Source organism: Sorex araneus, chromosome 4 (genome assembly GCF_027595985.1).
Source record: "Sorex araneus isolate mSorAra2 chromosome 4, mSorAra2.pri, whole genome shotgun sequence".
Lineage (NCBI taxonomy): Eukaryota > Metazoa > Chordata > Mammalia > Eulipotyphla > Soricidae > Sorex > Sorex araneus.
This window is the reverse complement of record NC_073305.1, coordinates 212,464,920-212,606,326: the sequence shown is the minus strand read 5'-3', so window position 1 is coordinate 212,606,326 and position 141,407 is coordinate 212,464,920. Positions and strand designations below refer to the sequence as shown.

The 141,407-nt window shown below is 53.3% G+C and overlaps 4 protein-coding genes across 4 annotated transcripts in view; 2 read left to right on the top strand and 2 right to left on the bottom strand.

The window, feature by feature from the left end:
* Window positions 1-16,371, bottom strand: part of UMOD (uromodulin) — a 17,806-nt gene extending 1,435 nt beyond the window's left edge. Inside the window, exons 1-9 of the mRNA XM_055136804.1 lie at window positions 16,278-16,371; window positions 13,829-14,602; window positions 13,620-13,724; window positions 12,404-12,612; window positions 10,656-10,804; window positions 6,874-7,119; window positions 2,166-2,328; window positions 1,237-1,318; window positions 277-318 (exon numbers count right to left, since the gene is read on the bottom strand). Coding sequence (XP_054992779.1) covers window positions 277-318; window positions 1,237-1,318; window positions 2,166-2,328; window positions 6,874-7,119; window positions 10,656-10,804; window positions 12,404-12,612; window positions 13,620-13,724; window positions 13,829-14,602; window positions 16,278-16,371 — 1,864 coding nt within the window. The remainder of the gene's footprint in view (window positions 1-276; window positions 319-1,236; window positions 1,319-2,165; window positions 2,329-6,873; window positions 7,120-10,655; window positions 10,805-12,403; window positions 12,613-13,619; window positions 13,725-13,828; window positions 14,603-16,277) is intronic.
* Window positions 16,372-25,417: 9,046 nt separating this feature from the next.
* Window positions 25,418-58,946, bottom strand: PDILT (protein disulfide isomerase like, testis expressed). The gene is made up of 14 exons (XM_055136803.1): window positions 58,904-58,946; window positions 58,452-58,518; window positions 58,351-58,357; window positions 55,148-55,355; window positions 49,377-49,583; window positions 44,511-44,644; window positions 43,315-43,452; window positions 39,596-39,706; window positions 39,379-39,504; window positions 35,838-36,035; window positions 33,577-33,697; window positions 28,214-28,392; window positions 26,641-26,730; window positions 25,418-25,639 (listed from the first exon to the last, which is right to left on the bottom strand). The coding sequence occupies exons 1-14, from the start codon at window positions 58,944-58,946 to the stop codon at window positions 25,418-25,420; spliced, it is 1,851 nt and encodes a 616-aa protein (XP_054992778.1).
* A 4,648-nt stretch (window positions 58,947-63,594) lies between these two features.
* ACSM5 (acyl-CoA synthetase medium chain family member 5) lies at window positions 63,595-83,125 on the top strand. The gene is given in 16 exon segments (XM_055136137.1): window positions 63,595-63,795; window positions 66,500-66,710; window positions 70,520-70,727; window positions 72,708-72,851; window positions 73,902-73,908; window positions 73,910-74,056; window positions 74,760-74,813; window positions 74,815-74,840; window positions 76,187-76,238; window positions 76,240-76,311; window positions 77,655-77,735; window positions 77,875-77,976; window positions 79,946-80,073; window positions 80,192-80,291; window positions 82,072-82,191; window positions 82,701-83,125. Coding segments are annotated over 16 exon segments (1,737 nt in total). The 3' UTR covers window positions 82,785-83,125.
* Window positions 83,126-88,482: 5,357 nt separating this feature from the next.
* On the top strand, window positions 88,483-119,784 carry LOC101554456 (acyl-coenzyme A synthetase ACSM2B, mitochondrial). Its single transcript, XM_004604298.2, has 14 exons — window positions 88,483-88,558; window positions 91,408-91,590; window positions 96,588-96,798; window positions 97,748-97,955; window positions 101,995-102,138; window positions 104,786-104,942; window positions 107,897-107,976; window positions 108,189-108,312; window positions 110,311-110,391; window positions 111,910-112,011; window positions 114,065-114,192; window positions 114,296-114,395; window positions 116,380-116,499; window positions 119,522-119,784. Exons 2-14 carry the CDS (start codon window positions 91,420-91,422, stop codon window positions 119,609-119,611), a joined length of 1,716 nt encoding a protein of 571 aa, XP_004604355.1. The 5' UTR covers window positions 88,483-88,558; window positions 91,408-91,419; the 3' UTR covers window positions 119,612-119,784.
* The last annotated feature ends 21,623 nt before the right edge of the window (window positions 119,785-141,407 follow it).

Below are 141,407 nucleotides of genomic sequence, written 5' to 3'. Positions count from 1 at the left end.
GTAAAAAACAACAAAACAAAACCAACGTGTGTGAGCTTGCGCGGGTGCCAACACCTCTGAGCCAGGCGCCTTCCTGGGTCCGGAGTCTGCGTCTGAGCAGCGGTGTCTGGGTCAGCGTGGGTGCCCGAGCGTACACACAGCCCCTGGCCGTCCCGGAGACACGGTCAGCCCTTCCGAGTGAGCCCAGCAGGAGAGACTCCACGGCAAGCCAGGGGCCCACAAAGAAAAGTCCCGGTGGGGGTGGGGGAGGGAAGGTGCAGGGAGGCCTGAACTTACCCACGTGCCAGGAGGCGGCGCTGGACACTGGGGCCTGGGTGCCTGCGGAGGGAAAGGGGCGGGGCTGTGAGAGTGGGGAAAGGGGTGGGGCTGTAAGAGGGAAGGGGCGGGGCTTTGAGAGGGGGAAAGGGGGCTGTGAGAGGGGAAAGGGGCGGGGCTGTGAGAAGGAAAAGGGGCGGGGCTGTGAGAGAGAAGGGGCGGGGCTGAGAGAGGGGACCCAGGGCCAGTGGCTGGCGGGAAGCCTGGGAGACACACTCTCTGCTCTTCTTAGAAACCCAGACCTGACTCTGCCCCACCCATCAGGAGCTCCCCCACTGCTGTTGGACGAAAACCTTAGCAGGAGCTACCAGGCCCCCCTGCTCTGGGCCACCTGCATTGCTCAGGCCACCGCCTCCTCCTTCCGGCCAGCCTGGCCTCCTCTCTCTGACCTGACAAGTGGGACCCCCCCCACCCACTGCAGACTCTTTGCCCAGGTTGGATGCTGTGCCTCGGGTGCCCCCTCCCTCGCCCCTTCCTCTCACCCCTCTCGGCTCCTCTCCCCGCCCAGCCCTATCGTCTGCATCCCACCGCCCTGTTTGGCAGGAGGCTCAGAGTTCCACGTCCCTTCTCGCTCTTGTCCCAGAGACAGGGGGACACATGCCAGCAAGCTTCCTTAACAAATGTCCTCCCCATCCCTCTGGCCCCCAAGCTCCGTGTGAGCTGAGTCCGGGTCTGAGTTTGCTCATCAGGACACTCTTCAAAAACTAGGCCAGGGGCCAGCACAAGTGGGCCGAAGAACATTAACTGGAGAAATGAATGAATGAATGAATGAATGAGTGCATAGGAGGTGGAACAGGGGAGCCCCTTGGTCCCCAAAGTCTCCACATGCTCCGGTTCTTCCGATCCCAACAGGAACCCCAGTGCCAGATCCCATTCCCCAGAGAACATTCTGGAAGGCTGGGGGAGGGAGAGACCCCTTACCTTTTCGTGTGATGGGACCCAAGTTCAGGATGCGAGTTTGGTCCATGCTGCCCCCTCTGAGGGATCTGGTTCCGGTGCAGGTCTGCGGGGAGAGGGTGGCCAAGAAATGCCCCACAAAGGGAGTCACAGGGGGGGTCCCGCCAGGGCCAAGGACCGCCCCCTCACAGTAGCACCCCGTGCCAGTGGGGGTGTGAGCATGGTGGAGGCAGGAGCGGGCAGGAGAGGTGTCCCCTGGGTCCTGGTCCTAGCTCCCCGCTGGGCCGATGGACCGTCTTAGGACTGTCACTGGGCTGCTCTCCACCAGAGGAGAGGGGCCGGTGAGAACTGGGACAGATCTGCAGTGGAGCACCACCCCCGCCACCCACGTGAGGGCCGCGCAGTGCTGTGAAGCGCTTGGCTCGTGAGCAATCCCAGCTACGTCTGGTCCTGGCACCTTCATAGCTTGTACCTGGCAGCGCTGCTGACCCTGATCCCCGCCCCTGACCCCGACACCCCCCCTCATCCTCGTCAGTACTGCAACTGATGCAAGACCACCCTGCAGCAGAGAACCGAGAGCGTTAGATGCCCCCGGCGAGCCCCACAACTCAAAAGCTGTGTGACCCCCATCAGCCTGAAGTTGCAACCACAAGGGCCGACAGAGGGAAGGAGGGGAGGGCGGAGGGGAAGGGCAGGAGGGCCCGGCCGTCTCTCGTTAGCACGCAAGCTCACCGCGTGTTTGCCAGCCTGCCACCGGGCCTGGGTCACGCCTGGTGGTTTGGGGGCGAGGGGGCTAAAGCAGAGTGAGTTGGGTGCCGACTCCCACCCCATCTTACTGCCCACCCCACCCTCCCTGTGCTCGGGGCCAGCAGAGAGGGGGGGCTTTGGAGCCTTTGGGTCGGGGGCCAGCAGAGAGGTGGAGGGGGGGCCCACGGCGAGGGGCGGCGACTCACCGGCTTGCAGTGCTCCGTCAGCCTGTCGCAGAGATACACCTCGCAGTGCAGGTAGACCAGGTCGTAGTTCCCGGCAAAGCGGAACATCTGGACGGAGAAGCGGCCCTGCGGGGACTCCCCGTTCTCCTCCACGTGGATGGTCGGGTCCTCGGTGCGGGGACATCTGGGGGCACACATCAGAGAAACGTGGTTGGTGGCACTGACAACCCGGGGGGCTTCCTGGGGCCATGGGACCTCGAGCAACTAACTCTCGGGGCCTCAGTTTCCCTACTTGCGGGCGAGGAAGAGCCACGGCAACCCACAGCATGACCATGGGCATCTGAGAATTGTGTTTCCCCAAGACTACCCCCCCACCCCGCCAGCGGGCGACAGCCTTCCCCGCCCCAAGGGACCCAGCCCCGGCAGCCAAAAACCTCCAGAATCCACCCGCCTTGAGCCACTATGCTCAAGGCTGCTCCCCACACGCTCAGGCTGAGCCTCACGCATAAGCCTGAAGTTGCAACAAGGGCCGACAGAGGGAATTCCTGGACCAAGTGGCTGCAAATGCAAGACATCACCAGACACACTGTACCCATACTCCAAGATTACCACAGCACATTTGATGGGTTTCAAATAGTAGGCAACCAATCATAGAGAGAACTACAAATATAATATATATGCATATATATATGTGTGTATATATATATATATATATTTACAGATACGCCCCTCTCCGAGAGCTGGGCAAGCTACCGAGAGTATCCCGCCCGCACGGCAGAGCCTGGCAAGCTATCCATGGCATATTCGATATACCAAAAACAGTAACAAGTCTCACGATGGAGACGTTACTGGTGCCCACTCGAACAAATCGATGAGCAACGGGACGACTGTGACAGTGACAGTGACTTACAGATACATTTACAAAAGTCCACTGGCTCAACCTTTAACAACAAGTTAGTGATATCGTATAGAAGGTCTTCATGGCCCCTGTCAAAATAGAATAATCTTCACGCTCTTTCCTCTGTGGATACCTTTTGTAGCATTTTCAGTGGTTTTTCATAGCAAACAACACAAAATGTATTATTTCGGTTCTGCTTTGGGACAGAGATTGGGGCTTGGGATGGAAAGATCCCAAATATGGTGGCGGGAAGGTGTCATGGTGGTGGAATTGGTGTTTGAATATTCGATGTAAGCAAATATTATGAACTACCTTATAAAATAAAAAAAATTAAAATAAAAAGACTGCCCCTCAGGCTGTGCCCCCCCACCAGTGCTGCTTCAGCTCATGGATGATGTCAAACGCCCCCAGCGCAGGGGTGGAACTCCCCTAAATTATCACGACCTGATCTCGCAGGTGGAGGTAGGGGCCTGGCCATCATCTCTGCACCAAACTCAGATGACAGCCCTGGGAATATCCAGTGCCACTGGGCAGTTTCAGGACTGGACGAGAAGGCCACCATCTGGGGGTGACCAGAGCAATAGATCAGCAAGCAGGGTGCTTGCTTTGCACACAGCCAACCTGGGTTCAATCCTCAGATCTCCGTATAGTCCCCCAAGGATGACCAGGAATGACCCCCACGTGTAGGGCCAGGGTGACTGAGTACGGCCCCCAAAAAACAAAATTCAAAAATACAATAAATAAAACGGCAAGTGCTGGGCCTTTCTCTAGAGAGAAAGCTCCACGGGGCTGAGCTCGTGCCAAGCAGGGCTGGCAGGCAGGAGGCCCCAAGTTGGGTCCTCAGCTCTGAATATGGTTCCCCCATCCCCACAGGGAGTGGTTCCTGAGCACAGCCAGGAGGAGCCCCCCCTCAGCCCCAGCCCAAGCACTGCAGGGTGTGATCCCAAAACCAAAGCAATAAAAGAGCTATGAAATAGATTTGATTGCAAGTTAAATTTCCCTTTCCCTGCTCATTTTATTCTGTAGCCCCCACCCCGCCCTGGCCCTGCAGTCGCTAGAGATCTTGCTTCCCCTTTCCTGTACAGCGGACACCCCCACCCCCACCTGAGAATAGCATCTGTGCGAGGGCAGTGGGGTTTGTCCCTTCTACACATCATCCTAATTGGGCTGCAGCAATAGCACAGCGGGTAGGGCGTTTGCCTTGCACGTGGCTGACCCGGGTTTGATTTCTCCGTCCCTTTCGGAAAGCCTGGCAAGCTCCCCGTGGTGTATTCGATATGCCAAAAACAGTCACAACAAGTCTCACAATGGAGACGTTACTGGTGCCCGCTCGAGCAAATTGATGAACAACGGAACGACAGTGCTACAGTGCTACGCATCATCCTATTCCCCAACTTGTTCTAATGTTGAGGAGGAAAAAAAATTGACTCCCAGTAGGGCTCTGTGGGAGGAATTTGCTCCTTTGCCCCTTGGGGGGTGCTTTGCTCCAGGAACGCTGGTTTCCAGCCAAAGCCTGGAAGCCTGCATGCAAGATTTCCTGCTGTGGTCTGACTTTAGGGGGGAGAAACTCCAAATAATAATAGTGAGGGTCTTTTTGTTGTTGTTGAAATATTGAGTGTAATCAAAGTAAAGTGAAAGTAAAGTGAAACTTATCAGTTACACAGGCGGGGTGGGGGCTGGGGAGGTGGGGGGGTGGGGGAGGTTTACTGTGATTCTTGGTGGTGGAATATGTGCACTAGTGAAGGGATGGGTGTTCGAGCATTGTATAACTAAGACTTAAACCTGAAAGCTTTGTACCTTTCCACATGGTGATTCAATAAAAGAATAAATTAAATAAAAAATACTTCCTGCTGTGTCCAAGTGTCCTGCAGAATGAATGTGGGGGTGTGATGTGCCCAGGGATGAAGGACCAGAGGGTGACCAGGGCGGAAGCACCCTGAGCTTCAGGGCTGGACTCCAACCTTCTTGAGTGGGAGTGAGCAGGCTGCAAACAAGGACGAATGGAGTCCCGTCACGAGTGACTGTTGCAGATTAGATGCCTTGAGCGTGTGCCCCTAACTAGAGGTTGACTGATGTTTCTGTTTGGGATTTTGGTGGCGGGCACACCTGGTGGTGCTCAGGGCTTACTCCTGGCTCTGCGGATCACTCCTGAGCACTGGTACCAGATTCAAACCCAGGTTGGCCGTGTGCAATGCAAGCACCCTACCCACTGTACTACCTCTCCCCCATCGGTGATGTTTTCGTCACCAGGAGCACGTCGTAGGAAATTGACTTGTGTTGGATTCAGTTTGTTTATGGGGAATGGGGTTTGTTGGGGGCGGGGGAGGGTTGTAACATGGCTCAGGGATGTTACATGTAACATGTAGGATGTAACATGGCTCAGAACCTTGTAAGTGTGAGGTCCTGGGTTTCACATCCCTGCCTGCCTACACACACAAAGTTTATTCCCCATTATTTCACTTCAAGTCAACAGTTCCAAGAATCTGTCAAGCTCCTTAGGTGAGAACTTCCCGGTACTTTCTCCCTCACACCGGTCCCCACCCTCCTTCCTGGGGCCCTGGGCCAGGCTCCAGCCTGTCTGCTGAGCTGGTCAGGCCTGTCAATCAACTTTATTACCATTTCCTTAGCCCTGGTGAGGGCTGTACCTCCATCCTCGGTAATAAGGTTTAAAATGCACAGATAAGATGCCCAGGATTGGAAAGGAAACTGGCCCCGGGGAAGCAAAGTAGATCCAAGGGATAGAGCCTATGCAAGGCGTACCCGGGGCTGTGAGCTTCCGAGAACCACACGATCCTACCTGAACATCTCCAAGGGGGTCTCCTAGGGCACCTGCACACCGCTGGCCTGCGCCAGGCCAAGCTCTCCTGGGAGTGACCGTGACCCCAAGCATGGCCAGGCATAGATCCGACAAAAACGCTTTAAAACATAGAGGCCAAGGAGCTAGAGGGATAGCACGGTGGGTAGGGCGTTTGCCTTGCACGCGGCTAACTCGGGTTCGATTCCCAGCATCCCATCTGGTCTCCCGAACACCTCCAAGGAGTAATTCCTGAGTGCATGAGCCCGGAGTAACCCCTGTGCATCGCCAGGTGTGACCCAAAAAAGCAAAACAAAATAAAACAAAAAACAAAACAAAAAAATTCATAGAGGCCAAGAGCAATACAGAGGTTAAGACACTTCCTTTGCATGCTGCTGACCTGGGTTTGATCCCAGCACCACACATGGTCTCCTGAGCATGGCCAGGAGTGATCCCTGAGCACAGAGCTAGGAATAATCCTGTGGCCCCAAAAAAACCCAAAAATATGTTTAAATATGTGCTGAAGAGATAGCTCAGTAGGCTGGGGCACATGCTTTGTACATAGGAGTTCCAGCCCTTGCAAAACATAGGAGCCCTTAAACGTTGCCAGGAGTGACACTTGAACACCAAACTGGGGATAGTCCTTGAGCACTGGGCCAGGTATGCAAAAAAAGCAAAAAAAAAAAAAAAAAGCAAAAAAAAGTCTTTTTTAAATTTTAATTAAAGTGTAATTCTTTAAGCATTAAAGTCCTTGTTGTATGGTCTCTGTGTATCTGCATCTCTCTAACACATGCCTGTGTATAAGTACACGCTTGACAATGTATTCAAATCTAATTAGGAAGTCGAGGGCTGGGATAACTAAACAACCCGGATGGGTTTCCATTTTCCCACCCGGACCCGACGAAATCCGTGCACTTCACAAACCCCGCTCACGAGGGCTCTTTGGGGGTTCTGAAGATGTGCTTTCCCTCCCCACAAGTCCCAAGACACCCCCCGGCCCCCGCAAATCCCACCCAAGGGGAGAACCTGGACCTCACCTGTCCCGGATGATGAAGTATTTCAAGGGGTCAGTGGCGTTGCCGCTGGGCGTGGCATAGCAATTGGTCATCAGCAGTGCCAGCCGGGCCAGGTCCCCTCCGTCCAGCATGGTGCCCACGTAGAGAAAGGCCTCCGTGGTGAGCGACACGGAGGGCCCTTGGAAGGGCTGCGTGTAGGTGGCGCTCTGGAACAGCGCCATCCGCACCGTGAACATGCCCGTGCCCCCCAGGCTGATGTTGAGGGAGCTGCAAGTAGAGGGGAGTCGGTGAGACCCCGGAGCTGAGAGTGCGCCCCCCCCACCCAACAGCACGCCCCTGGCCACCCCATCTGCTCTGAATTCCAGCTTGGCATCTTCACCCAGCACCGGGAGCACCACCCTGTGTGCCCACGGCCAGGCACCCAAAGGCCATCCCCTGTCCTGTTGACAAGAGGGAGGGTTCAGCACACAGTATGGGGGAGGGGTTCAAGTTTCTGCAGGTCTGACAAGCAAGCACCCCCCATCCAGAGACTCAGATGCTGGTCACAGCCCCCGTCTTCACTCTAACATGGCCACCCCAACTTGGGGGCCCTGAGCTCTCACAGGGGAAACCCATCCTCGCCTAAATGCCACCTTTGTTCACAAGCTCTCTCAAGGACAGATGGGTTCCCCTGAGGTGAAAGTCAGAGATTTAGTCACCCAGAAGAGATGGGGCATTTCCCCCCCCTTCTCCTAGCACACTTTTAACCACACTGAAAACATCCACTTGAATGTCAAATCTTTGGCACCAACGAACCAAGTCAGTTGGGTGAGACAGAAAGTCCAGGAAATAAGATGCATGAGAAAGACTCAGCAATAGGGAGTCTGTTTGCCCAGCAAAGAACCAAGCTATGGGCCTGTGCTGAGTGACGTCCAGACCAGACCAGAGAGCAATGTCCACAGCCTGTGCTGCCCCCTGGAGCCCACCGGGTTTGGGCATGGCCACCTTGCTCGAGGGTGCCCGTTGGCCAGAGAAGCAAAGCAGGCAATCGGCAACCTTCTTGTCCCAGCTCAGCCAGGCACCCTACCTCACCAATGTCCAGTGCCCGGCCCCAAGTCTGGCTGGCCACAATGAGCACAAAGGTCACAGGCACCCTTCGAAGTGGAGATCCTCCAGCTACATGCCCAAAAAATGGGCTCAGACCGCTACCTAACACCATGCACTAAAGTCAGATCAAAATGGATTAAAGACCTCAACATCAGACCAGAACCCATAAGGTACATTGAAGAAAAGGTCGGCAAAACCCTCCATGACATTGATGCTAAAGCTATCTTCAAAGATGAAATGCCACTGACCAAGCAAGTGGAAACAGAGATAAACAAATGGGACTATCTTAAACAAAGAAGCTTCTGTACCTCAAAAGAAACAGTGACCAGAATACAAAGACAGTCTACAGAGTGGGAAAGGATATTCACCCAATTCCCATCTGATAAGGAGTTGATATCGGGGATATATAAGGTACTGATTGAACTCTACAAGAAGAAAACATCCAAGCCCATCAGAAAATGGGGCGATGAAATGAACAGGAATTTTCGCAAAGAAGAAATCCAAATGGCCAAAAGGCACATGAAAAAATGCTCTTCATCACTAATCACCAGGGAGATGCAGATCAAAACAACAATGAGATACCATCTCACACCACAGAGACTGGCACACATCCAAAAAGGCAAAAGCAACTGGTGTTGGCGTGGATGTGGGGAGAAAGGGACTCTCCTTCACTGCTGGTGGGAATGCCGACTGGTTCAGCCCTTTTGGAAAACAAAATGAATGCTTCTCCAAAAATTAGAAATTGAGCTCCCATTTGACCCAGCAATACCACTCTGGGAATATATCCCAGAGATATATTCCCAAAAAAAGTGCAGTAGAAATGATAACTGCACTTGTATGTTTATTGTACCACTATTTACAATAGCCAGAATCCGGAAAAAACCCGAGTGCCCAACAACAGATGACTGGTTAAAGAAACTTTGGTACATCTACACAATAGAATATTATGCAGCTGTTAGAAAAGATGAAGTCATAAAATTTGCGTATAAGTAGATCAACATGGAGAGTATCATCCTAAATGAAATGAGTCAGAGAGAGAGGGACAGACACAGAATGACTGCATTCATTTGTGGAATATAAAGTAACATAATGGAAAACTAACACCCAAGGGTAATAGAGATAAGGGCCAGGAGGATCACTCCATGGCTTGGAAGCCGGCCTCACATGCTGAGGGAAAAGGCAGCTGGGATAGAGAAGGGACCACCAAGTAAATGATGCTTGGAGGGCTCGCTCGGGATGGGAGATACGTGCTGAAAGTAGACTATGGACCAAATATGACGGCCACTTTGTACCCGTATTGCAAACCATAACACCCCAGAGGGGAGAGGAATGTGCCTGCCACAGAGGCGAGGGGGCGGGGAGGAAGTGGGGAGAAAGGGGTGGGGGTGATGGGAGGGAGACTGGGATCATTGGTGGTGGAGGATGGGCACTGGTGGAGGGATGGGCACTCGATCATTGTATGGCTGAAACGTAATCACGAAAGTTTGTAAGTCTGTAACTGTACCTCATGGTGATTCACACACAAAAAAATTAAAAAATAAAAATAAAAGTGAAAGTGGAGTTCCTCAAGGCTAAGACTTCTGGCACCCTGGTTCTGTTTCCTACCCTGGTTCTGGAGCCGTGGGGAGGGGACTCGAACCCTTCTGGGTGCCAGTTTGCTGCCTGTACGAGGAGACTCTTGGTAACGGCCCTGCTGGGGGTGGGTGGGAGCCGAGGTTTCAGCTGCTCCCTGGAGAGCAGTCAGCATGAAGGCTTCACGCAGACTCCGCTCTCTCTGGGCGCCTGGTGGCAACTGGTGTTTGTCCCGGCACTGACGCCCTCGGCTCCTCTCACGTCTTACTTAGTGATTTTCAACTTGATTTAGCAAAAGGATCTTGGGGGAGCATAAAAACCAACCCTGTCGGGTGCAGGAGACGGGCCAGCCATCAGGGTGCAGGCTTGAGGCCAGGCTCGAGCCCGAGCCACGCTGGGCCCCATCCCTGCCCCCGCAAGCATCTCTGGGTGCAGCCCCGAGGCCCTCAGGCACCCCTGGGGTGGCCCAGATCATTCCCGCGCCTGCAGCGTCTGTGCACGAGGTCCCCGTTCACCTGACCCAGGATCCTCATGAGGTCCCTGGGTCTCTCGAGTCCCACTCGAGAGGGCCCCTCCCAACTGAAATAAGAAACCCTCATGTGGTCTTCGGCAGAGACAGAAAATTCCCCCCGTTCACAATCCCCAAGGAATCTCTGCCAGGACCCTCAGATTCCAAGCAGCAGAATATGCAAATCCTGCTCCAGTCAAGCTCCATCAGTTGCCAGAGAACGTAGGAAGTGGAGGTCCCGCAACAACGGGGTATGATGGGCTCAATTCCCTCCTGGTCTTGCCTGAGACCACCCCCCGCTCCGCCTTCCTCCCTCCAGTTCAACCACCCTGGCGCCTTCCCCGTAAATCAGCGTTCCCAACAGTTGCTTGGCAAGACAGTGCTGCTAAGTCAGCCCATTTCACAGATGAGAAGACCGACCTCTGCGCGAGCCCCGTCACTTCCCAAAGCCGCCTTGTGAGTAAGCAACAGTCTCAGAGTTCAGATTTCCCACCTGGGGGCTTCACCAGGCAACCCTGCCCCAGCCCCCTCCCCCAGATCTCTTTTGGGTGGCACTTAGCAGTGAAACTGCCGTCCTGGACGCTAGGAGCAAGCAGGCTGACACCGCCCCGGGCCCCGGGCTCCCCTCGGGTCACACCTGACCATGGGCTGCAGGGAACTCTCCAGGCTGACTTTCATGTCCAGCGGGTAGGAGCAAGCAAAGTGGATTTTGATGTTGCGGTCCCGGATAATGATCTCGTCGGCCAGGTAGAGGGTATTGCTGTATGTGGCGTGGGTCTCGTTCGTCTGGGGGGGGGGGGGCGGGGAGGAGAAGCAAGCGTGAGGTCCTGGCTGGCTGGCAAAGCCAAAGGAGTCTGTCTTGTCTGACCGCCTCTGAGCTAGAGGAGGGTCCCTCATGTGCCCCAAGGAGCATGGCCAGGCCCCCCAGAGAACAGCCCTGCACGCCCTGGGCTACACCAGCCCCCCCCCCCCCCCGTAGGTGCCCGTCCAGTTCCCCTTCAGCGGCCACCTCGCTGAGTCCCAAGCAGGAGCCTGAGGCTTCCAGAAACTCTGTCCACTTGCCAAAGAGCACGTGGCAAGAGGTCAGGGCTCAAGCCCTTACCCCAGGACGGCCCTTAAACCCCATGAAGTCCGACAAGCAGCCCGAGCCGCTCATGGTGGGTCTCCAGAGCCCTGTTGGGCAAAGGCCCATCCAGCTTCCTGTCTTTGGTGTCTGTCCTGTGTCTCGAGGGAGCTGGCAGTGCCCCTGATGGAGGCAAGTAGGCAGGGAAGGGCCCCCATGGCGATGGGATTCCTAGGATGGAATAAAACCCCCTGGACATCAGCCCGCCTCGAGAGCACGGGGGCTAAGGCCTGATAAGACCCTCCCTGGTGCCAGCAACAGATCCCGGCCAGGCTGGACCCCCGCCCCCGTCCCCCTACTCCCCTCCTCCCCCCCCCACACACACACTCTGAGAGAAGCTCCAACGGGAACAAAAGGCCAGGAAAGGAATTTCCAAGAAGGCCACAAACCACTCCCAACCCCACCTCCTTGGCAACCTCCCTAGCAACGGACTCTTACCCAGCTGGGGGGACAGGTTGGAAAAACCCTATGAAAATCACCTTGAACAAAGAGAGGAAGGGCGCGTATACGCTGCCCGCGCCCATGTGCTGCTTGTGCCCACATGGCCAAGCACGTGTGTGTGTCGCTCTCATCTCCCCTCTGCAGACGTGTCCTTTCAGGCTTCCATGTCTAATGCTGGGGGGGCGTGGGGGCAAGTGGGGGTGTAGGGGCTGCCTCCGCCTTTGGAGAAGCCCGCGTTCTCTTCTTGAGGTCATCACTCTCTCGCTTCCTCTCCTTCCTGCCCCTTCCGAAAAAACCTCCAGATAAAATCTGTTCTGACTTCACTGCTCATCTACTCCTGAAATTCTTCTCTGAGAGCTGAGACAAGACCCCGGTAACCCTGGGTCTCAGGGCGGCAGAGGAGGGCTGGGAGAAAGTGACCGTCGCCTCCTCACCTCACATAAGCCACCCGAGGGGCCCACTGACATCACCCGGGTCACCCCATAACCTTTCCCTCCGGGCCCTTGGCAAGGAACTCTCTGAGCACCCACAACAGAGATCTGCCTCCCAAGCAGAAGGGATGCTGTGTCTTGAAGGCCACCGGGCCCCACCTTTCCCTCCTGCAAAATGGGTCGCTACCCTGATTTGCCGCTGAGTGAGCAGTCTCGCTGCACCGGGCAGCGTCTTCACCCCTTGAACTCCAGCCTCCCCAACACTCAGATGGCTCCACCTGGCAGCCAAGGAAACTGAGGCACCACCAAGGCCGGCTCACCTGCGCTCCTCTCCCACCCCCTTACCCCGGCATGTGGCATAGCTGGGGTTCGAGTCAGACTGGGACATACCGTCATCACTGTCCCACACGGCCCGTGTCTGGCTGGAGTGACCACGGACATCCAGTCCCGGTCGCCCCTCTCGGAGAAGCCGGAGCAGCGGCTGTCTTGCAGGTACATGATGACGTTCTTGAAGCCCAGGCTCCGGAGCTGGCACTTGCCCACGGACACCTTGATGTCATTGGCGCCACATTCCAGATGGTAGTCCACGTGGGAGAGGTCTGCAGTGGGCAGAGACAGCAGCATGGGGCGGGGGGCACTCGTGGCCAGAGCTGGGGGTGGCCGGCACCGGGCCGGTGTCCAGGGGTAGCTGGTGAGTGTAGCTGCCGGGTGGCGCTCCCTCTTCTGGGGACAGAGCCACTGATAAGCATCACCCAGGGGTGCTACCCCGAAAGCAGGATGGTCGGGAGACTCGTTACTGTTTCGGCGGTAAGTGCTGTGATATCCCGGGTCAACAAACCACCGAGAGAATGACAGGCTGATGGGCTCACTGGCATCGCTTGCCCGCCTTTCCAAAGCAGCGGAACCAAGATCATTGCTGATCATTTTGATTTTGTTTGCAGGGGGAGGGGCTGGAGCCATAGCACAGCGGGTAGGGCATTTGCCTTGCATGCGGCCAACCCAGGTACGATTCCCCCACCCCTCTCGGAGACCCCAGAAAGCTACTGAGAGTATCCCGCCTGCACAGCGGAGCCTGGCAAGCTACCCTACCCATGGCATATTCGATATGCCAAAAACAGTAACAACAAGCCTCACCATGGAGATGTTGCTGGTGCCCGCTCGAGCAAATCGATGAACAAGGGGATGATAGTGCTACAGTACAGGGGAAGGGCACAGCCTGCGGTGTTCAGGACTTGCTCCCAGCTCTGTGCTCAGGGATCACTCCTGACAGTGCTCAGGGGTCTATACGGGGACCCAGATTGAACCCCGATGGGGTGTGAGCAAGGAAGCACGTTCAAGGGGCTGTTCCTGACTCTGTACTCAGGAGTGATCCCTGGCGGTGCTCAGGGGACCATATGTGATGCCTGGCTTCCAACCAGGGTCAGCCCCGTGCCAAGCAAGCCTGTCAACCTTGGCATTCTATTTCCATTCCCTGTCCCCGATTTCAATGGTTGCTACTTGACAGATTTTTTTTTTCACTCCGATGGGCAGCTATTCCCTAGGGTTCCCAGTTCACATACCGGAAGCGTTTCCCACCACCCTGGCCTCCTCGCCTGCCCGGCCTCACCTGTGACGTCGGAGTCCTTGCATTGGCAGTGCCATCTGCCATTCATCGCTTTACACTCTTCGTCTACACCGCAGCGGTCACACGTGCCCTCCACGGAGCTAGGATCTGCAGGGTGACGGACACACCGAGTGTAGGGGCCAGCCAGGAAGCCCCCCTCCCACGGGTATCCCCGCCTTCGCCCCCACCCATGGGCGCGCCCGGCCACTCACCCGTGCAGTACCCCAGGTAACACTCCGGGGGCGCCGTCAGGTTGTAGACGAAGTAGCCGCCCTTGCAGGCCTTGACCTGCACCGGCGCGTCCCACATGCAGCAGTGGCCGCTCCAGTGCGCGCAGGCCGTGCGGTCCACGATGCCCTCGCCGCTCGACGGGTGCGTGCCGTTGAGCCACATGGGCGCCGCCGTGTTGCAGCTCATCGTGGGCACGCAGTCCTCGGGCAGGCGCACGCCGCCCTGGCCCATGAAGCGGTACCAGCCGCTCAGCGCGATGTCGCAGGTGTAGCCCGCGCCGTACTCGGTGCTGCGCCAGTACTGGTTCAGGACGCTGTGCTCCTCGCACGGGTCGTCGCACACCAGCTCCCCGTCTTTGGGCACGCAGTCCAGCCCGGGGCCGCAGGAGCCCGGGGAACACTGGCACTGCCGCCGCCCGTCGCCCACGTAGCCCTCGGCACACACGCACTCGTAGCTGCCTTCGCTGTTGACGCAGGAGGCGCGCGCGTGGCAGCGCCCGGGCTCCGCGCACTCGTCCACGTCCACGCAGCCCAGCCCCGGCGTCGCGCGGAAGCCCGGGGGACAGGCGCACTCGTAGGAGCCCGGCGTGTTCACACAGCGGCTGCCCTGCGAGCAGTTGTGCGCCCCCGCCAGGGCGCACTCGTCCACGTCCACGCACGTCACCCCGTCGCCCGTGAAGCCCGGCTGGCAGGAGCACGTGGTGACTGCGCCCTCCTCCAGGCACGTGGCGTTGCTGTGACACTCGGAGCAGTTTCCTGTGGGGCGCAGAGACCAGGCTCAGAGCCAGGGGTCCCCGGGGGAAGATTCGCCCTGATGCATCCCCCGCCTTTAGAATCTGAGATTCTAGATTTCTTTCCGTCTCTCGCGCCCTTTCCAGAAAGAAAGAAATAATTTCTCCACGTCTCCCTGATATCTACCTTCTCCAAGAAGAAAGTACCCCCCGACACCCCATTGGTTGCTGAGGCTGTACCCACCATTCAGCAACCCCATCTCACGGTCCTCTTTGGAAAGACACAGAGTCTGTTCCTCACGCTCTGCCAGCCATAACCACCTCCAGCCTTACGCTCCCCTGCCCACCCCAGCCTCCAGGTTGGTGCCCTCGTCTCCCACGATGCCCCCCTTTGTGCCACTTTCACTGGTGGTCCTCTTAGAGTATCCTGTCGATGGGAGGGGGAGAAGGGGCTGGAAGTTCCCTGGTTGAGAGTCTGATGCCCTGGGCTGTCCCTGGCCAGACACCCCTGAGCCATTCCATGGGGCAACTCTGAGCAGCTGAGCCCCGAGCACTGCATGGTGGCGCGGGGCATGGGAGCCACCGGGCTAGTTTAGATCTTCAGATCTCCTGGTGGTTGAGCGGGTACCAGACCAGCCCGGAAAGAGGGCAATTTGAAGGGGGTCTCAGAGGTGCTCTAGACCTGGCCTCCTAGTGCCCGCTGAGGGGAAGAAATGGATTTAGAATGAGGACAGTTGGGGCCGGAGCGATAGCACAGCGGGTAGGGCGTTTGCCTTGCACGCGGCCGACCCGGGTTCGATCCCCGGCATCCCATATGGTCCCCCAAGCACCGCCAGGAGTAATTCCTGAGTGCAAAGCCAGGAGTAACCCCTGAGCATTGCTGGGTGTGACCCAAAAAGCAAAAAAAAAAAAAAAAAAAGTAGAATGAGGACAGTGAGGCCTCCATGGGTGTGGACTGCATTGCACACATGTACACACACTCATACAAGCACACACTCTCATGCACACATACTCACACACTCATACATGCACACATGCACATACACACACTCCCACATGCACACACTCACACTCGTACATATGCTCATACACACATACACACCCACCCACATGCACACCTGCACTCACACAGTCACATATGCGCACACACAATCTCACATGCACACACACTCACACATGCACACATGCAGCAGCACACACTCAAACCAGTATACATTACACACACTCCCACATGCACACACTCACACTCACACATATGCCCATACACACATACACACATGTACACACACACATGCACACCTGCATTCACACGGTCACATATGCACACACACACCATCTCACATGCACACACACTCACACACACACACATACAACAGCACACATTCTAATCAGTATACATTACACACATTCCCACATGCACACACTCACACTTGCACATATGCCCATACACACACACACCTGCACTCACAGTCACACATGCACACACACACACACATACAGCAGCACACACTCTAACCAGTATACATTACACACACTCCCACATGCACACACTCACACTTGCACATATGCCCATACATACACATGCACACCTGTGCTCACACAGTCACACATGCACACACACAATCTCACATGCACACACACTCACACACACACATGCAGCAGCACACACTCAAACCAGTATACATTACACGCACACTTACTTGCTTCTCCGGCGTCCGCGCCTGCCGCTGTGAGGGCCCAGGCCACCGTCAGCACCAGTACCAGGCTGGAGCAGGGAGGGACCGGCCAGCCCATCCTCTCTGCTCTGCACAGCTCCCCCTGCAGGGAAAGAGTCACTGGGTGGGCCCAGGGTGTCCCTCTCTGGCCCTGATGCCTTAAGTCCTGTGAACAGAGACGGTCGCCGGGTGGGAGCTACGCCTTAGGGGAGTCGAACCCCAGGAAACATCGTGTCCGTGAACTGTGAGACCCGTGTAGTGCCAGGGCCTCACTCCGGTGTGTGGTCCCCTCTGTGCTCCCCTCCTCACACCCACATCCCGCACTGGGATCCCCCCACCCCCATCTCCAGGTCTTGGGAGGAACCGCCCCTCGGGGGCTGGAGCAGGAAGCAGGAGTCTGGGTGGCATCTTGCACTTGGCAACTCCTTGGCAACAGCTTTGGGTGCTAACAGGCGGCTCCAGGTCGCTTGCTGTGAAATGCTCAGCTACTTCTAGGTCCATTTGTTCATGCAACAAACGTTGATTGAGTTGCTCCCGTGTGCACCATGAGAACCACACACAAGCCCCCCGGCTTTGGGCCTCTCATTCCCAGCGAACCACCCATGCAATGCAATCGTATGTTGCCAGAGTTCCCCCACTGGTGTACCAAGTCCGGCATGGGTACTGCCATCACCCCCAGTTTTCACAGCAGCGAGAGGGTACCAAGAGGATTAAAGAGTTAGCAGGCAAGCGGGACTCAAATCCTCACTCAACCCCATCGGGATACACTGGATCAGGTACTTCAAATCACCGGGCTTCAGTTTCCATGCATGAACTAGGGGTGTTTGCTCCCACAAACATCGCCCACGAGGAGCGAGGCTGAAGTCCCTGTGTTCTAGAACAGTGTTCTCCAGCACCCTGTGTTCTAGAGTGGCATTCTTAAACCTCGGGTGGTCTGCTTCGAGGAAGCTACTGTATGCCATAACTCAGTTCTGTGACACACCACACACACAGGAACTCAAACTTGTCTACTGCACCTCTTCATCATCGTCCGGTGGAATAGTTTACTAGGGTGACATCTTTTAAAGTTCTAGATACCACCCACAGGTGATTTCACAAGCCACTAAGGAGTTCTGAGTTGTAATTTTAAAACAACCCATTAACTGGATGAAGGAATGACTGTATCTTGTCATCCCTGGGACTGACAAAAATGACCCAAGCAAGGGGACCCCAACACATAGCAAAGACTCAGAGCCTGGGGTATAGGGGGCCCAGAACCCAAACTTCAAAGAGGGGGAGAGGGCTTCCATGAAAGATGGCGAAGCCCATAGTCGACAGCAAAATGACAGCCTAGACCTGCCCCTGGTGGCCCTGTCTCTCCTTCCCTCCTAGATGGAGAAGCAGCCAAAGATTAGATCAAGGAGAGCTGGGTAGGATGAGAGATGGTGGCAGGGAGCCTTACCTGCAGCCGGAAAGACAAGGTTGGCTCTTTCCTGCTGGGTACCACCTCTATATATACACACCTGCACTGGGCTGCCGGGTTCCGTCCAATGATCTCCTGCTTCTCTTTCTTGGAATTGTTTTCCTGGGGGTGGAACATTTTCTCCTTCAGACAGTGTTTTCCTTTTTCTCCTTCAGACAGTGTTTTCCTTTTCTAGGCTGTGAGGTGTTTCTCTGTTCTAATAGGCGGAGACCCCGCAGGATTGACATTGGGGGTCACCCGTGTGGCTGCAAGCCCAAGTCCCCTCTTGTGTACCTGGGGGCAACAAGATTCCTTGGTTAGCAATTAACTGGGAAAGCAACGTGAAGGCCCTTGAGCCTTTTTTTTTTTTTGTCACTGGGAAAAGCAAGGTGGACAAAGGATTGAGAGAGAGAGCCCAGCATTTGCAGAAAGGGACATTCAGTACAAGCCCCCCTCACCCCTATGACTTGAATCGATGGCTACTCTGGGTCCCCTTCCTGGAGAGGGTCCCCCAAAAATGCACAGCCCCTGACCAGCTCTGCCAGCTCCCCGAGAGCGCAGACATAAGCTGGCGCACAACTTGGCTGGCTGAAGGTCAGGACGGGGGGAAATAGCTCAGGGACTCAGGTCTCCAGGGGGAGGGAGACAGCCCAGAGGGGAGCAGGGTGGCTGGATGATTCCCAGGATGGTCTGAGTCCCAAGGGACTCGCTCTCCTGCACGTCTGAGCAAGCTCATGGCCAGAGCGAGAGCACAGCGTGGAGGGCATTAGCCTTGCTAGTGGCCGACCTGGGTTTGATCCCCAACACCCCGTGTGACCCTCCCAGCCCCACTAGGAGTGATCCCTGAGCACAGAGCCAGGAGTAAGCCCTGAACACTGAGGGTATGGCCCCAAACACCAGTGAATAAATGAAGAGAAGAAAGTGAGCTTGACCATAGAGGAGACAACACCCACCTCAGTGCCTCAGCTCCCTCGAGCCAGGGGCTGTCCATGCAGCTTGGCCGGCTTCTGCTCCCCCGGGGGGTCCCAGCCCCCTGTTCTGACCCAGACAGTGTGAGCAGTGGCATGGGAGGGTTCAACTGCAGCTTCTGCTCTGCTCTCCCTTGGAATGCCCTTGGAATTCAGAAAAGCCATGTCCTGTTGTTACAGCGATGGGAAAGTCAGAAACGTGATCAGGGGGTTAATCTCAGGGTTAACCTCAGGGTCCAGGGAGGCAGCCCCAGCCCGGAGCTCGGGAACCAGGCGGAGACGAGTAGGTCGTGAATCAGAAAGCTGACCAGGACAGAACAGAAGGACCCAAAGCCACCTCTTTCCTGGGTGGGAAAATGGGGTCACGGTTAGTACACAATGCCCCCCCTCTAAGTGTTGTGCGCCCTCCCTGCCTCAGTATCCCTCAGTGTATTGTGACCAAGTGACCAATTGAGACGCCCCTGTTCTTTTGCTCTTCTCTCCTTTGTTCCACAGGTGTGCTGTGGTTGAGAAGGGACAAATCTGACAGTGACGGCTTGAAGTGACTGCTCTGGACAGGAACTGAGTGCTGAGAGGAGGGGAAGGGGGTATTCGTGATAAAGAGAAAGAGAGAGAGTGAGAAAGGGAGAGGGGAGAGAGGAGGAGGAGAGAGAAAGAGAGAGAGGGAGGGAGAGATAAAGGGAGAGAGGAAAGTGTCTCCATAAAGGCATATGTGGAGGGTCCAAGAGGGAAACTGGGGACACTGGTGGTGGGAAATGCACACTGGTGAAGGGACGGGTGTCAGAACATTGTAGGACTGAAACCCAATCCTGAGCAACTTTGTAACTGTGTATCTCACGATGATTCAATTGAAATGTAAATTAACAGAAGAAGAAGTGTGCTATGATTGCCAGAAGAGTTTCTATAAAACATGCTCATGGGAATGAAGGCCTATTGCTTGTCAGTAATCTTAGCTCAGGAAACCAGCAAAGATTTGGGGTATATGCTTTTACAGGTCATATCTAATGAAAACTTTCAAAAATTTGTATAAGGTTGTTCACAATAATTTGTTATATTCTAACACCAATCCCACCACCATTACACCTTCCCATCACCATTATTTTAAAATTTCCTACCACCACCCAAGTCTGCCCCAAAGGCAGATTCTAAATAATTTATCTTTTATTGTTTGCTATGAATAGTCCACTAATAATAATCCTCTAAAAGTGATCATCCAAAAGGTTTTCTTAGAGAAAGTGTATGAAGATTGTTGCATCTCACCATTAGGCCCTTGTATAAGATATTACTAACATGCTGTTACAGGTTGAGCCTTGTGTGCTATTTTTTATTAAGATTGGTTGCTTTCTACTTTATACCCATCAAATGTGGTGTGCTATTCCTGGTACATCAGTAGCGTCAAGTATGAGATGTCACGTGGCCATGAATGTGGCCATGCTCTCCAGGAATTCAAAAATTTTAAATAGGGTGATACAGCTGGAGTTAAATTTTTAATTGGATAGTGACTTTGGGGTCCGGAGGCATTTCTGCAGCTTGTGGATCTCTTCCGAGATTTATTTGTGAGTCTCTGGATCATGGCCATTAATGAGCTAATGTGGCGGCAGAGGCAGTTCATGAGCGTGACTGCCCAGCTCCCGGAAGCACAGGGAGATGGGGGCAGGGGAGGAGGTTGCCCACTCCCAAGTCTGTGAGAGTCTAGAGATTTTTTAAAAAATGTTCTCTACCCCTGCTCTTGGTCACAATTTCAGGCTCTTGCTTAATTGCAGTCATCTTAAATAAGTCAATCCCCTTGCTTTCTCGCCTAGAGATGGCTTTAGTGTGATCGACTCAGCAAATCCCATTACACCAGAACCAGCCTGAATGCCTCCTCCCGCACAGCACCCACAAACAATTTCTTTTCTGGGTGGGCCCCTCACCAGCCACACGTCTTCCCCAGCCCCAAGCACCACGAGCGTCCTTCGCATCAGCTCTCCTGTCGGCCTGTGCGTCTGTGACTCTTTGGTGAGTCCTGGCGGGGTCTTGGCTCTGCCGGGAACAGAGGCAGCCCCGGCTGCACCCCAGCCCTGATGTTCTCAGGGAGCCCATGATGGGACTCCGGGGGGTGTCTGGACACGGCCCGAACGGGCAGGTGGGCGTGAGCGGGACTTCACTCACCCCCATGAAGCATCTTAAGTCTCAGGGTTTGGTGCTTTCTGACGTCCAGGATTTGCTAACCAGCACTGCCCCTGTGGGGTCACTGATTCCTAGACACACCCACCTCTGGCCTGGGGGCCGTGCTATTCACCCCTACCAACCCTGCACCCAACCCAGCCCCTCATTCTCAGCCTCACCCTAAGGACCACCCATGAGGAACAATTGCCCGGTGCCCCCAGATCTCCCAGCTTCTCTCTCTCTTCTCTCTGGAACCCCAAGAAAAGCTCTGTTTCCACTGGTGCAGGGGTTACAGGGGGGAGTAGCAGGGGGTTGGGAGGTGTGAGGTGCCGGGGATGGAACCCAGAGCCTCCCACATGCAAGGCCCAGGTCTCAAGCACAGCCCCATCTTTCCCACATGCCCCCTGCGTCCCAGACCGTGGGGTGCTCCACCCCCTCTGCTTGGCATCTGCGTCTTCTCTCCCAGCCTGTGGCCCTGACCTTCCCTGAGGGCTGAGAAGACCCCCTTTGAAATTAAGCACCCCCTCCCCTCAGCAAAGCTCGCCTACCTTGGGGGCATTTCTCTGGGGGCCGTTTCCCCACTCTCTCCTTAAGCCCCACCCCGCCTCCATTCCTGACTCTGTGTCCTACTTCCCTGGAGCCACTTGGCGGTGACCCCCCTCACCTCCTCCTGGGGACCCTCCTCCTGGGGACCCTTTATTCTCCCCATAAAACATCTCCCCGTGACTCCAAGGACCCGGCTCTCTGCCCCTGCCCCTGTGCGCCCTCTCCTTGAGCCCTGGAGTACCCTAACGCCCACCCCCCTGCCCTCCCTGCCCTCCCACCCTTCTCCCTACACCTGTCTACACCACACACGCCCGTCTCCACTTCACACTGATCTGCTCTCGGGGGTTCCAGAGGAAACACCGGCTTTTCGGGGTCACCAGAACGGGCTGCGGGGGGACGGGGGCCATATCCAGCCAATAGCTCCCTCCTTAACTTCCCGAGCTGCTCGGCAACTTGGTTGGGGCTTCACCCGATTTAATCTCAGCACTTCCTTCCTTCTCACAAGGCTTCCCGACTCGACTTTTACAACCGGGCAGAAGACAGCCAAGTTAGCCACCTCGCCAGTTGGTTTCTCCTTCGTGGGTAAGATGACGGGATGTTTGGAGTGCGGCTTCACACCGATGAGTATCAGTGTCCCCCCATTTCCCACCCAGATCAGCACCCCCCACCACGAGACTTCCTCTCTTGATTCTGCCCCAGCACACACACTTCCTGTCGCCTCCATTGCCAGTTGGGTTGCTTTGTGAGACCCCCTGGTAGTTTATTCACTTCCTGACTTAATCCCCTCAGCAGCGCGTCCTGCACCAGGAATCCTGACAACTGTCACTCGAGAGCACCTCCCTTGGGTCTGATGCTCTGCCCAGTGCTCTTCAGCCCTTGGCCCCTCTGATGAAACACAGGCGGGTGGGGGGTGGCGCTCAGAGAGGCTGAGTCACTCCCCAAGACACAGCGGGCCCCCTAGAGCACCCAGATCCACACTCCCAACACTCCCTCAGAGGTGGCCTTGGGAGGCTCCGCGGGGCAGAGAACATTCCAGACTCAGCCACGAGACAGCCTGAGTGGGATAAGTAGCTCGAGGTGTTTTGAGCAGAAAGGGATGTACACTACAGCGTGGAGAATTCTAAACACGGAACAGCCCTCGTGGGGGCTGGGAGCTGCAGGGAATGTGCTGGAACAGGGCAAAAATGAGTCCAAGGGGAGACTCTATGATGGAGAGGAGGGGTCTCCCGTACCCTTCACCCATTTCCTGGCTTATAGGAAGTGTGTGTGTGTGTGTGTGTGTGTGTGTGTGTGTGGTGTGTGTGTGTGTGTGTGTGTCTTAGAGGCAGCAGCGGATCTGGTCCTCGTGACTGGTCCCGCCGTCACATGTTCTTCAGGCTGCCCAGGTGAGCCCTGCTTCGTGTCTCGAATGCTAACAAGGCCTGTTTATCAGGGCCTTTAGCTCTGGTGCGTTCCAGGGCCCCGGGGCTGCTTGCTGATGTGTCTGGCTGTGGACCCTGCAGAGCACAGGACGAACTCTGGGGCCTGGAGAGGGCCCAGACCCGCCTGGAGCTCAGCGGGCAGGTGGCAGGAGAGAGGCAGGGGCGGGGGGGAGCTGTCTCTCCACTCACCTGCCTCCCCTTTTCCCCAGAGGGGTCTATTACATCCCACCTTAACTCCCCCCACCCCCCTGAAGTGAATGACACAAGTCCAGCAGTCTGGGTCTGGACCCGCTGAACTTGAACCCCCGGACATGCCTCTCATCTCTAGAAGCTCTGAATGTTCTGTGACAAACGGGACTTTGCGGGGGAGGGGGAACTGCAGAGAGTTTGGGGTTGAGGTAGTTTGTCTTGCATGCAGCCAACACAGGCTTGATCCTTGCATCACTTCTGAGTCAAGGGGTGTCCCCTGCCGACACCATCCACCCCTTGGTTTATGGGAGCTGTGTGAGTGTTGGGGACCGGGTGGATCTGGTGCTAGTGATTTGTCCTGGCAGACCCAGGGACCCCACATTCTGGTGGCACTCAGTGTTCTTAAGACTGAGCCCAATCATGGTTCCCCTGAATACCTCCTGGGGTCACTCCTGAGCACAGAGGGAGGAATAGCCCCTGAGCCCTCACACAGACACACAGACACACTCACACACACACACTTGCAAACACACATCACACACACATGCTCACACACTCACACACATATACACTCACGCACTCAACACATACTCACACTCACACACTCACACACATACTCACACACACTCATACACACTCACACACTCAACACATACACACACACTCAATGACACACACATACTCACTCACATAGACACACTCACACAGTCAGACATCCACATAGACACACACACACTCACACTCACTAACACACATCACACACATACACACTCATACACACTCATCAACACATACACTCACACTCACATACTCACATACTCACTCACACATAGACATACACACTTACACACTCAGACATACACATAGACACACACAGTCATACACACAGACACACACTCACACACTCACACAAGCACACACATCACACACACTCATACACACTCAGACATACACATGGACACACACATCACACACACTCATACACACTCAGACATACACATGGACACACACACACTCACACTCACACACACACTCACACATACATACACCGGAACTTGGAGGTGGAGGTGATCCAACTCAGGCCCTGCAGGGGAGGGGCTCTGACCGCAGGCTCCACGCAGCTGCAAGGGTGAAGGGGGAACTGAGTGTCACGGGAAAGAAGCCCAGTTCCCCTTGCCAGGGAGAGAGGAAGCCAGCGCTCTCTCTCTCCACGTGTCCCAGCTCTCTCCCATCAACCTGACACACATTTCACCCCAAGGTTTAGTCTCAGCATTCCAGGGGCTTCCAAAAACATAAAACTCGACCCTGGCGCCTACGCTGAGAGACAAACTGAGATAGTTGGCAGTTGTGTCTGAGAGGTTTAGACCAGCTGGGCACGCCTGTGACTTCCTGGCGTCTTCTGTGGACCCTTGTCAGCCGGTAAGGAACACAAGGAGCCTCTAAGAGACACCCAAAAGACACCCACGAAACTCCCTTCTGGTCTACACTAAGTTCCTCCCACGTAGGGAACTCCTGTTCTCTTCTACTTTCCAATAAACTGTTCTACTTTCCAAGTCTGAGTCTGAGCCTCTTTCTGACTCATTATTTTCACCCTAGGAAATACTCAAGAACTTGGGAATTGAGAACCGACACAGAGAACCTGCCGCCACTCCAGCCTCGTGTGCGTCCGAGGAAGCAGACAGAAGGTAGGAAGAAAAGCTGAGAATGGGGTCTAGGGGACCAGCCTTGACCAGGCCAAGGCAGGACCTTGCGGACATTGTTCGTGTTGATAAGGACCCCGGGGCCGGCCAAGGGCACATGCGCGTTAGGACCCATCTCAGTGTCTCGTCTTCTTGGTCTTCACTGCCCCAGTGATGCTGTCTGAGACCATCTTTGGCCATCAGACAAGGTCTTGGTCTCCCTCATGAATATGTATGAGGTCCTTCCATTTTAAAGACTGACTAGATTATGCATACACTATTGTGTCTCTCTCGCCTGGGCTTAAAACCAGATCCCCGACGGGCCTCAAAGCTGTGGTCCGGCTCTTGCTGGCGGACATCCTCCCCAACCAAAGCCCTTTCATCGCCAACAAAGCTCTCGGCTCTCTTGGTTTGCTCTTGTGTTTCCTCAAGAAGGACAACAAGACTTAGCTCCCGGTGAGGTGGGGAGAACTGCAGCAGACAATGTGTTGCGAGCACTCATTAAGTGTGGCCTGCAGGGTTCTCCTTGCAAGGCCCGTATGAATTCCGGGCAGCTCCTACCTGGAAAATGAGGTCATAAATAAAACAGAGACCTCGGGCTTCCAGGAACTTTTATTCTCCATTCTCTCTCCAAACACCCACAATGACCTATATTTTTGACTGAACGAGATCTACCCAGTAAACGAGACCGGGGCCCGGGAAATAGCTGTCTTTCCTCCTCGTTCCCGAAACCCTACAATTCTTCCTTTGTCCTGGGCTTCGGCTCTCTCTGGGGAGGCCTCTTTGGCTTAGCAGCTTTCTTTGTGACTTGATCTCCGCCAACTGGCTCTTCCAGCTTGGTCATATTCTCCAACTCCGGTAACTTCCGTGCCGGTAACTCTTTCTCCTGAGGAGGTATTTCCAAGTGCTCGGGGATCTCTGCTTCAATCTCCTCATCTGGCTCCACTGACATTAGCTGGTAAAAAAAAAAAAAAGGAAGGGAAGGAGGGAGGGGCGAGAGAAAGATAATGAAATGAAAGAGGCCTGCCAGAGGGGCTAATTGTGGTTAGAATCACCGCACCCTGATTTTCTGGAAATGCCCAGAGAGAATTGGTGATCGTCCTCAGGGATGCATACGCCCATTTGTCTTGGATGAGGAATTCGCCCTGTGCGTGAGAGTGCTATGGGGAACCACTCTTCTTCCCCACAGTCCACACAGGGGGCTACACCCATGCCATGATCTGAAACCAGCACGTGTTTAGAGCCTTGTGACAATCTCTGTCCCTCCCTGGGAAGTGACTGCTTGGGATGAAAGCCAGTGGAGAGAAAATAGAGGCAGGGAAGTTCTGGGCCCCTGAAGCTATACAAGTATGGGGTAACTGAAGCCGGTGTGACTTTTGCAGCTGAAATGGGACCTGATTGCTAAATGGCACCTTCTAGCAGATGACCTGAGACCGGGACAAGCTTTTAAGTATGAGTCAGTGGGGGGTGGGGTCGGGGGGGACCAGAGAGATAGCTCAGTGGATAGGGTGCCTGCCTTGCAAGCAGCTGACCCGGGTTCAATTCCCAGCACCCTTTCTGGTTTTCCGAGCCCCACCAGGAGTGATCCCTGACATGGCCAAGCTGGATGTGACCACCCCCCTCAAAAAAAAACAAACAAAAATAAGGAGATTTGTCCGCCCACCAGGAGAAGAGTACTAAGGGGCAGAATCCCATTGAAGACATGGGATTCGAAGCTCAAGAGCAGTGGACCCGGGGAAGCTGTCTGAGGAGCTAGAACCTCAGGGTTCTAGCCCTTCCCCACATTCCGGAAGTCTGCCGTCCCTGCTTGCCATCAGTGCCTGAAATAGCCGTGCAAACTGGATGTCTGTTCCTGCCTTCTCCACATCTCCAGCAGGCACCTGGTTTCTCAGTGCCTTGAATTCTTGGCGGTTCTACGCGACAAAACCACCCAGCGGGAGGCTGCTTCTGCCTTACCTCCTCTTCGTCCTCCGTCCTGGCCTTGACTTGGCCCTTCAGGAAGTCAGTGAAGGCCTCCAAGGTGTGTTCGCCCTTATACTGGACAACCTGGAAAGATCCAAATGGTAGTTTTTCTTCCCGCACAAACTCTCAAGGGTTGCGCTGTAGGTTAAGTCAGAGGTCAGATTCCTGCAGGCAATGAGCCGGTTCTGGAATCTTTCTCGACCTCCATTCTAAACAGCCTAAAGTGGGCAATCGTGAAGAATCCTCCTTCCCAGGATGCAGTGGGGAAGGCCAGAGCCACAGAGACGGGTGGCCGGGCTTGGACCCTGGCTTCCCCACAGTGGGGTGTGGTCCAGTTTGCTTCCCACTCACCCTGACTCTGTAATGGTTGTTGTGCAGACATCATGGGTTCTCATACGAAAAGCTCTTCACATTAAAGAAATAATGCTATTTCTTTAATAGTATTATTAAAGAAAGAGTAAGTGAGGACTGGAGTGATCGTATAGTGGGTAGGGCACTTGCCTTGCACATGGCCAAACCGGGTTTGATCCCTGGCATCCCATCTGGTCCCCCCTGAGCACTGCCAGGAGTCATTCCTGAGTCAGAGCCAAGAGTGACTGCTGAGCATCACCAGATGCCCCCCACCAAAAAAGAAAAAAATAAAGAATAATGGAAACGTCATGAAACATTGGACCATGATCATTGCTCTGTCATCACTAACTCCTCCTTCCAGAGGGCCGGATGCAGCGTACGCTAGCACTTGGCATAGACTCTTTCTTTACCAGATAAATGAAAATCGGTGACACCCACTCTCAGAAACCCTCCCGGCTGCCGCCTCCCACACCCCCTGCAGCTGGATTGCTCCTTCATGGTGCTGCGCTCACGGTTCTTCCCACCCTCCGATCAGCATTGGGCTTCCTGTCCCTGGCTCACACCCCTTCTGATCCTATTTGAGTCCCTGCCCTTCTCCAAAGGCTCATGTCTGCACCAAGACATCCGGCCACCTGTCTGCCCTCCACACAGCCCCCCCCCCAACCCCCAGGGTCCCGAGATGGGCCCAGATCATGATGTCTCTCTCCCACACTCCACCGGGCTCTTCTCAGGAGCAGAGAGGCGGGCTGCTCCTTCTTTGATTGACAGCCGTGCCTAGGGACACGGAGAGGGGGTTGCAGTGACACCAGTGATATTTGTGGAATAGAAGACATTGTTCCCTCCTGCGTTATTCTACTTCTAGTAGCATTACATCCCCAATAACTTGGGGAGAGCCCCCCAACTTCACTCATGGGTTTATCAGAGGGAACCATGTAACTCCCTCCAAGCCATTTAGGGACTTGGTCACCTAAATGCCTACATCCACTCGACCACAACGGTCAGGGGTGAGCAACTGACCTACCGGGAGCTCAAGAGGACGTAGTCTGGGGGCTTCTGTGAATGTGAACTCCTTTCACTGAGTGTGAGGGGGTGGTAGGGGATGGAGCGGGGTCGGGGGAGAGCTCGTTTAGCAGAGGGAGGGGCTGGGGAGAGGGAGAGACCGCTAGTGTTGGTAACGCAGCATTTTCAGTTCCAGGAGTCCCCAGAGGCGCCTCACTTCTTGGGAGTCCGTGGGAAAGAGCCGGAAGAAGGGGTACCGGTCCAGGTACGTCGGCTGGAGGTCGTTGGCCGTGATGTCAATTCTGGCAACGGTGACTGTGGGGTGGTTCTGATACCGTCCGCCCAGCTCCTCCAACACGGGGAACAGTGCTCTGCACTTTGCAGACCAGGGTGCATCTGGAAGAGAAGGGCTGCGGCTCAGGCGGACAGTGAATGGACTCAGAGTCAATACCCTCACTCCCCACACACACCATCATCCCCACACACACTCACTCCCCACACACACCATCATCCCCACACACACTCACTCCCCACACACACCATCATCCCCACACACTCACTCCCACACACACCATCATCCCCACACACTCATTCCCCACACACACCATCATCCCCACACACTCACTCCCATACACACCATCATGCCCACACACACTCACTCCCATACACACTATCATCCCCATACACACTATCATCCCCCCACACACTCACTCCCATACACACTCACTCCCATACACACTATCACTCCCATACACACTCACTCCCACACACACCATCATCCCCACACACTCACTCCCATACACACCATCATGCCCACACACACTCACTCCCATACACACCATCATGCCCACACACTCACTCCCATACACACCATCATGCCCACACACACTCACTCCCATACACACTCACTCCCACACACACTATCATCCCCACACACACTCACTCCCATACACACTATCATCCCCACACACACTCACTCCCATACACACTCACTCCCATACACACTCACTCCCATACACACTATCATCCCCACACACACTCACTCCCATACACACTCACTCCCATACACACTATCATCCCCCCACACACTCACTCCCATACACACTCACTCCCATACACACTATCATCCCCACACACACTCACTCCCACACACACTATCATCCCCACACACACTCACTCCCACACACACTATCATCCCCACACACACTCACTCCCATACACACTATCACTCCCATACACACTCACTCCCATACACACTATCACTCCCATACACACTCACTCCCATACACACTCACTCCCCACACACACTATCACCCCAATACACACTCCCATACACACTATCACCCCCATACACACTCCCATACACACTCACTCCCCACACACACTCACTCCCATACACACTCATTCCCCATACACACTCACTCCCACACTCACTCCCCACACACACTATCATCCCCCCACACACTATCATCCCCACATACACTCACTCCCACCACACACACTCACTCCCCATACACACTCACTCCCCACACACACTATCATCCCCACACACACTCACTCCCCATACACACTCACTCCCCATACACAGTCATTCCCCATACACACTCACTCTCCATCACTTCCCATACACTCTGTCACTTCCCATACACACTCCCCATACACTGTCACTGCCCATCACTCCCCATACACACCCTCAACTCCTCACACACACCCTCAACTCTCCACACACACTGTCAACTCCCCACACACACCAGCACTTTTTTCTGGCTGTTCCACCCCCCTCCCTTTAAATAGAATGTTATTGTACATATTGAACCCAGAGTCTGATTTCAATGAAATAAGCTAGACGTAGCCCTGCCTTCGGACATCTGTGAATGTTTAGTGAACATTTAGCTCATTTGGTACATCTTCTTTTCTCTGAGCTTTCCATGCCAGTCAAAAAAAAAAAAAATCCCAACAACTCTCGAAGTGAGGAGATATGTATAAAAATAAAAAGAAAAGGCGCAGGTGAGGGAAGGGACGCCTCACCGCACCGTGCCAGGCACAGGGCCTAAGGCAGCAGCCGTCTCTCCCGCCACCCGAGTTCGGTAGCCTCCGGCCACTTCCCCCACCCCGGGGAGGTTGATGGCGAAGATGTGGCAGGCGAAGGAAGGAACGGAGCCATGATGGTTGGTCTCACTTGCAGTTTATTCCAATCTTCCCTCTATACATACTCTCCCCGACCTCTCTACACCTTTCCGCCCTCTATACACTTTCCGCCCCTATACACTTTCCACCCCCTCACCTTCTCTCTGAACCCCTTTTATTCATCATGGCCCTTCCAAAGGGCGCAATACATTGACGTCACCAAAAGCACCAAAAGATCTTACAGGAAGAACATTGAGGCAACATAATTCTCTTGTATCTGCAGGCCCTTAATCTAGGCCCCCGGAAAGAAGATACAAAAGCAAAACCAAAGCCTTCTTTGGGCTGAAAGCACTCGGATTTAGATCCCAAAGACCAGGCTGGGCTGCAGCAAGAAATCTACATGTCAATTACAAACTAGACAGCACCTGAAATTTATATTCCAAAGACTAGGCTGGGCCAGAGCCTGGAATCTACAAAGTCAAATCAAACCTGGCTAGCACCTTAGATCTGCAGGTCAAAGATCAGCTAGGTTTCTGTGACAAAAGGTTTCTGTGACAAAACTCCAGAAGGCAGCTGGAAAAGGGGAAATATTCCAACAGAGATATGTTTTCTAAGAGGTTCAGCTGCTGGCTCCAGGCCACCCCGGAACTAGCAGGAGGAACTGGGATGTGGAGACCGGGTGACCAACTGCCTCTCAGCCCTGTGAGGAAGGAGGCGCCCTGGAGTGACCAGCTACACCTGTCCCCCAAGAGGGAGACACTGGGCTTCCCTGCGGGCAGTTCCCGAGCCTGGCCCAGGCTCCCGGTGCTCTGGAGCTCCGGAAAGGAGAGAATAAACGTGGCCTGCTCATTGTCTCTCCCAAGTGTCTGGCGCCACGGATGAGCTTCCCACCATGTTCCATCCACCCTCGACCCCCCTGGCGCTCCACAGGCCCCGGTGGGAACACAGGGGGCATTAGCGGCCATCACCCCAGAGAGCCCATCTGACAGCCTGCTTCTAAGAAAATGAGGCTGTTCGAGCCTTTTACCGGAACCAAATGAGGCACTTTGCTAACTCCAGGGGTCAGAGAAGCACGGGAGCCTGCCCTGTCTCTCCTGGAGCAAGTGCCAGGACCCATCCTCACCCCGGGCCCGTCACAGGCGCTGGCCCCGCGGTGGGAGCCCATTTCCATGGGGTTTTAAAAGGCCACGTGATGGGAGGCCGCCCTCATTTCCAGCCTCCAGGAAATAACAGCCATCGGAGTGGTCCTTAAACTTCCTGCCTTTCAGCTCTCCCTGTGACCTGGGCTCAGGGGCGCCAGGTATCTAGGGCTGGACTTCTCCTGATCTGGGGCCTGAGGAGACCCACTGGCACGAGTTTGGCTGTTTTTGTTGAGAAGCAACAGAGAGAAACTTATCGTACGTCCTCAGTCAATAGTGACCCCACCAGTGTCGACTGAGGGACGTCCTGAGAGCGTCAATGTCAATGAAAACACCCTGGCTTGGGGGCCCCATGAAAATCAGGGGGAACACGGAGAAAAGGGGTGCCCAGTGGGCACTGGAGACAAGAATGGCAATAGTCTGGGGAGGTGGGGAGAAGGGGGAGGTTTACTGTGGTTCTTGGTGGTGGAATATGTGCCCTGGTGAAGGGATGGGTGTTCAAGCATTGTGTAACTGAGACTTAAACCTGAAAGCTTTGTAACTTTCCACATGGTGATTCAATAAAAGAATAAATTAAAAAATAAAATAAAATAAAAATAAAAAAGAATGGCGATAGGGTACCCGAAAGAGCGCACAGCACCAGCAGGAGCAAACTCTGAGTGCAGAGCCAGGAGGAAGCCAGGAGGCACTGCCGGGCACGACCCCAAAGATAGAAATTAAAAAAGAGCATCTACAGGGACCACAGCTGTGGTGCTCGTCACGGGCCGGCGTCTTGCTAACCACCACTCTCAGCCTGCGCCATGTGTGATTCGGCCCCCCGAGTTGGCCTCACCAACTCCAGAGTCTGTTCTGGAGTCTCGGGTGTAGCTCCTGGATTCGGGTCCCGTCCCAGGCCCAGCACGGACTCGTGTTTTCCTCACCTCCTCAAGACTGTTTTGTCACTTGTAAAATGGGAGCGGCCATAGATCTCCTTTGGAAAGTGTGTTCGAATCAAACGGGACAAAGCAGAGAATGGCTCCACGGGAGGCACAGTCAGGTCATAGAGGATGAAATGAACATAGAGGGTGAGAGATGCTCATCAGGGCGAATCTCAGAAGCCCTGTGCTCAGTGGGAGGACAAGTCCAGGCACAAAAGCACATGGCATTGTTAAAGGGATATACTGGATAACCTTTCAGTGTCTGTACTACAAACTATAGTGTCCCAAAGGAGAGACAGAGAGAGAGAGAGAGAGACAGACAGACAGACAGACAGACAGACAGACAGACAGACAGAGACAGAGAGAAAGAGATCAGGGAGGGAGAGGGAGGGAGGTAGGGAGGGAGGGAGGTAGGGAGGGAGGGATGGGAGGAAGGAGTGGAGGGAGAGAGGATGGATGGATGGAAGGAGGGAGGGAGGGAGGGAAGGAGGGATGGAAGGAAGGAGTGGAAGGAGAGAGGGAAGGAGGGAGGGAAGGAGGGATGGGAGGAAGGAGTGGAGGGAGAGAGGATGGATGGATGGAGGGAGGGAGGGAGGGAAGGAGGGATGGAAGGAAGGAGTGGAGGGAGAGAGGAGGGAGGGAGGGAGGGAAAAGAAAAGTGCCTCAGGGAGGTGGGGGGAGGAGGTGTGAGGGAAACTGGGGCATTGGTGGTGGGAAATGTACACTGGTGAAGGAACGGGTGTTGGAACATTATAAAACTGAAACCTGATCATGAACAACTTTGTAACTGTGTATCTCCCTGTGATTCAATTAAAAAAATAATAATAACATAGGAGCACATGATGTTGAATTCGTTGATGTCAAGCATAAGCACAGATAGAAACAAAACTGTAGACACACCTGGCTATACCTGGCCAGCACAGAGCTCATGTTTAGAACAGCAATCAATGACTAGGATGCATCAGCATTTTTGTTTGTTTGTTTTTGTTTGGGGCCACACTCGATGGTGCTCAGGGCTTACTCCTGGCTCTGCACTCGGGACTCTACTCCTGGTGGATTCTGGGGGCCAGCTGGATTTCTAGGAATCAAATCCGGCTTGGCTGCGTACAAGGCGAATGCCCTACATGCTGTACCACCTCTCTGGCCCTAAGGTAAGAATCCTTATTGTCAGAAACAGCCAAAGACCTGGACCAGGATGTGGCGAGTATCCCACACAAGCCAAGGACTTTTTGGGGGGTGCACTGCATTGGAAGCTACAATGAGTCCTGATCCAAACACTCTAAATATCTAAGGATACTTTGGGACATGGGGTTTGGATATGTTTTAGAGATCTGGGTCTCCAGGAACTTGGGAGTGACATGTGTCAAGTCAGGAAGGGTGTCTTTGGAGATACTCACAGAACATCACAAACACATCCCGTGCCTTGTCAAAGACAACGGAGTTGAAGTTGTCCCCAACTAGCTGCTTCACCGGCTGCTGGTCCCAGAGCTTTGGAAGCTCTTCACTCGACTGGTGTTTCTGGAAGGAAATTGGAAATTCAGGTCAAACCGTTTGCTGCAAAGGGGCTAAGAGTTGGGACACAAGTGGCCACACCAGAAACACCAGGACGTTTCATAGCCCCCACAAATGTCCTGGGAGGTTCTCTCTCTCCAGCACTGGCCTGGAAGGGATGCTGAAACGGGAACAGTCCGGGATGTTATTGCTTTAAGTGGGTTCAACCTGTGGCGTGATGTTGTTCAGTGAAATCAACCTGCAATTGACCCCGGCGGTAGTAGGCATGGACTCGAGGAGGGGGTGAACTGTGCCATCCAAATTCACAGAGGAGGCTCGCAAACAGATCTCGGAAGAGATCAACAAACTGCAGAGATGCCTTCAGACCCGGTGCCAGGCTGAACCTTATACCCCGGGGCACCCGGGAGGGGAGTGGGTGAGTCCCACCGCCTACCCTAGCAGAGCCCCGGCAGCCAAAAACCCCCAGAGCCCAATCGCTGCCATGCTCACGGCTGATCTCCACAGGGTCGGATGAGCCTCATCCACGAATGAATCTGTTGAAAACCTCAGGCATGCGGGTTTTGTGGCCAAAATCTCCGGCTCTCTTGGGTGCCGAAAGTAGACCATAGACCGAACATGATGACCACTCAATACCTCTATTGCAAACTACAACTTCCAACAGGAGAGAGAACAAAAGGGAATGCTCCGCCGAAGAGGCAGTGTGGGGTGGTGGGGGTTGGGTGGGGGTGGCGGGAGGGCTACTGGGAACATTGGTGGAAGAGAATGGGCACTGGTGGAGGGATGTAAACGAAATGCAAACATGAAAGTTCCTAAGTTTGTAACTGTACCTCACGATGATTCACTAATAAAAGATTTTTTAAAAAATCTCCCAGCTCTCTTGGGGCCGGAGTGATAGCACAGTGGGTAGGGTGTTTGCCTTGGACGTGGCCAACCCGGGTTCGATCCCCGGCATCCCATAGGGTCCCACAAGCACTGCCAGGAGTAATTCCTGAGTGCAAAGCCAGGAGTAACCCCTGAGCATTGCTGGGTGTGACCCAAAAAGCAAAAAAAAAAAAAAACCAATCTCCAAGCTCTCATGGAATTGGGGATGGGTGACCTCTCCCATCCCCCCCGTTCTTCCAGGAGCCGGTGGTCACACCCACAAACTGCCTCCGGCACCATATAAGCTGATCATGAACAGTCATGATCCAGAAACTCACAAATAAACCCTGGAGGAGATCAAAAAGCTGCAGAGATGCCTCCAGACCCCAAAGTCACCATCCAGTTAAAATTTTTTAACTCCAGCTGTATGTATCAGAGCTTATTTAAAATTTCAAAATACCCGGAGCAACAGCTCATACTCTACAAGGCTGATGTACCAGGAGTAGCACGCGTTGGATGGAATGCCAGGTAGGAGGCAACCAATCCCAATTAAAATATATATATATATTAGCAAAATAAAACAAATTCACAAAGGAGGGAAAGGATGAAACAGGAGGGCCAGAGGGAGGAGACCACAGGAGGAGGAGACGGGTGCTTGGGAGGGAACGAAGAGGCTGGGAGGTGGAAATCTGGTTTTCAAGGAGATGCCCTCTCCTGGGGGTGGGCAGGAGAGCTGGTGACCGAGGGTGACACAAAACGTCTAGATGGGAGGACGATGTATGAGGCGAGACAGCAAGGCTGCCCCAGGCACGTGACGTTTGCAGTCAGTGAAGGGACGAAGGCATCCAAGGACAGCAATGAGGGAGGGGGCAGCCTGAGGACCAGACCCGAGACTCAAAGTTTCCTCAGACTTGGGGAGGGAGGAGGAGGAAGGGGATGGCTTTGGACGTGGCAGGGTGGCCATGCTCTCGGCAACAACCACTTGCATCAGAGAGAAACAGCTTTCATTTGGGAAAGGCCCCCCCAAAAAAGCTGGGATGTGGGGGGAGCGATGAGCCACTGAAGGCCACTAACAAGGTGACCGGACATTCTAGTTTGCCTGGAAAGTCTTTCTTCTATTCCTGTTATTCTCGAATGCTAAGGGCTTGGGGGGGGGGGGGTGCACTGGGGCCACACCCAGCAGTGCTCAGGTCTGTGTTCCCCGCTCAGAGTCTCAAAGCCGACAGAAGTGTGAAAGAAGAGATAGATGAGTCGGAGGGTCTGCCTGGTTCAAGATTGGACTTACCTTGGCTTTGTTCTTCAGGAAGCTCTGGCCGAATTTCTTGAGCTCCTCATAGGTTATCTCATCCGAAGGCATCTTATACCTGGCGTCTGCGCTTAAGTTCAGGATTTGGACACAGGGGATGTCAACCTCTGTGATCTGGAAATATTCGAGGATGCGGCGGTTTCTGGGTTCATCCGTGTCCATCAGGATGAACAGGATCTGCCGAACCAAAGAGAAAAAAAAAAACATTTCCCTGGATCCCATATGGGGGAGGGAAACAGCTGGGGGGCTTGGGACCCCTCGGGAAGATGACAGAGACTTGCACGCTGCACGCCAGACGCTGCTTTCACCATCCTGGAGCACGTCTCCCATCCTACATGTGTGGGAATTCAGGGGCTGGCTTCACCCTGTTCCCTTGGGCAAAACAGTGAGGTCCTTTCTCTGTGCTTTCCTGTCCCTGCCTGTAAGTGGGTGCTGTAAGAGTACCCACGCTGAGAAGTCAATCAAATGACAGCTATGAAGGCTGAGTTCCGGGGGCGAGCAGGTAGGCTGACCCTTAGAGGCCAGCTCTTAGGAGTCTGCATTATTCTTCCTATCGAGGACATCCACCCAGGGCCAGAAAGAGTGAATGCCACGGGCAGGGCGCTTGCCTTGCATGCAGGTGACCAGGGTTCAACCCCCAGCATCCCAGATGGTCTCCCAAGCCCACCAGGACTGATTCCTAAGGGAAGAGTCAGGAGTTACCCCTAAGCACCGCCAGGGGTGGTAACAAAATAAACAGAAAGGACATTTGTTCACTCAGCCAATGTTTATGGGGCTGACCTGACTGACCCCTCGGCACTGGAGCTCTGACTGTACCCACAGTGACGAAATCCACGCTGTCATGAAGTCCAGGTATGAGTGGAGAAAGACAGAAGTGGAGGACGCTGATGTACCCAGAGCACACTGCAAGTGCCAGACCAATCTGCGAGTGCCAGCTGATACTGGCACCTTCCAGTTAGAATCCTGATGATGGGGGTGCAGTGCAGATGGGGTAAAGTTGGGTCTTGGTACTGATAGAAACGTAGAAAGAAAACTATCTGCAGAGGTGGCCTGGAAACAGGAACTGTGGGGTGAGTTGGGAGAATGTGGATTCAGGCAGTGAAAATGGCCAAAGCAAAGGCTCAGGGCTGTGGACGTTAAAATTCAGGTCTCTACTTGAATAAGACTGGGGGGCTGGAAAGATGGAGCCCTGGCATACAGAAGGCAGCAGGGTGCCAACTCCAGGCTGCCTGGCGTCTCCCCCAAGAAGGGGCAGAGTCCTCCTTCCCTGCCTAGAGGAACTGTGTTGTAAGCTAGCATTGCATCAAAGAAGAACGTGAAGATCACCGTGGTCTCAGTGAAAGAGCGGGGAGCATATGGAGATTACTGAGGTCTCTGCAGACCCCCAATAGTCACTCTGTTCTGGACATTCATCCAACAAAGTATTCAGGGCCCTGGTAAGTGCCAGACACTCCTGCAGGTTCTGGGTAGACCCTCAAATCAGACATAGCTAAGCCCCCTCTGGCGTATTTCCAGCCAACAGTGGCAAGAGGTGACCAAGGTAAGATGTAGGGTTTGCACGGAGGAAATATCACTCATCCACTTGTTTATCTTTGGCTCTGAAATACAGCTCACGGTTGGTATCGGGACACTTGCTCATCGGCAAACAGGCCATTTGTCACCTCATCCCAGCATCAGTTCCACCTAGATGGAGGACCTCAGTCTAGAACATAATCATTGAAAGGAAACTCTGGGTCAGCAGTGACGCGAGTGACAGGGGAAACAGACCGCACTCAGTGTAACTGCGTCAACAGTCCTCAAGTTCAAAGTTGAATTAACCAGGAAACAAATTGACAGGAGGAATTTCTGCCATGAGAGCCAACTTCTTGGGGGAAAAAATAAATGTGGGGGACAGGAAGGAGCTTGAAAATGAAATCCATGAAGCTTGAAAATGACATCCATGCCCTTGGCGGCATCACTTGGTGTTTATTTTGGATTTTGGATTTCAACATTCTCATTGTTTTTGTTTGCTTGTTTGGATTTCAGAGTCATCTTCTTCAGAAGGAAAATGTCTCCTCTTACTGCCCAGTTTATAAAGAGAAAGAGTAAGTCAAAGGCTCCATGCTCAGCTTCTTTCTTTTCTCTCTCTCTTTTTTTTTTTTTTTTTTTTGCTTTTTAGGTCACACTCGGCGATGCTCAGGGATTATTCCTGGCTCTGCACTCAGGAATCACTCCTGCTGGTGCTCAGGGGACCATGTGGGATGCTGGGATTCGAACCCGGGTCAGCCACTTGCGAGGCAAATGCCCTCCCCGCTGTGCTATCGCTCCAGCCCCCGTGCTCAGCTTCATACACACAGTTATGGTGCTTGGGAAATAGGAATCTGTTTTAGTAGGCAGTCATGATGACAATACTGGCGACCAACACCATTGCTTGTATAACTGCTCATTAGACAATCAATGCACACCTCTGAGTCTCACCAACCTTCTCCCTTTTTGCACACAGATAAGAGGTCAGACACCTTCACCCAAGGCAAAGCCGCCTGGAGGAGGAGGAGAATTTCAACTCAAGTCCTGGGGTGCAAACACAGCAGCACACCCAGCAGTTATCTGACAGTCTTTGAAGCTTCACTCCTTGAAGCGCATCTTAGTCCCCCATTTCCAGGGTGGGCGGGGTCCTGCTCTTTCCGTCCCCCACCTCCGGGCCAAATGCTAACCCACACATCCACGGTCACCCACTCTGGGTGAGCCGGGCTCCATTTCTCAGAGAAGCGGTGAGGCTATCACGTTTCCATAGCTGACCTAGCACGCAGATGAGGAAGGAGGAGCAGAGATCTGATAGGGGAGATAAGTCAGGCAGAAGGAAGGAGTTACACATGAAGGGTAGGGGGCTGGGGAGGTGGGGGGAGGAGGGGAGGTATACTGTGATTCTTGGTGGTGGAATATGTGCACTGGTGAAGGGATGGGTGTTCGAGCATTGTATAACTGAGACTTAAACCTGAAAGCTTTGTAACTTTCCACATGGTGAATCAATAAAAGAATTTTTAAAAAATTAATTAATTAATTAATTTTTAAAAAAACCTGAAAGCTTTGTAACTTTCCACATGGTGATTCTATAAAAGAATAATATATATATATATATATATATATATATATATATATATATATATATATATATATAAAAGAGTCACCAGAAAAAAAAACAAAAAAAAAAACTAGTCAGTGGGACTGGAGATCCGGTACAAGGGCTAAGGTACTTCCCTTACATCTCATCAGTCCTCGTTCGAATACCTGGCACTCTATATGGTTCCCCGGCACCAACAGGGGACCGCTCCTGGGCACAGAATCAGGAATAGCCCCTGAGCACCCACCGGGCGTGGCTCCCCCCACAAAAGCCCAATCAATGAAGTTAATCAGTAGAGTAACGATAAGCAAACAGGGACATCGGTATATAAACAGATCTGCGCATTTTCCCCTAGCTTGAATCGGAGCCTCTTTGGGCATCAAAGTTCACAGGTCCCAAGATCCCTTCCGAGGATTGTACCTTGTTCTGGAATTCCTTCGCTGCCAACTTATAATCCTGGATGATGGGGTCAGATGCCTCCGACGTTTTGGAGACAAAAAGCATCATGTGGTTCACAATTTGCAGCTCATAGATCAGATCCTTTGTCTGAAACGACATGGAAACCAGGTCATCCCCTGCACACAGCCATTCCCGCCACCCTTCCCCTCCCTGCCCACCGGACCTCGTGCCCACTGACCTCCAAGTTGTACTCAATAACCAGATGGGTAAGTTGTCGCTTTATGACCTGCCTGAGGTCCTGCTTGTTGTGCATGTCGTCGACCAGCTCCTGGCGGACCACAACTTTCCCCTGGGAAGCAAAACACGGCAGGTAACTCTTTCCATGATCTACGCACTTAGTACTGGCAAATGGCGCCGTCTCCCCTCCGGGAGCCCAGGAGCACCCAACCGTGACAGGTGACACATTGTGGCTGTATGTAGGCGTCTGGACAGCTGAGCACAACAGCTGGTGGGGGAAGGCCGAGGTGGGAGTGATGAAAAAGGCCCCTGGCTGCCGTGTTTTGAAATCCACCCCACTACCTGTCCTGGACAGAGAAATCTGTCTCACACTTATTCTAACAAGTGATAGAAGTGCCGGGACACTCCAGCAGTCTAGCTCTGGGAATTGCGGGACTTCTAGAAGAGACGAAACTGAACTTTCTATTTTAAGTGGGGGTTGGTTTGACTTGTGGTGGGGGGTCACACCTAGAGGTGCTCAGGGAGCACTCCCGGTAAGCTTGGGGGACAAGATAGGATGTCAGGGATTGAACCAGTGAGCAAGTAAGTGCCGTACACATGGTGCCCTCTCTCCGGCTCCTATGCTGGATTTTCCAAGAATACCAGGGCAGCCCAAATGGGCTCTCACCCAACTATCATTCCTTCCAAAGACCTCTATCCTGATCTGATGGCTCCCCAAGTCTCCCTGCTTTCTTCCGAGGCATTTCCCCCAATAAATCTTTGCACATCGAGTCCTGTAAGGTGACTGCCACATAGAAAGGTCTGAACGAACACAGAGGCTGAAGTCTCTGTGGCCCAGGATTGAAGTTGGGGAGGGAGGGGCAGGGGGAAAGAAAGCAGCATCTCTCTCTTATAAAGGTAATAAATGATTATCCTCATTGCTACAAATTCCCCTCTCTGGCACGAGTCTCCTCCTCGGACCCCTGCACAAGGCTTCTGTCTTCCGATCTCTTTTCTTGATTCCCAACACCCCCCACCCCCCGCCGCACCCCGCCAACACCTCAGCCAGATTGATGTGGTTAGAATGCAAATCTGGTCATGTTCTCTCCTTGCTTAAATGCCTCGCTGTCCCTGTTGTCCTCTGGCACAAGTCCACCCCCTTTCCTGGGGATGATTATGGTCTAATAATACCACTTGAGCTTACTGAGGGCCTAGGCACTGTCCACCGTGGTTTTGAGCAGGCTTGACATGTTAACCATTTCATCCTCAGAACACCCTGAGCTATGCAGTGTGGTTCCCCCCTGCAGGTGATGGTTGAGAAAACTGAGAATGACTTGTGGCTGAGCTAAGGATGCTAAGCTAGTCACAGGTGGTGGGAAGAATCCAACCCAGGTGGTCTTACTCTCGGGTCCGTGCCCCACAGTTATGGGTTAGAACATGGACCACAGTTAGAAAACCGGCCAACTCACCTAGTCGAATTTTCCAAGTTTGCTACCTGGCCTTAGATTTGGGGTTTGCGGGCAGTAGGGGGGTTATTCTGTAGCATGAGCATATTATGGTGTGGTTCAATTTTTTTTTCAGAATTTCATTCCATAGTTTCTGGGATTTGTTGGATGCTTTCTAAAGAAACCTCAGGGTTTTTTTTTTTTTTTGCAAGGTTAGAAAGAAAAACTCTCCCTGGATGTCTTCTAATCTGACCATGATTTTATTCTTGTGTTTTTAAATCAGGGCTTTGTGTTTTTAAATGAGGGATCAATATAGAATTTAATTTGCTGCAATGAGTGATGTAGGGATTCAGCTCTTGTTTAGCTTTCTAATAGACACCCAAATCTTTCAACACGAGTCATTAAAGAGTGTGTCTATTCCCCCACGAACCTGAACTATCAATCATCTTCATTATATACTGAGGTTACCATGACCATGCACATCAGTTTCAGAACTTTTGTGTTGTTTTTATAGAAAAATTAAAAATCCCACAAAGCCACAAATCTGGGTTTTTTTTCCTCCATATTAAAACCCATTGGGGGACTTCCGGTGGCACAAGTGAAATGCTGTGGCTCAGAGAATTCTCTGAAAATCAAACCAAATAGGGCATCATGGAATCTGCCTCCTGTGTGGGCTTGGGCAAGTAACCTAGCCTCTCTGAGTGATATCTATAAGGAACATGATTATTGGGAGGATTTGGTGTTGAATGGGAGTCCGATCTATCTACAAAACAGACCTCAGTCTAGACCAAGAGGGTCCCAGATTTATTTGACCTACACACACTTTTCAGGGGGAAAAAATCACTCAGGACCACCCCCTCCTTCAGTTCCAGTCCCATTTACTTGAAGCAAATTATCAGAAAGCGACAACAGATCCCTCCTACCACCTGCTCACCTGGGTCATGCCCCTGGACACCCCCCATTCCTGGGGGCATTATGGCTGGCTTTGGGAAACACCAGTCTCGAGCAACACGATTCACCAGAACTTTCTAGAAATGCTCCATAAATCCACACTGCCCCATACGGCGAGGCAGCAAGCTCGTGGGCCTCTCTCACACGTAAACGGTGGCTAGTTTGCCTGAGGAAATGACGCTTTGATTAATCTTATGATCCACCGAGGCAGGCGTCTCCTGGGTGCCACACGGGGAGCTCAGACCTAGATTCTGGAAGGGAGTGGGGGGAGGCGTGGGAACAGTAGTCGGGCTCATGAGGAGCTTTGAAACTCTACCCTGAACACCACGGGAAGCCACCAAGGGCCTTTGGATAGAAAGCCGGAAAGTGACCCGCAGAGGAGAATTTGGGAAAGAGTGCTGCTTAGAGGACAAGAGAACACGTGGCAGACATCGGCAGTCGCCACGGGCTGGAGAAGATGACGGTCTCTTGAGTTAGAAGGGTCTGGAGAGGGGCTGGAGCAATAGCACAGCGGGTAGCGCGTTTGCCTTACACGCGGCCGACCCGGGTTCGATTCCCAGCATCCCATAGGGTCCCCTGAGCACCACCAGGAGTAATTCCTGAGTGCAGAGCCAGGAGTAACCCCTGTGCATCGCCGGGTGTGACCCGAAAAGCAAAAAAAAAAAAAAGAAGAAGAAGAAGGGTCTGGAGAGGAACGGGGAGATGAAAGGATTAGATTTGGGGGGCATAGGGCTGGGGTCATGACTTGGTTATGAGGACTGAGGAAGAGCGGGGAGTGTTAGACTGGTTTCTGAGTGTCCTGGCTTTGCTCAACTGGGTGGGGGAGATGGAAGCACAGCTGAGAGAGAGAGAGAGAGAGAGAGAGAGAGAGAGAGAGAGAGAGAGAGAGAGAGAGAGAGAGAGAGAGGAGAGACAGACAGACAGACAGACACTGGAAGCAGACTTGAGGAGATATCAGCTTTCAACTCCGGCACCTGGAGACAGCTGATGATGGACTCAAAGGCCTGAGGGTGGAGGAAATCTGGTGTGAGATGGAAAATTTAAGTGTTGGGGACATGGATGGCAATTGGCGCTAGTGAGTAGGAAGGAGCATGAGTCTGTGCGGGGTGTCGACTGGGGTCTTAATTAAGGGCATTTACTGGTTAAGTCCAGGAGTCCAAACAGGGGGCTTCCAGGAAAGAACGTCCGGAAAGGCCGGAGAAATATCAAGAGTTCATCATTCCACAAAGGTCAGCTACTCACACGTGGCAGAGCCAAAATTTGTAGCCCACGTCCCCACATGCATGCAGAGTCCCCTGCCTTGAGGACTGGCCCGTCCCCACTGGCCAGTAGGTCCAAGTCTTACCTTCTTGAACACCAGGACGCTGTCCAAGATGACGTGGAAGCCCCCGGCAGCATTGCCAATGGATATCACGCCGAAGGGTAGCTCCGGGAAGTCTTTGACCGTATCATAGAACAATTCCGCCACTTCTTCCTCTAAATCCTGTTCGGGGGGAAGATGTCCGGTTTGAGCAGACAGTGGAATGTCTGGGACAGCGGGCATGGGGGCCACGTCGTCTTCTTAAGTTCCAAGACCCTTTTCAGGGGCGAGTCAGGTACAGGTTTCCTCTCTGGCCCTGTCTAAGGGCAGAATACGCAGATCCGTGCCAAGCAACGGGGGGAGCGGGTGGGCTCTTCTCCAAGGAGGAGAGGGTCTTCACAGAGGGAGTGAGGTTGTGCCAAAAGCAGTAACCACAAGTCTCACAACAGAGACGTTACTGGTGCCTGCTCGAGCAAATCGATGAACAATGGGACGACAGTGCGACAGTGTGACAGGGACTGAGACATTTGAGCATGGGTTGTCCAGGGAGGGGGGATTAGGACCATGGCCAACAATGCTCAGGGTTTTCTCCTGGCTCTGTGCTCAGGGGTCACTCCTAGTGGTGCTCAGAGAACCAGACTCGGTACCAGGGATGGATCTGGGACGGCTCAGGGGCACAGCAACCACCTTGACCCTGAGCACGTAGCCCAGAAGAGGCGACTGATTTGAACACGCACGGCGCCCAGTGCAAGACCAAGCACCGCCGTCTCTCGGTGTCAAGGGTTGGCCAAATTACACTCTCAATTATTTGACTTAAAAGGAAACTGGGATTTTTTTCCTCCCCAACTCGGGATGGCACAGTCCTAGAAATCACACCCACGTCTGACTGCTCAGACTTGAAGCATCAAAGAAAGCCCTTCTTCCAATCAGAAGCAACGTGCGGACTCTGTAGTGAGGTGGCCAGTGCCAAGGAACTGCCTCGAGGCCAGTCACACCCTAGAAACCACCCGAAGGGCGGCTCAGCACTGGCCTCTCTCCGCTCCCGTCCACCCTGGCCACTAGCTTCTCCTCCTGCTTCTCTCGTGTCCTGCCGGTCTTAGGAAACCCGGGCGTGCCCCCAGAGAAGCACGCCAGCTCCAAGAGAACCGGCCTGGAGTCTACCCCATCGCTCCGCGCTCCTCACCCCTGCCCTGCCCCGAAGGGAACACTCACAGCTCACTAAGCCCCGGGCTGCCCCGCACCTGGAAGAAGCCCATGATGACCAGGGGCCTGGAGTTCACAAAGATGACCGCCTCCTGCATGTCAGTGAACAGGAATACTTTCTGGCGAATTTGTCTTCTCAACCAGACGACCAAAGCAGCCGACTCAACCACTCCTGGAGAGAGACAGACAGAAACAGAGACAGAGACAGAGAGAGTGACAGAGACAGAGAGAGACAGAGATGGAAAAAGAGACAGAGAGAGACAGAGAGACAGAGACAGAAAAAGACAGAGAGAGACAGAGACAGAAAAAGACAGAGAGAGAGATAGAGACAGAAAAAGACAGACAGAGAGAGACAGAGACAGAGATGGAGAGTCAGAGAGACAGAGACAGAGACAGAGAGAGACAGAGAGACAGAGACAGAGAGAGACAGAGAGACAGAAATAGAGAGAGACAGAGACAGAGAGACAGAGACAGATACAGAGAGACAGAGAGAAACAGAGATGGAGAGTCAGAGAGAGACAGAGAGAGAGACAGAGACAGAGAGACAGAGAGACATAGAGAGACAGAGACAGATATAGAGAGACAGAGACAGAGATGGAGAGTCAGAGAGAGACAGACAGAGAGACAGAGACAGGGAGACAGAGAGACAGAGAGACAGAGACATGGAGACAGAGAGAGACAGAGAGACAGAGACAGAGAGACACAGAGAGACAGAAATAGAGACAGAGGCAGAGAGACAGAGACAGATACAGAGAGACAGAGAGAAACAGAGATGGAGAGTCAGAGAGAGACAGAGAGACAGAGAGAGACAGAGACAGGGAGACAGAGAGACAGAGACAGAGAGACAAGAGACAGAAAGTTCAATGGATCCCATGGAAGTTTCCTTTTCAAGCCGGCGCAGGGCCAGTCCTCACCCCCCTCCCCCCTCCCCCAGTGCCCGGCACCCAGACTGGAGCACTGACCACAGGAGTAAGTGAGCAGCACCCCGCACAGCCCCTGGCCCCACAGGGACTGTTGGAGCGTTGTCCTTATGGTCCCAAATTTGCCGAGAAGGCACAAGTGTTTTTGAGGTGCCAGCGGTCACCCCAACGGCCAAGTCTGGCCCAAGCCCGGGCGGAAGCAGGCCCTGCCCCGTTGCCTACCCACTTCCCGGGGGCCGGGAGACGGGCCGGTCCATCCCACTACTCGGCTAAACCAAGCACAGACCCAAAGACCAGCCAGCCCGCGGCCGGGGACTCCACGCTCTCAAGTCCCCATGGCCTCCAGGGAGACACGGCAGCAGGCCCCCCCACTCTCGGGGACAAACAGCAGAAGACTGGGTTTCTGAGACCGGACATACAGGCCATCTGGGGGGACGTGCCAGGGCGTCGGAATGGGCACAAGGGGGCAGGCTTGCTGGGATCGTCCATCTCACATGATGCCAGATAATATAAATATGATGCTAAGTTCTGCGATACAACTGAACTCTCTCTCCTCTCTCTCTCTCTTTCACTCTCTCTCTCCCTTTCTCTCCCTCTCTCTCCCTTTCTCTCTCCTTCTCTCTCTCCTCTCTCTCTTTCACTCTGTCTCTCCCTATCTCCCTCTCTCCTTCTCTCTCCCTCTCCTCTCCCTCTCTCTCTTCTTTTCTCCCTCACTCTCTCTCTCTCCTCTCTTCCTCTCTCTCTCCTTTTCTCTTTCTCACTCCTTCTCTCTCCCTCCCTATTTCTCTCCTTTTCTCTTTCTCTCCTTCTCTCTTTCTCTCCTCTTTCTCTCTCCCTGTCTCTCTCTTTCTCTCTCTCTCTTTCTCCTCTCTCCCTCTCTCTCTCCTTCTCTCTCTTCCTCTCTCCTCTCTCTCTCCCTCTCTCTCTCCTCTTCCTCTCTCCCTCTCTTTCTCTCTCTCCTTTTTTCTTTCTCTCTCCTTTTCTCTCTTTCTCTCTCTCCTCTCTTTGTCTCCTCTCTCTTTCTTTCTCTCTTTCTCTCTCCCTCTGCCTCCCTTCCTCCTTCTCCTCCCTCTCTCTCCCTCTCTCTCCCCCATACTACTTCTAGTTCTGTGCTTGGGAGTCACTGGTAGCAGTGCCTGGGGAGCATGTGGTTCTGGGGATTGGACCCGGGCCTCTTGCTTGCAAGCCATGTACCAAGCCTGGTGACCTCCATTCCAGTCCCCAGAATGGAACCATCCCGTTGAGTTGCGGGGATCAGCGAGCGCAGTGCTTGCTGGGAGCCGCCTTGTCCCGTCACCCCATCACTCCTTCCTCTTGGTGGCATCTCTGCTGGGGGGGGGGGTCTGTTCCACTGTCACAGCGATGTCTGGCCATGAGCTGAAACAGACACACCGCCCCCACGTGTGCCCTTACTCTGCTCGGGACGGTCGGGTGCCAGATACCCACAGGCACGCCGGGCAGCACACACAGCTTAGCCAAGCGTTAAGGACCTTGCAGCAGAGAGACGTGACTTAGACCACAGAGCCGGGGAGACTTCCTGGGGGTCAGGTGAGCAAACACCAGAGTCACTGGAGTTCATTTGGGCGGGGCGGGGTGGGGGGGGCACAGGGCTGGGGAAAGGCTCCAAAGAGAGCAAACGAACTGGCACAAGGGCCCACCCAGGGCACCCTGAGATGCCCAGTGAAAGGGACTGTCCATTCAGAATCCTTGCATACATCCCCTCTGAATACAAAGGCACCGTTTTCAAAGTGCCACACGAAGCAAATGGACACACAAACTTATAGACTGTTGTGCACCGTGTGAGATTTCGCCAACGGACCTTAACGCAAGTGACATGTGCCCAGGGGCAGGGAGTGAGTCATCCCTGGCCCTCAGGAGCACCTGCTGTTGGCCAGTGAGTGTGTCCAGGGGGGGAAGGCGCCCGTCTCGCACACAGCTCACCCAGCTTCCGTCCCCAGCCCTGTAGTGCTCCCCGAGCACTGGTAGGAGTGATCCCAGAGCACAACTCGCAAAAAAAAAAAAATCACCATGATAAAAAGGGAGTCAGCACCCTGACTTCCGACAGCACACAGAGACCTGCCAGCGGGGGGCGTCACGGGTGCTGGGGATCCCAGTCTGAGCGTCACCAGGCACGGCGCTACACCTTGGCCCCCTGGGAAAACCCACGGGGAGCCTGGGAGTTGGGGTGGCAGTTCCAGCCTCAGGGACAGAGGAGGCCTTATGCCACCCGTACACCCCCTCACTGCACTGACCCCCCTGCCCATTCCTGGGCTGGAGCCCACCCCGCTCGCCCCCTGGGAAAGGGGGTGGCTGGGACCCCCCTCTCCAAGCTCCATGTCCTGCTGGCCACCCCAGCCCCCCCGCCCGGCCGCCCGGCTCCTCAAGGTCATGGGCTCAGCCGTTTGGGGCACGGCCTTCCCCTGCCTGTTCTCCGTGTCCCTGCCTGTGGCCCCCGCTTTCCGGCTCCGGCTTCCTCTGATCTGTGCAGCAGTAGCTCACGCAGGTGCCCGACACACCGCTGTGGGCAGAATCATTGCAGTGAACGGACTCAAGGGGCTGGAGCCACTTCCTCTGGGCACGTGTGCGAGCCACGCTTACCTCCCTCCCAGGCTCCGTGGCACAGAGGCCCCCTGGCAACTGAGCCCCTGAGGGCCCGGGGTCCTGAGCGCTCGAGTCCCAGAGTCCGTCAGTCCTGTGTCCCGAGTCCCCGCGCCCCGAGTCCCTGTGTCCCTGAGCACTCGTCTCTGAGTCCACAAACCGTGGGCACACCATTGCCTGCACACGACTTGCCCCACTGGCCCTTGGCAATTAGAGGGGAAAGCTGGGAGGACCCTGCCCGCCGCAAGGACGAGCCCCACAGCCTCGGGGGGGTGGGGGGATACAGTGCACAGAACAGCCCAGCTTGAGCCCCCCTTGGCTCAGGGGGCGGAGCCTCGGTGAATTTCCTCCCCTGTGGGTCTGAGAAATGGGGGTGTCCATCCTCCATCCCAGCCCCACTGTGGCCCCTGGGGCGTCTCTCCCGGGATGGGGGCTCCTCCACCACGGCTGCACGGAGCAGAGCTGGGGACACAGGAGAAGACTCTCACCTGCCCTTTTCCTGGCGGCCGGCTGGGGCGGGGGGCTGCGGCCAGACCCGGCCAGGAGCCCAGTTTCATCAAGGCAGCCCCGTGTGGGTCACTCGCTGGTGTCTGCGTCCCAAGTCCCTCGGCTGCCTGCCGTCTCGCCCTTCCCAGAAAGCCTGAGGAAGTTGTCCCGCCTCTATGTGCCTCAGTTTCCCCACCGGTAAAAGCCCCCATCCCCACCCCCAACCCCCGCCCAGGGTGCTAGCTGGAGGCCACCACCAAGAAGCTCAGACCGAAAATGGCCACGTTGCCACCTTGTGGTTTGGAAGGAAGTCCAGCTCGCAGCGTCCGGCAGGAGGCAAGGACGCCGCAGAGCCCGAGGCGTGACCCGCACTCTGGACTCAGAACCCCTGGGATCCTCATACCTACAGGACCAAGGGTTTCTGCCGGGTCCCTGAGGACCATGGGAAGGAGCAGTTTTTTGTACCTCTTCTCACTGCTCCTTACCCCATTCCCTCCTTTACTTTCATTCTACTTCCTGCTTTTACACACACACACACACACACACACACACACACACACACACACACACACACACACAGCGGGAGGGGCGCCCCACCCTACCCCAGGCCTCGCCTGCCCTCTAGTGTCCATTCTGGGAACTGCAGGCTCCCACCCTACAGTCCCCCATAGCCTCTGTCCACCCCTAACGTAGCTCTTCTAAGTTCCGGTCCCCACAAGACCACCTCGGTTTCTGCAGTTGCGTGTAGAACGGAAACGGAACATCGCTCAGCTTCAGCCCATCCCTGTCCGGAGCTGGCACTGACCCCGCCGCATGCTTTAGGCCTCTGCCCCAGGGCCCTTGCACGCAAGACTTCCTGGCGTGCTGTCCGTGGGTCTGAGCCTCGACGCTTACCCTTACCTTGGCAGCTGATGGGCTCCGATCTGTTGCCCTCGAAGAACAGCTTCAGCTCTGGGGCCTCCTGGACCTTGAACTCCTCCCGCAGGTCCGTCTCCACGGTGATGTCCACTTTGCCGAAGCCCACCCCGTGCTTGCCTTTGCCCAGCATCTCCACGGCTCTGCCCAGCTCCTCAGCCAAGCTCCTGGATTGCTTAGCGGACGGGTCATCTGGAAGAGTCAGCAGGGAGAGGCCAGGGCTGAGGGGCTGAGCCCCACCCCCTGTGCCCGGCTCTGCCTCGGACCCCAGGCCTGGCTCCAGAGAGGGCCCCAGGCTACACATGACCATGGACACCACGTAGATCTATTTTTTTTTTGGCTTTTTTGGGTCACACCTGGCAATGCACAGGAGCCACTCCTGGCTCTGTACTCAGGAATTACCCCTGGCAGTGCTCAGGGGACCACATGGGATGCTGGGAATCGAACCCGGGTCGGCCACGTGCAAGGCAAACGCCCTCCCCGCTGTGCTATCGCTCCAGCCCCACGTAGATCTATTGCCTGCTCCCACGCGGGTGCCTACCAGCTCCACCTGCCCCCTGGGAAAGTGGGTGCAGCTCGGCCACGGGGAGTTACTGAGTGCCCGCTGATGGGGCTCGGGACTTCCAGGGGCCCTATGGGGACCGGGCCGGTGATCCCCCAGCTGACATCTCCACTAAGGAAACTGATGCAAAATGGAGGGCAGGTCCCCAGGGGCGTGGCTCAGTAGGGGGCTGCCTCTTGCATGGGGCGGGGTGGGGGGGCTGCTTCCTGGTGTGACCTGCAATCCTTTGGCACTGCAAGAAGGTGGGGAGTGAGGGGGTGCAGTGGGAGAGGAGAGGGAGAGGGAGGGAAGGAAGGGGGAGGGGAAACCAGAAGGGAGAGAGGGAGGGAAAGTAGTCTACTCCCGCCCCCATGGCAGAGCCTGGCAAGCTCCCCGTGGCGTATTCAATATGCCAAAAACAGCATCCACAAGTCTCACAAATGGAGACGTTACTGGTGCCCGCTCGAGCAAATCGATGAACAACAGGACGACAGTGCTACAATGCTACAGTGATATTCAAGGTCAAAATGGCGAAAAGAGTTTAGCCGGAATCCAGACTCACACAGCCTGCTCTGACTCACACTGGGTTCAGAGAGCTCCTGTCCGGATGCCCGGCCCAGGGGAAGTACGGAAGGGTAATCCATATTGCCACTACAGTGACCCCCACCACCCTGGAGTCAGAAATGAGCACTGGGAGGGAAGGAGAGAGAGAGAGAGAGAGAGAGAGAGAGAGAGAGAGAGAGAGAGAGAGAGAGAGAGAGAGAGAGAGATCGAGCGCACGCCCCCTGGTGGACAGTTCTGGCACTAACAGGCCCAGTGGCCGCAGCTCCGATTCCTTTGAGGGGTGCAGGTCCGGGCACCCTTCTGGTGAAGAAGGCCGGGCACGGGAAGGGAAGAGGAGGCTCTGACGCCCCCCAATCCCCTCTGACCTGAAAGAGCTCATCGGCCCGGTCCTCACTGGGGGGCATTAACCCTGGTCCTTAACAGGGGGCACCTGGACTTGTCGGGTACATTTCACAGGGGTCACGGCTGGGTGTGGAGGTCAGGGCGCTGCCCAACAGTCTACACGGCCGGGGAAGCCCCCCGCAGGCCCCCCGAGATGGGACAGGCTCACCCCGGGGCGTCGAGAGCCCTCGGGCTCAGGCCCATGAAAGCAGAGGCCACAGGAAGCGTGTCAAGGAGCTTAGAGGGTCTCTGGGGGCTTTTCACTACATTTGCACTTCAGGAAAACCTCGGGTGGGGAGGGGCATGACAGAGACCCTGAAGTGGGGAGAATGGGATGGGGGTGGGGGGATCCAGGAAGGTGCCTTGCTGGGTGGGGTGCGGAGTGCTGGACCCAAGGCACAGGGCAGAGGCCACGGGGCCACGGGGGAACTGTAGCTGCACCCGGCTTTAGGGGAGTGTCCAGGAGACTTGGTCCAGGTTAGAGCTGAGACCAGGCAAGAGCCAAGCACGGCCTTGAGGGTTCTGACTTTGCCCTGAGCGCGGTGAGCTGGGGCGTCGGGGAGAGGCAGCTGGGGGTCCAGGGTCACGCTGAGGCGCCCGGGTCTGTCTGGGACTCCAGGAGAGTCTTTCCGAGAACAAAGACCCAACAGAAACCCCGGGAGAGAGGGAAAACGGAGGAATCCAGAGTTTCCAGGGCACTATTACCCTGCAGACAATATTATTCACTGTCACTGTCACTGTCGTCCCGTTGCTCATTGATTTGCTTGAGCGGGCACCAGTAACGTCTTCATTGTGAGACTTGTTGTTACTGTTTTTGGCATATCGAATACGCCACGGGGAGCTTGTCAGGCTCTGCCATGTGGGCGGGATACTCTCGGTAGCTTGCCGGGCTCTCTGAGAGGGGCGGAGGAATCGAACCTGGGTCAGCAGCATGCAAGGCAAGTGCCCTACCGCTGTGCTATAGCTCCAGCCCAACAACATTATTATTATTATTATTATTATTATTATTATTATTATTTTGGAAACAACAACTGTCACTGTCATCCCGTTGCTCATCAATTTGTTCAAGCAGGCACCAGTAATGTCTCTCATTGTGAGACTTATTGTTACTGATTTTTGGCATATCAATATGCCACGGGTAGCTTGCCAGGCTCTGCCATGTGGGTGAGATACTCTCGGTAGCTTGCCGGGCTCTCTGAGAGGGGTCGAGGAATCAAACCCAGATCAGCCGCATGAAAGGCGAACGCCCTACCACTGTGCTATCACTCCAGCCCGACAATATTTATTATTATTATTATTATTATTATTGCTGGAGCGATAGCACAGTGGTTGGGCATTCGCCTTTCACTCGGCCAACCCATGTTCGATTCCTCCGCCCCTCTCGGAGAGCCCGGCAAGCTACTGAGAGTATGGAGCCCACACGGCAGAGCCTGGCAAGCTACCCGTGTGTATTGGATATGCCAAAAACAGTAACAATAAGTCTCTCAATGAGAGATGTTACTGGTGCCCGCTCGAACAAATCAATGAGCAATGGGATGACAGTGACCCGCTCGAATTATTATTATTATTATTATTTAGAAACAACAGCAACAACAAAAAGCCAATCCTATCGCCAGGAGTTTGTTTGCCTTGGGAGCGAAGCCAAGCACATGTGTTTCCGCAAATGATTAGCTTTGGCAAAGGTCACCTTCCAAGCCCTGCCAGCTTCTGAAAACTCATTTCGCGCTAAACTGTGTACGGGAATAAATCAAATATTTAAATCGAATGCAGTTAAGTGTCTCCTTTTGATAACAGGCCTTTCCGCGGGTGTCCACGGCTTTCAAAGACCCGCAGCAGGAAACGCTTTCAAGTATCCCAACACGGGGCTTCCTCCAGCGCGATTAAAGCGGAGTTGAGGGGCTGGAGCAATAGCACAGTGGGTAAGGCGTTTGCCTTGCACGAGGCTGACCTGGGTTCGATTCCCAGCATCCCATATGGTCCTCTGAGCACCGCCAGGGGTGATTCCTGAGTGCAGAGCCAGGAGTAACCCCTGTGCATTGCCAGGTGTGACCCAAAAAGCAAAAATAAAAATAAAAAATAAAAAAATAAAGCGGAGTTGACTGGCCCTGTCTGCAGCCCGGGCTGTCTCTGCCGGCCTCTGGCTGGGAGTGGAGGGCCCCAAGGGTCAGGAATTTTCCCTCCTGGCAGGTTAAGGGGGCGGCCATGGGGCCAGGGCCCAGGGGCCGTCTGCACTGGCAGCTGGGCCTTGAGTGTTTCCACAGGCCTGAGAACTGCGTGCAGCAGACCTGGGCTTCAGCCCCAGCACCTTGCGGGATCCCAGAGGAGCCATCCCTGAGCACAGAGTCAGGAGTCAGGCCGGAGCAGCCCCTCCACAGAGCGTTACTCTGGGATTCACAAGGGAGCAGCCATAGAGAGAAGCCAGCTTGGAGGCTGGCGCTGGGCAGAGAATTTGCTGATAGTTTGAGCTGGGCAGGAACGGCCCCCGCCTCTCCCTGGACGTCGTCAAGTCCCCCGACAGCTGCAGTCTGAACTACTCTGTAAGCCGTGATGTTTAAGTTATTTTTTTGGGGGGGGTCACACCCGGCCATGCACAGGGGCCACTCCTGCCTCTGCACTCACTCCTGGCAGTGCTCGGGGGACCCTATGGGATGCTGGGAATCGAACCCGGGTCGGCCACATGCAAGGCAAACGCCCTCCCCGCTGTGCTGTTGCTCCAGCCACAAGTGATGATGTTTAAAGAAAACATTTTTTTTTATTTTCGCTTTTGGGGTCACACCCAGCAATGCACAGGGGTCACTCCTGGCTCATGCACTCAGGAATCACCCCTGGCGGTGCTCAGGGGACCCTATGGGATGCTGGGAATCGAACCCGGGTCGGCCGCGTGCAAGGCAAACACCTTCCCCGCTGTGCTGTCACTCCAGCCCCTAAAGAAAACATTTTTATCTTTTTTTTTTTTTTTTTTTTTGCTTTTTGGGTCACACCTGGCGATGCACAGGGGTTACTCCTGGCTCTGCACTCAGGAATTACTCCTGGCGGTGCTCAGGGGACCATATGGGATGCTGGGATTTGAACCCGGGTCGGCCGCGTGCAAGGCAAATGCCCTACCCGCTGTGCTATCGCTCCAGCCCCAAGAAAACATTTTTAAAGCTTTTTATTTTCCCCGTGAAGTCCTGGGTGTCCTAAAACTCCATTCGAGGTGCCTACGACAGAACTGTCGGCACCGGGGGGGGGGGGGGCGTGTAGTATGTGGGATCCTGGTGGAACTTTACTCCTCGGTCATCCCCCGAGGAACTGTGACCCCATCTGCGCCCCATTGGGCGCCACTGAGGGGACGTTGCAGTTTCCTCCCCCTGCTCGCTGGTTCCACCAATGGATGTGGCAGGGGACCCTCGGGGAGACAGACCCAGGACACGGGCTGGGCGGGCCCACTGGGAGGCTGCGAGTTGGGGGGGGAGACCCCGGGGCAAGGGGTTTGCTGGCCCTGCAGCCTCACGCCGCAGGAAGTGGAGCCCCGGGCACCCAGACTCTGGGTTCGAAGCTGTCACTTTGATGTTTTTTGTTGTTGTCAAAGCTCTCGGGACGGGGGCTGACGCAGGTGCCCCCGGTGGGTGCCTTTGATGACCGACAGTCAGCGGCCAGGAAGGTCAGGGCCGTGGAGCCCCCCCACCCCCTCCCCCGCAGCCGGACGCCCAGTCACAACACACGGGGGGGGGGGGGGCGGAGGAAGCCCACAGAAATGAGAGTGAGGGGGGTGCCCCCTCTGGTCCCGTGACGCCCCGCAAAGCATTTCCCTGGACCTCATCCCCACCCCACCCCCCTGCTCCACACCCTCCCGGAAAACCCAGAGCAGCCCATACGATGCCCACTGTGACCGGGAGAGAGGAGTCACGCTGCCTGGGGATGGCCCTTCCTCTCGGCCTCGGGGGGACCAGGCACCATGGGCTAAACCGTTGTCTCCAAGGGGCAGTGGAGTCCCTCGCAAAGCACTTCATGCCCCAGGACCTTGGTCTTCGCATCTGCAAACTAGGCTGGTGTTAGGGACTATTTTAGTATGAAGAACCCGCTCTGGTGTTTAGCGATGCACGCGCGCACACACACACACACACACACACACACACACGCACACACACACGTGCGCGCACACACGCACACGCACACACACACCCCTTCCCTGGACACCCCTGGCCCTGCAGGGAGCAAGGCAGCGGGTCTCGACGCTACCCCTCCCCCTTGCCCCCGGCCCCCGGCCCAGGACGGAGCGGGCACTCACGGAACAGCACCATGAGGAAGCGGGTCTGGTCCAGCATCTGCGTCAGGCCTGCAGCCGTCAGCACCAACAGGTTCTGGTCCGTCCGGATGTGCAGGGGCCGAGACCTGTTGCCGCCGGCCTGGTCCGCCGAGTGCTCCAGGGAGCCCTGGGCAGTGGCGAGCCGCCAGGCCACCAGCAGGAGCGTGGCCCAGGGCAGCGCCATGGGCATCTGCAGGGGGAGGGGGAGGGGCGCCGTTAGCAGGCAGGACCCACGGGCACCCGGGCAGGGAGCTCGGAGGTGGGCAGCAGGGAGGTGAGAGCAGAGAGGACTGAGGGCCTGGGGGGGCCCCCAGGACGCTGAGATGCCCCGACCCGGCTCTGCCGCGGGCACCTCCAGCTCCCGCTGGCACGGCCCTGGGGCGGCGGGTTCACGACCGCGGAGTCTGGGACAGTCTCCCACGGGTGACTTTCCTTTACCAGTCGCCGCGCCCTGATGTGTGCGTGTGTGTGTGTGTGTGTGTGTGTGTGCATGTGTGTGTGCATGTGTGTGTGTGTGCATGTGTGTGTGCGCGTGTGTGTGTGTGTGCGCGTGCATGTGTGTGTGTGCGCGCTCATGTGTGTGTGCGTACATGTGTGTGCGTGTGTGTGTGTGTGTGTGTGTGTGTGTGTATTCCAAACCCTGCAGCCGAGAGACGGCTCAGTGGGGAACGGCCACTCCGTCCCCTGGTCAGCTAGGAAGGGCAGTTCGCCAGGGAGGAACACGCGTGTCCGGAACACCGAGAGAGGGGGTCCCCCTGGTCTCGGGGCCCTGACTGTCCTACTCGGTGATGAGAAGTACACAGAGGGACTTTGCTAGATAGAGTGCTCATGAGCTACAGTACGACCCTCCCTCCCTCCCCCTTCCCCTCCTCCCTCCCCTCCCCTCCCTCCCCTCCCCTGCCTTCCTTCCTGTTCCCTCTCCCCTCCCTCCTTTTCTCTTTCCCCTCCCCTCCCCATCTCTCCATTGTTTTTTCTCCTTCCCTCCCTCACCCACTTGCCTCCCCTTCTCCCCCTCTCCTCCCCTCTAACCTTCCTCCTTTCCTCTTCTTTCCTCCCCTCCCTTTTCCCTTCCATCCCTCCTCTCTCCCTTCCCTCCCTGCCAACCTCCCCACCTTCTCCCTCCCCATCCTTTCCCCATCCTTTCTTCCCCCTGCCTCTCCCACTCCCTTTCCTTCCCCTCCCCCTCTTCCCCTCTCTCCCTCCACGCTCCCCCTTTCTCGGGGAGTCTGTGAGCCCCCCCCTTCCTAAGCACGCGTCTTCCCAATCACCCGCTCTGGTCTCCGTCACTCGGTTCCCACGCCCGCTCAGCCCGAGGAGCTCGTGGGCCCAAGCCAGCCGTGGCAGGGTCCTGCGGCCAGCTCTGTGCCCTCGAAACCCAGGTGTCTGGCTCTACACGGGCATCACGCCTCAGTCTGTGCCCCCCCATCTTGAAGCCCCCCCAGATTAAAATTCACTGTCTTCACCTCGCCCCCCACACGCTGTGATATAGCGGGGGGAGGGGGGTTAGGGGGACGGGGGTGTCATTTGGCCTGATTTCAGCCTCTGGGTCAGCTGCAGAGATCCCGGCTGAAGCGTGGACCCCACCCACCCGCTTCAGCAGAAGGCAGCCGTCGGCTAGGACCCCTCTCTCACCCCGCCTGTGCCCTCGGGCCGGCCTGCTTGCGCCCAGGCCCAGCGGGGCCACCGACTCTGGGTGCTGGAGGAAGTCGTGGCCAGGAGAGGAAGTCCTGGCTTGTCCGGCTCCCCAGAGCAGGTCCCGAGGACACCGGGCGCTCGGGAGACGTCCAGAGGCAGGAAAGGGGCCTGCTGGCCCCGCCACCTCCGTGCCGAGCACTGAGTTCTGGGGTTCTGGAGGAGTTCCGGTGGCTATGGAGAAGAATGAGGCATTGTTGAGTCAGGGCCCTGCTCAGCCCTGGCACCAGGAGTGGGGACCCCCGCCTGGGTCAGAGACCAAACACACTGGGGGGAGGCAGAGCAGGGGGCACTGCGGAAGGCTCCTGAATTCCCCGTCTAGAGACTGGCATCTAAATCCCAGCGCGGGGACCGGAGAGACAGTTTCTGGGCTAAGGCACCCGCCTGGCATGTGCGGCCGACAGGTGGTCTTGAACCAGGAGCGACCCCTGGGCACGGCCGGGAGCAGCCCCCAGCCAAAAGTGTCAAGACAAGACAAACCGAACGGCAGCTCTCCCCGCCCGGGAGGGGACAGAGCTCGGGGCAGACCTCAGCTGGCAGGCCAGGTGCTTGGACGTTCAGACCTGGTGATGCGGTGTCGTTCAGACCAGCCGTGCTGGCTCCCTGCCGGGGCCACACATGATCGTGCTGGGGGGTCTGGGGCAGGCAGAATCGGCTTCCGTCTCGGCACAGACTAGGGCAGAGACCACCCCCCACAGGTCTCCCAGCTCGGACCTTAAGGGGCTGTGTGCAGCAGCCCTGTTCACAGCTGCATGATACTCCAAACCAAATGCTCTCCGCCCGTACTCCAGGGTTACTGCGCCCCGTTTGACGGCGTTCAAAACAGGAGGCAACCAACCTTAGAGGGAAATGCACATTTATTTTACATATCTATATCTATATCTATAAAAACACACAAGGCTCAACCTTTAACAACACGTTAGTGATCTCTTAGAGAAGGGCTTAATGGCCCCTGGGTGGAATGCAACAATCTTCACACTCTTTCCTCGAAGGAGACTTTTTTTCTAGCTCTCTCAGCAGATTTTTATAACAAACAATACAAAATAATTATTTCAGTCCTGCTTTGAGGCAGGGATTGGGATTTGGGATGGAAACATCGGAAATGTGGTGGTGGGAAGGTGGCATCACTGTCACTGTCATCCCGTTGCTGATCGATTTGTTCGAGCGGGCACCAGTAACGTCTCCATTGTGAGACTTGTTACCGTTTTTGGCATATCCAATACGCCACGGGGAGCTTGCCAGGCTCTGCCGTGTGGGCGGGATACTCTCGGTAGCTTGCCGGGCTCTCCGAGAGGGACGGAGGAATCGAACCCGGGTCGGCTGCATGCAAGGCAAACGCCCTACCGCTGTGCTATCGCTCCAGCCCCGGGAGGTGTCATGTGAGAAAATTCCCACCATGCTCGGTTCCAAGCCTGGTGGGAACAGCCCGTGGGGAGCCCATGGAGGCTTTCTGGGGTTCAATCTCATGCCCCCTAGAAGGGGGTCTCGCTCACAGAGGTGCTGCAGGTGATCAAGGGGGTGGCGGGGGGTGAGGGAGGGGGAACGCACAGTCCCCACGCCAGAGGACCGCCCCCCTCCCCTCCCCACCACCCACCGGCCTCGAGGAAGACTCGCTCCTAACACAGGCCCCAGGCCCCGGCCGGAGCCTTTCAGCTCATCACCTGCAGGGCGGGCCTGAGGCGGGGGCGGCGGGGCGGGGGCAGCCCTGGCCATGCTCAGGGGAGACTCTGGACGCTCAGGGACCACTCCTGACGCCCCTGTGGTGCTGCGGAGGGAACTGGGATTAGGCGAGTGCAAGGCAAGGCCCTGAAGCCCCCAAGTATCTCCCGGGCCCCCAGTATGTGTCACTTCCTCAGTCCATCAGACCTGGGGGAAGCTGCAGGAGGCGGCACTGGCTGCTGGAGAGGGAGCGTGCTCGGGAGGGAGCACACGGGGAGGAGGGAGGGGAGGAAGGCCCGGGGGGCGGGACCCCGGGGGGACGGGACCCCAGACAGACAAGATGCCAGGGTGTTAAGTTAAAAGAAGTTATATTGGGTTAAAGCCCACGCTTGACCTTTGTAACCTCGCCTTGTTCTGCTTCTGTAGCCATGCTTACGCCCCTGAACTGTATGTAACAATGCACTGTGCCTGGGCCCGTCACATACATCCTGACAATGCCTGCCGGTTGGGCTGGGATTCACATACGTGCCTAAGAGAGAGGGACCCGCTCACAGAAGGAGTTGCTGGGAACAAGGAGCCCAGATGAACAAGGAGCCCAGATAGTGACTCCGGCCCCACGGCCCAGCAGATAGAGACTCCGGCCCAGCAGATAGTGACTCCGGCCCAGCAGATAGAAACTCCGGTCCCACGGCCCCTGACACAGAGCCCAGATAGCGACTCCGGTCCCACGGCTCTACAGATAGTAACTCCTGACGCGGGGCAAAAAGAATAAAAGAATGTCTTCGGACACACGGATCCCAAGATAGTGGCTCCGGACGAGGCTACGTGACTACGTGACTGGCCCAGAGGACTCAGCCCTATAAAAAGGCTGCCCTAGCTAGCACAGACCGCTGTATCCACCTGAGGTGCAGCCCCAGCATGTTGGTCTGAATAAACTTTTCCCTTGCAAGAGACTCTGCCCGGCTAGCTGTCTCTCTTTCTTGCGGCTCCGGTCCCAACACGGGGACAGGACCCCGGGGGACGGGACTCCAGACAGACAGGATTCAGGGGGACAGGACTCCAGGGAGCATGGGACCCCAGACAGACAGGATTCAGGGGGACAGGACTCCAGGGGCATGGGACCCCAGACAGATAGGATTGGGGGGACAGGACTCCAGGGGTCATGGGACCCCAGACAGACAGGATTGGGGGGACAGGACTCCAGGGGGCATGGGACCCCAGACAGACAGGATTGGGGGCGACAGGACCCCGGGGCATGAGACCCCAGACAGACAGGATTCAGGGGCATAGGAACGGGGGACGGGACCCCAGACAGACAGGATTGGGGGGACAGGACCCCGGGGAGCTTGGGACCCCAGACAGACAGGGTCCCGGGGCACAGGATGCCAGGGGAGGTGAGAGGTCGTGGCCTGCCCTTGGCTAAGGCGGGCGGGATCTCGGGAGCCAGTGGCCAGCCGGGAACGGCCCAGCGCAGGGAGCAGCCCAGTCCCCGGGGTCACAGGAGAGAAGGTTGATGATATTCAGGAACTTCTGCGACTCGGTCGTCCCAGTGTCGGTTGCCTGAAACCGAGCCTGGTGGGCATTTTCCCGCACAGATGCTGGCCCTGGAGACAGGTTTCCCCAGAGAGTAGCTACTGCGGGGGTGCGAGGCTGAGCGGCGAAGAACAAAGAGTAAGGAGTGTGTGTGTGTGTGTGTGTGTGTGTGTGTGTGTGTGTGTGTGTGTGTGTGTGTGTGTAAGAACAAAGAGTGAGGAGCTCTGTGCTCTGTGTGTGTGTGTGAGTGTGAGTGTATGAATGGGCCAGTGTTCCCTGTGTCTGTGTGTTTTATGCGTCTGTCTGTGTGTGTCTCTCTCTGTATGTGTCTGTGTGTCTGTATGTGTGTGCCTGTGTTCTCTGTGTCTGTCTGTCTGTCTGTCTGTGTGTCTCTGTGTGTGTTCTCTGTAGGTTTGTGTCTATGTGTCTGTGCCTGTGTGTTTTGTGTGTCTGTCTGTCTGTCTGGGGGGGTTGTAGGGTGTGAGGTGGGGGTCATGATTCCCTGGTTCCTATGAGGTTTTACAGCCAGTCTGGAACTTTTTCTTATTTTTTTTAAATTTTGTTTTATTTTTATAAAGTAGCACTGTCGCACTGTTGTCCCGTTGTTCATCGATTTGCTCTAGCGGGCACCAGTAACGTCTCCATTGTGAGCCTTGTTGTGACTGTTTTTGGCATATCGAATATGCCATGGGGAGCTTGCCAGGCTCTGCCGTGCGGGCGGGATACTCTCAGTAGCTTGCTGGGCTCTCCAAGAGGGGCGGAGGAATCAAACCCGGGTCGGCCGCATGCCAATGCCCTGCCCACTGATAACATTTATAAACTGGACTGTCACCGCAACGTGAGAGGGCGTCTCCATCTGCTCGTGCGCAGGGGCCTCTCCCTGTGTGTGTCTATACACAGACACGCTCAGCTGCTGCCGGGGTCGGGACCAGCTTCCAGGGGCTGTGAGTGAAGGAAGGGAGAGAGGGTGTGGGGTGCCCCTGGCGGGCTGGGAGTGCGGGAAACACGGGGGAAACACGTGCCTGCTGCGGCCTCGGGCCTGCCCCTGGGCTGTGTGTGGGGACAAAGTTCCCAGGGGTGGGAAGCTGGGCGGCAAATAGTCTTTGCCTGATCCAGACTGTTCCCAGGCACCGGGCCTGCTGCTCCCTCCAGAGCAGCAGCAGGAAGGCCTCGGCCGTTCTTGGTTTCGGAACAAGGTAACGAGGCTCACGGCCCTCGGCCCCGGGGTCACCTTTCCTCTAGGTCGGCTGATTCGTGATCTGAGCAGGGAGCCGGGTCTGGGGGGGTGGGTGGGGGGCTGGGGGGGTTGGGTCCTGGAGGGGAGGCCTGGGGACGTCTGATCATAAGCTGCCAAGGAAGATGGGGGGGTCGGAATTGGCAGGAGGGGAGCCTGGTTAGGGGTCCCTGTTCCCGCTGAGTCTTGAATCTTCCTTCGGGATAAAATGCCAGAAGTAGCCCTTACCATCCAGGACTGTCCCTCGGCACGGAAGAAAATTGCCTCTAGCGGGAGGGCGTTTGTGGCCTTGCATGAGGCCAAACTGGGTTCGATCCCCGGCATCCCATAGGGTCCCCCACACCCCCAGCACCGGAGTGCAGAGCCAGGAGTAACCCCTGAGCATCGCTGGGTGTGACCCAAAAAGCAAAAATAAATATTTAAAAAATCACCTCTAGAAAGTGCTTTCCAACCACTGGCCCATCTGAAGGCCCCAGGCGCTCCAGTTCAAACGACTGTTTTATTTCTTGTTTCCTTGGGATTGCTGGGCCTTGTCTAAGTCCCTTTAGGGTGCTTAGTTAGCACCCACGTAGCCCTGTCAGCGGAGAGAAGAATAAACAAATCCTCAGCATCCCATCGACAGCCGACAAGGAAACAGGTTCAGCTACATGTTCCCCATGTAGCTGAATCTCCTTAACATCTTTTTTTGTTTTTGCTTTTTGGGTCACACCTGGCGATGCACAGGGGTTACTCCTGGCTCTGCACTCAGGAATTACCCCTGGCATCGCTCAGGGGACCGTATGGGATACTGGGATTCGAACCCGGGTCAGCCGTGTGCAAGGCAAACGCCCTTGCTATTGCTCCAGCCCCTCTCCTAAACATTTTAAGGAGAGAAAGAAGTCAGAAAGAAAGGAAGGAAGGAAGGAAGGAAGGAAGGAAGGAAGGAAGGAAGGAAGGAAGGAAGGAAGGAAGGAAGGAAGGAAGGAAGGAAGGAAGGAAGGAGCAAAGAACATGCTTTCAGAAGAGACCCTTATTTTTTTTATAGGATTCGTGGAGGGGAATACTAACAGCATATGAACACCAGGGAACTTTACAGGGCAACAGGAATGTTCTGGAACCTTATTGCTGCTAGAACAATCGTCTGAGGGGGCAAAGGAGACAGGAGGATAATGCCAGGCAAAGTGTAGCCGCACTCAAGGATCCCAATAAGTTGGGGCTAATAATAATGATTGAGTGGTGGGGCCTGGAGCACTTGGTGCGGGTGAAGGGACAATAGTTGCGAGTCCATAAATGCTGCAACATTTGGGGGGAGCCACCCCCAGTAGTGCTGACTCCCGGCTCTGTGCTCAGGAATCACTCCTGACGGGGCACCCGAGGATATGATGGGGATCGAACCTGGGTCAGCCTCGTACAAGACAAGCACCGTCCCCACTCCCCCCTGCACTGTTGCTCTCCCCATCCCCATTTTTCTTTTGGTAATTAAAAACTTTTTTAAAAGTACCCTATATTGGGGTTGGAGCGATAGCACAGTGGGTGGGGCGTTTGCCTTGCACGTGGCCGACCCGGGTTCGATTCTCAGCATCCCATAGGGTCCCCTGAGCACCACCTGGGGTGATTCCTGAGTGCATGAGCCAGGAGTAACCCCCGTGCATTGCCAGGTGCAAAAAGCAAAAAAAAAAAAAAAAGTACCCCATATCGGGTACTGGGGGGTCTACATCTGCACTGCTCCAAGTGGGAGGCCCGTGCCCAGGTGGGGTCCCACCCCCAAAGGTGGGGGTGCTGGGAAAATTCAGTTTGAGTCAGAGGTTTCTTTTTTTTTTTTTGCTTTTTTGGGTCACACCCGGCGATGCACAGGGGTTACTCCTGGCTCTGCACTCAGGAATCACCCCTGGCCATGCTCAGGGACCCTATGGGATGCTGGGATTTGAACCCAGTTCGGCCTCGTGCAAGGCAAACGCCCTACCCGCTGTGCTATCGCTCCAGCCCGAGTGTCAGAGGTTTCTGACCTCACGTCGACCAACGCTGAACTCAGAACCCACCGTGTCACGAATCCGAAACCACGTGCCCGGGGTCCATTTCTTGGGGGAAAGGGGGAATGCTTTGGCGAAGACCAGGCCAGCATCCTCTCTCTCCTCAGACCAGGGAGCAGTGGTCACTCCGGGATGGCCCCAGACGTCGCCTCTCTCTCTCTCTCTCTCTCTCTCTCTCTCTCTCTCTCTCTCTCTCTCTCTCTCTCTCTCTCTCTCTCTCTCTCTCCCTCCCTCCCTCCCCAACCGCCCAGAGTCGGGGTGACATTCTCTCCTCTCTGTGGTGACAGGCAGCAGGCAGCCCCATGAGACTCTGGCTGAGAGGCCTGGCCAGCCAGGCCCTGAAGAACGCCCGGGGACTCTGCGGGCCTCCGGGCCGGCCACCCCCTCCTGCTGTGTCTCGGGTCGTGGGCCCCTGGGAGGCCATCAACCTGGGCACAAAGCCCGTGCCGGAGTACTTCAACTTTGCCAGCGACGTGCTGGACGCCTGGACTCAGCTGGAGAAGGTGATGGTCCTTGTGTCCTGCCTCCGTCTGAGGCGTCGGGGTGGGGGGGGTGCGGGGGGAGGCTCCGAGCTCCACCGGTGGCATTTAAGGCCGCACAGTGGCTGATTGACGCGGAGATTCTGCAGATGCTGAAATTCTAGGTTGTCTGTTCATGCCCTACGGGGAGAAGTTAGGGCCACATTTGTGGGCTGTGACGCTGTCTCGGGACTCCTGCCGTCCCCACTCGGGCCTTCCACCCCTGAGTCCCTCTCACACACACAGAGTTTTATTTCCCCGCTCTGGGTTCCCTTTCCAACACTTGGATTGAATGAAAAAAAGTCCTTGGCTAGAGCGATAGTACAGCAGGGAGGGCATTTGCCTTGCACGCGGCCGACACGGGTTCGATTCCCAGCATCCCATAGCACCGAGCTAGCCCCGAGCACCACCAGGCGTCATCCTGAGTGCAGAGCCAGGAGTAACACCTGAGCATCACTGGGTGTGATGCAAAAGGAAAAAGAAAAGAAAAGGAAAAAGAAGATGCCGCTTTGCTGTTGCTATGCCTTTAACACATTGACGCTGGCGCGTACCACCCGTGGCTCACACCTGGATGGTGCTGAAATAACACAAATCCCAGCGGCACCATTGCCAACATTCAGCCTCTTGCTCACCTGCACTTGCCCCAACCCCCAACACACACACACACACACACACACACACCCCTGCTGGTGCTCAGGGGTCACCCCCTGCAGTGTTCAGGGTATTGTGCAAAGCCAGGGATTGAACCCGGGGCTCAGCCCTGTCTGCTAGTTCCCTGGCCTCACTCTTGCCCTCTGAAGAAGGGAAGAGTGGAACTGTTTTTGCAGGCCCCAGATCCGGGCCGAAGGGTCGAAGAGACGCTTTGGGTTCCCTTGGGTGTCTCTGCGGCTTCTTCCTTCTTAACTTCCCTTTCCTTATGTCCCTGCCTCTGAGTCACGTTCGTCTTTCACTTGTGTTAAATGGCCCTGACGCTTTGCTTCTCGTGGGATAACAGCACATTTTCTTCCTAAGACACGGCTTTGTTCCTTTGAAGAAGAGGTTGGGTGGGAAGAATACTGTGAGAGTAACGGTTTATGCCAAATTGGTCTTCCTGTTTCATGCAACCTTTATCGTACCTGCAAAGATTTTTGGTTTTCTTCATTCCCCCCTTCTCTTTTCTTTGAGGCATTTTTTTTTCTTTTCTTTCCTTTTTCTTTTGGTGCTCAGGGCTTACTCCTGGCTTGCATTAGGTGTCACTTCTGACAGGGACCACACGGGATGCCAGAGATCGATTCTGGGCTGGCAAGGCAAGTGCCCTGTCCACTGTCCTATCTCTCTGGCCTCTTGTTGTCGTCGTTGTTGTTTGGTTGGTTTGGCTTTGGGGACACACCCAGCTGTGCTCAGAGATGACTCCTGGCTCTTTGCTCGGCAATCACTCCTGACAGGACTCAAGGGGTCACATGGGGTGCTGGGGATCAAACCTGGTTTGGCTTTATCACATGGGGTGATGAACAAGCCAAGAACCCTGACCACTGTACTATCTCTACAGCCCTACAAAGATTCTTTTTTTTACATAAGTATCACTGTATCACTGTCATCCCATTGCTCATCAGTTTGCTAGAGCGGGCACCAGTAACGTCTCCATTGTGAGACTTACTGTTACTGTTTTTGGCATATCCAATACGCCACGGGGAGCTTGCCAGGCTCTGCCGTGCGGGCGAGATACTCTCGGTAGCTTGTCAGGCTCTCCAAGAAGGACGGAGGAATCAAACCCTGGTCAGCCACGTGCAAGGCAAACACCCTGCCTGCTGTGCTATCACTCCAGCCTGCAATCTGTAAGTCAAGCTAAAAAAATTTATGTTATTTTCACTTACGCACAATATAGAGAAATTTAACTGATTGTCAATATTTTCTCTTAGAGCTTTCTACACTTTTTTTTTAAGACCAAGGGAACTTTATTTGTTTATTTATTTTTTGCTTTTTGGGTCACACCTGGTGATGCACAGGGGCTACTCCTGGCTCTGCACTCAGGAATTGCTCCTGGCAGTGCTCGAGGGACCCTATGGGATGCTGGGAATTGAACCCAGGTTGGTCACGTGCAAGGCAAATGCCCTCCCCTCTGTGCTATCGCTCCAGAGTTTTCTACACTTAGAGGAGATTCGAGTTAACAAGCGGCCCTCACTCGACACTACCTTAAGTACTATCTCCCGCAAGGACTATTTATTTGGCTGGAGATTGGGGTGCAGGGGTCCCCAAGGAGTGCTCAGGAGGCCCAGAGGCCACTCCCGGAGATGACCTGCCAAGTAGGTTCCATACCCAGGCCCAGAGTTCCACAGCTGTTGGGCACAGTGGTGCAGGAGACCCCCAGGATCACACCCAGGGGTGTTTGGGGTGCAGGAAGTGCTAAGGTTCGAGGTCAGAGGTCAGGGTATAACTCTGCAAACATGGGGCCTAATTTGGTGCCTGGTGCTATTACTATGTCCCTCCCCCCATCACTGCCGGGTGACCTGCTCCAACACTGCCAGTCTGAGCCATGCCACGAGCGTGGGCCCTAACACTGAGTTGTTTGTCTACACAGCGGGCGAGTCCCGCCGGGCGCGGCCCCCTCGGGGCCCTCTGAGCCCTGCCTGGGGGACCTTCGCCCCCTAAGTCCACCAAGATTCCCAGCCAACGGTTCTGATCTCTGTCCCGCTAACACTCTGCCCTCTAGGCTGGACACCGGCCCCGGACGCCTGCGTTCTGGTGGGTGGACGGCCAGGGAGCGGAGGTCAAGTGGAGCTTCGAGGAGCTGGGGACGCAGTCCAGGAAGGCTGCCAACGTGCTGGGAGGCGTGTGTGGCCTTCGGCCCGGGGACAGGATCATGCTGGTGCTGCCAAGGGTCCCTGAGTGGTGGCTGCTCAGTGTGGCATGCATGCGGACAGGTGAGTCGGCAGGCTGAGCCGCACCTGCCCCCCTCACCCCTCCTCCCCCCCTCCCTCCCCGGGGCTGCCACTTAACTCCACCTCTGGAGCTTTCTAGCAAGGGCACATACATGGTCGCCTTCTTCCTGCCGCGTCCACAGAATAACCCTCCTGATAGGTCGATGCTTCCAGAAAGAATGTTTGAGGGCTGGAGCAAGGGGACAGACAGCACACGTAGGGCGCTTGCTTGCCTTGCACACCGCCGACCTGGGTGCGATCCCCAGCTCCCCACACGGTCCCCCTGAGCCTGCCAGGAGCGGCCCCTGAGTGCAGAGCCTGGCGTAAGCGGTTAGAACGTTGCCCGGTGTGGCCCCAAAACAGACAAGAGAAGTTTGAGAAACGGAGGGCCACAGGTCACAGCAGGGAGCAAACCTTTCCAGGAAGATTTTTTTTTGTGTCTGTTTGGTTTTGGGTTCGGGGCCACACCCAGCAGTGCTCAGGGGTTGCCCCTGGATCTCTGCTCCAGAATGGCTCTGGCCGTTTGAGAGTGGGGGGGGGTCTCTGTGGCACCGGAAGCCCCGCCCCCACCCCCACCCTTGTCTCCTGCACTGTTTCTGTAGCTCCTAGGAAAACGGTTTTGCAAATGTCTTTTTTTTTTTTAATTTTTTTATTGAGTCACCATGTGGAAAGTCACAAAGTTTTCAGGTTTAAGTCTCAGTTACACAACGCTCGAACACCCATCCCTTCACCAGTGCACATATTCCACCACCAAGAATCACAGTATAGCTCCACCCCGCCCCCCCACACCACTAGCCCCCACACACCCCTAACACTCCCCCCCGTGTAACTGATAAATTTCACTTTACTTTCACTTTGATTACATTCAATATTTTAACAAAACTCACTATTATTGTTTGGAGTTTCTCCCCCCTAAAGTCGGACCTGCTGAAAAGGAAGCATTTGATTATTTGTTTTCCATTGCTGAGAATGAAGAGATATGAGGTCGAGTGACCGCACTAGCGGCCTCACGGTTTTGGGTTTCTGTATTTTAGCATTTTAGTAACTAAGTCCAGAGAGATATCTGCCAGAAATTGCATCACTGCCAACTTGTACCTCTCAGTTACATTATATTCCACATACGAGTGCAATCTTTCTATGCCTGTCTCTTTCTTTCTGACTCATTTCACTCAACATGGTACTTTCCATGTTGATCCATTTATATGCAAATTTCATGACTTCATGTTTTCTGACGGCTACATAGTATTCCATTGTGTAGATGTACCAGAGTTTCTTTAACCAGTCATCTGTTTTGGGGCACTCTGGTTTTTTCCAGATTCTGGCTATTGTAAACAGTGCTGGTTTTGCAAATGTCTTACCCAAGGAGAGGAGCGGGCTTTGACTTTACTTACATATATGTATTGAATTGAGTCACCGTGAGATACACAGTTACAAAGCTGGTCATGGTTGTGCTGCAGTCATGCAGCGTTTCCTTTCAGTGAGACAGTGTTCCACACCCGTCCCTTCACCAGTGCACACTCCCCGCCGGTGCTCCCAGTTTCCTACCCACCGTGCTCCCCCCACACCCCGTCTGCCTCTAGGCAGACACCTTCTCTCTCTCTCCCTCTCTCTCTCTCTCTCTCTCCCCTTTGGAGCATCATAGTTTGAAACACAGGTACTGAGAGGTTATCATGTTTGTGTCATGTTCGTTCCTTTACCTGTTTTCAGCACACAGTTCTTATCCCAAGTGTCATTTCCAACTCTCTTTGTCATAATGGTCCCTTTTCTATCCCAATTGCCTTCTCCCCCAGCCCTTGAGGCAGGCTTCCAACCATGGACCAATCCTCCTGACCCTTGTTTCTATTGTCCTTGGGTACCAGTCTCATATATATGTTTATACATATATATGTTATTAACACATATATATATATACCACAAATGAGTGGTATATAATCATTCTGCGTGTATCCCTCTCCTTCTGACTCATTTCACTCAGCCTAATATTCTCCATGTTCATCCATTTATAAGCAGATTTTATGACTACATTTTTCTTAACAGCTGCATAGTATTCCATTGCGTAGATGTATTTATTTACATGTATTTTTGCATAATAGGAATGAGCACCATTAGAAGGCTTCTGTTCTGGGTAAAAAAGAAAAAAAAACACAATAGGTTTTTTTTTGGGGGGGGTGGGGATTTCTCTTATTCTGCCTTGACACATAAGGTCCGTTTAAATGGGGTCAAGGAGAGACGCTTCGCCCCGCCTCCCCGCCAGCCCTGAGTCCAGCACCGAGTGGACAGCCTTCACTATTGGGGGTCCTCTCAGCATGCCCTTCCTGCTCCCTAATTCCCCGACTCTCCCCTTCCCCCAGACTTCCATGCCCATATAAAATAACTAAACAAATCACCATTTTTTGACAACCCGCCAAAATAACTCCATAACTCACCCAATAAAACAAATAGAGCCACCAAACCACCCACATGACCGTGTCGAGGCCAGTACCTGGACGGTCACCCAGCTGCGCACCCCCATCCTCACCTCCTCCCCACCCGCAGCGATGACACTTGCCCTCCCATCCCTGCTCTTGTGGGCAGCCCCCGCTGGCCCCAGAGCACCCCCCCCTGCTCTAGGCGGCACCAAGGGTGGACCCCCACCCCATCCAGCACCCCTGGGTGTTGCCGCCGAGGTTCAAGTCCTGAGCACTGAACTCGCCTCTCAGCCTATGTGGAAGCGTCCACTTCCTGTCCTCCCTCGAGGCTGGCGGGGAGGGCTGGCCTGTTGGATTCTCTTTCTCCTCCGAGGCCCCAGTAGCAGACTCTGTGGAGGGCTTAGGACCCTCATTGGAGAGTCTGGGGCCCCTGACTTCCCCCTCCACTCCCCAGGGACGGAGAGCACTTGACTTCCCCGAGAGGGCTTTAGTTGAGATACTATTGGCCCCTGGTATTCCTCCCCCACCCCCGCACCCCCGAGCGAACCATAGCCAACACTGCGTGTGCAGCCTTCAGTCTGGACAGACAGAGGCCCAGGGAGCGGGTGGCCCTGGGATGTGAGCACGACCTCCGGGACTGCCGCGGACACTCTGAGTGTCTCTCTGCGTGGAGCGGCCATTCATCCCAGCTCTGCATCCCCGGAGCCGCGTGGCCCTGGGTCAGTCCTTCTGTTTGCTTGAGCATAAATGAGAGTCGAGGCAGCGCCTTCCTTAGGCACCAGGTCTGTCTTCGCTCCTCTCTTTGTTCCCTTCGCTGGAGAGGTTGTTTTGGAGAGAGGGACGGCGGGGTCTCTGCAGCAATGCTGGGGACCACCAGGGCTATCCCCGGTGATATTCAGGAGCCCGGGGGGTGCCGGAGATCAAACTCAGGGCCCTGTGCCTGCCAGCTGTGCATTCCTTAGAGCTGTCTCCTGGCGCTTATTTATTTATTTATTTATTTATTTATTTATTTATTTATTTATTGCTTTTTGGGCCACACCCGGCGATGCACAGGGGTCACTCCTGGCTCTGCACTCAGGAATCACTCCTGGCGGTGCTCAGGGGACCCTATGGGATGCTGGGAATCGAACCCGGGTCGGCCACATGCAAGGCAAATGCCCTCCCCGATGTGCTATCGCTCCAGCCCCTATTTATTTATTTTTTAATCTCTAAAATGGGGGTCGCAGCGTCGTCCCGGCCGTCACCCCAGCCTCTCTTCTCGCCGGCAGATGTCTCAGGACTCTCCCCAACCAAGCCTTGCTCCGGTTTCAGGGGGGGACGTGGAGGCTGGGCCTGTTCAGAAGGGTCTTCCCCGCGGCTCCCCCTCCCTCCCCGCCCCCATCAACCCCGTCTGTGTGCTTTCAGGGCTTGTCATCATCCCAGGCATCTCTCAGCTGACCGAGAAGGACCTCAAGTACCGGCTGCAGGCGTCCCAGGCCAAGGCCATCGTCACCAGCGACTCCCTGGCCCCCCGGGTGGACGCCATCAGCGCCGACTGCCCTTCGCTGAGTACCAAGCTGCTGGTGTCAGCCAGCGGCCGGCCGGGCTGGAGGAACTTCAGGGAACTGCTGCGGTGAGGGGTGGGGGGTGCCAGCATGTGGGGCAGGGGCGGTTCCCCTTCGAGGAAGCCGGGAGTTGGGGGCCGTGCGGGAGGCGGGTCCAGAGTAAGGCTGACTGAGGCGGGCGAGAAGGTGGAAGCATCATTAAGGGGGTCCCCACTCGGCCAGCGCGGGACGCCCGCTGTCAGCCTGGCAGGGGTTTGGGCTCCAAGCTGGGGACCATCGCGCTGCTATTAGCCCACCCCAAGGAAGTGACCGGCGCGCTGCTTTGAGAACCTTGGAGCCGACAGCCTGTCAGTCACCGGGGGCAGCGGCACGTACTGGGTGCCCGGGTGGTGGCTAGCCTCCGGAGGCCGTGAGACTTGGCATTCGCTCACGCCACAGAGATGTAAGGTGGGTGGATTTATTTGGACTAGCATGCTGGCCCCCAGAAGTCCAGCTATAACTAGACTTAACTAGCCACACGTAACCCTCAAAGCTAAAACACAAACCCTGCGAATGGCTCTTTAAGCCAGTCCCACCAAGGAGAAAGCAGGTGGGGAGACGTGACGCATCTTGGCGGCGGCGTCCCAGGGCAAGGCTGGAACGGACGAGAGCCCCTGTTGTGGAGATTGTGTTCTGACTGGCGCCAGAAACTACAACCAAGGGCCGGGGGTGGAAGAAGGAGAGCACGGGCTTTACATGTGTGAGGCTCTGGGTTCGACCCCCAGTGCCACCTGCACTCCCCGATTAACCAAAAGGGAACTTCTCGGGGTCTCTGCCACGAAATCACAAATCTCTACCCCAGAGATGAGCTACATCAGACTCTCCCGGGGGTGCTGTGAATCTTGATCCAACGTTTCTCCTGGGGACCGACTCAACCCGGTGTATCTGATAAAGCCCACACGGATGGGCTTTAGCATCATCTTTATTTATTTATTTATTTATTTATTTATTTATTTATTTTGCTTTTTGGGTCACACCTGGCGATGCACAGGGGTTACTCCTGGCTCTGCACTCAGGAATTACCCCTGGCCGTGCTCAGGGGACCATATGGGATGCTGGGATTTGAACTTGGGTCAGCCGCATGCAAGGCAAACGCCCTCCCTGCTGTGCTATCGCTCCAGCCCTAGCATCATCTTTATCATCATCTTTATCATCTTAAGCATCATCTTTATCATCATCTTTATCATCTTAAGCATCATCTTTATCATCATCTTTATCATCAAGCCCTGCCCGGGGGGTTTCCGCTCTGTGGCCAGGTCGCCGTGGCCTTCACCGGTCAGCAGGTAGAGAGGATGGCTGTCACGGGGCTAGACCCAGAGGCCCTGCCCCGGGGCCTTGAGAGCTGAGGGTCTCAAACCCAAACCAAACCAAACCCCCCGTGGCCGTTCTCCAGGGTCTGGGCTCCTTTTCCAGCAGGCTGACACCCAGGGACTAGTGTTTCCCCGAAACATTAACCAGGCGACCCTTGGGGCCCCGGGGCAGAGACTTGGTGGACTGGAAAATGCTTCAGTTTACAGAATCTCTGGAATGGCCTCGATCTCAAGCCTCAGTAAGCAGCTTTAACGCCGGGAATTAAAGGCAGGGAGGGCAAGGCCTGAGACACAGAAGTTTGGAGATGGGCGTGTGTGTGTGTGTGTGTGTGCATGTGTGCGTGCATGCATGTGCATGTGTGTGCATGTGTGTATGCATATGTGTGTGTGCGTGTGCATGCATGTGTGTGTGCGCATGTGTGCGTGTGTGTGTGTGTGTGTGTGTGTGTGTGTGTTCGACCAGAAAGTTCTCATGCCCTGGCCAAAGGACACGGGATTCTTGGAAATGAGTCACTGAGCCATTCAATGTCCCTCTCTGGAGAAGGCTGTACCAAGGGGCCGGCATGGGTCCGAGAGGCTGCGTGTGGGTGGTCCCACAGAGTATAACTCTAAACGGCGGCCGGTGTTGCTAGCCTGAGCCTCCCTGATGCTGCGTATTTCTCCTCCGGTCATGCGACCTAGTATTTTTGCCTTTCACAGGGAGGCCTCCGCGGAGCACGACTGCGTGAGGACCAAGAGCCGCGACCCCCTGGCCATCTACTTCACAAGCGGCACGACCGGGTCCCCCAAGATGGTTGAGCACTCCCAGGCCAGCTATGGGCTGGGTTTTGTGGCCAGTGGAAGGTACCGGAAGACAGTTTGTTGGGAGGGTCTGGGGAGCCGTAAGGAGGCAAGTGAGCTGGAGGAGGAGGAGGAGAAGGAGGATGGGAGGAGGAGGAGGAAGAGGAAGAGGAGGAGGAGGGGAGGAGGAGGAGGAAGGGAGGAGGAAGAGGAGGAGGGGAGGAGGGGAGGAGGAGGGGAGGAGGGGGGGGAGGAGGAGGAGGGGAGGAGGAGGAAGAGGAGGAGGAGGAGGGGAGGAGGAGGAGGAGGGGATGAGGGTAGGAGGAGGGGAGGAGGGGGAGGAGGAGGAGGAGGGGAGGAGGAGGAAGAGGAGGAGGAGGAGGAGGGGAGGAGGAAGAGGAGGAGGAGGAGGGGAGGAGGAGGGTAGGAGAAGGAGGAGGAGGGGGGAGGAGAGAGAAGAAGGAGGGGAGGAGGAGGAGGGAGGAGGAAGAGGGGGGGGGAGGAGGAGGAGGAGGAGGAGGGGAGGAGGAGGAGGAGGAGGAGGAGGGGAGGAGGAGGAGGAGGAGGAGGAGGGGAGGAGGAGGAGGAGGAAGAAGAGGAGGAGGAGGAGGAGGGGAGGAGGAAGAGGAGGAGGAGGAAGGGAGGAGGAGGGGAGGAGAAGGAGGAGGAGGAGGGGGGAGGAGAGAGAAGAGCTGGGCAGGCAGTGCTGCTCAGGTAGCCATGGGGGCTGGCCTCTAGCCGAGTGAGGGGACGTGGTCCTCACCTGTGCTAAAACATCTGCAATGTAAAATCTACCTTTGTGACCTTTGGGGGGGGACACTTTCAGAAGATGCTGAAGAGGCCCAGGGGCCCCTATGGTGATTCTCAGCCAACTGCCCGGAAGTTCAAGGGTCAGAGGACGGGGTGCTACTTGGGCCCTGTGGCTCTGGGTCTCACACCCTACAGTGCCCCCCCTTCCCATGTCCGGCTTATTTCCCTCAGCCCCGTGTCTCCTAGTGATTGATTCCATGCGGAGCCTGGGCCAGAACTGCTTCCCTGTCTTAGGGATGAATAAGATGAATAATCTTCCCTCACATGTAAACACTGATTTTTTTTTTGTTTGCTTGGGGGCAGGCGGTGGGGTGGCTTTGACGGAAGCAGACATATTCTGGAACACCACCGACACGGGCTGGGTGAAAGCCGCCTGGACCCTCTTCTCGGCCTGGCCTCATGGGGCTTGCATTTTTGTTCATGAGCTGCCCCGAGTGGATGCCAAAGTGATCCTGGAGGTAAGAGCCAAAAACTGTCTTTCTTGTGTGTGTGGGGGGGGTTATCCATAGGTCTGATGGGACGGAGCTTCTGAGTCCGGAGCAGAGAAGGCATCAGCTGGTGGGTGGGAGGCTTCTCAGGACTGCTTTTAACCAAGAAACTTCTAGAGTGGGACCCTCTTGAATGCAGTGGCTCGCATAAATGTCCACAACCATCCCAGACTCTGCGGCTCGCACCCTAGCCATGGACTACTGCGTGTCTCCAATCCTTGGCACCTTCCTCTCCTTCTGCGTGGATGGTGCTCCACGAACATCCTCCTGGGGTGGTCCTGACAGCCCGATGCACATCCTGCAGGGCATGAGTGTCCCCCAACCCTAGAGTGGACTCCTGCCCCACTCTCTGGAGTTTCTCATAACCGATGGCCCCAAGGAAGACCCTTCTTGCTCCCCTTCTCGCTCTTTAGTACAGAGGTCAGCTGGGTCCCGGGGTGGCTGGCTAGAGCGCCCATCCCCTCTGCTGGCTGCGTCTCCCAGCCCACATCTCTCTCACCTGCTGTGTGCCCTGGGGTCTTGCTCTCTCACATGCCAGGTGAGAGGGATCACCTAGTCCCACAGTTGATATGAGAACTAAACAGAGACGGGCACATAGTAGGTTACGAACATGTACCGATGACGCTCACCACCATCAAATCTACCACCATCATCTCTCGCCCTTTCTTTTCAGACTCTCTCCAGATTCCCGATTACCACCCTCTGCTGTGTGCCCACCCTCTTCCGGGCTGCTCGTGCAGGAGGATCTGAGCAGGTAGAGCTCACCTGTCTGAGCCTTGGGCAGGTGAACAGGTGCCTGCACGCTTACCAAGGGTGGCTCCCTCCAAAGGGCATTGCCTGGTGGAGCTGCCGGGCTGTGTGGCGAAGGGTCAGCCCACAGGAACTTCGGGCCCTGCTATGTATCTTCGCCTTCTGGGATCTCCTCGTCACGGGGAGTCACTGTTCCCTGTCTCCTAACCCCCGTGATAGCTGACCATGAAGCTGGCCACTCTGGAAATCTGTTCTGACTCTGGGAATGTGTCTTGGGGTGAATCTCCTATCATGTCAAATTTTTTTATCCCCATTCATTCATCTGGTCTCCATATATCTATCATGATTTGGGCCAAAATCAGACTCAGAATAATTTTGGGTTCAAGGGGGGCTGGAGAGATAGCACAGCGGGTAGGGCATTTGCCTTGCACGCGGTCCACCCGGGCTCGATTCCCAGCATCCCATATGGTCCCCTGAGCACGGCCAGGGGTAATTCCTGAGTGCAGAGCCAGGAGTAACCCCTGTGCATCGCCAGGTGTGACCCAAAAAGCAAAATAATAATAATAATAATAATAATTTTGAGTTCAAGACCCGCTGAGTTTAAAGATATTTGGTGACGCTCTTGTTCAAAGGGACTCAAGGGGCTGGAACGGTAGCACAGCGGGTAGGGCGTTTGCCTTGCACTCGGTCCACCCGGGTTCGATTCCCAGCATCCCATATGGTCCCCTGAGCACTGCCAGGAGTGATTCCTGAGTGCATGAGCCAGGAGTAACCCCTGAGCATCGCCGGGTGTGACCCAAAAAACAAAAACCAAAAGAAAAAAAAAGAAAAAAACAAAGGGACTCAAGCCAAAGGAAAACTAACTGGTTGACAGGGTGTATTTTCCACCTCTGGTTTTCCACCTTACTAAGAATGTGTTAAGTAAGAGGAAAGCTTTGCGGAATACTTAATACTGAGACTATTTTGGACCACTTGCCAGAAAGGGAAGGGTCCTAGAAGGCTACTTTCCAACTTTTAGCCATTTCACCAACTTCTCTTCTCCAACCAGTTAGTTGTACCAATTTCATCAGTATCAGTTTGCTCCCATTTCAATGATGTTGACCAACTCCCCTGGAACTCCTCTTTTCTGTGGAAATGACTCTGTGAGGATTAGATTTGGTTCCAGAGTCAGCTAGGGCTGCTTCTGTCCGTCAGAACGAGGAGCGTGTCTATGGAGTCGGAGATGGCCTATCAACTGTCTATCAAACCAGAGGGTTCTAGAGACTCTGGGGCCTGGTGCCAGAGGTGGGTGCGGGGAAGAAGTGGGGGTGGAACCCTGGCATGGGCAGCCTGGTCTTTCTCGGAATGAAGGTACCGGTTCCTGAGTCTGAGGCACTGTTTGACGGGGGGAGAAGCCCTCAACCCCTGACGTTCGGCAGAAGTGGAAGAGCCAGACGGGGCTGGAGCTGCATGAAGGCTACGGCCAATCCGAAACAGTGAGTGTGGTGAGGCCTAGCCCCGGTCACCTCTGTGTGAGCCCTGCCTACGGGGAGGGGAGCAGGTCCCAGAACTTGCCAGCTCGGGTTCGCTTTTGGCTTGAAGGCCATTTCAAGTCATTTTGTTAAGACTCCAGGGACAGTGAAACCACTCTCATGGCCAAGGTCGGTTTGTCTCTGCCAGGATGGCCCACGCTTGGCCACAGTCTATGGTTCTGGACAGTTTTCTTCAGCCACTGAAGCAGAGGTGGGGGTGATCTGAGTCTTGGCTTAGGGACACGGGAAGTTCTCCACTGTGGGCGTCAGTATGAGTGTTTGATGAACGCTTGCTGGAGAAAGAAAGAAGCAAAAGAGGAAAGGAGGGACTAGCAGAATGGAGAAAGACAGAGGAGAAGGAAGAAATGAAAAGAAAGGGAGGGGAGGGAGGGAGAGAGGGAGGGAAGGAGGGAGGGAGGGAAGGAGGGAGGGAGGAGGGGAGGGAGGGAGGGAGGGAGGGAGGGAGGGAGGGAGGGGGAGGAAGGGAGGGAGGGGGTTAGCCAGAGGAGGTAGATTGGGGCTGGAAGATAGTACAGCAGATAAGGCACTTGTCTTATACGCAGTTGACCCAGCACTGTATATGGTCCCAAACACCATCTGGAGAGCAGAGCCAGGAGGAAGCTCTGGGTGGAGCCAAATGGGGCTAAAAAAAAAAAATGGAAAACAGAAAGAAGCCAGAGGAAGGGAAGAAGAGATAAAGAAAAAAGAAAAAGAAAGAAAGGAAGGGAGAGAAGGGAAGGAAGGAGGGAAGGAGGGAAGGAAGGAAGGAAGGAAGGAAGGAAGGAAGGAAGGAAGGAAGGAAGGAAGGAAGGAAGGAAGGAAGGAGGAAGGAAGGAAGGAAGGAAGGAAGGAAGGAAGGAAGGAAGGAAGGAAGGAAGGAAGGAAGGAAGGAAGGAAGGGAGGGAGGGAGGGAGGGAGGAAGGGAGGGAGGGAAGGAGAGGCAGCGAGGGGAGGAAGGAAGGAAGGAGGGAGGGAGGGAGGGAAGGAGGGAGGAAGGGAGGGAGGGAGGAAGGGAGGGAAGGAGGAAGGAGGGAGGGAAGGAGAGGCAGGGAGGGAAGGAGGAAGGAAGGAGGGAGGGAGGGAGGGAGGGAGGGAGGGAGGGAGGGAGGGAGGGAGGGAGGGAGACAGGGAGGAAGAAAGGAAGGAGGGAAGGAGGGAGGGAGGGAGGAGGGAGGGAGAGCAAAGGAAGAACACAGGAAGGGAGCGAAAGGGTGAGAGGGCATCGGAGGAGGCAGAGTCTGAGGCAGGGTGAGAGGGCAGAGAAAGAGGTGCCCAGCCCCTCCTCACCAGCACCCCTTTCTTTCCAGGTTTTGATCTGCGCCAATGCCAGGGGCACCCCAATCAAGTCGGGCTCCATGGGGACAGCGGCCCCACCCTACGACGTGCAGGTAGGCAGCCTCTCCGAGTGCGGCAACGGTGGGTTCAAAGAGGAGAGAAAAGGCGAGTCCCTGAGCAGCCCCCCACTCGTGGGCTGGCTGGACTCTGCAGATCTCCTAATCCGCCCCGGACCCGGCATCTCTCCGCCAGGTGGTGGACGACGAGGGCCACATCCTGCCCCCAGGAGAGGAGGGCAACGTGGCCGTGCGCGTCCGGCCCACCCGGCCCTTCTGTTTCTTCAACTACTATGTGGTGAGTGGGTGGGGGGAACCAGGACAGCTCACCGGTAAGAGGCCACCCCGGTCCATTAGCAGTCCCAAGGGTTTAACCAGCCAGCTTCGTTCTGTCCAGTTTTCCGAGGCTGAGCATCAGTTTCCCCAGGGGTCACAAAGGTGAGACTTCAACAGCCAGCTTCTCATTCCTTAGTTCTCTCTTTTTATCTTTTTGGGTCACACCAGGCCATGCACAGGGGTTCCTCCTGGCTCTGCACTCAGGAATTACTCCTGGCGGTGCTCAGGGGACCCTATGGGATGCTGGGAATTGAATGCGGGTCGGCTACGTGCAAGGCGAATAAACGCCCTACACGCTGTGCTATCCCTCCAGCCCCGCATCAGTTCTTTAGAAAGGTGTTTCCTATGATTGGCCCTTTATTCTTTCATATGCATTTTGTTTTCTCTCATTCCCTCTCTGCTGACTTTTGTGGCTTTGTTGTATACTAGAATCGCAGTGATAGTACAGTGGGTAGCTCGTAACCTTACACAAGGCCAACCCAGCTTTATTCCCTGGCGTTCTCCGTGGTGCCCCCTTCCTGCTAGGAGTGGTCTCTGAGAGCAGGGCCAGGATTAGGCACTGAGCATAGCCGGATGTGCCCCCCACCCCAGAAAACAAACAAACAGACAAACAAATAAAAAAATAAAACCCATACCAACAGAATTCCAGAATGGCCAGGACACAGCTTAACACCCTAAATCTGTCCAGTACTTACTATTGACTCTACCAAAATCCCAGCACCAACATGTAAGTTTTAGAATCAGCTAGTCCACAGGAAGTTGTTAGCTTTTACATTTGAAGTTATAAAAGAAATTCGATTATTTGGGTTCTGCTAGGAGGGGGGGTTGGGAAAATGGGGACGATGGTGGTGGGGAAGGTGATAGTGATGATGGGATTGGGAATAAATGTGTGTAACAAATGCATCATAAATAACTTTGTAAATCTTGGTGTTTAAATAAAGTGGGAAAGAGGAAAAAAATGAAATTACCCCTGTTGGTACTCGGGGGAACCATATGAGATATTGGGGGTGAAACCTGGGCCAGCTGTGTCTATTGTCTATTGATCAGTTGGGGGGGGGGGATAAACATCTTTATGAAGTTTTCATCCTTTTCCTGTATTTCTATCCATGTCATGCTCTGGAGTTTTACATTTTCTGTTTATACATCTTAACAGATCTTACATTAGCTTTATTGGCAGATATTAACAGCTTATCTTTTTTTTCTCCTGTCTTCTGAGAAGCATTTTGTAAACTGAGTTGTAGCTTAACTCACAGTCAAATATGCCTCAGTGACACACGTACCCACCTGGCATATCACCCTGGCAGTGAGACAGACAACAGGGCTATCCCTCCCCCAAAACGTTTGCTTGTGCCTTGTAGGGAGCCCCTTTACAAGCCCGGCTCTCATCTCCTAGTCAGACAGCCTGGCTCTCTGATTCTAACAGAGGCTGGTAGCAAGGGTGCCACTAAGGTCGCCATTTGTATCTCAGTAGCCTATGCCTGTAAGGAAAGGACATGCCAATCTGCATTTGTATGTGGGTCCAGACACCATTTCCCCCCAGCAGAGAGGTATAAGTAGTAGCTGCTAGTAGAATAAACTCTCTTCCTCCTTGCTGCTTTCTGGCTCTGCGTCTGTTCATTCAGCAGGGAGGACCCTTCAGCCCCACAAAGGGTCCTCCCTGCTGGACAGGACGGGACCCCACAGTGCCTCTCTGCCATCAATCCCCAGGCCTCAGACCAAGGCTGAATCAGGTGCATGATTAAAGAATACTTTTTTTTTCCTTCCTGCTAATCAAAAGAAGGAAATCAGGGGCGATTCACAGCTCGTGTCCATCAGGGGATCCAGTGGCAGCTGCTGGAATTCCTGGAGGGTCCTGACGTCTTCTTGGGGCTGCTCAGCTTTGTCTGGCCAGGGGGTGCGGGTGACCCCCCAGGCACTGCCTTCCCCTGCAGGGCAACCCTGAGAAGACAGCAGAGTCAGAGCGAGGAGACTTCTACATCACGGGGGACCGGGCCCACAAGGACGAGGATGGATACTTTTGGTTCCTGGGCAGGAATGACGATGTGATCAACTCGTCCAGGTCACACTGTGTGCTCCTTCCTTCCGATCCCTCCCGTGGTTCCTGGGACTGAGGGGCAGGGGGAGGGGGGAGGGAAAGGGAGAGGGGATTCACTGGGAAGTTTGCCTTCCTTTTCCAGCTACCGGATTGGGCCCGTGGAAGTGGAAAGCGCCCTGGCAGAGCACCCAGCAGTCCTGGAGTCGGCCGTGGTCAGCAGCCCCGACCCCGTCCGGGGAGAGGTAACTGGTGCCACCGAGACCCTTGACTCCTGCTGCTGTGCCTCTCCGCTCTCAGCAGAGCAAGCTGGCTGGCCCCTGCAGCTTACCCGAGTGTAGGTCCCACAGAGTCTGAAATATCCCCATGGAATACACACATTCCATCCGGTTAGGCATCACCCTCTGGTGTCTGCAGCTCTACTCTCCAGAGAGACAGGCTGAAAAGACGCCAATCCGTTGGAATCAAGTGTCGGGTCTGAGAGAGAACTGGTCTTGGGGCGGGAGCTCAGAGGCGGGGCTCTGTCGTTCCTCCCGTCCAGGGGAATGTCATTTTCCACTCGTGGGAGAGAATGGAGCAAGTCCATGAGTCATGGCTGCTGGGGCCTCTCACTGGGGGAGAGTCGAGCTGACAGACTAAGGACCCAGACTAACAGACCGGATCAGAGAGTTCTGTGGGGAAGGGTTGCCAGCTCTTCCGTGAGAGAAAGACGCTTCCTGCACCCAGGCGGCTCCATATACTTCTCCCCCTGGAGGTCTAAGAACATCCCCAACTTGAGCCCAGTTCCCTTTGAAGTTAGTACACCATCGGGCTGCGTCCCCATGAGCACCAGGGCCCGATGCATCATTCTCGGTGACTCCAGACCCCAGAGGCCTGAGAGCGGGAGCCCTCTGGGGCTCTTACCCAACAAGGTACATTTCTAGGTCTCAAGGCCGACTGGCTGAATCCACGTAACTAGGGCTGCAGTCTAAGAAATCTTTTTTTAAATTTATTTTTTAAATTAAATCACCATGAGATATGCAGTTAGAAAGCGGTTCGGGGAATCACTTTTAGCCAGGAGCCCCTCCCCTCCGCCCCCCCACTCCATCCCACCCCCGTTCCATCCCATCTTCGTGCTGGAGAAGAATCCCAGCAGGAAGCGTGTTTAGTGACGCACCGAGGTGGTCACAAGTGAGGGCCTGCATGCTCCAAGTTAACCCACGGACTCTGCTCAGAACAGGGCGAGCACTCACACAGGGCTCGAGGCGTCAGCACTTGAAGCAAACTCTTCCTGGTGACCAGTCGGTCTGAACAGGAGATGGCAGAGACAAACCAGTTCCCCTTTGAGACACACACCTCACTTTCTCCACCTGCGAGAGCACCCAAGGAGAGTGATCCCCTGCACACACACACACACACACACACACACACACACACACACACTCAGCAGCATGTTGCAGCTGGAGCTGTGCTGGCCGGAGAAGAAGCTTGAACGCTCCGTCCTATCAGAAACTTGCTCTACTGTGCCCGAGTTTCCGGCCAGGAAAATGTGAGCGGGCAAGGTGTCCAGAAGGGAAGCTGTGCCCCAATATTTGCTGGTGGCCCCATGGGAAGACCCCACTCACGTCTCGAAATGACCCACAACCTTCATGAATCACGATCCACCTTTCCCAGCGCTGCCTGTGCAGATCCCAGGCCACCTACGTGCCTCGTCAGGAAAACCTGGACATCGGGGCCCAGAAGACGGTGGGGTTGGGGGAAGGAAACAGTCGCCCCCCAAAGAATTTGCCTCTTTGGAGACTCATCTCCAAGGAGATGCTTCAGTGAAGCATCTTTGCTTTGGACTCCTCGGCTCATTTCAGGAACGGGAAACTAGACTCTGATGTCACTGTGTCCACGCCAGCGCTGGGCTCCCTCTGGCCGGTCCAGGGACAGCCACAGCAGCCAGACCTGTTTTGCTCTCCTGCATTTCCACCGGGGCAGGAGGGCGGAGCTGCTCACAGAAGAGTTTGAAGGTTTTGTTGCTTCTCTGTGGCTTGTTGGCAGGTCGTGAAGGCATTCGTCGTCCTCTCTCCGGCCTTCTCCTCCCACGACCCAGAGAAGCTAACCCGGGATCTGCAGGAGCATGTGAAGAGGGTGACGGCGCCTTACAAGTACCCCAGGAAGGTAAGTGGCTGCCGGTGCAGGGGCACGGGTGAGCACACAGGGACACACTTCCCGGGGCCAGACTCCGGAGACACGAGGTGCCAGTGACGCTGGCCTCTGCTGTGGTCTGTTCTTCCCTGCATCTGCACGGGGCCTTGGCTCCAAAGCACACTTTGCTCAGACTCTAGGAAGTGACTGTGGGCCAACCACGGTGCCACTCAGAGGTACAGCATCTGCCTTATAAGTGGGAGGTCGAGGGTCTAACCCTCAGCACGTACACACACACACACACACACACACACACTCCTAGGCGGGTGCTGGGAAGCCTTGGGCATGTTCTGGGCTCCAGATTCTTATCACCTTAGTTGTCACTGTTTGAAGAAAGCCAGGAGCCAGAGAAGCGATTCCCAGCAAACGGGGTATCAGGGGCGTGGGGTGAGTGGCGGGGGGGGGGCAGCATCAGAGTCAAGTCTTTCTGGGAACGCTCAACATCCAAGTGTTTTTTTTTTTTTTTGTCTTGTGGCCCTTAGGTGGCCTTTGTTTCAGAGCTACCAAAGACGGTTTCTGGAAAGATCCAAAGGAGCAAGCTGAGAAACCAGGAGTGGGGGAGATGAGAAGTGACCCCTACGAGGTCCCGCAGCCTGAGAAGCTTCTAAGAGCCCCCCCCCCGCCCCGATTAGCCTGACTTCTGGCAGCAGCCCCTCATCCCGCTGGTACCAGAGGCTGTCCGATTCTTCTAGAATCCCAGAGGGTTCGGGAAGGGGGCAGAGGGCACAGCCCGACCCAGGCTGGCAAAGGTTTGATGGCTGAGTTGGGGTTCCCGCCCCCCACTTCACATTTCAGGAGGCTTCCCCGGCAGTGGCCTGTGGGTCCTCCTGCTCCAGTGCTCTCTGCCAGGTCTCCTGTGACAGGGGACCTCAATCACTGCCGTCGGGGCGTGGGGGGGGAGGGTGACCTCTTGGTCTTTTTATAAAGTCATTTGGCAATCCTATCCAGGCTGGAGACATTCGTTTAAAAAAACAGTAATAAAAGGACTTTTTAAAACTCAAAGATGTCGGAGAATGAAAAAAATAATTGGTCCTATCTTTGAACTCAGAAGGTGAGTCTTTGGGAACCAGTACACAAGAAAGATTCGAAACAGGTCATCATAATCGATTTAAAACTGGGGCAAGGGGCCAGAGCAATAGCACAGTGGGTAGGGCGTTTGCCTTGCACGCACCCGACTTGGGTTCGATCCCTGGCATCCCATAGGATCCTCTAAGCATCGCCAGGAGTAATTCCTGAGCGCAGAGCCAGGAGTAACCCCTGAGCATCGCCGGGTGTGACCCAAAAAGCAAAAAAAAAAAAAAAATTAAAAATTAAAATAAAACTGGGGCAAACAGTTGGAGAGATAGTACAGTGGGGGAGGTACTTGCCTTGCATGTGGCCGACCAAGGTTGGGTCCCCAGCACCTCAAACGATCCCCCAAGTCCCGCCAGGAGTGATTCCTGCAGACAGCCCAGTGTCTTTTGGCCTCCAAAAAATACCAACAGAAATAAATAAAACTGAGGAAAAAATGGTTGTGGGGGGTGTTGGGGGCTGGGTAGTCTCAGCATCCACACAACAGGGGCAAACACCTGACTCAGTTCTTGCAGTCATGTTATATATTACATCGCCATTAACATGATATCTTGGGGCAAGCTTGAGCTGAAATTAATACATTAATTTTCAACTAATTGTCTAGTAGAGAACCATGACTTTCAAACTTTAAGGTAAAACTGTAGCTGGGTGAGCAACTGGAGGAAACACATCCAAAGGTTCTTAGTAACTTTCCTGGCGTTGGAGCTGCCAGGTGGGAGTTGGGCTTCCCCGTGCCAGTCCCTGCCGCAGGCCCGGCCCTTCCTTGATGCACCCACAACGCGTGTTCAACGGCGAGTCCGGGTCGCACTTGTGCCAGGGAAGACACCTTATTTCACACATGCACATGAACAGTCACACACACACACACACACACACACACACACACACACACACCCTACAGGCACACATATATAGGGGAGGAAAACCTGATTTCCTAGTTTGTAGAATTCCCACTATACTCAGGAAAACACGCGGGCGTCAAGCTTCTTTTAAAAAGAGAGCAGGATGGGTAAATATTTGGGAAGTTCAGGGAACGCAAGCGTTATGCCCCGCGTGGAGCCTGCGGTGCCAGGAACAGAGAGGCCTCTGGTCAAACATTTCCACTCCCTCACCCGTGGTTTACACAATAACTTGCCCGGGCACAGAAGATATCAAAGGTGACAGGGCACTGCTTCCAGAGTACAGGAACAAAAATGCCAGGAAAGGGGAGAAGGGGAGGGAGGGAAAATAGGAGGCCAGGGAGTAAGGCAGAAGCAGGGCCGGGGCTTCTTCTGTCGCCTCGAGCAGGTGCCCGTGCTGCGGGGGCACGAGGCCCAGCGAGCCCCAGCCCGGGCTGGAAGCAGGACACCCAACCACGGCAGTTAGAAGGCACCTGCCGGGGAGCGGGTGGGAGGAGGGAAGGAGCCTGCGGTTACTGGCAGGAGGACGGGGTCACAGGGTGGTGGGGTCAGAGGTGGGACCGTTGCACGCCGAAATCGCGTGGTAAACCCCTTTGTAAATCACGGTGTCCAAATACAATGTAAAAACAGAGGCGTGTACACGGCGGTGGAGGCACAGTCCCACAGGCAGATGCACATGGAAACACCTACCCAACTACACACACTCACCGTCACACCTGCACTCACACCCAGTTACGGTGCCCACCCCTCCATGGGGCACACAGCCACACACACACACACACACACACACACACACTCCCACATAGTCACACACTCTCTCACACAGCCACACACACAGCCACACACTCCTACACACTCAGCCATACATACGCAGTCAAACAAATACACATATTCACACACAGACACACCCGCACTCCCACCCACACTCTCACAGCCACACACACAGTCACTCACACACAGCCACACACACTCCCACACGCTCAGCCACATATACACACAGCCACACACACACAGCTATTCCACACACAGTCACACATATACACACACACACACCATAGCCATCCCACACATAGTCACACACGCAGCCATTCCCCACACACACAGACAGCCGTCCCACACACATGCACACCCCCACACACACACACACATACATGTACATGTCCTGTACTGGGATCTGATCCCCACTTCATATGCTCACAAATCCACCGACACACATGCATGCTCACGGTCATATGAGCACCCTCTGCACATTTACTCAGGGACGGTCCCACATAGCCACACTCGTCACGCCCCCAGCCCATCTCACACTGCCATTTCTTCAGCTCTCCCCTCCTCACCCATGCATGGATAATGCCCGAGTCCCTCCCCTGTGCAGGTCTATTCTGAACCCTCGAGCTAAAACCAGGGACAAAACAAAGATCTCTGCCCTCTGGTGGCTCAAATTCTGCAGGGAAGGAGACAGAGGAAAAGTAAATCCTAGAATATGTGTGAAAGTGACGAGTAGGAGGAAACACAGCCCTGGGTTTGGGGGTGGGGGGTGCAGAGAACACCTTGGGAGGGAGCTCTGGATTTTAAGCAGCTTCTTGGGATAAGCTTCATTGAGCAGGTGGTAATCTTTGGCCATGAGCTGATGTTTTGAGCAGCAGCAGCAAGTGCAAAGTCCCTGAGGCAGGGCCTGCTCCCAGAGGGTAGCCAGACAGGCGTTCTGAGCCACCCCAGGCCGCTCATCCCTTCTAGCATGCAGTTACCACTAAACCGACGAAAACGTGAACTGCTAGAACTGAAGAACCAGAAGACATTTGTTCAGAAAAATGAGATTCTCTTCAACACAAAACAAAAAAGTGTAAATTCTGAGAGAGTCTGAGGTCCTCGGGCGCACGCCCCCTCACCCAGAAGACCAAGTCCTCGCTTCTTCCTACCCGCGTCCTCCGGGAGCGCGGCCTCCCTTCCCGCTTCCCCAAGCCCCGGAGAGAGCCTTGAAGCCCCTTGGCTGTCGTCCGTGAGATTCTCGTCCACCTTGTGAGATCCTCGTCTCGGCTCTGTCCGGGGACTGGCGTCCCGCTCTCTGTGTCGCAGAGAAGAAATACAGGAACATGCGGGGAGGCTGTTGGGTCACATCGAGCGTGTGAGAAAGGAATCCCCTAGAAGCTAACTTCGAAATACCTGATTCCCCGGTGTGGCGAGGAGCTGCTTCTGGCAGTGTTTAGCCAAAACTGGGCCGGCTGGTTCCACGCCTGGGCTCAGCACGGTGTGGGGACGGGGACTCTAGGGTTTCCTGGGGCCACCCCTGGCAGTGCCCAGGGGCCATGCGGGCTTGGGATCAACGGGGCTCCTTGCTATGCAAGGTCTGCACCCCACCAGGAGCCATCCCTTGGCCCCAGAAGGTGATAACTGGGTTTTTTTTTTTTATTGAATCACGGTGACATACAGTTACAAAGCTTTCATGCCTGAGTTTCAACTCATGCCTGAGTTCGATCTCTGTATGAGATCGAACACCCATTCCTCCACCGGTGCCCATTCTCCACCACCAATGTCCCCAGTATCCCTCCCCTTTTCAGCCCTCCCCCTGCCTCCATGGCAGACAGTTTCCCCCATACTCTCTCTCTACTTTGGGGCATTATGGTTTGCAATACAGATGCTGAGAGGCCATCACGTTTGGTCCTTTATCTACTTTCAGCACACATCTCCCATCCCGAGTGATCCCTCCAACCATCATTGACTTAGTGATCCCTTCTCTATCCCAGCTGCCTTCTCCCCCAGCTCACAAGGCAGGCTGCCAACCATGGAGCAATCTCCCTGGCCCTTGTGTCTACTGTCCTTGGGTGTCGGTCTCCTGGAATGTTATTTTATATTCCACAAATGAGTTCAGTCCTTCTATGTCTGTCCCTCTCTTTCTGACTCATTTCACTTAGCATGATACTCCCCATGACTATCTATTTCTAAGCAAATTTCATGACTTCATCTTTCCTCACAGCTGCATAGTATTCCATTGTGTGGGTGGACCAAAGTTTCTTGAGCCAGTTGGGTGATAATATTTTAAGGAAGCTCGTGGCTTGAGTGTTAAAGGGGCACAAAGCTCTTTAGGTAGAGGACAGAGCAGGAGCAAAGGGCCCTGTGGTGGGACCAGGCTGCTATGTTGAGACTAGACCACGTGTGGGGGGGCAGGGGGTGGTTGAGACCAAGATCAGGGAAGCCCCGTGAGAGACCACGATAGCTGCCTTCTTGGGAGAGGACGGTGTCAGAGAGCCACTCACATTCTGGATGCGGTTTGAGGTGGCGCTGACCCTACGCCTCACTTCCAAGACGTGAAACACAGGACAATAGAGGACCCGGAAGAAGCATCTGATTGCGGTTCACGAACGTGTCCCAGACGGCATGTGGGTGGGGTGACAGGCAGAGAAGGAAGATTACCAGGCCTCCACTTGGGATAATAGCATGTAGGATGTGTTCCAAATTCGGCCCGGGGTCTTCAACTGCCCGTGTGCAGGTGTCTCGACACGGAAAACCACTGGTCTACACTGCTGGTCTGTGGATTATGGAGACAAATGTTGATCCATAGGTGAAGAGGGATAGGAGTGGCCCGAAATAGACACCCAAAGGCTACGTCCCAGCAGGTGAGGACTCCAGAGAGAGACTTAGGCTGGAGACACGTGGCTGGGGCGGGGGCTGGCTTGGGGACCATTGCAGGCAGCACTTGGGGACCCAGCCGTGACACTGGACGGGGTCAGCTGTGGCATGGACGAGGATAAAGGAGCTGGGGAGCAATCATCAAAAGAGAGTAAGAGGAAAAGCAGGGGCTGGAGCAATAGCACAGTGGGTAGGGCGTTGGCCTTGCACGCAGCCAACCCGTGTTCGATTCCCAGCATCCCATATGGTCCCCTGAGCACCGCCAGGAGTAATTCCTGAGTGCATGAGCCAAGAGTAACCCCTGTGCAACGCCGGGTATGACCCAAAATGCAAAAAAAAAAAAAAAAAAGAGGAAAAGCAGGTGAGGAGAAAGACAAGGGTTCAAAAGGAGGGTTCAAGACCATCCCAAGTGCCCTGCTTGGAGTAAGAACTTATGGTCGACTAAACGCCTAAATGGCCTTTTCACTCCTTGGACTCCAAGAACGGCTCCAGCTGGTCCCCTGGGGCCCGGGGCTCTGTGGTTCATAATAAGCACAGCAATGGGGACGGGCCGCACCCCCCGGGAAGAAAACTTTGGAGTGGCTCACTGTTAATGATAAGCCAGGATCTTCTGAAAGGGCAGAGGGCTTCTCGCGGTGTCTTCTTCCTTTGTTCATTCCGGAAGGATCCAGGATTGAAGACAGTCTTCTCGGGAGGAGCGTAAGCCAAGAGGTCCTCAGAGGTTCGAGGAAAAGACTCGGCAGGTGAGCACGGCGTGAGGAGTGAATCCAGGGAACCATGCCTCGTGGTGCCGCTGGCCGATCTCTAAGAAGTCAGAGCCGGGAAGGGGAGGGGAAGTAAAATCCCCCAGAAAAAAGATTTTCGCAATGCCTAGGACCAAGGGGTGAGGGGGGGAGGGTGTCTGCGGGGCTGCCAGGAGGAAGCTGGCTGCTTGCTTAGCATCGGGGAGTGGCTGGAAGCAGGGTGGGCAAGGGCAGACGCCAGGCAGGGGCAGGCTGGGAAGGAAGCTTCCCTCTGACGGGGAAGTGGTATAAGAGAGTCAGGCTGGAGAGAGAGTGGCCCGCCCAGGTGCAAAGGGCTGGCATTCCTGCCCGAGAGCTGGCAAGGAATTGTCTGGCAAGTGTCAAAGACCTAGAGCATTCTGGTTACTGCGGTGGGGGCATCCAGCCAGGGCTGCATGACTGACTTGATTTCCTTGAATCAGAGGTCAATGGACTGACATTCTGCATTCTCACGAAAGTGCTCCTGGGGACATCCTCTTACACAACCTGGTAACTACTTTCCCAGGAGCCGATGCACGGCTGAAAACAGCAATGACCAGAGTTAGGACTTCTGCGGTGCTTCCTCAGAGTCTATGCACTAGGTACTGAGGATTTTGGATGCCTCAGCAAGTTCTGGTTGAGGAAGATAGAAGCTCCTGGGCTTTGCTTTGACATTAGTTAAAATTTTTTTTTGGGGTCACACCCGGTGATGCACAGGGGTTACTCCTGGCTCATACACTCAGGAATCACTCTTGGCGGTGCTCAGGGGACCATATGGGATGCTGGGATTCGAACCCGGGTCAGCCACGTGCAAGGCCAACGCCCTCCCCACTGAGCTATCACTCCAGCCCCACCTTGACTTTAGTTATAAGCGTCCCTTCTAGTCATGCAATTTTTGTCTCCATGGGTCTGTGTTGGGTTCGAGTCAACTTCACGTGTGTTATCATGATCCACCTGGCTGGGCAGAAGGTGGACCCCCCCCTCAGGGTCAAAAAGGCAAGAGTTTCTGGGATGGAGACATAGTGTAGTGGGTAGGGCACACTTACCTTGCACGCAACCCACCCAGGGGTGATTTCTGAGTGCAGAGCCGGGAGTAACCCCTGTGCACCACCGGGTGTGACCCAGAGCAAAAACAAACTAATACAAAAAGGTAAAAGTTTCTGGCCAATCACCTAGCACACCTAGCCACACCTCCCTGATGGAAGCATTGCCCACACAAGCAAGCCCAAGTCCAGGGAGGTGACAACCCACTGTCACCAGCAGGAAAATGAACAGGGACGTCTAGGGGAGGGGTGAAGAAGGTTGAGTTAGCAATAGCCATTCAGTCCATTCTATCACGATGTTTTGAGCCGAAGGGGGTGTATTATAGGGTGTAAAAAACTGAAGCACGCCGATGGGTGTGTGTTCTCGGGCTCTCCGAGTGGCTCTGTCTCACCACCCGAGTTCGGTGCTCTGGAGTCACTGTGTGTGGGCTGGATCAGGACAGCTGTTGGCCAAGGACCGGCGAGGGAAGAACGAGGACCAAGCTGGTTGCTGATTAGTTACCGTTTATTCAATCTTCCATCTTTCTCATCTCCCGCATTCCCAGCTCCATCCTCTCTCTGGATCTACTGCAACCTCTCTCAAGTCTCTAGTCTCTCCCCCTACTTGTCTCTCCCACCTTGCCCTCTAAGCTACACCCAGCCAGGTAGCAAAACCAACATAAGAAAGCCCTCCTGAAGGCAGGGCATTCCAAAGCCCTTCCTGACTCTGAAGGTTTTTCTCCTTTCCTTAGTCCAAACACTTATTCACATCTGAATACTAGTTATTTTTGTATGGACATAGCAAGAGATACATTGAGGCTTACAAGGCAGTTCTCCTGGCAACATCTTGCCACAGACTCAGACCACAGCACTCAGGCCAGATTAATCATTTCTCACCCTAGCAGGGTCCAAATCTAGTTATCACTGTTTGGATCATGACAACATTTGTCCATGATCAAGCTCTTAACTTATAGTTAAGCACTAGGCACTTTGGCCAGGCCCATCTCAATGCCAGGGTAGCACACAACTCACCACTTGCCCTGGGTCCGTCTCGTCCCTCGTCGGGACCCTGCCTTTGGGGGTGCTAGGAAGTAAGGGCAGCTGAGGCTTAGGTCGAGAGAACAGATGCCCAGGAGTAAAATATCATGGAGAGTCAAATGACTCCCAGGTTACAAAAGCATAGTGTTTGCTAAGTCTTCCTGTGTCTATACAAAAAGGATATTGCTCTGAATAAACTATGCAAAGGACTCAAGGAGAAGAGAAAAACAGTATTTGCAAGTCAACAGAACACGAAGAAAGAAGTTACAAATAAACACAGAGGAATGGGAGCACTGTGACAGGAGTAACCCAATAAACCTAAACTACCTGAGGCTATGTTATCCTACAAGAGGGAATTAGATGTTCCCAAGCTGCCAGAAGTTCTGGGGAGAGACCATCTAGAAGGGGTGCTGTGTTTGGGAAAAGGAAGGAAACAGAAATGGATGCAGAACGCCAACACGCTCATCGTCACTGTAGCCCTGTCCTCCTGTTGTTCCTCGATTTTGCTTGAGCGGGCACCAGTAACGTCTCCATTGTGAGACTTGTTACTGTGTTTGGCATATCTAATACACTGTGGGTAGCTTGCCAGGCTCTGCCGTGCGGGCGGGATACTCTCGGTAGCTTGCTGGGCTCTCCGAGAGGGGCGGAGGAACCGAACCCGGGTCGGCCGCATGCAAGGCAAACGCCCTACCTGCTGTGCTATCGCTCCAGCTGGTTGTCACAGCCCGGGGATTTCCTGAGGCCTCCAGCCTCCCGGCTCTCTCCTCACAGGTCTGTCTGGCCATGCGCTGGCCGTGGCAACTGCGGGAGGTGTGTGCCCTGTGGGGGCCCCGGAGGCGCGCTGTCCACCTTTACGGCCGGCGATGGGCATCTCTGCAGTGGGGCCGCCAGGAAGTCCCTGACAAGTTCAACTTTGTGCGTGACGTGATGGATCACTGGGCTGGCATGGAGAAGGTAAGGGGTCGGGGAGAGGCGGGGGGCCGGCAGGCTGCGGTCAGGGAGCCACCCACTCACCCCATCATCAGGAGGTGCCCGGCTACGGGAGGCCGTGAGCACCATGCAGGGAGCAGGAGCCCGAGAACATGGGCTCGGCTGACACAGGGCGGGCGGGAGGCCAGGGACCTCCCGGGCTCTTTCCGGGCCACACCTGCGCTATGGTGACCTCCCAGGGTGAAACAAGGACAAACGGACTAGGGCCACCAAGGGCCTGTGCTTGAGTGGAATCGTCGAGTCATCAGTGATAAGACAGAGTGAAGCGATAAGTATTGGCCCCGCATGCGGCCAACCCCAGTTCCGTCCCCTGTACCACATGGGGTCAGCTGAGCAACACTGAGTAGTGATCCCTGAGCACCTAGCCAGGAGTAAACCCTGCGTAGCACCTGGTGTGGTAGCCCAACCTCCCACCACCGCCCCCTCCCCACCCCCAACAAAGAGACAAACTCAGCACTGACCACAGTCAGTCTTCTCAAAAAGTTGCATGTCCTTATGTTGTTCTTCTCACCAATTTGGGGCATTGGGGACACACCCATCAGTGCTCCTGGCTCTGTGCTCAGGGAATCACTCCTGGTGGTGCCTTCCCCTCCACCCTCCCAACCCCACCCCCCGCCTTAAGCTCTGCAGTAGGTCTCCAGCAAACTGCCTCTGTCTCTGAAAGCAAACCTACCTCTTGACAGAAACCTCTTATCCATGCTGATACATAATGGGGTCACTATTATATTTAAAACATAGGGATGGGGGCGGAGCGATAGCACAGCAGGTAGGGTGTCTGCCTTGCACGCGGCCTACCTGGGTTCGATCCCCGGCATCCCATATGGTCTCCCCAGCACCGCCAGGAGTAGTTCCTGAGTGCATGAGCCAGGAGTAACCCCTGTGCATTGCCGGGTGTGACCCAAAAAGCTAAAAAAAAAAAAAAAAAGGGCTGAACCAGTCGGCATTCCCACCAGCAGTGAAGAAGAGTCCCTTTCTCCCCGCATCCAAGCCAACACCGGTTGCTTTTGTTTTGGGGGATGTGGGCCAGTCTCTGTGGTGTGAGATGATATCTCATGGTTGTTTTGATCTGCATTTCCCTGATGATTAGTGATGTGGAACATTTTCTCATGTGCCTCTGAGCCATTCGGATTTCTTCTTTAGGAAAGCTTCTGTTCATTTCATCACCCCATTTTTTGATTGGGTTGGCAGTTTTCTTCTTGTGGAGTTCAACCAGTGCATTGTATATCCTTGTTATCAACCCTTTATCGGATGGGTACTGCGTAAATATCCTTTACCATTCTGTAGATTGTCTTTGTACTTTGGTCATTGTTTCTCTTGAGGTGCAGAAGCTTCTTAGTTTGAGATAGTCCCATTTATTTATCTCTGTTTTCACTTGCTTGGCCAGTGGCGTGTCAGCTTTGAAGATACCTTTGGCTTCAATGTCGTGGAGGGTTTTGCCGACCTTGTCGTCAATGTACCTTAGGGATTCTGGTCTGATGTTGAGGTCCTTAATCCATTTTGATCTGACTTTTGTACATGGTGACAGGTGGAGGTCTAAGCCCATTTTTTTGCATGTAGCTGTCCAGTTTTGCCAGCACAATTTGTTAAACATGCTTTCCTTGCTCCACTTCGCCTTTTTTGCTCCCTTATCAAAGATTAGATGGTCATATATTTGGGGGATGTGTCAGAGTACTCAACCCTGTTCCATTGGTCTGCGGCTCTGCCTTTGTTCCAGTACCAAGCTGTTTTAATGACTACCGCTTTGTAGTAGAGTTGGAAGTTGGGGAGGTTGATTCCTCCCATTTTCTTTTTCCCAAGAACTGCTTTAGCTATTCGTGGGGGCTTATTGTTCCATATGAATTTCAGGAGCGCTTGCTCCATTTCTTTGAAGAATGACAAGGGTATCCCTAAAGGGATCGCATTGAATTTGTACAATGCTTTGGGGAGAATTGCCATTTTGACAATATTAATTCTTCCAATCCATGAGCAGGGGATATTTTTCCATTTCCTCATGTCTTCTTTTATTTCCTGAAGTAGCGTTTTGTAGTTTTCATTATACAAGTCCTTTACCTCCTTAGTTAAGCTGATTCCGAGGTATTTGATTTTTTGAGGCACAATTGTGAACGGGATAGCTTTTATCATGTCGCTTTCTTCTCTCTCACTATTTGCATATAAGAAAGCCATGGACTTTTGGGTATTGATTTTATAGCCTGCAACTTTACTATATGAGTCTATTGTTTCTAGGAGTTTCTTGGTAGAGGTTTTAGGGTTTTCTAAGTATAATATCATATCATCAGCGAATAGTGAGAGCTTGATTTCTTCCTTTCCTACCTGAATGCCCTTAATATCTTTTTCTTGCCTAATCGCTATTCCAAGTACATTGAAGCCAAAGGTATCTTCAAAGCTGACATACCACTGGCTAAGCAAGTGAAAACAGAGATAAATAAATGGGACTATCTCAAACTAAGAAGCTTCTGCACCTCAAGAGAAACAGTGACCAAAGTACAAAGACAATCTACAGAATGGGAAAGGATATTTATGCAGTACCCATCCAATAAAGGGTTGATAACAAGGATATACAATGCACTGGTTGAACTCCACAAGAAGAAAACTGCCAACCCAATCAAAAAATGGGGTGATGAAGTGAACAGAAACTTTCCTAAAGAAGAAATCCGAATGGTTCAGAGGCACATGAGAAACTGTTCCACATCACTAATCATCAGGGAAATGCAGATCAAAACAACCATGAGATATCATCTCACACCACAGAGACTGGCCCACATCCCCCAAAACAAAAGCAACCGGTGTTGGCTTGGATGCGGGGAGAAAGGGACTCTTCTTCACTGCTGGTGGGAATGCCGACTGGTTCAGCCTTTTTGGAAAACAATATGGACGATTCTCAAAAAATTAGAAATTGAGCTTCCATTTGACCCAGCAATACCACTCCTGGGAATATATCCCGGAGAGGCAAAACGGTATAGTAGAGATGGCATATGTATTTCTATGTTCATTGCAGCACTGTTTACAATAGCCAGAATCTGGAAAAAACCAGAGTGCCCCAAATCAGATGACTGGTTAAAGAAACTCTGGTACATCTACACAATGGAATACTATGTAGCTGTCAGAAAACATGAAGTCATGAAATTTGCATATAAATGGATCAACATGGAAAGTATCATGTTGAGTGAAATGAGTCAGAAAGAAAGAGACAGACATAGAAAGATTGCACTCATATGTGGAATATAATGTAACTGAGAAGTACAAGTTGGCAACGATGCAACTTCTGGCAGATATCTCTCTGGACTTAGTTACTAAAATACTAAATTACAGAAACCCAAAACTGAGAGGCCGCTAAGTGTGGTCACTCGACCTCATACCTCTTCATCCTCAGCAATGGAAAACAAATTATCTAATGCTTCCTTTTCAGCAGGTCTGACTTTAGGGGAGAGACTCTCCAAACAATAATAGTGAGTTTTGTTGAAATATTGTATGCAATCAAAGTGAAAGTAAAGTGAAATTTATTAGTTACACAGGCGGGGGGGGGGGGCTTAGGGTGGGGGAGCTAGGGGCGTGGGGGGGTTAGGGGTGTGAGGGGGCGGGGTGGAGCTATACTGGGATTCTTGGTGGTGGAATATGAGCACTGGTGAAGGGATGGGTATTCGAGCATTGTATAACTGAGATTTAAACCTGAAAACTTTGTAACTTTCCACATGGTGACTCAATAAAAAATTTAAAAAATAAAAAAAATTTAAAAAAATTTAAAAAAAAACATAGGGATGGGTCAGCCTCTGTAAAATCGACACAGGAGGGAAACCCCATAAAGTGATAGGCTGCAGTTGTGTTGTGGTTAAGGATTATGGCAAAGAATCCCTGGCCAAGGATGGCATCGAGGAATATTTCAAATGCAAGAAATAAATAAGAATTTTGGCTCTTAAAAAAAATAGGGTGGAATGATTTCTCAAATCTGACTTCTAAATAGGAAATGGTGGCAGAACTTACGGAAATAAATTTTAATTTAATTTTATTTTATTTTATTTTTTGCTTTTTGGGTCACACCCAGTGATGCACAGGGGTTACTCCTGGCTCTGCACTCAGGAATTACCCCTGGCAGTGCTCGGGGACCCTATGGGATGCTGGGGATTGAACCCAGGTCAGTCGCGTGCAAGGCAAACGCCCTCCCCACTGTGCTATCACTCCAGCCCCATGTAAATAAATTTTTAAAAATACTCTTTTGGGGGGCCAGAGCGATAACACAGTGGGGAGGGTGTTTGCCTTGCACGCGACTGACCTGGGTTCAATCCCCAGCATCCCATAGGGTCCCGAGCACCGCCAGGAGTAATTCCTGAGTGCAAAGCCAGGAGTAACCCCTGAGTATCGCTGGGTGTGACCCAAAAAACAAAACAAAAAAAAATGCTCTTTTGGAGCTGGAGCAATAGCACAGCGGGTAGGGCGTTTGCCTTGCACATGGCCAACCCGGGTTCGATTCCCAGCATCCCACAGGGTCCCCTGAGCACCGCCAGGAGTAATTCCTGAGTGCATGAGCCAGGAGTAACCCCTGTGCAATGCCGGGTGTGGCCCAAAAACCAAAAAAAAAATACTCTTTTGTGTTCTGAATATGGGCTGGAGCGATAGCACAGTGGATAAGGCATTTGCCTTGCATGCAGCCGACCCGGGTTCGATTCCTCCGTCCCTCTCAGAGGTCAAGCTACCAAGAGTTTCTCGCCTGCACGGCAGAGCCTGGCAAGCTCCCCGTGGCGTATTCGATATGCCAAAAACAGTAACAAGTCTCACCATGGAGACGTTACTGGTGCCCGCTCGAGCAAATCGATGAGCAACGGGATGACCGTGCTACAGTGACAGTACTCTGAATATTCCCTTGTACAACCCTAGAAGAGTCCCGGGCTCCGCATGCTTCTACCCGTGGAGGTGGCTTTGCCCCGGTGGGCAGGGGCACCCTGCTCAGTACCCCTCTTTGGTTGCAGGCTGGCAAGCGAGGACCCCACCCTGCCCTGTGGTGGGTGAACGGCGAGGGGCAGGAAGTGAAGTGGAACTTCAGCCAGCTGAGTGAGGTCGGCCAGCAGGTGGCGAATGTCCTCACGGGCCCGTGTGGCCTGCAGCGAGGGGACCGGGTGGCCGTGGTGCTCCCCCGGGTGCCCGAGTGGTGGCTGGTGACTCTGGGCTGCATGCGAGCAGGTGGGTGACGGGGGGACGGGAAGGGCAGAGGTGAGCGACCTCCCAACTCGCAGCTCCCGGCAAGCGCAGGGTCCGTGCTGCGTGCCTCACGCGTGCTAGCCCAGAGACAGCCAACCCCGAGAAAGGCAGACGCGCCTCGGGGACTCGGGTCTCCGCCCGTGGGAAGGGCGAGCAGGCCAGGAGAGAAAGGAGCGTCGGGAGAGCTCGGGGAAGGGAAGGAGGGCCGTGGACCCCACGTCGGGGAGACGGGGAGCCAGGCAGGGATGCGCTGTCCCAGGAGAGTCTCGGAATCAGCCTCCCCCAAAAGCTCAGTGACTCTCCAGGAGGCCGAAAGGCAACCACAGGAGTCTCCCGAAGAGAGGGAGCAAAGGGGGCTGGAGCGATAGCATGGCAGGGAGGGCGTTTGCCTTGCACTCGGCCGCCCCGGGCTCGATTCCCAGCATCCCATGTGGTCCCCTGAGCATCACCAGGAGTAATTCCTGAGTGCAGAGCCAGGAGTAACCCCTGTGCATCACTGGGTGTGACCCTCCAAAAAAAAGCAAAAAAAAAAAAAAAAGAGGGAGCAAAAAAACCCGAGAAAGTTTTAGGTTGCTCCTTAGCTGCAGGACGTCCAGGGGGCCCAGCCAGCACTGGACAGAGCACCCTGGTTTGCAAGGCCAAGGTCATGGCCTCTGTGTGTTCATTGCTGTCAGAGAGTCCGGCTGCAGCCAAGACCCACAGACCTTTCGTCTGGGAATTGAATTAATGAATTGGTCGGTGATGTGGTATCAGGCAGCCCTCGTCCCTGTAGGTCCCCCCCCACAGCTCTGACAATTCAGGGGTCTGCATTCTTGGACCCCCTGCCCCCGATACTCCTCCTGGCAGACCCCGACTCTGAGCCCCCCGCCGGCCGTTTCCACTGGACAAAGCCTCCTCTTCTGGCTCATTTCGAACCATTTGGCTTCTCCAGGCCTCGTCTTCATGCCGGGGACCGTCCAGATGAGAGCCAAGGACATTCTGTACCGGCTGCAGGCGTCCAAGGCCAGGGCCATCGTGGCCGGGGATGAAGTGGCCCAGGCGGTGGACACGGTGGCTCCTGAGTGCCCCGCCCTAAGCACGAAGCTGCTGGTGTCGGAGGAGAAGCGGGACGGCTGGCTGGACTTCAAGACCCTGCTTCGGTGAGCACCTGCCCTGCCGGCCCTGAGCCCCGGCCGCAGGGGAGCCCTCCTGACCAGCAGGAGCTTTCCTGAGAAAGGCCAGGTGAAGACGGGGTGACGGAGGAGATGCTTGGTCAGCTCGAACAAGGAGATTGTTAGTGACTCACTGCCAGGGCTAAGTGGGTTTGTCTGTCAGAATCATCCAAAGAAGGGCCAGAGCGATAGCACAGCGGGGAGGGCGTTTGCCTTGCATGTGGCCGACCCGGGTTCGATTCCCAGCATTCCATAGGGTCCCCTGAGCACCGCCAGGGGTAATTCCTGAGTGCAGAACCAGGAGTAACCCCTGAGGATCGCTGGGTGTGACCCCCCCAAAAAAAAAAAAAGAATCGTCCAAAGAAGGGCTGGAGCGATAGCACAGCGGGGAGGGTGTTTGTCTTCCACGCAGTCAGCCCGGGTGCGATTCCCACCATCCCATATGGTCCCCCGAGCACCGCCAGGAGTAAGTACTGAAGTACAGAGCCAGGAGGAACCCCTGAGCATGGCCAGGTGTGACCCCCAAAAGGCAAAATAATAATAATAATAATAATAATAATAAAATAATAATAATAATACTCCAAAGAACTTGTAGAATGCCTCAGATTTAAAAAAAAAATAAGGCACCATCATTTACAGTTTTTCCTAGTTGAGTTTTAGGCCTACAATGTTCCAGCACCAACGCCAGCCCCAATGTCCCCTCCCTTGGCCCCGAACCTCCTCTCCACAGCCCGCAGCCCCAGCCCAGCCCCTTCCACTTGTGCCTTGCATAGAGCCAGAAGGGAAGAAGCAATGGGCCATGGACCAAGAGATGCGGGAGCTCGGGATGTGGGAGAGGAAGCGGGGCCGGGTGGGCGGGAGGTAGGGCCACGAGCGGGCTTCCGGAGGGACAGTCTGAGCAGGGGGGGGGCGGGGGAGGAGGCAGCGCCCAGGCCCTGGCCAGCTGCCCTTCTTCCGCCCCAGACCCTTGGGAAAGCAGGAGTGGACCGGCCGCAGCCATCTGCGCCTTAACACTCAGCCCAGCCCTGCCCTCCCCGCGGTGGCTGGGCGGTTTTCAGTATTTGTAAGCATCTCAACAGAACAACAAAGCATTTGGAGTATGTGGGAGATGCAGGGGCAGACAGCTCACGTTCCCTTGAAACTGTTCCGGGGAGGGGGGGCAAACAATGTCCCCTCCCCTCGGCCGGTGTCCCCCGATCCCTCCCACCTGCAGCCTGCCTCCTTGATGGGCCCATTTTAAAGTTGTAGTGTGGGTCTCCTGCTTGGAGTGTTGCTGACTCTCGGGTTTGGGCAAGCAGCTCCAACCCAGCGACCTAGATGGGAGGAACTGGACCAATGCCGGCCTGTTTCCCCGGAAGCCCATCTCAGGGTCCCAGGCAGCTAGAGAGACAGATCGGAAGCAGCAGCACCTGCGTGTAAAATAACGGCTCAGGTCAGCGTGCAGATCATTGGGAACCTCAGACTCGACTGCTGGCGCCCACAAAATTCTCAGGGCCAGGTGGGGAACACAGGCATTCACCTGTATGGGCAGGCAGGGCCAGAAGGCCAGGTGGATCCTCCCACTCAGCAGGGATGCTCAGATGTTTCCACTGAAGGGAGCCTTGCTCTCCCTCTCTGGACCTGCCACTGGCCACTTGGGGAGGGGACAATCAGGAGGCATGTTTCTGGGCTAAGCAAGCAGGCCTGCAGGGCGGCCTCTGAGCGCCATGTCCCTGTGGCAAGAGAGATATCCTGGGGCTGGAGCAATAGCACGGTGGAGAGTGCATTTGCCTTGCATGCGGCCAACCCAGGTTCGATTCCCAGCATCCCATAGGGTCCCCTGAGCACTGCCAGGAGTAATTCCTGAGTGCAGAGCCAGGAGGAACCCCTGAGCATTGTCTGGTGTGATCCAAAAAGCACACACACACACAAATAAAAAAAGAGACATCCTAGGGGCTGGAGTGATAGCACAGCAGGTAGGGCGTTTGCCTTGCACGCGGCCGACCCGGGTTCAAATCCCAGCATCCCATATGGTCCCCTGAGCACCGCCAGGGGTGATTTCTGAGTGCATGAGCCAGGAGTGACCCCTGTGCATTGCTAGGTGTGACGCAAAAAAAAAAAAAAAAAGAGACATCCTGGGGGTCACACCCTGGCGCATTCTCAAAGCAATGTATTGTCAGCACCAGGTGGGTTGAAATCCACTTGGAGATGGTCATTGCCACTATGGCTGGAATCAGAGGTGACGTCGTGAGCCTAGGGGATGGCCGATGGGCTCAGCTCCTGAGGCCCCCCCACACCCCTTTGGTGGGTGCTAGTTCCTCTGAGCCAAAAGACTCCGCAGCGCTTCCAGTGATCGCTAGCAGGACTGGCAGGAAGAAGAACCGCCCCCCTGGGATCTGAGATCTCCACGCTAGGGATGAAGACACCCCCACCCCACCCCCGCCAACCCTCAGAGAGCGCAGGGAGCACAAAACCTTCTTCTAATGACGTGAGGTGGAAGGCAGATCGAAGAAAGACCCCGAGAATGCAGGGGTCTTTCTTCTCAGACACGCAAAGAGTGGTAGGGAAGCCCAGAGAAGTCAGGAGCACATCAGAGGTTGGACTGGGAGAACGCAGAGTGAGGGAGCACTTCCTGTTCAGTTGGTATCAGGCCAGGACTCCCCAGAACATCGCCTCACCACTCATTGCCTTCTTGCTCCTTCTCTTTGTGTCGTAATTAAATTTGCCAGTCACTGGATAAGACCATTATAACCGAGCTTTCTGGTGTTTTTTTTTTAATCACCATGAAATACAGTTACTAAGCTTTCATGTTTGAGTTTCAGACATACAATGATCAAACACCCATCTCTCCACAAGTACACATTTTCCACCATCAAAATCCCCAGCATCCCTCCGCCCATCCCAACATTCCCCCTGTCTCTATGGCAGATAATTCCCCCCCTACTCTCTCTCTACTTTGGGGCATTATGGTTTGCAATACAGATAACTGAGAGGCCATCACGTTTGGTCCTTTATCTACTTTCAGCACACATCTCCCATCCTGAGCGATCCCTCCAACCATCATTGACTTAGTGATCCCTTCTCTATCCCAGCTGCCTTCTCCTCCAGCTCATGAGAGAGGCTCCCAACCATGGAGCAATATTCCTGGCCCTGTGTCTACTGTCCTTGGGTGTCAGTTTGTCATAACATACCTCCTAGTATGTTATTTTATATTCCACAAATGAGTTCAGTCATCCTATGTCTGTTCCTCTCTTTCTGACTCATTTCACTCAGCATGATACTCTCCATGACCATCCACTTCTAAGCAAATTTTATGACTTCATCTTTCCTCACAGCTGCATAGTATTCCATTGTGTAGATGGACCAAATTTTCTTTAACCAGCCGTCTATTCTCGGGCACTCGGGTTGTTTCCAGACTCTGGCTATTGTGAACAGTACTGCGATGAACATACAGGTGCAGGTGTCATTTCTACTGTGCTTTTTTTGCACCCGTGGGATATATTCCCAGAAGTACTACCAAGCTTTCTGGAGGGAGGGGGCTCCCAGGAGCCAAAGGCTGCCTCCAGAGATACTCAGTGAACTGGACCGGACAGTTTGATACTTGGTCCCAGAGGTGCTTGGGGAGCCCCCGGGCCATCACAGCCATGAGTAGGGGCTTCCAGACCTACACCTACACCTGGTGCTATCCGGGGGCCACACGGTACCAGGGATTGAACTAGGGTCCTTGCACATACAAGTCACGTGCCCCTGACCCCTGAGTTGAGCTTCCCAGCTGACCGATCCTAGGCCAGAGATACGGAATCTAAGACGCAGAGGAGTGAGAGACACGGTCCAGGGTGACGTGGGTCAGCAGGCGCCTCAAGCCCACGTCTAGCCAACTAGGCTGACTGAAACTGTGTGGGATTGTCTTCACTCCTCGGCCTCCTTTCTGGTGTGAGAGGGCTGACAGGCCGGCAGGGGAGGTGCGGGGAGGCAGGAGGAGAAGAGCCACCGGCCCAAGCGGTGTCGGGGGCAGATTCTAGGAGGTGACATTCTGTGTCTCTGGCAGAGGGGCCTCTACCACTCACCGCTGTGTGGAGACTGCAAGCCAAGAGCCAGCAGCCATCTATTTCACCAGTGGCACCAGCGGCCTCCCGAAGATGGCGGAACACTCCCACGCCAGCCTGGGCCTGAAGGCCCAGATGGATGCTGGGTAAGAATTGCCCGTTCCCTCTCCAGAGAGGGGAAGGACCTGAGCTGGGGACCCGAGCTCCCTCCCGTTCGGCTGGACAGGGATTCCATCTGAGGTAGCTCCAGGGAGGAGGGAGGGGGTGGCCTCACCTGCTGGGTATCCAGTAGCCTTCATGGCTCGGTCAGACGTGGGGTCTCAACCTGCATGTTCTAAGCCATGTGTCCAGGAGGGGGATCGGTCCAAGGTTTATATGAATTTCCCCTAGACTGACCTAGGGCTTGTCCTCTGGGTGCTATTTTTTTTTTCTTCGATGCTATTCACATCCCCAGTGGGTATTTTTGTCAGCAGCATATTACTTTACGCTGGGATTGGAGAGATAGTACAGTGGGTAGGATGCTTGCCTGGCACGCAGCTGACCTAGGATTTGATCCCTGGCACCCCCTGTGGTTCCCTGAGCCCCAACAGGAGTGATCCCTGGGAGCAGAGCCAGGAGGAAGCCCTGTGCATCATTGGGTGTGACCCCAAAACAAAACATAAAAAAATATATTGTATTCTTTGTTTTGTTGTTGTTGTTGTTTCTTTTTTGGGTCACACCTGGCGATGCACAGGGTGTACTCCTGGCTCTGCACTCAGGAATTACTCCTGATGGTGCTCGAGGGACTATATGGGATGCTGGGCATCAAACCCGGGTCAGCTGCATGCAAGGCAAACGCCCTCCCTGCTGTGCTATCACTCCAGCCCCAATCTTGTACTCTGACGTGGAAGCTGTAATGGAATCTATTTGACGAACTGAGAGCTCAGCATTTCTGGACTTCAGAGCTCATCGATCAGAATTTCCTTCCACCTGGTACAAACCCCATTGGCTGAATCAGAAACTTATGTGCCCAGAATGCTAGGTTGTGAGGGCAAGAAATTTCTGGGTCTGTTTTATCAGAAGATCCTGTTTGCCATGTCAAGGTCATTATTGTAACTGGGAAAGTATTTTAATAATTGATAATTTGGTATTCACTTGAAATAAAAGATTTCAATGTAGAAAGCCTCAAACATTTACTGCCTATAAGCCTGTGGCTTATAGGGTTGGAGTGATAGCACAGTGGATAGGGTGTTTGCCTTGCATGCAGTCGACCCGGGTTCGATTCCTCTATTCCTCTCAGAGAGCCAGCAAGCTACCAAGAGTATCCCGCCCGCACAACAGACCCTGGTAAGCTCCCCGTGGCATATTTGATATGCCAAAAACAGTAACAACAAGTCTCACACTGGAGATGTTACTGGTGCCTGTTCGAGCAAACTGATGAACAACGGGATGACAGTGCTACAGTGCAAGCCTGTGGTAGCAGAAAACTATATTGATGAATATAAGTCATTTCATGGTAAACTAATCTGGGTTCAGTCCCCAGCACTACATGGACTCTGCCAGGAGTGATTCCTGAGCCCAGAGCCAGCAGTAAATTCTCAGCACTGCCTGTGATGGCCCAAACAATCCAAAAAGAAAGAAATTAATGTTAAACAAATATTGTTAAAATTCTGTTTCTGAAAGATAAGATAATGAATCACTTAAATGTAATGAAAATATTGAACTCCTATCCACCTCCTGCCAAGTTAATCCTTCTAAGCTATGGCCTCATATCCCTTCTGAGTAAAAATTTTGGCTTTTTACTGATTATCACTTATAATGGGATGGAGCTATAGCACAGCGGGTAGGGCGTTGCCTCAGCCCCTCTCAGAGAGCCCGGCAAGCTACCGAGAGTATCCCGCCCGCACGGCAGAGCCTGGCAAGCTCCCCGTGGCGTATTTGATATGCCAAAAACAATAACAACAAGTCTCACAATGGAGACGTTACTGGTGCCTGCTCGAGCAAATCGACGAGCAACGGGATGACAGTGCTACAGTGATCACTCATAATAGTTTTTACTAAGTAGGGAAATGAGGTGACTTCTCATCAAAGAAAACTCTTAAATCAATCCTCAATCTGTGTTGCTCCCATAAGACGTGATTCCTCTTTACGCGGCCTGGAGTGGGAAAGGAAACACATTCCAACCCCTCTAGACGTCAGACGTGATTGGGCAATTCCTGAAGCTTCAAGGAAAGAGAAGCCAATGTCTTGAACTTGACCAGGGGTTCAAACAAATCTCCACTTGTTGGTATACTTTTCCTGTGGCAGTTGCTACATGCCCAAAGTTGCACCGAATTCTTTTTCTGTTTTGTTCTGGGGCCGCAACTCGCAGTGTTCAGGCCTTACTCCTGGATCTGCACTCAGGAATCACTCCTGACAAGCTCAGGGTACCAGCTGGGATGCCAGGGATCGAACCCAGGCCGGCTGCATGCAAAGCAAACGCCCTGCCCGTGGTGCTACTACAATTGCACCAAATTCTATTATGAGAAGTAGACTCTGTAATCTGTTACGTGCTGGGGGCTTTGGTCCCACCTGAATAGTCTCTCCCTCTTGATACTGACCGAGAGGGTGGGAGGATTCTTCATCCCTTTGGCTGCTTAGGCTCACACACCTACATGCAAACGCACAATCAGGTACAAAAACATACTGTGCACACAGATAACTTGCCTCATGCACAAACACACACACACACACACACACACACACACACACACACACACACGTGCACGCACGCGCGCACATGTTGATGTACTTGTGTTTTCTCTATGTTCTCAGCATATGGATAAGCCCGAAAGCCTCTGACATCATATGGACCGTATCGGACACAGGCTGGATACTGAACATCTTGGCCTCATTTTTGGAACCCTGGGCAGCAGGAGCATGCACGTTTGTCCATCTCATGCCAAAGTTTGACCCACTGGTTATTCTCAAGGTGAGAAGATGGCTATCTGAGTCAGGCGGCTAACCCAAGGTTTTGTGCCCTCTGAGAGATCACGCTCTCAATTCATTTAATTTTCACTATGCCTTACCATATGCACAAGGATGGACAGGGCTCCGTAGAGAGATGGAAAGGGTCGTGCCTTTGTTGAACTCATGATCCAGAGAAGCAGACAGACCTTTCCTTAGATTTAAAAAAAAATAGGCAGATAACAGACATATTCATGGGCTCATGCACTCATTCACGTCTCCGTATTCAGTTCAATCTTTCCCTGGTACCAAGTATCAGAGTGTGATAAAGCAGATGAAAAGGGAGGGGTAGGAAGTCACCGGTGCTATTGTGTACTTTTGCATCGAGCACAATCGACTTAAAAGCACAGCTTGAGGGGCTGGAGCGATAGCACAGCTGGTAGGGCATTTGCCTTGCATGTGGCCAACCCAGGTTCAATTCCCAACATCTCATATGGTTCCCCAAGCACCGCCAGAAGTAATTCCTGAGTGCAGAGCCAGGAGTAGCCCCTGTGCATCACTGGATGTGATCCAAAAAGAAAAAAAATCACAGCTTGATTTACCTATATTAGAGAATACTAGCCAGTTGAGTCAGCTGTAACAAAGATCAAGAGTGCCAGAGAGATAATACAAGTGTTAAGGCACGTGCCTTTCCTATGACTGATCCCAGTTTGAGCCCTGGTACCACATGGTTATTTTTTTTTTTACCACATGGTTATTTGAGCATAGCCATTGGGTAGCCCCCAAGCCAAAACAAAACCAAAAATACACACACACACACACACACACACACACACACACACACACACACACGCATGCACAAACACAAGTCCAGAACACCAGAGACTAGGTGACTAAAACAGCCATTTATTTGGCATCATTCTGGAGGGTAAAGTCAGATCAAGGTGAGGGCAGGGCTGGGTTCCTGTAAGAACTCTCTCTTCCTGGCTTATCAGGGGCTTCGCTCGCTTCAAATCCTCACCTGGGAGGAGAGAGGGAGTTGCAGATTCATTCCTTTCCTTGGAAGGGCTTCAATCCCATAATGGGAGCCCACCCTTGGAACCACACCCTGCATCGTCCAAATGCATCCCACTGGGGGACTCCAACATAGAGACTGGGAATGGAGAATGACAGACACCTACAAAACTACTGACTTGTGGAGAATAAGAAATATTTCAGTCACTTCAGACTCCCTCATGCCAAAGGGCCACACCCCAGAATCAATCATTCTTCTGACCTCTATCCCCACGTATTAACTTTTGCCTCTTCTCAAGCTTGATGTCAAGGGGATCATACAATAGATATCTCTGTGTCTGACTTCTCCAAGGCAACATTTTCTCTGTGAATATTGTTCACAAAGCTGCATGGAATCGAAGTGAGTTCTTTGCGATGGTTATCACTGTATCACTGTGTCACTGTCATCCCATTGCTCTTCAATTTGCTTGAGCAGGCACCAGTAACATCTCCATTGTGAGACTTGTTGTTACTGTTTTTGGCATATCGAATATGCCACGGGTAGCTTGCCAGGCTCTGCCGTGCGGGCGAGATACTCTCAGTAGCTTGCCACGTTCTCCAAGAGGTAGAACTAGGCTATCAGATGAGTGGCTGTGCGCTTCTGGGAGTTTGGTTTTTTTTTTTGCTTTTGCTTTTTGGGTCACACCTGGCGATGCACAGGGGTTACTCCTGGCTCTGCACTCAGGAATTACTACTGGTGGTGCTCAAGGGACCATATGGGATGCTGGGATTTGAACCCGGGTTGGCCGCGTGCAAGGCAAACGCCCTACCCGCTGTGCTATTGCTCCAGCCCCCGGGGAGTTTGGTTTTATAGTCTCTGGATGTTGGCCACTGATGGGATTACCTGGTGCCGGGACAGTTTCTGGGTGTGACTGCCTAGCTACTGGAAAACGGGGTATCTTGGTGGAAGAGGCTCAGTCCCGATCCGAGCAGCCTTGGAGATCTCGGCCCTGGGTCCCGCACACTCAAGGCATAAACAAACAAACAAAAAAAAGCAAACTCCTAAATGGATTGATGATTAAAAAACGAATGTATAATATTTCCAATATACAGTTAAGGCTTCCAATTACAGTTCCACAACTTTCTGGCTGTGTGACCTGGAGAGAGTTCCTTAACAAGATGACATAGGTTGAAAGTATTCTCACAGGTACAGTGGAGAGTGAGAAAGCAGCCGTGAGACCACCCAGGGCCTGGCACGGAGTGTCATTTTGTCCAATAGCACTTCTGATCCATCCATCTACAGGTTCTTGTAACATTTCAAAGCACTTGGATGCCCCGAATTGTGAGCCAAAAATTTCTTCCAAAAAATAATAGGGCTGGAATAACTCATTATAACTCACGATGAATAACTCACTATGAGTCTGGTGCCAGAAGTTCAAGAGCTCCAATGACTTAACCAAGACTAAACAGCTAACAGCGACAGTAGCTGATCTTCTTCCTTTAGTGACTGGAAATTTAGTAGGCAATTTTTTTTCCAGGGGGCTGGGGGAAGCAGGATGTTGCATATTTTAGGCCACAAACAAAGGTACTCAGTGCTTTTCTGGCTCTATACTCAAGTGGTGCTCAGAGGACCAAATGTGGTGCCAGGAATTCAAACCGGAATCATCTGCACGCCAGGCAAATGCTTACCCTGTACTCTCGCCCTGGCCCTCCAGGCATGATTTTGAGAGTAAGTCACTGATTGGAACCCTGAGTCAGGACTGAACAAGTATTTAACCATTCATCCTAGGTCTCTTTTTCCCTCTGGCAGTGGGTAATCACTCGTCACTTTCAGTGTAAAAGGGGCAGGAGACCTGCATTAGGCCTGACCGAGACCATCCATGCAGCTGAGAATTCCTCCAGGCCTCTGCGAACCCAGAGCCCGTGCTGGTGAAGAGCCTCCCCGCTCCCCCCCAACACACCAGTGTCCCCTCTCACCCCATCCAGGTGCTGTCCAGCTACCCCATCAGCCACTTGGTCGGTGCCCCCATAGTTTACCGGACACTGCTACAGCAGGATCTTTCCAGGTGAGGAGCTTTGGGTACCCGTAGGAACCTCTGGATCCGTTGGTCTATCCTCCTTCCCCACACACTGCCAGGTGCTCATCTGTCTGACCTGGAGCACGAGTCACCCCATGAAGCCAACCCCAGAATCCAGTATAGCATGGGGCAGGGCTTGGTCCCTGGGAGACTCAGGGGGGAATACTCCGATCTCTTTATCTATTTCTTTATTTTTGCAGTCACAAGTTCCCCCATCTACAGCACTGCTTCAGCGGAGGAGAGGCCCTTCTTCCAGAAACTCTGGAGAGCTGGCAGGCCCAGACGGGACTGGACATCCGGGAATTCTACGGCCAGACAGAAACGGTATCTGCCTTGGCGAACTATGAGATTGAAAGGCCTCTATGTGGGCTGGAGAGATCGTACAGAGGGTCAGGCACTTTTCTTGCACAGGACTGAGCCAGGTTCAGTCCCGTAGCACCCCATATAGTCCCCCAAGCCCTGCCAGAAGTGACTCCTAAGCCAGTAGTACACACCAGCCTGAACCTGTGTGGCCCCCAAACAAAACAAAACAAAACCCAACTCCCTGATTATGAAAAAAAAAAAAAAAAAGTCTTGTGTATCCAGTGACTCTTGACTGAGGAACACCAGGATGGCAGAGGGGCTAAGTATTGGAAAGCCGGCAGAGAACAGAAGAAGCAAGGCTCTTGCTTCCCTGAGACAGTGGAACAGAGACAAATCACATTTATGACGTAGTGTGACATGGCAGGTGAGTGGCCGCCGTTTCCGGTGTGGAGTCCAGGGGAGTCCACTGGCACCGTTGTCTTCAGCCCTGGGTGTGTGGAACATGACGGGCGCTGTCCTGCGTTGCTGGGATGGAAGAGAGGGATGAGGGGGACCTGCTGAGGCCCCACCTCACCGGCTGGGACGATCTGCCTGGCGTTCTGGGGCTCCGGGTCCGAAAGGTGGATTCCCACTGCTCTGTGACATGGCACTTAGGGAGGGAGGATTCCTTTCCACGGTGCCTCTGGCTGAGGACTCTGTACTCTTCATTATGTGCTCTCCATTCATGCGTGCTACACACGTCTACAGCTAACGGGGCCCCCCAGGCAGCAATCCTGCAGAGGGCTCCTGCCAGCGCTGGCACTGAAAGAGCTTTGCAGATGGGGATGAGGACAATGGGGTCGGGGCCAAGTCCTGCTGCCACGTGGAGGATGTCATTTAGGGAACGCTCCTTGGGACAGCAGGGTCTCTGGAGGCTAAACAGGATCAAGAAGCGCCAGCTCTATAGGGGCAAGTGATGTCATCTCATGCCCCTTTTGTCCCTTCCTCTTAATCTCTTCCTCTGTTAAAGAATTTTGGTGGGCCGGAGCGATAGTACAGCAGCTAGGGTGTTTGCCTTGCATGTAGCTGACCCAGATTCAATCCCCGGCATCCCATATGGTCCCCCAAGCACCACCAGGAGCAATTCCTGAGCGCAGATCCAGGAGTAACCTCTGAGCATTGTTGGGTTTGATGAAGAAAGAAAGAAAGAAAGAAAGAAAGAAAGAAAGAAAGAAAGAAAGAAAGAAAGAAAGAAAGAAAGAAAGAAAGAAAGAAAGAAAGAAAGAAAGAAAGAAAGAAAGAAAGAAAGAAAGAAAGAAAGAAAGAAAGAAAGAAAGAAAGAAAGAAAGAGAGAGAGAGAGAGAAAGAAAGAAAGAAAGAAAGAAAGAAAGAAAGAAAGAAAGAAAGAGAGAGAGAGAGAGAGAAAGAAAGAAAGAAAGAAAGAAAGAAAGAAAGAAAGAAAGAAAGAGAGAGAGAGAGAGAGAGAAAGAAAGAAAGAAAGAAAGAAAGAAAGAAAGAAAGAAAGAAAGAAAGAAAGAAAGAAAGAAAGAAAGAAAGAAAGAAAGAAAGAAAGAAAGAAAGAAAGAAAGAAAGAAAAAGAATTTTGGTATCTGTGGTCCCTAAATAATGCACAATAAGGCTGAAGCAATAGTAGAGTGGGGAGGGCGTTTGCCTTGCATGCAGCCAATAATCCAGGTTCGATCCCCAGCATCCCATAGGGTGCCCCAAGCACCACCAGGAGTAATTCCTGAGCACCGCCAGGTGTGACCCCCAAAACCCAGGAAATAATAATAATGCACTCCAAAGAGATTACAGGGTGGAGGCTGTGCCTTCACATGGGAGAGGTCGAGCAGACTGCCCACCTAACACTTAGTGCAACGCCTCGGAGGGCAGAGAGCAATAAAGGAGAACAGCGTGGGGAAGGGAGCCAGCACGCGGGAGCCACAGCAGGGAGCACCTGCTCTCGGGGCTGCTGTTGCAGCTCTTGGCCCTGGGACCCTGGCACCTGGCTGAGCTGTGCTGTCCGCCTCTCACCTGCAGGGCGTCACCTGCCGAGTGTCCAAGACGATGGAAATCAAGCCCGGCTCCCTGGGAACGGCCATTCCCCACTACGATGTGCAGGTTGGTCGGGGCCGAGGAGGAGGGAGGGGTGTTGGCTCCTACTCTGATCCAGAGAAAAGCCCCCCCGGCAGCTAACGAGTCCACGAGCTCATGGGTTTCCTTGCCCTGGAAACCAAAATCGGGTTCTGTCCCATGATCCCACTTTGTGGCTGATTTTGAATAATTTTGAGTGATCCTCTTTCCAAGTCAGTTCATAACAACGTCACCATCTTCCTCCTCCTCCTCCTTCTTCCCCTTCTCCTTTTTCTCCTCCTCCATCATCATCATCATCATCATCATCACCATCATGCAATGCCAGGGATGAAACACAGGGCTTCACACATATGAGGCACATGCTCTACCACTGGAGACACATAAACAGCCCCATCACTCGTTCTAAATTCTACTTTACTAGTGGGCTGCTCCTCCTCGGAGCCTGGAATCCAAGGGCCACGCCCCTCAGTCCCCAGCCTAACCATGTGGTCCTGACGTTCTGGCACTCAGTGGTGCTGGTGTGGCGTCCAGGAGGGCTGTGCCCAGCCGTACTCAGAAACCCCTTGAATTCCTGAAACATGGTTGATTTTTTTTTCTTTTTGGGTCACACCCGGCGATGCACAGGAGTCACTCCTGGCTCATGCACTCAGGAATCACCCCTGGTGGTGCTCGGGGGACCATATCGGATGCTGGGATTCGAACCCGGGTCAGCCGCGTGCAAGGCAAACGCCCTCCCTGCTGTGCTATCACTCCAGCCCCAAACATGGTTGATTTTTAATTCCGCGCCGGTCATTATGGTACATCCAGAAACCTTTTATAGTTGCCAAATCTTGTATAGATTTCACCACCCTCCTATCGAGCTGCGGGGTCTTGACCCACACTTTAAGAAGCTCAGCCAGGGTCCGAGTGTAGGAGGGAAGGCACCTGCCTTGCGTGCTGCTGTGACAGCTCTAACCCTTGTCAAACTCCTGGCAGCACCATATAGGGCATCCTGAGCACGGCCAGGCACTCCTGAGGGCAGGGCATTGGACGGTGCGGCCCAAGCACTGAAAGCGGAATAAGCTGGGAGCTGGGGGCAGGAGAGTGCAGGGTGAAGGAGGCTGACCCCCGCTGGGTCCCTGAAGCCATGTGACCCGTCAGGCATTGCCATGTGCAGTCCTGGAGGCCCCCAGGCACCACTGGGGCAGCCCAGGAAATCTCTCACACTGAAGGGCCAAAGTAGCGCCACATCACATGCTCAGTCCTCATGAACCACTGGCCCTGCTGGCCAAGTATCATGGGGAGGGTTCCCCCAGTCCTTCAGAGCACTTTCTGGGAGCCCTCCCAACTACCACACACCCCCAAAATGATATCTAGCCTATCTCAGGCATCTGGAGCAACGCCCTGGGTTTTAAATCCTTGCCCCCCACCCTACCTTGGTGTCCGATTTCTAGATTGTGGTCAACTCTAGCGAAGAGGGTCTTTCCTCTGACCACCTGAGCTCTTGCAGGCTGCTGGGTAACTCGAGCCAGCTTGAGATGTGCTGACCGTTCTCACTTCTTCCAGGTCGTCGATGCCAACGGCAATGTTCTGCCCCCTGACACGGAAGGAGAGTTGGGCATCAGGGTCAAACCCATCAAGCCAGTGGGCATCTTCTCGGGCTATGTGGTGAGGAAGTCCTCCTCCTCCTCCTCTTCTCCTCCTGTCTTTACTCCTCCTCTCCCTCATCCGCATCCTCTCCCTCCTCCTCATCTTCTCCTTCCTCCTCCCCTTCCTCCTCCTCCACCCTCCTCCTCCTTCTCCTCACCCTCCTCCTCCGCCCTCTCCCCTCCCCTCCTCTTGTCTTTACTCCTCCTCTCCCTCCTCCTCGTCCTCTCCCCCTCTCCTCCTCTTCCTCCTCCCCTCCCTCCTTCTACACCTCCCTCCTCCTCCTCCTCCTCCACCCCCCTCCTCCTTTTCCTCACCTTCCTCCTCCTTCTCCATGAGGACAGAGGGTAATAAAAGGGAATAAACACACAAGGGAGGCTCCAACGTTAAGAGTATATCAAGAGATGCTTCAGAGGCATAGGGACAGGTCACAGACCCAAGTCTACCAGGGGATTCTTCGCCAAGAAGGCAGGCGGGCTTATTTCTCACTGAGATCTCACTGGGAGAGCTGTCTTTCTCCACATACCCCTTTCCCACCAGGTCTATTGCCCCTGACTTCACCCCTGCTCTATGCCACCTGTGTCTTCAGGGACAGGTTGGATACTCTTACAAGGAGAATGCACTTTAGGGATGTAAGCATCCTCTTTTCTGTCCATGGACATCAGGAACAAAGAGTCCTTGATGCCAACTGCCTCGATTTACAGGAGAGAACGGGGGAATTCCAAGATGACAAGACCCATACAAGCCAACTACTGCTGAAAAACTAAGCGGGAAGGACTCCAGTCCACTCTGGGACACTAAACTGGTTAATAATGGACCCAACAATCACTGCTACCAGCAACTGAGTGCTCACTGCAGAGGCAGTACTCTCTCAGCCCTCCCTGTGAGCTTAGGTCACTTTGGAGCACAATTGCTTGAGTTCAAAGCTCCGACCCATGACTTACCACGTGATCTTAAACTACTGATTTCTCATGCCTCTGTCCTCCCCCCCTTGAGGAAGGTAGGTTACATCTCATGGCAGGATGGTGGATATTTGAAGGTATCTTTGTAACATACTTAGATCAGTGCTCCATGTGGGTGTATGAGATCAAAGAAGTGTTGTAGAGTCAAAATTAGCCCTCCAAGTGGATAGAGAAGGAAAACGGAGTCTCAGAAGGTGAGGCAGAGTTACATTGGACTCTCCTCCATACTCTTTCCTGGAGCTGTCCCAGACTCCATTTTCACACACCATCATGGTTACTGAGGCATGGGATTCTCCCACTGGACAGACAAGGGAACAGTTAGAGGCGCTATGCTGATTGGCTGAAATGCTTCAGAGTTCATGCCGGCAAGGTACCGGAGGAGTCCAACTGCTGATGGAGAGATCTGGCTTCCTGTCTTAGCTTTGTCAGCTGCTGTGGCTGCTTAGCTTTGGGTATGGCTCTGGATCTCTGAGACCTCCCATGCCCCTGCTTTCCAAATGAAGAAGCTAGACTACAACGTCTCTATGCTGCTTTCTCAGCCAGGGACTGAATACACATCCACAGCCCACAGCCCTACATTTGAACAAGACACAAAGCATCAATGCAGGGGAAGACCTAGAGCCACCTCATTGCTTGCCTTAGCCGAACAGAGGCACCCTGTCTTTTCAGAAACAAATACACTGGTCATGATGGTGAGGCTTTGCTGACATACAACTCTAGAACTTCCAACTCTAACAAAGGACCCACGTAAAGATGTCTAATAACCTTGGGACGCAGGAGGGTGTCACTGAGCAGAGAGAGCTAGACCGACCATTGAAGGGAAAGTGGATACCAGTCAGGGGAAATGCTCAGGGAAGGAGTGAATGAATGAATGCATCAGTATGACCCGTCAGACTTGGCCCAGGGGAGTAGGTGAGAGAGTGTGGGCGGAGCCATTGACACTAAGAGAAAGCACCCAGTTCCGCTTGGGGCTGGTGTTGACTAGCTCGGTTAAACCCACCATGTGGAGTTATTAGAGGCATGAAAACCACAACCTTCCCTCCTGTATGTGGCAACCCTGGGGCAGCTGAGGCTCCGCAGCCATAGAGACTCTGCCTTTGTGCGTTTGCTAGGACAACCTTGAGAAGACAGCAGCCAACATCCGCGGCGATTTCTGGCTCCTGGGAGATCGGGGCACCAAGGACCGCGATGGTTATTTCCATTTCATGGGACGGGCTGATGATATTATTAACTCCAGTGGGTGAGTTTGGATTCTAGGCTGGGGAGGGTGGTCTGGATGAAGTATTCAGATGGTCCTAGCTCTTGAATGTTCAGTCTTCTCTGAAGAATGGGTTCCTCTCCAGGTACCGAATTGGACCATCAGAGGTGGAGAACGCCCTGATGGAGCACCCCGCCGTGCTGGAGACGGCCGTCATCAGCAGTCCGGATGCTGTCCGAGGAGAGGTAAGGGGGAAGTGTCATAGGGGGAGCGCATTTGGGAGCTAAAGGTGGTATAATATGGTGGCTAACAGTGTGACCTTTGTGGTTGGCCAATGTGAGTCTAAATTTTGACAGTTGATTGCCTCTCTGATGTTGGGCAAGATATTAAGCCTTTCTGAGTCTCAGTTTCCCATCTGGAAGATGAGGGACTATTGCAGTGTTTCTAGATGTTAAGATGTGCAGTGTCAGCAGCAGTAGAACGGGGCAGTCTCAACCTGGCTTCCTGTCGGTTCCTGATGCCGGAAGTCACACCCATAACCCACCTCTGGGCACCATCTTGGCACACCAACGACCAGTGCCCAGAAACTCCCAACTGAATCCCAAAATGGAATAGCTCCCTACAGAGATGTCTCTGGAACCCAGCCATTTATAATCTTAGAATTTCAGAAGCGTGCAGCCGCATAAGTGGCCACATGACCTTTCATGATATGTAAAATGAGCGATAGAAAATAAATGATCTAGCATCTGTCCCTGGAAAGCATAAATAGTGGTGCGAAAATTCAAGCAAAATATCATGCCCCAAAATAGAGAGAGAATATCTGAGCAATTGTCTATGACAGAGGAAGGGTGAGGACTGGTGTGGAGGGGGGAAGGATAATGGAGACATTGGTGGTGGAAAGTTTGCACTGGTGGAGGGACGGGTGTTCAATCATCGTATGACTGCATCTCAAACATGAAAGCTTTGTAACTGTATCTCATGGTGGTTCAATAAATAATAAGTTAAAAAATTAAAAGATGCACAGTGTGCTTGAAAGAAGCAAGCACACAGCAAGCACCATAGAAGGTCCACTGTTCTGGTACCCACTTGCCGGTTAGCACCTGGATCAGAATCTGATCCCTAACTAGAAGAACAGCAAAGGAATTTAAGCCAGGAAACGGAGCCTCTCTGACTCTCTCCGAGGTTTACTCTGAGAATCGGGGTGGGAAGAAAAATCCCTCCAGCGTCAGGGTCATAGAAAGCGCCCAGATGCAGTGTCCAGGCGCATCTCTGGGGCATGTGCCTTAAAGCAATATCATACCTCTGACCGGTGGGCACAATCACCTGTGGTCATAGGAACACTAGACAGGTGCGGTGCATGGAAGACCCTGAATGAGAGAAGCCTGTGCTGTGCATGATTTCATTTCACTTCCCACAAATAAAGTCTGACCAGTGAGTCCAAGTTCCAAATGCACAGGCTCGTAATTTGGAGCCGTGGAGCAGACTGCTGAGCTGACAGTGCCCAGTTTTCCGTTTCCTCTCTTCTAACGAGTTCCTCCTCAACAGAGCCTGTGGCTCCTGGGGATAAGCTGTGAGTCAGGCTTCCAGCCTCAGCCCGTCCCACCCACCCAGGAAGTCTTGAGGCGGAGAGCTGGAACTTCTGTTATGCTCCAGCAGTTTCTCCTTTCCCAGGACCTAAGCATGGGGCCAGAGCAATAGTATAGTGGGTAGGACATTTGCCTTGCATCTGGCCAACCTGGGTTCAATATCCGGCATCCCATATGGCCCCCCAAGCACTGCCAGTAATAATTCCTGAGTGCAGAGCCAGGAAGGACCCCTGAGCATCGTTCAATGTGACCCAAAAAGCAAAAAATAAATAAATAAATAAATAAAAGATTTAGAGCATGGCGGGGGGGTGTCATTAAAGGGAGGGAGGTGATGGCTACAGCAGAAATCTCAACACGAACATGAATATTCACCAGTACCAGATGATGATGACAGTCTCATTCTTTTAGGGGGGAGGCATGGGGGTCACACCTGGTGGTGCTCAAGGGCTATTCCTGGCTCTGTGCTCAGGAGTGAGCCCTGGTAGTGTTCTGGAGGGTGCGTGTCACATGTGGTGCTAAGGATTCAAACCCAAGCCCGTGCGATTCCAGTCGAGCATCGTAGCCCCGAAGCATCACTGGACCCCTACATTGCTCGGATTCTCTCTCTCTTCTCCCCACCCCCTCACCCCCGTCCCTGCCATAGGTGGTGAAGGCATTTGTGGTCCTGGCCCCACAGTTCACGTCCCAAGACCAGAACCAGCTCATCAAAGAGCTTCAGGACCACGTGAAGTTACTGACAGCCCCTTACAAGTACCCCCGGAAGGTGAGGCCGCTGGGCTCCTCCCAACTTGGGGGGTGGGGAGAAATGGTTCTGCTCCGGGCTCCTTTCAGGCCCAGCCAAGCTCTTTCTCCCACATGCCGCCTCCCCTTTCTGCACTGGTGTCACTTTGGGAAATGCTCTCCCCTTTGAAGGGTACCAGCAGCTCCAAACAGTTCCAGCACTGAGCCCATCCCAGTAGACAAAGAACTTTTCCCTGCAGGTCTATGCAAGGTTGGGGGTTGGTTTTCATTGGATCAAGTCAGACCACGCGCTCATCCTTGATCCAATCACCGTCAAGAGGGAAGGAACACTGGGCGGGGCCAGTTCTGGGTCATGTACTTGAGGGCCTGGAGGGAGGACCCTTCCCCAAATTCTCACCCTAAAGGGCTACGGGCACTGAATGGTCCTTCCCTTTTCCTTTGCTTGCCCTCCGGGTCAGGGAACCAGGTGGAACCCGGATGGGCCCGGCTGGCCCAGAGGAGGAAGTTTTAGGAGTCTGCCCCAGGGGAAGCTGATGGTTGGGGGTAGAAGCCCTCGGGGTCTGCAGGATTTTGTCTGCACGGGCCAATCTGCCCCGTGGGTGTTCGAAGATGAATCCTCCAGAGGGTGACTAGCCCTAAGGGAGGGAATGGGAAGGAGGGGGAGGGCAGGGAAGCGGGCTGGATTGGGTGGATGGGGAAGTTATAGGGACCCCCCTCACCCCAACCCCCAGCCAGCCAGACTGGGAGCACCGTGAGGATGACCCTGCAAAGTCCCTAACAGAAAGTGGGGAGCCGGTACCCTGTCTGGGAGATTTTGTGGGTCGGTCGTGCACGCACGAAGCTTGAGAAAGGATGGAGCACAGTTAGGTCTGTGCGATTGTTATTCACCTCACGGCAGGGGCTGGGAACATGGTCGGATTGTCAGGGTCAAAATTGGATTTTCATGGTTAAAATTGCTACCACTTTCCCCCTCCACAGGCTCACTTTCTCTAAACCAGCACTGCAGACTGGTAGGAAATGGTCGGTGTTTAGACAGACTGAGGCATTTAGAAGAGTGGGGGGGCGGGGGTGGGGAACAGCAGATATTTAATACGCTGCTTTGAAAGGAGAGGGGCGAAGCCAATCACACCATTTTATGGGCTTAACGGAATATTGCAGGAGCCAGAATCTCCTGTAATGGGATTACTGGGCTCGAGTGAGAGCACCGAGGGGGGCTAGCCTTGCATCCAAGCCTGGGGCACCCTATGTGGTTTCCAAGCCCTACCGAGAGTGAGCCCTGAGGCCAGAGCCAGGAGCAAGCCCTCAGCACCGCTGGGTGTGCCCCCCCCCCACCAACAAACAAACAAACAAAACACACAGTTTTACTCCAATACTCCAGAGATGCCTCTTCTCTGGAATGCCAGGAACTGTGTCTTTCCTCCTTACTTCTGGAGACCCTACCCTGCCCTTCTGCTTCTTCCCTGATCATGTGCTTCCCTCTGAGTGTCCCTCCCAGAATGAACACAGACTCTCCCAAGCAACTCCCTTCTAGCTACACCGCAGGAGTCTAATGTAAACATGGAGAGTTGTCACAACCACTCATACTCCGCCCTACTCTTCTCGATAAGTGAATGGGTACGGCCATGTTTCAACAAAACTTTATTGACAAAAACCTGAATCAGGCTGGACTTTGCACACAAAGTATAGCTTGCCACCCCCTCTTCTAATGCCACCCACCCCCCTCCACAAAATAAACATACATTATAAGCTCCTGAGATGCTTATGACTATAGTAATCACTGTAACACTGTCATCCCGTTGCTCATCGATTTGCTCGAGCGGGCACCAGTAACATCTCCATTGTGAGACTTGTTATTACTGTTTTTGGCATATCAAATACGCCACGGGGAGCTTGCCAGGCTCTGCCGTGCAGGCGAGATACTCTCGGTAGCTTGCCGGGCTCTCCGAGAGGGGCAGAGGAATCGAACCCAGGTCGGCCTCGTGCAAGGCAAACGCCATACCTGCTATGCTATTTCTCCAGCCCTGACTATAGTAAATGCTAAGAAATTTCTGTTTTCCTCAGGGTCTGGGAGATTCAGCACACTCTGTGCCTCATACATACCCTTTCCTTAACAGCATCTTGCCTTCTGGAAGACCCTCACCGTACATAGGTGCTAACGAAGATACATTTTCCATAGCAGCATGCCTTTGCCATTATTGGCTTCTAAACCCGAGATCACCTCACTTCTAGACCGATCTCCTTCAAGCTGAACCACAGAGCACAGGAGGGGATGTTTTGATGGATGAGCTTCCTTTACCCATAATTTAGGGTAAATTTGGAAGATTTGGGGTGCAGGGGTCCTTGATTCCAAACCTTCCTTTTCCCAGGCGAGCAAAATGATATTGGAGAGACTTCACAGATTTTTACCAAGGGCACGCCTACAGGAAACGGCAGAGAAATAGCGATTCGTTTTCAGTGTCAAACACGTAGACGTGTAATCTCATGATATCCTCACCACAACCCAATAAGAGCGCCATCCTCTAATGCACTCATTGGGGAAACTGAGTCTTAGGAAAGTTAAGCGAGCGACAGGTCCAGAGTCAGGAGTCTGCTGCCTTCACCTGTTTGCTTCTCCCAAACCACACGTATGCCCAAGACTAGCTAACAATCCCCTTCTGTTCATTTCTAATCCTCTTTTTCTCTTGGCCCAGAGAACTTCCCGGTTTCTTATTTACTGGCGTCTGCCCTGGGAGTTTTCCAGGTCAATCCTCACTGGCCTGGGGCCTCTGTTTTTTTTTTTTTTCTTTTTGGGTCACACCCGGCGATGCACAGGGGTTACTCCTGGCTCTGCACTCAGGAATTACCCCTGGCCGTGCTCAGGGGACCATATGGGATGCTGGGATTTGAACCGGGTCGGCCGCGTGCAAGGCAAACGCCCTACCCGCTGTGCTATCGCTCCAGCCCCAAGGCCTGGGGCCTCTGGAACCTCCTCTCAGCCCACAGCCCTCGGCTGGCCTCACCGGTGTTACCACGGCCCACTCTTGGCTGATTCTCCTTCCCTACAGGTGGAGTTTGTCCCGGAGCTCCCCAAGACGGTCACAGGGAAAATCCAGAGGTCAGAGCTCCGGAAGAAGGAGTGGGAGAAATCTGCCTAGGCCCAGCGCCGTCTGCAAGGCCCCTTTCCTCTCCCGCCGGACAGCCCGCGACCTCCTGGGGATGTGGGGGTCTCACGGGCAGGCCAGTGACCAGACTCACAACGCCCCCTAGTCATTAGCACAAAATTATTTTCTCTGTGAGATGTTGGTAGAAGACAGAGAGGGTGAGGATAATAAGAGAGAATGATGGAGGGAGAGAGAGGAGATGAGACACTGGTGACGGATGAGATGGAGGAGGGGGGGAGGAGGAGGAGGAGGAGGAGGAAGGAAAGAAGGGGCCAGCAATAGGAGAGGGAAAGAATAATGGAAGGAAGGAGGGAAAAGGACAGAGGAAGGAAGAAAAAGAAAAGCTCGAGCTCGGGGCTGGAGTGATAGCACAGCGGGTAGGGCATTTGCCTTGCACACGGCCAACCCGGGTTCGATTCCCAGCATTCCATAGGGTCTCTCGAGCGCCGCCAGGAATGATTCCTGAGTGCAAAACCAGGAGTAACCCCTGAGCATTGCCGAGTGTGACCCAAAAAGCAAAAAGCAAACAAACAAAGAAAAAAGCTTGAGCTTGATGACAAGACTTTGAGGAAAGTAAGAGCAGTGGGGAGCAGGTGGAAGGAGTTGACCCAGGGCCTGGGTCGGGGGCCGAGGGTACTTCCATGGCAGCGAGGGGAGGTGACGGTTGTAACACCAAGTCCATGAGAGTCGGGACCAGTGTGCACACGTGACCTTCACTCTACCGGATGGGAAAGAAAGAGAGAACGGTGGGGAGTGGGAAGAAGGGGCAGGGGCTCCCACCAAGCAAGACCGCCACCCCGAGTCTTGTGTGTGCTGGGGGGCACTGAAGCTGTCCGTCCCCCAACCCCCCTCTGCCCAGTCCTGACGGGAGCATTCATCGGGATGGAGCCCCTCCCGCCTGCCTCCCCATCTCTGCCTTGCTTCCTGCCCGCCCGGCCCCAGCCTGAGTCCCTGAGAAGGCGCCTCCCAGAGGCGTCCCTCCCCGGGGCCCACGGATGTGGTGGTCTCTCCTCGGCCGAGAATCAGCAAATAAAATCAGTTTGGAATCGACCCGCCAGGGTTGTGTTTGGGGAAAACCAAGATGGAGAGGGGCGTTGTTGAAGACTAAGCCCCAGACTCACTTCCCCGGGCTCCTGGGGCCCCAAATCAGAGCAGAAAGGAGGGGGGGGGCAGGCGGGGAGTGGGGAGGCATGGGCTGGGCACGGCTCTCGGAGCCTCTGTCTGTTCTTTGTCGTTCAGTATCTGTTTTTGTTCTGGGGTCCAGCCTGGAGATGCTCAGGGCTCGCTCCTGGCTCTGTGCTCAAGGGTCACTCCCGGTGGTACTCAGGGGACCCTATGGGATGCTGGGGATCAAACCCAGGTGGGTCACATGCAAGGTAAGTGCCCTCCCTGCTCCAGCCCCTCTGCCCTCTCTGTTTGGGGGTTGGGGGCTCCACCTGGCAGTGCTCAGGGCTTGCTTACTCCTGGCTCTGTGCTCAGGGATCACACCTGGTGGGGCATGACACGAACCATATGGGATGCTGGAGAATGAACCCAATAAGTGCCAGTCAAACTGCCCCACCCACCGTATTGGCTCTCCAGCCTCCTAACTGCCCCCGCTCTCGCCCCCCCCTACCATCTATTCTTTTTTTATTTTTATTTTTGGATCACATGTGGCACTGCACAGGGCTGACTCTTGGCTCTGCACTCAGGAATTATTCCTGGCGGTGCTCGGGGGACCATATGGGATGCTGGGAATCGAACCAGGATCGGCCACGTGCAAGGCAAACGCCCTCCCCGCTGTGCTGTCGCTCCAGCCCGCAACCATCTATTCTTAAGAATACTTTGTAATAGGACTAGAGCACCCACTTAGCACACAAGAACCCTGGGTTTGACCCCTGGCCCCACATCATCCCCTGAGCACGTCTGGGAGTGGCTGTGGAGAAAGGCAGGGAAGGAACAAAAGGAAGTCAAAACAAAGGACGGACAACAGCATCATCTGACCGAACAGGAGGTCGCCGGGATGGGTGGGCAGTGGCTCACTCTGAGAGGGGAAGACAGTACGCATTGGAGTCTCCCAGGATGAAACTACCCTGTCCCCCCTTTTAGCCTCAGTTTTCTCAGCTGAGCAATGGGAGCATGCAGCAGCAGCACCACCAGGGTGCAGAAGAGACCTTGCAGCAGCTGTCAGGGCCCATTCGGAGAGATGGAGAACAAGGGCAGAGATGGGGGTTGGGAGAGTGAGCACTGAGTCAGCAAGCAAAGGGGCTGTGTGGACGCTGAGCAGCATAGCCCTGGGCTTAAGTGCAGGAACCTGTGTTGGAGCCATAAAAGTGAAGTCGGTGTGACCGCCAGGTGGCGCATGTGAGGCAGAGAAGAGAGAGAGAGAGAGAGAGAGAGAGAGAGAGAGAGAGTCACTTTCTCCCGACCCACCTCTGCCACCCTGGACCAGCTGGGAGGACGAGGGCTCAGGACGGAGCGAGGATTTGCTCTGTGCGGGAAAGGAGAGTCGGTCCCGGGCCTGACCCAGGGTTTGTCGACGCGCAGAGAGGAATTTCAGGAGTGGATGAGCAGTGAAGCAAAAACAGATTTTATTTGGAGGTTTTTAGGAAGGGGAAGGAGGGCAGGAAAGTGAGGGGGTGGGGGGGAGAGAGAGAGACTGAGACAGAGAGATAGAGACAGAGAGAGACAGAGAGAGACAGAGAGAGAGACAGAGAGAGACAGAGAGAGAGACAGAGAGAGACAGAGAGAGAGACAGAGAGAGACAGAGAGAGACAGAGAGACAGAGAGTAACGTGATCAAGGGAGAATGCAGGTTTCTCCGAAGGCAGAGAAAGCCTCGGTCCACATCTCAAGAGGGGAGATGCGGGCGACACATGTGCTCGGACAACACATGTGCTTGGCCACATGGGCACAAGCAGCACATGGGCTCGGGCAGCCTATGTGCGCCCTTCCAAAAAGTTGCTTTTCTAAGGTTTCTCCAGGGACTGGAGCAACAGTACAGCAGGGAGGGCATTTTGCCTTGCATGCACACGGCCGACCCAGGTTCAATCCCCGCCATCCCTTAAGGTCCCCTGAGCACTGCCAGAAGTAATTCCTGAGTGCAGAGCCAGGAGTCAGCCGTGAGCATCGCCGGGTAGAGCCCCCAAAGCACCACAGCTCAGGACTGAAACCGAGGCACATGAGACCAGCCCCCAAGAGTCGCCCCACAGAACTGATGAGGGTGGGGCTCAGCAGAAGGGGCCCCAGAGACCATGTTGGGGAGGACTAGGGGGGTGGGCTTGTTACATCGTGACCCCCCAAACATCCCTTTGAACAGCACCATCAACTACACAGAAACTGGAGTCTGAAGGATAAAGAGGCAAATATAGGGTTTCTCCAACCTGCCCCCACGTGGGGCTTTCTAGCTAGATAAGAGTTCATTGTTAGGGAGGTTACTAAAGGGGGTTGCTTTGGTCTGGAGTTTCTCTGGCAGAGGTGGGGGTCGCTCAGGTGTCATAATCTCCTTCAGGCCCTTCATGGCCGTCTCCATCTCTGCTGACCTTTGTGTCTCTGTGGGGTCCAGCCTCCTGGGGGCCTGTCTCTGGCTCTGGGAAGATCTTAGCAGGCCTAGGCCTTAATTCCTGTAGCTCCGGGACTATTGGACTTGTGACTTCTCAGAAATTCCATTGCCGGGGCTGGAGAGATAGCACAGCGGGTAGGGCGTTTGCCTTGCACGTGGTTGACCCGAGTTCAAATCCCAGCATCCCATATGGTCCCCTGAGCACCGCCAGGGGTAATTCCTGAGTGCAGAGCCAGGAGTAACCCCTGTGCATCGCCAGGTGTGACCCAAAAAAAAAAAAAAAAAGAAATTCCATTGCCATGGGCCCTCGCCGACTTACCTGCCTGCCTCAAAAATGCCAGAGGCGCCCCAGAAGGAGAAGGGGCATGCAGAGAAGGGGCATACACCTGGAGGAGCAAGGCTTTTTCTGGACATGCGCCCCCCTCCCCCGGCCCCCGCTTTGTGGCTGTTTTACTTGCCCAATCCCGCGCCATCCCATCCCACACGTTCTGGGTAGAGCAGCATCCCAGGATAAGAGAAACCGCTTCCTGGGGTGGTGGGCTGGATGGAAGTCCGTCCTGCAATTGGTTTGGGAGCGCCAGAGGCCCCCCCCCGGTTCCCCCTCCCCCCTCCCCGCAAGCCAGGTGGTAGGTGTTGGCAGGTGAGTAAAAGGACAGACCCAAGCTGCAAGCGAACGATGGACCGGAAGTGGAATGTCATCGCCACGTGGACAGCTCCCGGAGGAGGGACAGAGAGAAGGGCAGGTTTGGGGCGGGAGAGGCCTCGCCGGGGTGGGGGTAGTCTGACTGGAGAGTCAAGGGGCTCACCAGTTGTAAGGGGGGAGAGGAGGGTCCCAGTTACTCGCGGGAGAAAGTTCCTCTCGGTCACTTTCCGCCCCTGCAGACTCCATCTCTCGGGGCACAGACCAGGGGCCACTGGGAATCGCTTCCCGACAAGGAGAACAGAAGCGTTGTTGATTCTTCCTGAGGAACGGGCCAGGCCCATCCGGAGGGGGCTGTGATTTCTAAGCGGGGGGTGTAGCTCAGTAGAAGACACTTGGGACCTGTAGAGGTCCTAGGTTCGAGCCCCAGCACTGCCAAAGGAAAACATCAAAATCAATAAAATTCATATTTAAAAAAAAAAACACCTTTTTTTTTGCATTTAGAAATTTGATTTTGCATTTAGAAATATGCATTTCTAAAACCTGAAAAGCAGAAAGAAGAAGAAACAGCAGAAGAAAAAGCTCCCCCTTGTTATTTTTTTTTCTTTTTTGGGTGACACCCGGCAACACACAGGGGCTATTCCTGGCTCTGTACTCAGGAATCACCCCTGGCAGTGTTCAGGAGACCATATGGGATGCTGGGAATCGAACCTGGGTTGGCCAAGTGCAAGGCAAACACCCTACCCGCTGTGCTATCCAGTCCCAACTCCCCCTTGTTCTCTTGGATGGGTTCCTGTCAGTGCCCTCACCACGGAGAGCAAAGGTCCTCAAAGGCGCTCCAATAAAAACCTGTCCCACCCGGGCCAGAGGGATAACACAGCAGGGAGGGTGCTTGCCTGGCACGCAGCTGACCCAGCTTTAATCCCCAGCACCCTATAGGGTCCCCTGAGCACCGCCAGGAGTGATCCCTGAGTGCAGAGCCAGGAGTAACCCCTGAGCATCGCCGGGTGTGGCCCCAAAACAAAACAAATTAGTTAAAATAATTTTTAAAAAAATCTGCCCCATCCAAGGCAGGAGAGGGAACTCCATGGGCTGGTCACAGGGGCTGGGTTTGGCCCCTGGCCACCAGATGGTCCCCCAGAGCACAGAGACGGTGCTCAGAGGTCACTCCCTGCAAGGGCGATGCTGAGCACTGCTGGTGTGACCCCCAAACAGAACCAACCCGCCCCCAGGCCGTCACAGTTCTTTCCACGGAGCTTTAGGACTCTCTCAAGAGGAAACTAGAGCCCGTTTAGGAGTGTGTGTGAGTGTGAGTGCGTGTGTAAGTGTGTGTGTGAGTGTGAGTGCGTGTGTGAGCGTGAATATGTGGGAATGTGTGGGTGTGTGTTTGAGTGTATGTGTGAGAGTGCATGAATACATGTGTGTGCATGAGTGTGTGTGTGTATGTTTGAGTGTGAGCGTGTGTGCGTGAGGATGAGTGTGCCCGTGAACCCTTCCAGTAAGTAATAGCTGGGGAGATCTGGAAGCTGGTAGAAGGTAGTTTAGCTGGGCCTGTCTAGCCTTACTCAGGCTGTGCCTCGGTTTACACCAACTTCCTCTTTCCTCCCCCTCCCCCTCTCTTCCCTTCCTTCTCTTTCCCTCTCCCTCTCTGTCTCTCTCTCTGTGTGTGTCCCTCCCTTCCTCCCTCCAACTCCTTATCAAGCCCCCACACTGCTCTCCCTCTGTTGTGGGGGTGCAACCAAAAGGCCACCAGAGACAAAAAGAAAGTAAGATTTGGAGGAGCAGCCGCCTCCGAGCAGAAGCGCTGGCCTTTTATTAGGAAAAACTACCTCCTGGCGGGCTGGAACAATAGCACAGCGGTAGGGCGTTCACCTTTCACTCGGCCGCCCCTCTCGGAGAGCCCAGCAGGCTACCGAGAGTATCCCGCCCGCACGGCAGAGCCTGACAAGCTACCCATGGCGTATTCGATATGCCAAAAACAGTAACAACAAGTCTCACAATGGAGACGTTACTGGTGCCCGCTCGAGCAAATCGATGAGCAACGGGATGACAGTGATATCCTGATGCTCATTTTCATAAGCATCTACAAAATTGGTTTGACTCACCGGGCCCATATCCTGTTGCCCGGCACGTTCATCTAAGCAAGCGTTATCACGGGAGCGAGGAATAGCCATCACCCAAAGCAGTCACCTACTGATCCCGAGTCCCCTCACTTTGGGGACCTGAACCCATTGCTCCTATTTGCACTCGTGAGGCCTGGTGCCCTTGTGGAGGATGGCGGGAAATGCAGTATACTTATGGAATAGCACCGCTAAGTCGACTGAAAAAATAAACACCAAAAAAGACTAAACCTCATGAGCCTCATGTTCTTGCTGTAACAAACATCAGGGCATCGTAGCCTAAGGTAGGTCAGCATTTCTGAAAGAGAAATTTTCCTGCCCACCTCTCTCTCTCTCTCTCTCTCTCTCTCTCTCTCTCTCACTCACTCACTCTTCTCTCTCACTCTCTCACTCTCCTCTCCTTTCTCTTTCTCTCTCCCTCTCTCTCTTCTCTCTCCCTCTCTTTCTCCTTCTCTCTTTTCTCTCTCTTTCTCTCTCCCTCTCCCTCTCTTCTCTCTCCCTCTCTTTCTCCTTCTCTTTCTCTCTCCCTCTCTCACTCTCCTCTCCTTTCTCTCTCCTTCTCCCTCTCTCTCTTCTCTCCCTCTCTTTCTCCTTCTCTCTTTTCTCTCTTTCTCTCTCCCTCTCCCTCTCTCTCTTCTCTTTCCCTCTCTTTCTCCTTCTCTCTTTCCCTCTCCCTCTCCCTCTCCCTCTCTCCCTCCCTCTTTCCTCTGAGTTTCCATAACTGTCAAGAAAACAGAACCCTGAGTTTCGAGAGCCGTGATGCAGATGATTGCAAACGCTTTGCGCTGGATGATGAGTGATCTTACAGGTGATAGGCTGGAGATCTCACCCACCCCGAGGGAGAGAGAGGCATAAAGGTGAAGAAGGAGTCGGAGAAGTTTACTGGGGGGCGCGCGCCCCCAGGTGGGAGCCAGGAAGCTCTGGCGAGGTTGAGGCCAGGCCGCACCCTGGGAAGGAACAACTCAGCGGGATTTTAAGTTGTGCTGGGCAGGGAAAGGGGACGAGACCGGGATCTGGGGCGTCTGGTCTGGCCCTCTGCCCTCAGAGCGGGTGATCAGGAACGTGAGCCAGGAAAGGCCTGAAACCCGCCGTCTGTGAAGGTTCCAGAGAACAACTGCCACTGGGGATGGGGGGTGGGGGCTTAGGAGGAGGGGCCCCGGGGTGCCCTTTGGGAGCGACCCAGGAGAAGGCATTGGACACGGGAGAGCTGACGGCATCCCGGGCTCTGAGGCACCAGACAGCAGGCTGGGGAGAGTCCCCTTCCCTCTGCCCACCCCGGGTGTCCAGCGCCTTTCTCCTGTGTCCGCTGACCTGCCCGCCCACTCACTGGACTTCTCGCCTCCCTGAAAGCTGGTTGCTCCCCTCCAGGATTTCAGAGACGCCAACACTTTCTCTCACTGCCCCCTCCTTCTCCGAGGTGTCCAACGCCCCCTTCCTCCCACACCCTCCCCTCCCTCTCTCCCCTCCCCCTCCTGGTCCCTAGATATTTATGGTGACCTCAGCACCCGCCCCCCACCCCAGCACAGGCCATGGAGGGGCAGAGACTGTTCTTCTGGCTCTTCCTGCTCTGGGCTCCCCCCATCTCAACCTCCAACGTGAGTAGCACCCCCGAGAGCCCCGGCTTCTGCCTTTTCAAGGGGCTCTTTCCCACCGTGGTTAAATCACAAATTCCTGTGCCTGGGACTCAAGGGAAGATTATTACCAACCTGAAAGGCCCTGGCCTGCCCTCTCCACATCACTTTCTTTCTCTTTTTTTTTTTTCTGCTTTTTGGGTCATACCTGGTGATGCACAGGGCATTTGCCTTGCATGCGGCCCAACCTGGGTTCAATTCCCAGCATCCCATAGGGTTCCCCAAGCACCGTCAGGAGTAATTCCTGAATGCATAAGGCAGGAGTAACCCCTGTCCAACTCGACTCAAAAAGCCAAAAAAAAAAAAGTCTTCACTGTGGGGTTCCCTGGAGACGGTGCCAGCAGTGTTGGGAGTTGTCAGTTTAGAGGGGGTTCTGGTCGGCTGACTTTCATCCTCTCCTCCCCTCTGAGTTGGCCCTTTCCTCCTGCTCCTGGGGGAGTCTCAGACCAGAACACTAAGGCTGTGGCACTGTGTACCGGAGGGCAATCGCTACTTCGTGACCAGAAGGGCAAAAGGGATTTAGGGTTTTTTTTTTTTCCAAGTTTTTAATGAATCACTGTGAGATACCGTTACAGACTTACAAACTTTCATGATTACGTTTCAATCAAAAATATTCAAGGGCGGGGCCAGAGCGATAGCACAGCGGGTAGGGCCTTGCATATGGCCGACCCGGGTTCGATCCCCGGCATCCCATAGGGTCCCCCAAGCACCGCCAGGAGTAATTCCTGAGTGCAAAGCCAGGAGTTAACCCCTGAGCATCGCTGGGTGTGACCCAAAAAGCAAAAAAAAAAAAAATACTCAAGGGGGATTTTGTTTTGTTTTATTGGGGGGAGGTGTTTTTTGGCCACATCCAGTGATCCTCAGGGCTCTGCACTCAGGAATTACTCCTGACAGTGCTCAGGGAACTATATGGGATGCCTGTGAATGAACCCGGGTCTTTTTTTTCTTTTTTGGGTCACATCCGGCGATGCACAGGGGTCACTGCTGGCTCTGCACTCAGGAATTACTCCTGGTGGTGCTCAGGGGACCATTTGGGATGCTGGGAATCGAACCCGGGTCAGCCGCATGCAAGGCAAACACCATACTCGCTATACTATTATAGCGTTTTCCGAGATCTGTTCAGCTCCCCCCCCCCCACACACACACACATACACCCTCTCCCTCCTCTTGTGTGAGCCCTTGGGAAGATGGTTTGCAGTTCCCGTGCCCCACCCTAGCCCAGGACCACTCACCATCACCACCTCAGCTCTTTGTGGGCCCATTGCTCGGATTGGGGAGCAGAGGCAGTCACCAGATGAACTGTGCTCACAGCCCCGAGCAGGTGCTTAAACCTGCTGAAACAGCTCAGCAGAGAGCCGCTGCCCCCTCCCAGGCTGTGGGTGACCGTGAACGAGTCTCACGGCCCACTCGCGAGAGGATGCATATCAGAGGGTGAGAGCGGAGGAGACTGATCTAGAGAGATTTCATTTTCAAAATGTGTTGCTCAGTAGAGGGGTTAGTGTAAACTGTACTGAGTTTGTTTTTTTTTAAAAAAAAAAAACGCCTTTTATGGGAGGATAAAATTCACTATTTTAGTGATGACGTATATGATTCCAGAAATTCTATATTATTTTTTAATAAAAAAATTATTGGATCACCGTGAGATGTCACTGTCACTGTCATCTCATTGCTCATCGATTTGCTCGAGCGGGCACCAGTAACGTCTCCATTGTGAGACTTGTTACTGTTTTTTGGCATATCCAATACGCCACGGGTAGCTTGCCAGGCTGTGCCGTGCGGGTGGGATACTCTTGGTAGCTTTCCAGTCTCTCCAAGAGGGGCGGAGGAATCGAGCCCTGGTTGGCCGTGTGCAAGGCGAATGCCCTAGTCACTGCTCGATACAGTTACAAACTTGCATGATTGCGTTTCATTCGAACAATGCTCGGGTACCCATCCCTCCACCAGTGCACACTTTCCACCCCCGTTGTTCCCAGTGTCCCACCCGCCACCCCCACTCCACCCCACTCCCTGCCTCTGTGGCAGGTACAGTCTTTCTTTCCCTCTAATTTTGGGCATCGTGACTTGCGATACAGATACTAAGAGGTCATCGTGTTTGGTCTTTGCTCTACGGTCAGCACACCTCTCCCAACCTGGGCGATCCCTCCAGCCATCACTGACTTAGTGGTCCCTTCTCCATCCCAACTGCCTTTTCCCCCAGCACGTGGGGCCGGCTTCCAAACCATGGTGTGATCCTCCTGGCCCTCGTCTCTACTGTCCTTAGGTGTTAGTCTCATTCTGCTACTCTGTATTCCACACACGAGTGCAGTCCTTCTCTGTCTGACCTTCTCTTTCAAACTGATTTCACTTAGCACGATACTCTCCAAGTCCATCCACTTGTATGTGAAATTCTATATTATTTTAAATTTAATTCCCATGGCTGTGGACTGACTTTGGTGAAATACCATAAAACACCTAGATAAATTCTTTTAAAGCTGTTTAAAGGTATTTCGAATTATGCCCTTTTTTTTTTTTTAGCTTTTTGGGTCACACGCTGCGATGCACAGGGGTTACTCCTGGCTCTGCACTCAGGAATTACCCCTGGTGGTGCTCAGGGGACCCTATGGGATGCTGGGAATCAAATCCGGCTTGGCCGCGTGCAAGGCAAATGCCCTCCCCGCTGGGCTATCGCTCCAGCCCTAGAATTATGCTTTTAACTTCAATTCTCACTTGTGGGGGTAGAGGCCAGGGAGCTGGGCCACCCCCTCCAGTGATCAAGGCTTACTTCTGCCTCTGTGCTCAGGATAACTCCTGGCAGTGCTCAGGGGACCGTGTGGGGTGGGGAGACTTGAATTGCAGCTGGCCACGTGCAAGGCAAACACCTTCAACCTCTATCTCTCTGCTCCTCGGTTCTCACTTTTCATTATACTATTCAAGGACCTTTGAAAGAAATCTTTATGTATATTTTATGTTCTGGTTTTTATGTTCTGGTTTAGAGGTAAGCAATAAAAAATTAAGGGCTTTAGAAGTTGAACGAAACATGGCTGAAATTTATGTAAAACTTCCCTGAACTAATAATCCATTATTATCATGTAACTACCCATTTCTCTGCTGTGCTTGTACCTATGCATAATATAATATTCACAACTGTATGTTAAAATACATTTTCATGTTACTGAATCGTTTCGTACTTCTCAATGTTTTTCAAAGGAGTTTTTCAGTGACCCTGAGGAGAATACAGAAGGTTTCCTTCTCAATGTAAGTTTTTCTTCACTTCATTTTCAATTTTAACTTGGCGTACCCATTCAAAAGTATTAGGAGTGATTTGAAAATACTTGCAATGTGTTAACAATTTAAAAAATCCCAGAAAGGGCTGGAGCGATAGCAGAGCAGGTAGGGCACTTGCCTTGCATGTGGCCGACCCGGGTTCGAATCCCAGCATCCCATAGAGTCCCCTGAGCACCACCAGGAGTAATTCCTGAGTACAGAGCCAGGGTTAACCCCTGTGCATTGCCGGGTGTGACCCAAAAAGCAAAACAAAACAAAAAATCTCAGAAAGCTTTTATTTCAGACTCTTTCCTACTGTAAGGGTTCGGAGAGATATCATAGCAGGTAGGATATTTGTTTTGATGCCCTGACCCAGGTGGGATTCCCATTATTCATTGTGGTCCTCTAAGCCCACCAGGAATGACCCTAATGCAGAGACAGGGATGATCCCTGAGCATACACAGCCAGGTGTGGCTCAAAGACCAAAACAAAGGTCTTTTTCTGACCATAATTTATATATATAATAGCACCTTTTGAATGAATGCAATTTGTTATTTGACATGTTTGCCCAATGAAACCATCATCTAATTAAGATAGCAGACACACACAGTCATTATTCCTAAAATGTTTCCTCCTAGGCTTTTAACATGCATTTCTCACCCTCTGCAAGTGCTGTTGATGGGAGTGGCCGACCCCTCTCTATGTGGTAGAGGGTTTGTAAAGATGATTGTCCGTGCTATGTCCAAAACAGCTCTCACTAACCAAATCTTTGTTCAGCAGGACTATTTTCTGCCTAAAGAGATACACAAGGCACCTCCAGTTTTTATAAGCCTGTGGAACCTGGCAATTCTTGGCACCTCCTTTGGCATATTCACATCTGCCATTTTATACTGCAAAATTATGCTTGCCGTGAGTAGATGAAAGTTCTTTTGAATTATTATTAATTATAAATAAGTAGAAGTGTTTAGCATTTGTTTTTATTTCAAGCAATATCATCAATTTTCTTCTAAATGCTCCTTTCTCTACAAGCCACAAGCTTCTTATAAATACAGTTTCATCACTAGTTTAAAATTAGGGTAACTTAAGGACATACTTTCTATCACAGTATCACTGTCATCCCTTTTGTCGATTTACTCGAGCGGGCACCAGTAACATCTCTATTACACTCAGCCCTGAGATTTTAGCAGCGTCTCCTTACTCGTCTTTCCCAACGATTGGAGGCTCTTACAGGGTCAGGGAAATGAGACCTATTGTTACTGTTTTGGGCATATCAAATACACCACAGGTAGCTTGCCAGGCTCTTCCAAGTGGACAATAGACTCTTGGTAGCTTGTCAGGTTCTCTAAGTAGGAGAACTAGGCTATTGGATGTTACGCAGCTGACATTATACTTTCTATCATGGTCTCACTGTCATCACTGTCATCCCATTGCTCATCAATTTGTTCAAGCTGGCTGGAGCGATAGCACAGGGGTAAGGCATCTGCCTTTCACACGGCCAACCAGTGTTCGATTCCTCTGCCCCTCTTGGAGAGCCCGGCAAGCTACTGAGAGTATCGTGCCCACACGGCAGAGCCTGGCAAGCTACCTATGGCGTATTGGATATGCCAAAAACAGTAACAATAAGTCTCACAATGAGAGACATTACTGGTGCCCGCTTGAACATACTTTCGATACTTCTTGAAAATGATACTTTTAGCGGGAATTGTGTAAATGACAGTGAAGAAGGAACTGATGTGAATTATGTTACTTTACATTTGTCAAGATCTATTTCGTGGCCATATCTGTTCATATTCAATGAGGAGAATGTACCTTTATTTGCTGTTAGCAGATGCAGACTTGTTCCATGGTGCTCCTGTCCCATCCAACTGTGTTCTTACAGATTTCTTAGCTGATGAACCTGCCCATTTCAGAGGCTTTTGGAAGATTCCAGGGATAAGGGTTCTTTATAGTCCCTCAGCTGTTTTGCTGAGCAGTTCTGTGGAGCTTTCCTTCAGATGCCTTCCCACTTGTTTTCAGGTCTCTAACACAGTAAGGATGGTTGTGTTCGGGCTGGAGCAATAGCACAGTGGGGAGGGCGTTTGTCTTGCACAAGGCCGACCCAGGTTTGATTCCCAGCATCCCGTATGGCCCCCTGAGCACCACCAGGAGTAATTCCTGAGTGCATAGCCAGGAGTAACCCCTGTGCATCACCGGGTGTGACCCAAAAAGACAAAAAAAAAAAAGGATGGTCATGTTCGCTTTGGAATTGACCCTTCCTTCTGCTTTAAACATACCTGCTCATTTTTTCTCCCTGACAATTTTCCCTGCTCTATGGCCTGGCTTTGGCCCCTTCCCTTCATTCTTGTGACTCCAGGGGTCAGTGGGTCATGTACATACCTGGCTGAGGAGCTCCCGGTGTCGTCAGAGGCTCTTATCAAGATGTCACACTCAGCCAAGGGGACGAGGGCATCAGATCACACACACGTGCTTCAGGGATGGTGCTCCAGCTGCATCCGTGATCAGACATCCTTCCAGACAACGGATTTTGCCAGGATGGTACCCACTGGATGTGGGCTGCAATGGGGAGCAAACACTCAGCCTCAGTATCACAGTGGGGATGCCAGGGATTGAACCCAGGTTGCCCACGTGCAAGGCAAGCGCCCTACCCACTGACCCTGCTATGAAACTGCAGCTCTTGGGAAGTTTTGTGGCCTCATCTTGGCATCCACTTATCACTTAAAACTTTTGTGGGTTTTTTTTTTTTTTGCTTTTTGGGTCACAGCCAGCGATGCTCAGGGGTCACTCCTGGCTCTGCACTCAGGAATTACCCCTGGCCGTGCTCAGGGGACCATATGGGATGCTGGGAATCGAACCCGGGTCGGCCGCGTGCAAGGCAAATACCCTACCCGCTGTGCTATCGCTCCAACCCCATCACTTAAAACTTTTGAATGTGGGGTATGTGTTAGGGAAATGTGCGTACACTGGCTGTTCACTTTGGGTTCTGCCTGGATTTTTCTGAGGTAGGATTTCTGGTGGATGACTCAAGTCTGGGAAGCACTTACTGACTTTTCTTGAAACACTCAAAGAATGTCTGCTGTTACTGATGGGTGTTTTTGTTTTATGTTTGTTTATTTGTTTGTTTTGGTCTCGCTGTCTCCCATTCTTTCTCACTGTAACAGTGAGGAAAAGTCAGGGAAAAAATCATAGCATATAATAGGTTGTAACCGTCCCTCACTTGACCAGCCAACTCCGTTTCAGATTTCAGAAATGTTTTTTTGAAGAGCCAGGGCTACTGTGAACAACACATCTTTAAAAGATTTTTTTCTCATTTACCTTTGTGGTCTAATGGTATTTATTAGGTGTCATAGTTTTTTAAATAAATTCAGTTTAATTTTAATCTAATGTATTCATTACGCTGAACTAAAAGACCATTTGCCCACTCTTCATTGGTTTCACTCTCTGCATCAGTTACCTATGCTCAACTGCTATCCCCAAATAATAATATTCCAATGTTCCATTGTATGAAAGAGACACAAAAGTTAGTATTACAGGACACTGTTATAATTATTCTACCTTTTTTTTTTTTGCTTTTTTTGGGTCACACCTGGTGATGCTCAGGGATTACTCCTGGCTCTGCACTCAGGAATTACTCCTGGCAGTGCTCAGGGGACCCTATGGGATGCTGGGAATCGAACCCGGGTTGGCCACATGCAAGGCAAATGCCCTACCCGCTGTGCTCTTGCTCCAGCCCCAACATTTTTTTTTTTTATTGAGGGTACAGTTACAGATTTATACACTTTTGTGCTTATACTTCCCTCATACAAAGTTCGGGAACCCATCCCTTCACCAGTGCCCATTCTTCACCACCCGTAAACCCAGCGTCCCTCCCACCCTCCCCAATCCTATCTCCCCCCCACCCCACCCTGCCACTGTGGCAAGGCATTCCCTTCTGTTCTCTCTCTCTAATTAGCTGTTGTGGTTTGCAATAAAGGTGTTGAGTGGCCGCTGTGCTCAGTCTCTAGCCCTCATTCAGCCCGCAACTCCCTTCCCCCACATGGCCTTCGACTACAATGTAGTTGGTGATCGCTTCTCTGAGTTGACCTTTCCCCGGAACGTGAGGCCAGCCTCAAAGCCATGGAGTCAACCTCCTGGTACTTATTTCTACAGTTCTTGGGTGTTAGTCTCCCACTCTGTTATTCTATATACCATAGATGAGTGCAATCTTTCTATGTCTGTCTCTCTCTTTCTGACTCATTTCACTCAGCATGAAACTTTTCATGCCCATCCACTTAACTACAAAATTCTTGACCTCCTTTTTTCTAACAGCTGCATAGTATTCCATTGTATAGATGTACCAAAGTTTCCTCAACCAGTCATCCGTTCTGGGGCATTTGGGTTTTTTCCAGATTCTGGCTATTGTAAACAGTGCTGCGATGAACATACATGTGCAGATGTTGTTTCGATTGTACTTTTTTGCCTCTCTGGGATATATTCCCAGCAGTGGTATTGCTGGGTCAAATGGGAATTCAATATCTAATTTTTTGAGAGTCGTCCAAATTGTTTTCCAGAAGGGCTGAACCAGTCGGCATTCCCACCAGCAGTGTAGAAGGGTCCCTTTCTCCCCACATCCTCTCCAACAGCGGTTGCTTTTGTTCTTTTGGATGTGTGCTAGTCTCTGTGGTGTGAGGTGGTATCTCATGGTTGTTTTGATCTGCATCTCTCTGATGATTAGTGATGCAGAGCACTTTTTCATGTGCCTTTTGGCCATTCGTATTTCTTCCTTGGTGAAGTTTCTGTTCATTTCTTCGCCCCATTTTTTGATGGGGTTGGATGTTTTCTTCTTGTAGAGTTCAACCAGTGCTTTATATACCATTGATATCACAGCCCCAACATTTGTATAACTTACGGTTTTACTGTCCTTCTGGAGTCATATATAAACATCATCATAGACATGGACTGCTGAAAATAACATCACATCTAACATAATAGTTTCCAGAACTCCCTATGGATTCAGAAGACCCTTGGGAATTAGAGAGTATCCCCCAGAGAATGGAGGAGAATTAATGAACTCTAAGTTCACTGGATTGCACTTTTGACAACTCTCTTGGGAATTATAGCCATAAATAATGTGTTCTGACTTCAAATTTAATTCTTTTCTTGTTTTCCTAGAGCAAGCCTCGAGTACAGTCAGGTAAGACTTTTCTTCTTTTTCATGATGCTTTCTCATTACCAATATATGTGGGTTTTCTTTCAACTAGAAACAAATAGGTTAACCTTTGTAGAGTTCTTCCTTCTGAATTCTTGAAGATTATACTTTTAGGGGGAATTGTGTAAATGACAGTGAAGAGGGAACTACCATCAACTCAGAGCCAAAGAAGGGCCAGGGCAAGGAGTGCAGGGAGAAGAGAATGACCTGAACACTGTTTGACATGCTTAGGAAGCCAGTGAAGATCTGAGTGTGAACTTGGAGGAAGTGGCTCTTACAGAAATGTAAAGATGATTCAGATGATGTGAGTAGATTCAAGTCTCACATGAGAACCTGGTGTTGTCAGGCAATGAGACATGGAGAGACATGGAGAGAGCCTATCAAGACATGGAGAAAAAGTGGAAATAGCAGAATCTATTCCATCTGGGCTTCACAGACTGATGCTTTTTTTTTTTACATTTTAAAAATTTTATTGAATCACCATGAGATAGTTACAAGCTTTCATGTTTGGGTTACAATCTCACAATGATCAAACACCCATCCCTCCACCAGTGCACATTCCCCACCACCAATATCCCGGTTATACCCTCCCTTTCCCACCCTCTCACTGCCTCCATGGCAGACAGTATCCCTCATACCTTCTATCTACTTTTGGACATTATGGCTTGCAACACAGACTCTGAGAGGTCATCATGTTTGTTCCATTATCTACTTTCGGCATGCATCTCCCATCCCAACTGGTTCCTCCAGCCATCATTTCCTTAGTGATCCCTTCTCTATTCCAGCTGCCTTCTCCCCTCCACTCATGAAGCAGGCTTCCAGCTGTGGGCCAATCCCCCTGACTCTTGTCTCTACTGTCCTTGGGTGTCAGCCTCATGTGATGCTATTCTGTATTCCACAAATGAGTGCAGTCCTTCTATGTCTGTCCGTCTCTTTCTGACTCATTTATTTCACTTAGCATGATACTCCGCATGTCTATTCACAGACTGATGCTTGAGGAAAGCTGAGTGTTGAGAGCAGGGTGCCCGCCTGGCACCCAGCAGGTCCTCAAATTCTGCTCTGTCACATGACTGTTGGAGGGAACATGAGTTCAGGGCACCAGAGCCTTCCTCTGGGGCCAAGAGAGCTCAGTTTGCACTTTGTTGTCAAGCCAGAGAACAGCAGACCCGTCTGCCACGGTGAGCGGTGCTCTAACGCTTGACCGACTTATCCTGTTACTGCAGTTTCCTGTGTGCGGTTTCCTCCGTCAGTGGGTGGGAAATTTGGCCAGAGCTGAAGATGGTCACAGGGACCGTGAGAGATCCCGGCTGTCTGCCTACGGAGTTGTGAACCATGCTGCATTCAGTTATGTTTCATTCCAAAACTCATTTTCCTCCTGATTCCCTCCCTCACCCTCACCCGCACCTGATTATAATCAATAACATCCTACTAAGATGGGAGGCTTTGGGAAGCCCATCTTCATGTTATTTTGAACTTTCCTTGTGAGGAATTCTAGAAGCTTCTTGATAGAGGCTTTAGGGTTCTCGAAATATAGTATCATATCGTCTGCAAATCGTGAGAGCTTGATTTCTTCCTTTCCTATTTGGATGTCGTTAATATCTTTTCCTTGCCTAACCGCTATAGCAAGTACTTCCGGTACTATATTGAACAGCAGCGGTGAGAGTGGACATCCTTGTGCGAGGAATTCTAAATAGCAGATGGAAGTGTGACAGATCGGGACTGGGGAAAGGATTTGGTTTTGCTGGCTTCGCTCTACAAGGATCTGTGTGTTTTCCCTAATATTTAGGAGAGGAAAGGTAGTTGATTTGATGCTTGATTGTTGTTTCATCTTCTTCGACCTTCTTTGACGTGATCAAATTTCCTAAGAAGGAACTTAGAGATGGGAGGGATAGTAGGAGACGTTTGATGGTGTTTCTTCAAATAGGAATCACATCAGGCAAAGGTTTTTCTCTAGGATTTACAAGGCCACTAACTCAACCAAGAAGCACGTTCAGAAAGAAATGACTCACTCTACAGTAGCAGAGATATGTCTCTGATGAACATACTGGAAAGTTCTATCTTTTTTTCCCAAAGTCAGAAAACTTGTTTTAAAATCTCTTTTAGCTAATGTGCAACAAGAGCAGACAAAAATCAAAGCTTTTCGGAAAGACATCATAGAAATGGCATCTATACTGTCTGCCAGGAATAAGAAGGTAAGAAGAGACTTTTTTGTTCAAGGTGTGTGTTTGCGTGTGTGCATTTGTGTGTGTATGTGTGTGTGTGTGTGTGTGTGTGTGTGTGTGTGTTTCCACTCCGACTTCCACTTCTGGTAGGTCGTTGTTGAGATATCTCTGCTTTCACCGTTCTGTGCTCTATCATTTGTGTTCTGAGCATACTCGCACTGAGAGCACTGTCTTCAGGATGAGAGTGAGACATTAGAAGAATTGCTTGTCTCAAGCTGTCAATTATGATTTTCTTTTTCTTGTATATTCATGTGCATCAATGCATTAATGAAGCCACCTAAATGACATAGATACAAAAATTAGATGGCTGGGAATACACTGTGGAATGAAGATAAAAATCTTTTCTTTGCCTGGGATCTATTGTAAAAGCTGAAATAAGAATATGACTTGTTTTATCAATTCAATATGTTTTCTTGAAGACAAAAAGATAGAGTTTTTTTTTTTCTTTTTGGGTCACACCCGGCAATGCACAGGGGTTACTCCTGGCTTTGCACTCAGGAGTTACTCCTGGTGGTGCTCAGGGGACCATATGGGATGCTGGGAATCGAACCCGGGTCAGCCACGATCAAGGCAAACATCCTACCCGCTGTGCTATCACTCCATCCCCAAAAGAGATTTTTAAGAAAAAAAATACCCTATTGAATAGCATCCTTCACAGTAACTTTGATAGACTGATTTCTCAGAGCTTATAATCTTGAAAAATCAGGACTTAAGACTGTTATGTTGGGCCAGATGATAGTACAATAGACAGGGCATTTGCCCTGCATGCGGCCGACCTGGGCTCAATCCCCGGCATCCCACATGGTTCCCCAAGCACCGCCAGGAGTAATTCTTGAGTGCAGAGCCAGGAGTAACCCATGAGCATCACCAGGTGTGACCCAAAAAGAAAAGACTGCTATGTCTTTTCTATATTTTGACTTGTTTTTTTTTAATATACTGTATCACTCTCACTGTCATCCTGTTGTTCATTGGTTTACTCAAGCGGGCTCCAGTAACATCTCCATTCGTCTCAGCCCTGAGATTTTAGCAGCCTCTCTTTACTCGTTTTTCCCAACGATTGAAGGCTCTTTTCAGGGTCAGGGGAATGAGACCTGTTATTGTTACTGTATTTGGCATATCAAATATGCCACGGGGAGTTTTCCAGGCTCTTCTGTGTGGGTGAGATACTCTCGGTAGCTTGCCAAGCTCTTCAAGATATATATATATATATACATATATATGTATATATGTATATATAGAGAGAGGTAAAATTAGATTCTCACATTCTCTTGCCATCTCTCAAATCAGAGTGGAATATTGGGATCCTCTCAGGAATATGTAGGACTGATATAATTTTTTCTATTTCAAACATGAAGAATTACATTTTTTTTCATCACATGCACTACCTTCCATTCCTTGCACAGCATTTAAGGGCAAGCTGAATAACTAATATTCCAGTGAGTAAGGAGAGATCCTAGGTACCATGTGTAGTCCCTGCCCGTACACGTTAAATAGGAATTTCAATGTAGGTTGGGGGGAAGTCAATTTACCCACTATGAAAATCTTGTGAGCTTTCATCTCAAAATATCTTCCAGTTTCCTTCGGTTCCTCCACTGTCCCGTATGCCCCGAGAATTGGGATGGGTCTGTCCCGATCAGTGGTGGTGTGGTTTTTCAGGGGGCATCTACTTGTCCACAATGGCATGTGGGCAGAGCAGGAGGGTCAGCTCTCTCCACTCCTCGTCTCTCCTTCAGAGCCCGGTGGAAGGGAGGCAGGTGGCTACCCTTGCTTCAGTGCTTTTCAGCTTCTCTTCACGGTGTGTGAGTCCGTAATATCCACCTCACTAACTTCTGTCACGTAGCACAATATGGACCAAGAATAGCCCCTCCGATAGCAGGAACACACTGCAGTCTTTTCCCGGTGGCTAATATTTTGCCACCCATTGTGGGCATTATGACAGCTGTCTTTCTTTCACCCCAAAGAATACCTGAATCCTCCCTCTGGCTCCTGACATAGCTGCTCTTGGACACGTGGAGACGTGGTTGGGATAAATAATGGAAATGATTCCCTGTATCTCACTCTTTCCCTCCTTGGGGTTGGGTGATTCATTGGTCAGGCTTTGTGTTTCTCTGTAGTCCTCATAATTATGAAATGTGAAAAGCACGAGCTCTTTGGGCAATTCTGAGTCTCTACAGGAAGGGCATCTCAGCTCAAGGCTCCATCTCTGTTGGAATATATGCCACAGAGAATATCTCCCGTGGAGCCTCAGTTACAATATTCAAAATTCTATATCATTCAGTAGACATTGGGCCAGGAATATTGCCCCATAGTTGGCAGCCTGCCTCATGAGCTGGGGGGGAAGGCAGCTGGGATGGAGAAGGGATCACTAAGTCAATGATGGTTGGAGGGATCGTTCGGGATGGGAGATGTGTGCTGAAAGTAGGTAAAGGACCAAACATGATAACTTCTCGGTATCTTTATTGCAAACTATAATGCTCCAAAGTAGAGAGAGAGTATGGGGGAAATTGTCTGCCATGGAGGCTGTGGGAGGGTGGGAAAGGGCGGGTATACTGGTATACTGGGGACATTGGTGGTGGGGAATATGCCCTGGTGGAGGGGTGGGTGTTTGATCGTGGTATGATTGTAACTCAAGCATGAAAGCTTGCAACTGTATCTCATGGTGATTCAATTGAAAAAAAATAATTGATGTCATTGATGTTACTTTATGGTAGAGGATCTACAAGGGAACTGAAGAAGGGCAAAGCCCAGAGATAGATAAAGGGATGAAGGCACCTGATGGGTACATGGCTGACTCTAGTTAGACTCTCAGTACCACGTGTCACTGTCACTGTCATCCCGTTGCTCATCGATTTGTTCAAGCGGGCTCCAGTAACGTCTCTCATTGAGAGACTTATTGTTACTGTTTTTGGCATATCCAATAGGAATGGGTAGTTTGCCAGGCTCTGCCGTGTGGGCTCGATACTCTCGGTAGTTTGCCAGGCTCTCCGAGAGGGGCGGAGGAATCGAACTCGGGTCAGCCGAGTGAAAGGCGAACGCCCAACCGCTGTGCACTCTAATTATCCCAGAGGGCCCTGATACTGCCAGCTTGTCCATGGATGCCAATGAGCACTGCTAGCATGGCCCGGGCACCTCAGGGCCCCAGCGGCACTGCATTCTGCAGCCCTTGCATTAAATCACTCTACCAGTTGGCAATCATGTCTGTCTGGGAT

Coding starts and splice junctions, on each gene's coding strand:
- PDILT (XM_055136803.1), bottom strand. CDS start 58,946: ATGGCTACAGAAGCAGAACAAGGCGAGGTTACAAAGGTCAAGC. Junction 49,584..55,147: donor CTTCCTCATGGTGCTGTTCC/GTGAGTGCCCGC, acceptor TGACTCTTCCAG/ATGACCCGTCCGCTAAGCAA. Junction 28,393..33,576: donor GGATGTGTTTGTGATGTTCT/GTGAGTATCTCC, acceptor CTTCTCTTCCAG/ATGCACCCTGGTCTGCAAAG.
- LOC101554456 (XM_004604298.2), top strand. CDS start 91,420: ATGCGCTGGCCGTGGCAACTGCGGGAGGTGTGTGCCCTGTGGGGGCCC. Junction 91,591..96,587: donor ACTGGGCTGGCATGGAGAAG/GTAAGGGGTCGG, acceptor CTTTGGTTGCAG/GCTGGCAAGCGAGGACCCCA. Junction 112,012..114,064: donor GCATCTTCTCGGGCTATGTG/GTGAGGAAGTCC, acceptor TGCGTTTGCTAG/GACAACCTTGAGAAGACAGC.